Source organism: Pan paniscus, chromosome 1 (genome assembly GCF_029289425.2).
Source record: "Pan paniscus chromosome 1, NHGRI_mPanPan1-v2.0_pri, whole genome shotgun sequence".
Classification (NCBI taxonomy): Eukaryota; Metazoa; Chordata; class Mammalia; order Primates; family Hominidae; genus Pan; species Pan paniscus.
Window position 1 is genome coordinate 58,391,925 of NC_073249.2, and position 144,179 is coordinate 58,536,103.

Consider the following 144,179-nt stretch of genomic DNA (forward strand, 5'->3'; position numbering starts at 1 on the left):
GCCTGTGATAAGGGGGGCTTCCCTGCAGACCTCTGACATGCCCTGGAGACATTTTTCCCATATTCTTGGGGGTTAACATTTGGCTCCTCATTACTTATGCAAATTTCTTCAGCCCACTTGAATTATTCCTCAGAAAATGGGATTTCCTTTTCTATCACATTGTCAGACTGCAAAGTTTCTGAAACTTTATGCTCTGCTTCCCTTATAAAACTGAATGCCTTTAACAGCACTCAAGTCATCTCTTGTATGCTTTGCTGCTGAGAAAGTTCTTCTGCCAGATCTCCTAAATCTTCTCTCTCAAGTTCAAACTTCCACAAATTTCTAGGGAGGGGGCAAAATGCCACCAGTCTCTTTGCTAAAACATAACAAGAGTTGCCTTTGCTCCAGTTCCAAACAAGTTCCTCATCTCCATCTGAGACCACTTCAGCCTGGATTTCATTATCCATATCTTTATCAGCATTTTGATCAAAGCCATTGAACAAGTCTCTAGGAAGTTTCAGGCTTTCCCATAGTTTTCTGTCTTCTTCTGAGCCATCCAAGCTTTTCCAACCTCTACCTATTACCCGGTTCCAAAGTTGCTTCCACATTTTCAGGTCTCTTTTCAGCAGCACCCCACTCTTGGTACCAATTTACTATATTAGTTTGTTTTCCGGCTGCTGATAAAGACATACCCAAGACTGGGCAGTTTACGAAAGAAAGAGGTTTATTGGAATTCCAGTTCCACGTGTCTTGGAAGGCCTCACAATCAGGGCAGAAGGCAAGGAGGAGCAAGTCATGTCTTACACGGATGGTGGAATGCAAAGAGAGATCTTGTGTGGGGAAACTTCCATTTTTAAAACCATGAGATCTTTTGTGACTTATTCACTATCATGAGAATAGCACAGTAAAGACCCACTTCCATAATCCAACCTCCCACTGAGTTCCTCTCATGAAACATGGGAATTGTGGGAGTTACCATTTAAGATGAGATTTGGGTAGGGACACAGCCAAATCATATTACTGTTAAATTTCCAAAAATACATAAGAATCCTTAACAAGTATGTATCTAAAAACAGATGAAAAATGGACTAATGCTTGAAAGACACAAACTGAAATAAGGAGAAATAAGTAATCAGAATAGCCATATCTATATATTAAATAAATGAGTTTAATAAAAATAATCTTCAAAATCAAAAACATTAGATCAAAATAATTTCACTGGTGAACTGTACCAGATCTTTAAGAAACAAATGATACCAATTTCTGTAATCTGTTCCTGAAAATAAAAGCAGAGGGGAATATTTTGCACTCATTCTCTGAGGCTAACATTACAATAATACCAAAGCAAGAAAAAGACATTGCAACAAAGTAAACTAGAGATCAATATCATTCTTGAACATTGATGAATAATTCAAAACAAAATATTAGCATATATTTCCAGTAATGTATAAATAGAATTATAAATTGGAAATATCTTTAAAATATTATTTTTACTTAAGTGTACATTTAGGCAAATTCACACTTGATAAATTATATAAAACACTAATTAAGGAGCTGAATATTCAAATATTAAAATTGGGAGAGGTGAAAGCAATAGATAATAATAGGGGGGATTAGTGAACTTCAGGAGAGGAAGAGAAATAAAGAATATTATCCAAATTAAATTAAGCAAGAAGATTAACATTTTTATTCACTTCCAGCTAACACCCTATAGTGGACAAATTGCACATAAATGACCAAGTAAAATTGGACTCTACAATTTGATGAATAAATGACCAATTAACATCTTTTCATATGATCTTTCTAGCTTCATGAAATTCACAGTGTTTTAGTATACATGCCAGTGTTTGCCTCTGAAGAGGAGCTAGGCATACAAAGCCTGCACATCATCACTTTGTTCATAGAAAGCAGCATTTTGAGAATCTCTACCCTTAGGCATGTGTTTCCCTCTGGGTAGATATGGCCCTCTGAAATTTATATAAACATATTAAGATAGAGGTAGGATATGTACAAATTCACAAAGCAAGGAACTTCCTTAACTGTTTCTAAATGAGAAATTAGACAATGCAACAAATCATTTTAATAAAATCTCGGCTGCTAAGTGGAGATATATATATACCCTCCCCCCCACACACATATTCATGACCTTGATTCAAAAAAATTTTTTTTATCTAAAAAAATGTTACTTGAGACCTAATTAACATGTTTGTAATATATATACATAGGAGTTCTGGTAAATTCTGTTGAATATAAATGTAATCTTATCAACATTAAACTTTTCTGCAAATATAAGCAATCTAGCTGTACAGATCTTTTATGCACTACTATGTAACTCATAATTCCTTTGGTAAAATAAGTTGATTTTGAAGTTTCATGAAAGAAAATTAATCTTTCTTCAGGATATTATTTTTAAACCACTTTAATGAGATATGATTGACAAAACTTGATGAATTTGGAGATAAATATACACTTGTGAAATTATTACCACAGTTAAGGCCATAAATCTAGTCATCACCTCCAAAAGTTTTATTTTTTTATTTTATGGTGACACTGCTTAACATAAGATTTACCTGCTTAGCAAATTTTTAATTAGACAAAACAATATTGTTAACTCTAGGTATTGTTATGGGTAGTTAGGCATGAGTGGGGCAGGAGAGGGCTCTCCCCTACCCACCAGAAATATCAGGTGATGGTTTGACAATCATCACATTGCCTCTCTAAAAATGATAATTTGACAGCCTGAACCAGGGAAAGACAATCTTTTAATGGTCCACAGTTAACATTATAGTGTAAATTGAATGCAGGCACCAGGGAAAAGCAAAAAAGAGCTTCCAATAACATCTCAGATACGGGCAAGTGACCCCGGGCACGCACATTATGAGACAAAATGGCCAAGGATGACATTCTGGGGGCACTCCACCAGAAAAGAGAAGAAAGCCTCAGACGGGCATGCATACAACTTCCTAAACACACTACACATGCTCAGTTTTCAAGGGTAAGAAAGGCACTGCGTATGTGGGCAGCCCACCCTAAGGGAAGACACATGGGAAAGGAGTGCAAGATACAGGAAGAAGATCAGACTGTAAAGTCCTAGGATCATGGTTAAACATGGCACTTGACCTTCTCGGTGCCCATTTGGGTCTCTTCCAAGTGTACTTTCCTTTATTTCCTACTCTAAAGTTTTTAATAAACTTCCACTCCTGCTCTGAAACTTGCCTGAGTCTCTTTTTCTGCCTTATGCCCTCAGTCAAATTCTTTCTTCTGAGGAGACAAGAATTGAGGTTGCTGCAGCCCTGTATGGATTCACCACTGGTAACTGGATACCTTCCACTGGTAACAGTATTATCCTCTACTGTAGATCCCTAGAACTTAACCATCTTGCATAACTGAAACTTTGAACCCTTTGATCAACAACGCTCCATTTTCCCCTCCCTCCAATCCCTGATAATCACCAGTCTATTCTCTGCTACTATACGTTTGACTATTTTTGAATCTATGTGTAAGTGAGATCATGCCATATTTGTCCTTTTGTGTCTGGCTTAATTACTTACCATAAAATCCTCGAGGTCCATGCCTCTTGCTACAAATGGTGGTATTTCTGTCATTATTAAGGCTCAATAATATTTCATTGTATTTATATAGCATAATTTCTTTATCCTATAGACATTTTAGACATCTTGACTACTGAGAATAATGCTTCAACGAACATGGGGGTGGAAATAGCTCTTTGAGATCCCGATATTCAATTCCTTTGGACATATGACCAGAATTGGGATTGTTGCATTAAATGATACTTTGTCTATTAATTTTTGGAGTAACCTCCTTTCTGTTTTCCATAGTATTTACATCCATTTATATCTTTACCAACAGTGCACAAGGATTCCCTTTCCTTCAAATCCTTCCAGCAATTATCTTTTGGTTTTAGTTGTAGCTTTTTAAATTTCAGTTTTTTTAAATAATAGTCATTTTAACAGGCATACAGGTATGAAGTGAGATGTAATTTGACTTTTGATTTGCATTTCCCTGATGATTAGTGATGTTAAGCACCTATTTATACACCTGCTGGCCATTTGTATATCCTCTTGGGAGAAATGTTTATTCAGGTTCTTTGCCCATTTAAATATTTGGATTATCTGGGGTTTGGTTTTGTTTTCTATTGAGTTGTATATGAGTTCCTTAATATTTTTAATATTAACCCCTTATCAGATAAACAATTTGCAAATTTTTCCTCCTATGGCTGACTTTGTATTTTGTTGATTGTTTCCTTTGATACGTGGAAAATTTTTAGTTTAATGTAAGTCAGCTTATCTGTATTTGTCGTTGTTGCCTGAGCCTTGGTATTAGATGCAAGAAATTATTGCCAAATCCAAGAAAAAAAATTTTTATGTTTTCTTCTAATAGTTTTATGGCTTCAGATTTTACCTTTGTCTTCAAAGAATTTTTGAATTGATTTTTTTTGTATGGTATGAGATAAAGGTTCAAATTTATTCTTTTGCTTATAGATATCCAGTTTTGCCCAAGCCATTTGTTGAAGAGACTGAACTTTCCAAATTGTGTAATCTTGACCCATGGAAGACGAATTGCTCATATAAGCATGGGTTTACTTCTGAATCTTTGTTCTGTTACACTGGTGTCAATTTTTTTATTAGTCTCATACTATTTTGATTACTCTAGATTTGCAATGTATTTTGAAATCAGGGAGCATCATACCTCTAACTTTATTCCTTTTGCTCAAAATTGGTTTAGCCATTCAGGGTGTTTTGTAATTTCGAATGAATTTTAGCATAGTTCTATTACAGTAAAAAATGCCATTGGGATTTTGAAAGAGATGGCACTGATTCTGTAAATTGCTTCTGGTAATTTGGGCATTTAACAATATTAATTCTTCTAATCATTCATGAGCATGGAATATTTTTTCATTTATTTGTGTCTGTGTTAATTATTTTCATGAATGTTGTATGGTTTTCAGTGTACCAATTCCTCACTTCCTTGGATGCATTTATTTGTAAAGATTCTATTCTTTTTTATACTATTGTAAACAAAATTCTTAATTTCCTGTTCAGAAGTATACAAAATTAGATGTATACAAAATTAGATGTGAATGAAACTCAACTAATTTTTAATATTGATTTCTAACATGCAACTTTACTGAATATGTTTATTCATCTTAAGAGGTTTTTTGTGGGCTCTGAAGTTTTCTACATTTAAGATTATGTCATCTGCAAACAGATTTAAATTCACTTACTCATTTCAAATTTAAATAGATTTGGATGTTTTTCCTGGCCTAATTGCTCTGGTTAGGACTTCTAATACTATGTTAAATGGGAGTGCTGAGAGTGAGTGTCTTTGCCTTGTTCCATATCTCAGAGAGAAAGTTTTTAACTTTTCAATAATGAGTGTAATTGTTTTGTTTGTCTGTTTGTTTTTTGAGAGGGGTCTCGTTCTGTCACCCCAGCTAGAGTGAAGTGGCCTGATCTTGGCTGTCTGCAACCTCCACCTCCCGGGTTCAAGCGATTCTCCTGCCTCAGCCTCCTGAGTAGCTGGAACTACAGGTGTGTGCCACCATGCCTGGCTAATTTTTTGTATTTTTAGTAGGGGCAAGGTTTCACCATGTTAGCTAGGATTATCTCAATCTCTTGACCTTGTGACTCACCTGCCTCGGCCTCCCAAAGTTCTGGGATTACATGCGTGAGCCACCACGCCCGCCAATTTTTTAAAAATGGTCTTTATTGTTTGGAGGTTAGTTCCTTCTACTTTATTGAGCATTCTTATTATGAAAGGGAATTAAATTTTATCAAATACTTTTTTGTAGCTACTAAGAGGATCATGTAAGTTTTATTGTTCATTCTGTTAATGTAGTGTAACTTATTGATTGATTTGGATGATTGATTCAACCATCCTCTCATCCTAGGTATAAATTCTACTTGGTTATGGTGTATGAAAATTGTAATGTGGTTTAAATCTGGTTTGCTAGTATTTTCTTGAGCATTTTTGTACTATGTTTATCAGGGATACTAACTTGAAGTTGTATTTTCTTTCTCATGCCTTAGTATTAAGGTGATGATGGCTTTATTGAATGAGTTAGAAAGTGTTCAATTTTTTTTCTATTTTTTGAAAACGTTTAAGTAACATTAGTATTGATTATTTTTTAAAAGTTTTTTTTTCTTGAATTTACCTGTGAAACCATCTAGTTCTAAGCTTTAAACACTTAAGAAGTTTTAAATAACTGAATAAACCTCTTTATTTGTTATTGGTCTTTTCAGGCTTTCTATTTCTTCTTACTTCTCACTTAGTAGATTTTATATTTTTATGAATTTATCTATTTCTTCTAGTCTGTCCAATAATTGGGGGAATGTCACTCATAATAGTCTATTATGATTTTTTAATTGTTGTGCCATCAGTTGAAATATTGCCTCTTTCATTTTTAATTTTATTTGATTTTTCTCTTCTTTTCTAATTTGTTTATTTTTTAAAAATACCAAATCTAAGTTTTAGCAATTTTTAAATTGTCTTTCTATTCTCTCTTTCATGGACATCTGCTCTGATATTTATTCTTTACTTCCTTCTGCTCAATTTGTGCTTAGTTTGTTCTTCTTTTCCTAGTTTCTTGAAGCATAAAGTTAGGTTGGTTATTTGAGTTCTTCTTTTTTTTAATGTAGACGTTCATTGCTATAAACTCCTCTCTTAGTACTTCTTTGACTGTACTCGGTAAGTTTTGGTATGTTTTGTTTTTGTTTATCTTGAGATGGTTGCTGATTTCCTTTTTGATTTCTTCTTTTATCTAATTGTTGCTTGGTGGTGTATCGTTTAACCCTTTTCCCATTTATGAAGAAGTGCAGCTCACTGCCAGCATTCATTTAACTTTACATGAACACATTCGTTGAGGATGAAGCAAATATGATTGACTTTCAATGTAGAAATAAAATATAAATATTGTTCTAGGAGTTATTTCTAAACAGAACTAACATCAAACTCATCTAAATCATCCAAATCATCTATTTCAGAAAAATTGGATTCATCAAATGAATCTTTGGCCAACAATGGTTCAAGAAAGATGTTAACATCACACTTAAGAATGCTATGTTTTCTAGGATTTGGCATTTTCAGTAATTAAGAATTATTACATTTTATAAATGAAAGTACCACTATTAAAAACAGAATGCTATAAATAGAATGATATCTTTTTTTCCAAAGTTTATATACGAGAGCAATGTGAAAATAATAACAAAAGTGAGATATTCTGTGGCAAAGTTATCTCTGGGTAAACTGCAGCCACAAGCGCTGCTGGTGAGGACTATCAAGAAAAATGGGAAAGAGCTAATTTTCATGCTTTTGTGAATTTTCACATTTTCCTCTGGTTATTGATTTCTATTTATTTTCATTCCATTGTGATTGGAAAAGATACTTGAAATGATTTCAGTCTTCTTGAAATTGTTAAGACTTGTTTTGGGAACTACCATATTTTTTATCCTGGATAACGTTCTGTGTGCACTTGAGAGAAATGTATACTTTATTACTGTTGGGTAAAATTCTTTGTATGTATCTGTAGGCCCATTTGGTCTACAGTGTTTTCAAGTCTGTTGTTTTCTTATTGATTTTCTACTTCAATACCCTACTCTATAATTGAAAGTAGGGTATTGAAATCACCTACTATTATGATATTACAGTCTATCTCTCACTTCTGATTTGTCAGTGTTTGCTTTAGGTAATTAGGTGTTCTGATGTTGGGTGCATACATATTTATAATTATTATACATATTTTCTGAATTGATCCTTTTATCATTATATAATGACCTTATTTGTCTTTTGTGACAGTTTTTGACTTAAAGTCAATTTTTAAAGATTTTTTATTTTTAATTTTTGTAGGTATATAGTGGGTGTATATGTTTATCTGATATAAGTATAGCCACTTCTTCTCTCTTTTGTTTACCATTTGTATGAAATGTCTTCTTCCAATTCTTCACTTTCAGCCTATGTGCCTCCTTATGTCTAAGGTGAGCTTTTATAGTCAACATAAAGTTGGTTATTGCTTTTTTATCCATTCAACTATTCTATATATTTGATTGCAGTATTTAGTCAGTTTCTAAGTAAAGTAATTATTGGTAGGTAAAGGCTTACTATTGCACTTTTTTATTATCTTTTATTTTGTAGTTCTCTTGTTTTCTCCTCTCTTGTTTTTCCTTGTGTTTATTTTTTCGGTGATATGCTCTGTGCTCTTTTTTTCTCTTCAGTTTTTATTTATCTATTATAGGTTTTGCTTCTTGTGGACAATATGAGATTGCATCAAAAATCTTATATTAATAACAGTCTATATTAAGCTGAGAACAATTTAACTTAAATCACAAACAAAACTACAATTTTACTTATTTGACACATTATGTTATTTATATCAGATTTTGCTCTTTACACACCACCATTAATGTGTTACAATATTTATATTTGTCTGTACATTTGCCTTTGCCAGTGAGAGTTATGTTTTTAAATGCTTTTGTGTACCATATAGTATCTTTTTATTATAATTTGTAGAAATCTTTTTAGTACTTCCTAGAAAGCAGGTTTAGTGGTGATGAACTCCCTCAGTTTTTACTGACCTGGGAAAATGTTTTTCTTTTCAGTATTAAAGGACATATTTGGTGGTTATAGTATTCTTGGTGGCAGTTTTTTCTTTATGTATTTTAAATATATCAACCCATTCTTTCTCGGTCTACATAGTTTCTGTGAGAAATCCTCTGACAGTTTTGTGAGAGTTCCCATGAATGTGATCACTTCTACCTCTGCTTTCAAAATTCTCTCCATCTTTGATTTTGGTCAATGTAATTATAATGTGCCTTGATGTAGATATCCATATGTTTTACTGATTTGGGGTCTTTCAGATTCATGAGTCTGAATGTTCATTTCTCTCTCAAGATGTGGGAAGTTTTCTGCATTATGTGTTTAAATAATATTTCTTCTGCTTTGTCTCTCTTCTCTTTTTAGACTCCTATAATGTATGCCTTGTTGCAATTGGTTGTGTCCCATAAGTGCCATAAGCTTTCTTCACAATTTTTCAGCTTTTTTTCTTTTTCTTCTCTGACAGTCTAAATTCAATTGATCTGTCTTTGAATTCACTGATTCTTTCTTCTTTTGATCAAGTTTGCTGTTGAAACTTTCTATTGAATTTTTTGATTCAGTCCTTATATTCTTCAACTCCAGGATTCTGTTTGTTTTTTTGTTTCTTTGTTTGTTTATTGAACTAATTTTGTCCTTATATTTTTTCTGAGTTTTGTTTATTTGCAAATCTATGTTGTTTTATATTCCAATAAGCTTCTTTAAGATGAATTCTTTGTCAGAAAATACATAGATATCCATTTCCTTAAGGCTGGTTACAGGAGTTTCATTAAGCTCTGTTTGTGGTGTCATATTTCCCTGGTTCTTCCTGACCTTTGTATCCTTCTGCCAGTGTCTGCATATTTAAAGATACAGTCACTTTTTCCCTGGACTTTACCAAATTACTTTGGCGGGGAAATACCTCTATGGTAGTCAACCTGGTCACAGATTCTTGGTGGGTTTGCTGTTGCAGTCTGTGTGCAGGTGGGACCTGCTGTTAGGACCTGTGTGCAGGCGAAGCCTACTGTTAGGGTTTATGGGAAGGTGGATTCTACCACCACATTCTGTACACTTGTTGTTGAGAGACCACACCACTTCTCTTTGTACTTAAGTTCTTCCAAGGAATCGAGTCATGCCAATTTCGCCAACGCTCTGGGTGAGGCAATACAGAATGGGTCACTTGGGAAGTGCCCTGAAATGCTGGGAAGCTTGAAGTCCACTTATACTATACTTTCGCCACAGGAGAAATTATAGATCCAATAAATTCTTCTCAGTGATGAACCATACTGACTTAAAAAGCAATGATGCAAGAAAACTTCTCTTACTCTTTTTAATATGGCTTTCTTTTAGTTTCTGTGCTGTGCTCCACTGTGTGTGGTACTGCATCCCTTGGATTTCAGAGCTCTTACAATGGCATTTTTTAAAAATCTGTTGATGGTTGTCAAGTTGGTATTTATGTAGGGGGATGAACTTGGGCCCTCTGTCCTGCCATTTTTTTTAATACACTCTCAATAAATTAATCATAAAGCAACATAGTCCCAAGTTAATTTTAAATAAATATGCATATCATACACATATGTATGTAATTAACAATTTATCAAATGTCAAAATGTTTCATTTTTTGCATCATTCTATATTTATCTCGATTTAGTCAGGCCATTTCTTTTTTTATATTGTGATTCAGGTCAGATATAAACTTTTCAGCAAACTCTCTAATTCCTCAGGATTTATTACCTCATTCTAAGTGCTCTCTTAATTCTCTAAATATATTCATAATTATTCTACATGAATAACACTATATCATAATTTCCTCTGTATTCTAATTTGTCTCCATTTGACAGCAAGTTTTTTAAGAACAATCACCCTTTATTGTTCATAATTACATTCCTATATTCTGTCACATTCAAAAACAAGTAGAAACCTTTTTTTGTGATAGACCGAATGACTGAATGGAAATAAAACAGAACGTTTTCTATGTTTTTAGCATTATTTCTTATATAGGGGAATTTTTTATATATAACTTTAACATTCATAACTGCTGTCTAAATAATCATATAGATTATTATAAATCAAAGGATTCATTTAATGAAATTTATAATTTGGCTTCCAAATACTATCTTTTATTCATCTATATATACATATACATAAATATATGCGTGCAGAAGCCCATATAAATTTTCATATAATTAAGGTATAAGTACAGATTATCTAATAGTAAGTGTGATTGCAAATTTGATAATACTATTCAATTTGTGAAATTTTTCTATCCACAATATTGGAAAATTTTAAAAATTTCCTTTCCTAAATTTTAACTTGTATTTATTTGTTAGGTCTGAGGTCATATATTATTTCATTCATTGTTGAAATATTCTTATGGCAATATTACCAGTACTCTAAGGGTTAAAAGTATAGGAATAAGGCTATCTATATTTGCTTGGAATAAAGAGGTAGACTATGGAAACCAGAATCAGGAATATGAGTATCTTAGCTTTAGTTGAGCTCTTACTTGAAGGTAAGAGTTTGAAAAATATTCTCTATCCAGCTTCTCTCTATGTCCCACAAAACATTAGAAATATTGATTACTCCTACAAATTTTGGAATGTTTTTCTCTATACATGGGCATATTGTCGAGTAGCCTACTGCCTGTTTTGAATTGAAACAAACACAAATTATAAAGTCAGACAAATATGTATCTAGCCACCATCATGTATTAATAGGTATTAGTTACAATGCCTAACTCATAAGTTTATTGTAAGAATGAAACAAAATGACATATGAGAGGATGCAACACACTACACTAACATGTATCAGTTTCTCAGCTACTTATCACTTGACAGTTAATATTAAATAATTATGCATAAAGTGACTTAATATTAGTTTTGATGTGTAAAATATACAAGTAATATTTTTTTCTCAAAAATCACTTGAATTGGAACACCCTAAAAAATCCTTATAAAAATTCCTGAGAGCACCACTGAAAAATCATTGGGGACCTAGGAGTGTACATTAGGAAAATCCCTTTGGTAATTCCTATGAATTATAGGCAATGATATTTAGTGTTTACCTTTAAGTTTAATTGTGTATATTCTATAAGGAAAATATATTCATGGCTTATAATAAACATTCAAATAATAACAATCATTATATGAAACTGCTTTAACATTACTAAAACACTCCATGACTATAGATATTTTGATGTTATTAACAAAAATAATGAAACCACATGGCTATATGCCCTTTCAAAAACTATTCCTACAGGTGATACAGACGCTAATTTTAGCTAGTTTACAGGTTTATTTATTAATTTAGATAATGTTACCTGATATAGTCTCTTTTTTTGGGGAAACAATTATGTTATCCTCTAAAACAAAATTAATACTTGTTACTACACATTGCACAATGTAGCATCTCAAAGAGAAAGTTTGTCTACTATTGCAAAGAATAAGCTAGAAACAAGTATGGGCATTCCCTGTTCAATCACTTTCCAACATCTTGTAGCATTATGTAAGGTTGTTTCTTAATCTCTATAATGAAAAACACCTAAATTAAAACAGTTTATTCAAGCAAAATATATTTATATGGACTTATTTACACCCAGGGCTAGTAACCTGTCCCAGCAATTCTCCAGTTTAGTTGTCTGTCCTTTTATCTGGTCTCTGCACTTCACATTCCTACTTCAGAATGCTCTTCACAAAGAAGGCCAAATGATATCTAAGTGTGTGTGTGTTTGTATGTGTGTGCACACATACGCAGGTGTGTGTGTGTGTGTGTCATATTCAGAGTATTACACTCCTCTGGTTACCAGAATTCAAATTTCACAAGAATGAAATCCAATCTTTTAGAATAAACAGAAGGCTCTGTGTGGTTTGATCTTTGGCTACTATTTTAATCTTTCATGCATAAATCACACTGTTTTTTAATTCTTCATATAACTCTCTGCTTTGAATATCTCTCTCCAAATGGCTAGATCCTCTGTACCCTTCAAATTTTAATGGTAAAATAATCTCCTTAGGATTTTTTCTCATCATCCAAACTAAAGAGATGTTTCTCAGTTGTTCTATATCAATTATTTGTCATGGCAAATGTCATAATTAAAACTTATTTTTAATTGTTTGTACTTTTTTCCCTAAAAGCATAAATAGTGTATGGTTTGGTTTTTGGTAAATACATAGAGTGAAATATTTCACATGTAATAGTTTTTTAATAAACATTTATCTTACAAATTAATGAATGAGTAAAAAACAGTATGTTAAGTAGCAAAATGCAATGCAATTTTGTGAAGATATTTACTGTATTTTTAATTCATGAGGAATTATATATTTTACTTTTCTCTAATCTTTCTAAACAATGTGATATATTTATTCTTCTATTTCAAAGACAAAAGGTAAAATTAGATCATTTGGAGTGTTAAATTGACTGAAGAGTTATATTTATGAGAAAAGTTGCCTGCGGTGTTTGATTGTGGGAATACTACAAATACTATATAGCTAATGATCATCCTCTTCCATACTCCCCCCCAAATATTCTATTTAAATCAAAAATTTTTTAAGTGAATTCAGTTAAATTGCATTTTTTTTAATGGAAAGCTACAGGGTGTCTATTAGTTGGATTCCAGTAAGGTGTAAACTTTTTTACTGGCTACTTAGAGCATTAGCTATGCACAATATTACTTTCCTTTTGATCTCTGAAACATCAGATTGCAAAATATGCATTATCTGAGTAACCCAAAAAATGTAACTTTCTCTTAGCCTTTGTGGTGTCACAGTGTGATGGAATAAAAAAGCAAAATGATTCCTTTAGGCTTATCGTGTATTTCATTGGCATATTTTAAAAATCATTTTCAGCATACTTTACTGTAAGACACCATTTATTTTTTTTTGTACTATTCTTCCCATTTATAGTCAAATTTTAGGAAAACTAGGGCAGTGCAAGGAAATGCAAAGCATTTAATCCAGGTAATTCTTTAAAGAAAATGTTTCAGTATTATAACTGTTACTGGAAACAGGTCCCAATACAGACTCTGAGAGAGGGTTCTTAGATCTTGCACAAGAAAGAATTTTGGGCAAGTCCATAGAGTAAAGTGAAAGTAAGTTTATTAAGAAAGTAGAAGAATAAAAGAATGGCTACTCCATAGACATAGAAGCCCTGAAGTGGCTGGTTATCCATTTTTATGGTCATTTCTTGATGATATGCTAAACAAGGGGTGGATTATTCATGTCTCCCCTTTTTAGACCATATAGGGTAACTTCCTAATGTTACCATGGCATTTGTAAACTGTTATAGCGCTGGTGGAAGTATAGCAGTGAGGATGACCAGAGGTCACTCTTGTTGCCATCTTGGTTTTGGTGGGGTTTGGCCAGCTTCTTTACTGCAAACTGTTTTATTAGCAAGGTCTTTATGAATTGTATCTTGTGCCGACCTCCTATCTCATCCTGTGACTTAGAATACCTAACCATCTGGGGGTACAGCCAAGTAGGTCTCAGCCTCATTTTACCCAGCTCCTATTGAAGATTGAGTTGCTCCGGTTCAAATGACTCTGACATAATTTAATTAAGTTAATCAGGACTGCTGGTAGCTCCTTTTGGAATCATTTCCAAAGTGAGCTGGAAATTCTTCTTACCCCCATGCTGTTTGCTAGATAGCTCTATTTTCCTTTGTTTTCCAGAAATCTTTTTTGGACCTTTCATTTGTAACTGCAAGTTCCATGAGTTTAAATAGCACTCTAGATACCACTCATGACTAGTTTGGCTGTATGGAATTGTGAACCCCAAATATCTGAGACAGGTCTCAGTTAATTTAGAAAGTTTATGTTGCCAAGGTTGAGGACATGTGCCCGTGACACAACCTCAGGAGGTCCTGATGATGTGTGCCCAAGATGGTCATGGCACAGCTTGGTTTTATATATTTTAGGGGACATGAGACATCAATCATTATAGGTAGGATGTACATTGGTTCTATCCAGAAAGGCAGGACAACTCGAAGCAGGGAGGGGGCTTCCAGTTCACAAGTAGGTGAGAAACAAATGGTTGCACTCTTTTGAGTTTCTGATTAGCCTTTCCAAAGGAAGCAATAAGATATGCATTATCTGAGTGAGCAGAAGGATGACTTCGGATAGAATGTGAGGCAAGTTTGCAGCAGGCCAGTTCTCACTAACACAGGCCTCCATAGCAACTCTTTCAGTACTGACTGAGTGGTTAAGCTAAATATTAAAAAGTTAAAAAAAAAAAAAAAAAGCCAGTGCCCTTATACAAAGGCTGGAATGTAACAAAAATCCACCACAAGTTTTGCCTAAGCCTTTTCTGGGCCTTAAAGCATGAGAAAATAATGAAGAAATTATTAACAGGACCCATTTAGGATTAAACAAGTTGTATTGGGGGTCTGAAGGAACTCCCCAGGCCTCCACAAACAAGTTTATTGGGGGTCTGAAGGAACTCCCCAAACCTCCATGATTTAGCAGCAGACAGGATAAAGGTAATCACCCAGCACCTGGACCCATTTAGATTAAGTAAATTTACTGAGGCTCCAGAGGAAGGTCTTGAAGACTCAGACCTTAGTTATAGATTAAGAGAAGTTAATCACTTATGTCTTCAGATGAATGCACAATTACATATAGACATATAGCTTAGAAGATACATAATCTTGAAAACTTTGTAATTTTGAGTTGGTCTGGCAATAATATCCAGACCTTCTCCTTGTAACCAGTTGCAGAAATAAAAACTCTCTTCCTCCCCAGTTCATCTGCATCTCGTTATTGGGCCACGAGAAGTAGCACCTCAGCCCTCAGCTTGGTCTGGGAACTGGTTTGCCCTAAGAAGTTCCAAGCCTGACTTTTCAGTTTAGCTTAGTGATTTTGGGGCTCCAAGAATTATTTTCCTTTCACAGAATCTACTGTAGCTCCTGGATGCTTTTAATAAAAAATATATATGTTTAAACTTTTTGGTTTAACAGAATTAAAATAGTGTTCTAAGAAAGAAAGAAAAAAATTAGAAGATATTTTAACTAGTAATTTTATAATAAAGAAAGACAAATTTGAGGTATTTTGGCCACAAGTGTTCTCCTGAAGAATATCTTCTAATTCTCCCTTTATTTTATATATATCTAAAAATTGGCACCCACAAAACATGGAAGCAACACTCTAGAATTAATCATAGAAACATTTTATTTCAAGAAAGTAAGAACTCCAAAGTGAACATAACACTTCAACTCCAACTATCTGTCAACAAAAAGAGTCAAACTCTGCAAAATTTTTTAAGAGTTTTATTCTGAGCCAAATATGAGTGACCATGGCCCATGACACAACCCTCAGGAGGTTCTGAAAACATCCGCCCAAATTGTTTGGGGTACAGCTTGGTTTTATATATTTTAGAGAGCCATGTGACATCAATCAAATACATTTAATAACACATGGATTTGATTCTGAAAGGTGGGACAACTCAAAGCGCAGGGGGTGGGGGGACTTCCAGGCTATAGGTAAATTTAAACATTTTCTGGTTTATAGTTGGTTGAGTTTATCTGAAGACCTGGGATAGCTAGAAAGGAAATGTTCAGGTTAAGATAAAAGATTGTAGAGACCAATGTTCTTTTGAAGTCTTATAGTGGCTGCCCTTAGAGACAATAGATGACAAGTGTTTCCTATTCAGATCTTTAAAAGGTGCTAGACTTCTAGTTAATCTCTTCAGGATTGGGAGGGCCTGGAAGAAAAAGATCTAGCTGTGTTAATAGAGATTCTTTACAGATGCAAATTTTCCCCTACAAGGACAGCTTTGCAGGGCCATTTCAAGATATGGCAAAAAAAAACAAAACAAACAAACAAAAAAAATGTGTCTTGGGGTAAAATATTTGTATTTTCTTTCTCATCTTGTAATGTTATTCCAGAGTCAGATTAGAAAGTAAGTCATAATATATATGGTTAAATGAAACCCATCCAATGAGAATTTATGGTTTATAGGGCACAATTCCACACATGCCTTAGATAGGAATTTGGGCATGATAAAAGTTTCAGAGCTTAGCCCTCATATCTGTTAATCTGACCCATGGAACTTAATCAAATGTATCTTCCTCTCTTCTTGATGAATATATAAATTGAATTAGTGTATGTCCTATGCATCTAAGATGGTGGAATGCACCAATCTTAGGAGAATTGAGAGGAGAGCTACATATTTTCTTTTTTTAAAGGCTTAATTCTCTTGCATAAATCTCGGTGAAGAATTTGTTATCCAGCTCAAAAAACGTGGTTATTCAATCAGCAGAATTTTTGTCACCAAAGGATAGGAAATCAGAATCTCAGGCCCTAACCCAGATCCACTGAATCAGAATCTGCATTTTAACAAGATTCCCAGGGGATTTATATGACCATAAAATTTTGAATAGCACTGACATTTTCATTAAAATATTAAATTGTTTTCATTAAAATTTTTAATTAAATTTTAAAATTTAAACATACCTCAACAAACTAGGTTCTTTGTGACAGAAATTACAAAACCGGTACAGCAAGATTATCTTTTTGTTTCACAATACCTGGAACAAAATCTTCTAATAGTGACTTTAATTGCATATGTGGAAGTAAATGCTGGCATCACCTGAGAAAGAGTTTTATTTTAAACCCAACATAACCTGGTTTTCTTATATTTAAAAATTCATTCTTTTGCTGATCTTTCCTCCTTTCAGATTATCAACAGATTTTCTCTCTTCTTGGATACTTCTCATTGAGAAGAGTCTAGGCAGTCCTTTGCACATTTTCAATATGGAAATATTTTTAGCTAGTTCATTATGTTTCTTAGAAACATTTCCTGTTTCTTATATTACCATGGGTGACAGCATTACCAAACTCTCTGCTGTTAACATAACAAAGGTGCTCTTCCCTTTACTGGGGTCTTTTCGGTTTTCATTAAGTCTCCTAAAAGCCTTTCCAGATGGCTTATTGCTCAGTACCTACTTACTGAACATTTAAAAAAAACAATTCTGGTAGCATTCAGTTGCTAGGTACCAAATTTCTGTTTCACATGTTATGATTGTAATAAAAATTTACTATCAATTATTGGTCTTAAAACAACCACCTTATTACACTCATACATTCTCTGTATCAATAATTTAGAAAGGGACAAAAAGGACAGATTTGGTTTGCTTCAGATATTTTAAAGTCCAGGACTTGGGTCTTCTGGAAGACCCAAAATATTCTGAAGTCATCATCATTTACAAGTCTTACACCTGACTGCCAGCTGGAACTTTACCTGGGACTGTGGACAAGAATCCTTTACCTGGCCTTTTCATGTGATCTGGGCTTTCCCACAACATGAGATCAGTGCTCTAAAGATAAGTCTCCCAGCTCATAAATCAGACGTTTTATCATCTTTTAAGACTTGGCCTTGGATTTAGTGCAGTTTAATTTCTGTCATATTCTTTTCATTATAATTTAGTCACATGTTCTGCCTTAATTTAAGGAGTGGGGAATTTGACTTCACGTCCTGATGGGGGAGTGACAAGGTTCTAGAATAGCAAAATTAGATGCAATCTACCAAAACTGGCTAATTTCATGTGTTTAAATGATTACTTATGTGATGACTTCTACCAATATGTAGACTTATCCAAGCATTTATTTTTGTTCCAGAATTTAGATGTCTTAAGAAGAAGGAACAAAAACTGTAATTTGGTTATACTTAGAATTCTTAGCATATGATTAAATGTATACCACATGCTTCATAAATACTCATCAACTTATAATGGTTCAGTGGCTATTTCCAAGTATCACCATTTGAATGACATCAATACCTCATAAAATATTTAGAAAAAATAAACTTCTAATCAAAGACCATTGAACCTATAGGCTAAGTTAACTATTTATTTATTTATGTGTTTCTTTACTTAAGACTTGAATAAGAAAAATATGCCAACACTCATATTGGTCCTAGAAGTATGTGAAGATTTATAACTCTCACAATGGTAATCAGCTGCCCCTCACCTACACTAAGAATTTAACAAGAGAAGAAAAATGGGCTTAAGTTGTAGTATGAACAGCCTAGATTGGGAAAATTTAAACATTGGTTTGAAAAGACAGTATCATAGACATCCCTAAAGATTTTAAGATAGTGTCTAAAATGGCCAAATAGAAACAGCTCCAGTGTGTAGCTCCCAGCATGATTGACACAGAAAATGGTGATTTCTTCATTTCCAACTGAGGTGCATGGTTCATCTCACTGGGACTGGTTGGACAGTGGTTGCCACCCATGGAGGGTGAGCCAAAGCAGGACGGGGCATCGCCTCACCTGGGAAGTGCAAGGGGTCAGGGGATTTCCCTTTCCTAGCCAAGGGAAGCCATGGCAGACTATACCCGGGAAATCGGGACACTCCCACCCAAATACTGAGCTTTTCCAATTGTCTTAGCAAACGGCGCTCTAGGAGATTATATCCTGTGCCTGGCTCAATGGGTCTCACACCCACAGAGCCTTGCTCACCATAGTGCAGCAGTCTGAGATCGACCTGCGAGGCAGCAGCCTGGCAGGGAGAGGGGAGTCTGCCATTGCTGAAGCTTGAGTAGGTAAACAAAGCATCAGGGAAAGCTCAAACTGGGTGGAGCCCACTGCAGCTCTGCACAGCCTGCTGCCTCTGTAGACGCCACCTCTGGGGGCAGGGCATAGCTGAACAAAAGGCAGCAAAAACCTCTGCAGACTTAAACATCCCTGTCTGACAGCTCTGAAGAGAGCAGTGGTTCTCCCAGCACAGTGTTTGAGCTCTGAAAATGGACAGACTGCCTCCTCAAGTAGGTCCCTGAACCCCGTGTATCATAACTGGGAGACACCTCCCAGTAGGGGCCGACTGACACCTTATACAGGCAGGTGACCCTCTGGGATGAAGCTTCCAGAAGAAGGATGAGGCAGCAATATTTGCTGTTCTGCAATATTTGCTATTCTGTAGCCTCTGCTGGTGATACCCAGGCAAACAGGATCTGGAGTGGACCTCCAGCAAACTCCAACTGACCTACAGCTGAGGGACCTCACTCTTAGAAGGAAAACTAACAAACAGAAAGGAATAGCATCAACATCAACAAAAAGGACATCCACACCAAAATCCCACCTGTAGGTCACCAGCATCAAAGACCAAAGGTAGATAAAACCACAAAGATGGGAGAAACCAGAGCAGAAAAGCTGAAAATTCTAAAAACCAGAGTACCTCTTCTCCTCCAAAGGATCGCAACTCCTCACCAGCAATGGAACAAAGCTGGATGGAGAATGACTTTGATGAGCTGACAGAAATAGGCTTCAGAAGGTCGGTAATAACAAACTTCTCCTAGCTAAAGGAGGTATTCGAACCCATCGCAAGGAAGTTAAAAACCTTGAAAAAAGATTAGATGAATGGCTAACTAGAATAAACAGTATAGAGAAGACCTTAAATGACCTGATGGAGCTGAAAACCATGGCACGAGAACCACGTGATGCATGCACAAGCTTCAATAGCCAATTCAATCAAGTGGAGGAAAGGGTATCAGTGATTGCAGATCAAATTAATGAAATAAAACAAGTGAAGATGGTTAGATAAAAAAGAGTAAAAAGAAACAAAGTCTCCAAGAAATATGGGACTATGTGAAAAGACCAAATCTCCATTTGACTGGTGTAACTGAAAGTGATGGGAAGAATGGAACCAAGTTGGAAAACACTCAGCAGGATATTATCCAGGAGAACTTCCCCAACCTAGCAAGGCAGGTCATCATTCAAATTCAGGAAATACAGAGAACACCACAAAGATACTCCTTGAGAAGAGAAACCCCAAAACACATAATTGTCAGATTCACCAAGGCTGAAATGAAGGAAAAAATATTGAGGGCAGCCAGAGAGAAAGGTTGGGTTACCCACAAAGGGAAGCCCATGAGACTCACAGTGGATCTCTCAGCAGAAATCCTACAAGCCAGAAGACAGTGGGGGCCAATATTCAACATTCTTAAAGAAAAGTATTTTCAACCCAGAATTTTATATCCAGCCAAACTAAGCTTCATAAGTGAAGGATAAATAGAATCCATTACAGACAAGCAAATGCTGAGAGATTTTGTCACCACCAGGCTTGCCTTACAAGAGCTCCTGAAGGAAGCACTAAATATGGAAAGGAACAAACATTACCAGCCACTGCAAAAACATGCCAAATTGTAAAGACCATCAATGCTAGGAAGAAACTGCATCAACTAACGAGCAAAATAACCAGCTAACATCATAATGAGAGGATTAATTTCACACATAACAATATTAACCTTAAATGTGAATGGGCAAAATGCCCCAGTTGAAAGACACTCAGACTGGCAAATTGGATAGAGTCAAGACCCATCAGTGTGCTGTATTCAGGAGACCCATCTCACGTGCAGAGACACACAGAGGCTCAAAATAAATAGATGGAGGAAGATCTACAAAGCAAATGGAAAACAAAAAAAGACAGGGGTTGCAATCCTGGTCTCTGATAAAACAGACTTTAAACCAACAAAGATCAAAAGAGACAAAGACGGCCATTACATAATGGTAAAGGGATCAATTCAACAAGAAGAGCTAACTATCCTAAATATATATGCACCTGATACTGGAGCACCCAGATTCATAAAGCAAGTCCTTAGAGACCTACAAAGAGACTTAGACTCCCACACAATAATAATGGGAGACTTTAACACCCCACTGTCAATATTAGACAGATCAACGAGACACAAGGTTAACAAGGATATCCAGGACATGAACTCGGCTCTGCAGAAAGCAGACTTAATAGACATCTACAGAACTCTCTGCCCCAAATCAACAGAATATACATTCTTCTCAGCACCTCATCGCACTTTTTCCAAAACTGACCACATAGTTGGAAGTAAAGCACTCCTCAGCAAATGTAAAAGAACAGAAATCACAACAAACTGTTTCAGGCCACAGGGCACTCAAATTAGAACTCAGGATTAAGAAACCCATTCAAAACCACACAACTACATGGAAACTGAAAAACCTGCTTCTGAATGACTGCTGGGTAAATAACGAAATGAAGGCAGAAATAAAGATGTTATTTGAAACCAATGAGAACAAAGACATAACATACCAGAATCTCTGGCACACATTTAACGCAGTGTGTAGAGGGAAATATATAGCACTAAATGCCCACAAGAGAAAGCAGGAAAGATCTAAAATCGACACCCTAACATCACAATTAAAACAACTACAGAAGCAAGAGCAAACAAATTCAAAAGCTAGCAGAAGGCAAGGAATAACTAAGATCAGAGCAGAACTGAAAGAGATAGAGACACAAAAAACCCTTCAAAAAATCAATGAATCCAGGAGCTGGTTTTTTGAAAAGATTGACAAAATTGATAGACTGCTAGCAAGACTAATAAAGAAGAAAAGAGAGAAGAATCAAATAGACACAATAAAAAATGATAAAGGAGATATCACCACCAATCCCAAAGAAATACAAACTACCATCGGAGAATACTTTAAAAACCTCTATGCAAATAAACTAGAAAATCTAGAAGAAATGGATGAATTCCTGGACACATTCACCCTCCCAAGACTAAACCAGGAAGAAGTTGAATCTCTGAATAGACCAATAACAGGCTCTGAAATTGAGGCAACAATTAAAAGCCTATGAACCAAAAAAAGTCCAGGACCAGACGGATTCACAGCTAAATTCTACCAGAGGTACAAAGAGGAGTTGTACCTCTGAAACTATTCCAATCAATAGAAAAAGAGGGAATCCTCCATAACTCATTTTATGAGGCTAGCGTCACCTGATACCAAAGCCTGGCAGAAACACAAGATAAAAAGAGAATTTTAGACCAATATCCCTGAAGAACATCGATGTGAAAATACTCAGTAAAATAGTGGCAAACCAAACCCAGCAGCACATCAAAAAGCTTATCCACCATGATCAAGCAGGCTTCATCCCTGGAATGCAAGGCTGGTTCAACATACGAAAATCAATAAATGTAATCCATCACATAAAGAGAGCCAATGACAAAAACACATGATTATCTCAACAGATGCAGAAAAGACCTTTGACAAAATTCAACAGCCCTTCATTCTAAAAAACTCTCAATAAACTAGGTATTGATGGACTTATATCAAAATAAGAGCTACTCATGACAAACCCACAGCCAATATCATACTGAATGGGAAAAAACTGGAAGCATTTCCTTTGAAAACTGGCACAAACAGGGATGTCCTCTCTCACCACTCCTATTCAAAATAGTGTTCGTAGTTCTGGCCAGGGCAATCAGGCAAGAGAAATAAATAAAGCGTATTCAATTAGGAAAAAAGGAAGTCAAATGTCCCTGTTTGCAGATGATATGATTGTATATTTAGAAAACCCCATTGTCTCAGCTGAAAATCTCCTTAAGCTGATAAGCAACTTCAGCAATATCTCAGGATACAAAATCAATATGCAAAAATTACAAGCATTCCTATACACAACAGACAAAAAGAGAGCCAAATCACGAGAAATCTCCCATTCACTGTTGCTACAAAGAGAATAAAATACCTAGGAATCCAACTTAAAAGGGATGTGAAGAACCTCTTTAAAGAGAACTACAAACCACTGCTCAACGGAATAAAAGAGGACACAAACAAATGGAAGAACGTTCCATGCTCATGGATAGGAAGAATCAATATCATGAAAATGGCCATACTGCCCAAGGTAATTTATAGATTCAATGCCATCCCCATCAAGCTACCAATGACTTTCTTCACAGAATTGGAAAAAACTACTTTAAAGTTCATATGGAACCAAAGAAGAGCCTGCATTGCCAAGACAATCCTAAGCAAAAAGAACAAAGCTGGAGGCATCACGCTACCTGATTTCAAACTATACTATAAGGCTACAGTAACCAAAACAGCATGGTACTGGTACCAAAACAGAGAGATAGACCAATGGAACAGAACAGAGGTCTCAGAAATACCACCACACATCTACAACCATCTGATCTTTGACAAACCTGACAAAAACAAGAAATGGGGAAAGATTTCCCTATTTAATAAATGGTGCCTGGAAACTGGCAAGCCATATGTAGAAAGCTGAAACTGCATCCCTTCCTTACACTTTATACAAAAATTAATTGAAGATGGATTAAAGACTTAAATGTTAGACCTAATACCATAAAAACCATAGAAGAAAACCTAGGCAGTACCATTCAGGGCATAGGCATGGGCAAGGACTTCATGTCTAAAACACCAAAAGCAATGGCAACAAAAGCCAAAATAGACAAATGGGATCTAATTAAACCAAAGAACTCCTGCACAGCAAAAGAAACTACCATCAGAGTGAACAGGCAACCTACAGAATAGGAGAAAATTTTTGCAATCTACTCATCTGACAAAGGGCTAACTAATATCCAGAATCTACAAAGAACTTAAACAAATTTACAAAGAAAAAAAAATCAAAAAGTGGGCAAAGGATATGAACAGACACTTTTCAAAAGAAGACATTTATGCAGCCAACAGACACCTGAAGAAATGCTCATCATCACTGTTCATCAGAGAAATGCAAATCAAAACCACAATAAGATACCATTTCACACCAGTTAGAATGGCAATCGTTGAAAAGTCAGAAAAGGCTGGGCGCGGTGGCTCACGCCTGTAATTCCAGCACTTTGGGGGGCTGAGGGGGTTGGATCATGAGGTCAGAAGATTGAGACCATCCTGGCTAACACGGTGAAACCCCGTTTCTACTAAAAATGCAAAAAATTAGCCAGGCGTGGTGGCGGGTGCCTGTAGTCCCAGCTACGTGGGAGGCTGAGGCAGGAGAATGGCGTGAACCCAGGAGGTGGAGCTTGCAGTGAGCCGAGATTTCACCACTGCACTCCAGCCTGGGCGACAGAGCGAGACTCCATCTTAAAAAAAAAAAGTCAGGAAACAACAGATGCTGGAGAGGATGTGGAGAAATAGGAACACTTTTCCACTGTTGTTGGGAGTGTAAACTGGTTCAACCATTGTGGAAGACAGTGTGGCGAGTCCTGAAGGATTTAGAACTGGAAATACCATTTGACCCAGCGATCCTATTACTGGGTATATACCCAAAGGAGTATAAATCATGCTACTATAAAGACACATGCACAAGTATGTTTATTGCAGCACTATTCACAATAGCAAAGACTTAGAACCAACCCAAATGTCCACCAATGATGGACTGGATTAGGAAAATGTGGCATATATACCATAGAATACTATGCAGCCATAAAAAAGGATGAGTTCATGCCCTTTGCAGGGACATAGATGAAGCTGGAAACCATCATTCTGAGCAAAATATCACAAGGACAGAAAACCAGTCACCACATGTTCTCACTCAGAGGTGGGAATTGAACAATGAGAACACTTGGACACAGGGAGGGGAACATCACACATCGGCCTGTTGTGGGGTGGGGGAATGGGGGAGGGATAGCATTAGGAGAAATATCTAATGTAAATGATGAGTTAATGGGTGAAGCAAACCAATATGGCACATGTATACCTATGTAACAAACCTGCACGTTGTGCACATGTACCCTAGCACTTAAAGTATAATAATAATAATAAGAAAAAGATTTTAAGATAGCAAAATCTTAGATCCTATATGACTGGAATAGTTTAAATGGCCCTTCTTGGAGGAAAACAAAACAAAATAAAACAAAAATTGCTTGCCTCCTTATATCTAAAAATAGTTATAAAATGTGCCTTTAAATAAATTTTTATCATGAAAACAAAGCATTTTTTCAGTGTTTATGTCAAATGTGCTCATCATGCTGCAATACTTAAGTAGCATTAGTGCCAAAAAATTTAAATACTTTGTTTTGACAAACAATTGAAGTAATATTGTTACAATGGGTAGCTAGTCAGGCACGAGCAGGACAGGAACCTTTACCACCAGGAATGTCAGGCAATCATCAGGTGAGGTTTGGGTGATTATTAAACTGTCTTTCTAAAATAATAATTGGTTACAGCTGGCACCAGGGAATGGCAGTCTCCCGGTAGATAGAAACACCTAAAACTGATGATCAGCAGCCTCTCCATAAGATCTCAGGAGTTAGGCAAGTGGCCTCCAGTATGTGCACTAAGAGGCAAAATGCCAGAGTTTAATTAATAACCCTCAACTGGTAAGGGAAAAACACCTCAAGTAAGCATGTGTACAATGTCAGTATACACATTGCTCGTGTGGCTCCTCCCAAGTGCTGGCAGGCCACTGTGCATATGGACAGCTTATTCCAAGGGAAGAATCAGAGAAGTAATGCAGGACTCAGAAGCATGCCAACATTTAAAACCCCAAGTCCGAGGTCAAACCATGCACTTGAATCTCTCAAGTTGCCTGCTTGACCCTGTTCCAAGTGTACTTTTCTTTCTTTGGTTCCTGCTCTAAAACCTTTTAATACACTTTCACTCCTGCTCTAAAACTTGTCTTAATCTCTCACTCTGCCTTATGCCCCTTGGCTGACTTCTTTTTTCTGAGGAGGCAAGAATTCAGGTTGCTGCGGACCCCTATGGATTCACCACTAATAATATGACATTTATGAAATCTGAAGATTAGGAGGATATTAGGCATTCATTTCATTATTCTTTCTACTTTGAACTAAAGCTGAACCTTACTTTAAAATTATAAAAAAATTTCTAAAATGTTTTATAACTTTTCTTACATTCAAAATCTACTATCTAACTTTATATCTGACTGTAATTGAAATTGTAATTCAATTCAAATTTGAATCCAATTGAAAGTAAACCAAACACTTTTGGTTTACTTTCAGTGGAAACTGAGTAGCTGCTCTATTTGTACTGTGATTTTGTGACCAACTGTTAGATTAAAAGTATCCATTTTTAAGACAGATTTCATTCAGAGTGGTACTTTCATGTTTTTCTTCTAATTGTGTATAAAGAATGTAGTCTGCAATAACCATATAGATATCTAATATCTATTTATAACTAACCTCTGACAGATTAGCTACGTAAGTTTGTAATATAAAATGATAATTGGAATATTTCTTAATCCTCCCTTAATAATAATAGATTTCTACATGTTGGACAACGTTTTAGACAAAAATAAGTACAACACACCTCAATATTTATTGTGAGGGGATACTTCTGATATATAATTTTATTTAAATTAAGGCAGAAGCAAATGCCAAGAAAACATGGACTACTTTATTCTTGAAATGTGAAAATTATATGCATTTATGAAAATATTGATTTTAAAGATAAATAACAAAAAAAGATAAAGAAGTTCTTTTCAGAGAGAGGGTGTAAAATCCACTTTCCAGGTGAAACTAAATGTAAGTCTTGTTAAAAATATAAGAAATTGACTAGTACTGATAGAACTTTCAAAGTGAACAAATTTGCATAAATCTCTCAGTGTATTCTTTGTATTTCTCTTCCAGCTTTCTGTGTTTTCACTCGCTAAACTCATGGGCATCTACTGAATTCCATGATTTTATGTCAGTCAAATTTCTAGACTTCCTCAGAATAATGCATGTGCCATAATAATCTTATCCTTCTGTCATAACTTTATCATAAATCATAATTTCATCAGTACCTCTGATTTCATGTGGGCATTATGGAGACAAAAAGGACAACTCTTTTAATTCACCTTTAAGTGAACTTCCTCAAATAGATTATGTTTGTGGTAAAGTGAGAAACATACGGTTCTATTCTTACACAAATAATTTAAAATAATTCATCTCCTCTCTAAATGCTCCTTATTAGCACATGAATTTTCTAGAAAGTGTTTCATATGTGCTTCTAATCTCTTGTCTACCAGCGAAATTGTTTCATTCTGCCCTTTTCAGAGCTTTTTAATAGTATCTCCACTATTCATGCTCAATCTTGGAATGCTTTGAGACAGTACTTTCCCTCATCTCTGCATTCTGTCCTCCAGAATGCTGATAAACCCTCTAACATTTCACATCTTTTTGTGCCATTTTTTGTTGTGTAAGTTAACAAAAGAGTGTTGTTTGGTGCTCCTAATATCTTGCAGCAAGTTTAGCTGTTAAGTTTCAATACTTCTCTCCTAGGAAAAAAGGTGAGAGGGACAGAAATTTAGTTGCCTTTCCTGTACTTAAAATAATCCTTTTACTCTGAGGCTGACCAATTATTTCTGGCTCTCAGTTGTGCATTTCTGCTCTCTCTTCCCTTAGTGTACTCTTTTTTTTTTTTTTTTATTGAGCCTGGTATATTCATGTCCAAAATGCTCCAAACATGGATGGGATTATATAAAGTTTGCGTCAGCCCTCTGGAGACCAACTATAAATCTATTATGGGTGAATAAAAAATGTATTCTTGAGTTTTTAACAAGAAATTTTGTTCTAATATAAAATATGCTTTCCTATAAGAAATTTCTCCTCCTGAGAAATTTTTATTAAAGCATCTCGATGTGGATTGTTTCCAAACTTGGCTAAACATCGGAATATTCTGTGAACATTTTGTTGTCCACTTACTAATTTTTACCTCCAAGTAATTCTATTACTATTCTTGTTGGGAATAATAAGAAATCACATGGTGTAAAGGAGCAGAATATACAGGCTGGCCTCAGCAGTGTTTGAAAATGGTAAGTGGGTCGGGTGTGGGGTGGCTGACTCCTGTAATCCCAGTGTCGGTATAAAAATGCTCTAGAAATAAATTCTCAGTGCTGCAAAGTGAAACCAGCACTCAGGCAAAAGTTTTCTCTCAAACGCAATTTACTTCTGCAGAAGGGTGCTGCCTGCATTGATCACTATCACAAGAGCACAGGGAACAAAGGAAAGCAGGGGGTTTTTATTCTTAACGCAATCCCTACCTCTGTGTCACTCCTCCATGGGCTGGGGTTGAACTGCGCAATCTAAGCTGACCTGATTGGCTATTTGTGAATATTTCTCCTAAATAAGGAAGGTGGAAAGGGACGTGAGTTACAATGGTGGGACGTGCAGTTTTGAAGGGTGGACGTGTGGTTTCAAAGGGTGGAATGGGTGCAGAGTGAGTTACCAAGTGAACAGATGTGAGTTATTGATTAGCACTTACGAGAAGGTTGTTTACAATAACTGGGAGCAAGAAGGCATGGAGAACAGAAAAAGAAAGTTAGGTTTGAGAGCAAAGAACAAGGAAGTTAGCAGGCTAAACCTTTGAAGAGAAACTCAGAGAAATTTATTGTATCTTACACCAGCATTTTGGGAGGCTGAGGCAGGCAGATTGTTTGAACTTAAGATTTTGAGACCAGCCTGGGCAACATGGCAAAACTGTGTCTTTACTAAAAATACATGTCTGTAATCCCAGCTACCTGGGAGACTGACATGGGAGGATAGCTTGAACCCAGGAGATCCAGGCTGTAAGTGAGCTGTGATTGTGTCACTGCATTCCAGCCTGGGCAATACAGTGAAATCTTGTCTCAGAAAAAAAAAAAAAGAAAAAGAAAAAGAAAAATATTAAGTGGAAACCTATCAGAACACGGGGAGAAGACATTATCATTTCTCTGATGCTACAGGAGATGCCTTGCCTTTCTTCTTAATACTGCATCGTATTTTGTTCTGGTTGGTGTTCCTACTTTGCTATTTATTTCCACATCTGACATCATAAATTCTTCAAAGGAGAAGTCTTATCCCCCAAGTTTGCTTGTCCTTCTAGTTCTCTCACCACCACTGCCAACTCAGTAACTGCTTGTAACCCTATATCCTAATTCTAAATACTTGAAAGTTAAATTTTTATTGATCCATCCTATGTCAGATGGTCATGAATATGAACATCAGAAGTGGGTAGAAACAGTTTCATAGGTAATGTGTTATTTTCAGGGCTATTATAAACATGTGTTACTATCAGAGCTATAAAAACTCTTTCAGTGGATTTTTCGGCAAACCTTGCAAGCCAGAAGAGAATAGGATGACATAGTCAAAATACTGAAAGAAAAAAAGCCTGTCCACTAAGAATGATTTATCCACAAAGCTGTCATTCAGAAAGGGAGAAATAAAGACTTTTCTAGAAAAACAAAAGCTGAGAGATATCATCACAACTAGACCTGCCTCAGAAGAAATACTAAAATGGAAACTAAAGTTGAAGTACTTCAAGTGGAAATTAAAGGATGCTAATTAGCAACATGAAAATATGACACTATAAAACTCCTTGGTAAAGGGAAGTATAGAGTTAAATTCAGAATGGCGTAACACTGTAATGTAATGGTGGTGCATAAAATCATTTTTAACTCTAAGAGTTAAGAGTATTAAAAAAACTATAGTTACAGTAATTTGTTAATTGATGCATGATATAAAAAGATATAAATTTTAACATCAATAACAAAATGTGTGAGAGGATAGAGGAGTTAAAGTGGAGAGCTTCTGTATAAGATCAGAGTGAGCTTGTTATCAGCATAAAAAATTAGAATGTATCTCCAAACTAATTGCATTGTATACAGTATGTACAGCTTTACATGACAATCATATCTTGATAGCATAGTTATTTTTAAAATAAAAAGTTATACTCTTTAAGGTCATATAATAAATAAGCATATTTATTTATGTATATATGATGATGTTATGAGATACATACAGATTGTTAAAAAGTTACTAAAGTGAAGTAAATTAACATATTCATCATCTCACATATTTGCTCTTTTTTATTTTTATGGCAAGTGCAGCTAAAATATACTAATTTAGCATGAATCTCAAATAAAGTACAGTTTTATTACCTATAATATTTATATTGTACATTAGATTTCTAAACTTTTCTCTCCTATGTATCTGCTACTTTGTATTCTCATACCCACATCTCCCCATTTGTTCCCCAGCCCTACCCCATGGCCCTGATAATCACTGTTTTATTTTCTATCTCTGTATATGTGATTTTTTTTTTTTTTTTTAGTTTCCACATATAAGTGGAATCATGCAATTTTTTCTTTCTGTGTGTGCCTTACTTCACTTAGCATAATGTCCTTCAGGTTTATTCATGTGGTGGCATATGGCAATATTTCATTCTTTTTTACAACCAAATAATACACCATTATATATGTGTGTGTTATATATGTGTATATGTATGTATACAACTCTTTATCCATTTGCCTATTGATGTACACTTAGGTTGTTTTCATATTTTGGCTACTGCAAGTAATGCTGCAATGAATATGAGAATGCAGATATCTTTATGAGGTGGTGATTTCTTTTCCCTTGAATATATGCCCAGAAGAAGGATTGCTGGGCCATATGGTAGGTCTATTTTTAATTTCTTTAGAAATTTCCATAGTGTTTTTCATAATGGCTATACTAATCTACATTCCCACCAACAGAATACAAGAGTTTTATTTTCTCCACACTCTCAGCAAAATTTGTTATCTTTCAACTTTTTGGTAATAGCTATCCTAACAGGTGTGAGGTGGTACCTCATAGCGATTTTGAAATTGGTAGCATTTTATATAATAATAACAACTGAACTAAAAAATAAATCAAGAAAACTATCTCATTTAGGATAGCATAAAAATAGTTGGGAATATATTGAACCAGGGAAATGAAAGTTGTGTACATTAAAATTATAAAACATTTGTGAAATAAGTTGAAGAAGACACAAACAAATAGGAAGATATCCTGTCCTCATGGATTGGAAGAATTAATGTTGTTAACATGTCGATTCTACCCAAATAAATATACAGATTCAACACAACTGCTTCCTACTGCTAGGAGGAATCCCAATGACATTCTTCATAAAAGTAGCAAAATGGTCCTAAAATTCATATGGAAACATAAAAGACCCCCTAGAAACAATTCTTTGGGAAAAAAAATATTGGAGTCACTATACCTCCTGATTTAAAATTATATTAAAAGCCTACAGTAATTAAAACAGTATGGTGCTGGCTTAAAACAGACAAATAATCCAGTAGAACACAATAGAGAGCCCAGTGATAACTCCAAACACACAGTCAACTAATTTTTGACAAGGCTGCCAAGATGGCACAATGAGGAAAGAGTAGTCTCTTCAATAAATGATGTTGAGAAAATCATATTTTCACATGGAAAAGAATAAAACTGGACCCATATCTTATTCCATACACACACACACACACACACACACACACACAGAAAAACTCAAAATGGATGAAAGACCGAAATGTAAGACTAGAAACTATAAAACTTCTAGAAGAAAACATAGAAGAAAAGCTCTTGGGAAGTGATTTTTATATATATATATATGTTATCACTACAAATGCTCAGTCTACAGAAATAAAATTTTAAAAAGGGACTACATCAAACTAAAAAACTTATGCACAGCAAAGAAATCAACAAAATGAAATGGCAGACTATAAACTGGGAAAAACATTTGCATATACCTGAAACAAACCATACTACTCAATAGTAGAAAAACACATAACTCAATTTTTAAAAATGAGCAAAAAACCTAAATAGACATTTCTCTAGTGAAGATATAAACATCACCAACAGGTAAAGGAAAAGGTGTTCAACTCAATGTAGTCTATTTTAATGCAATGTTTTACTTATTTGCAACATTTAAAAATAATTTCTGGTAATGATTTATATGAGATGACAATATGCATTGTTGAGCAAATCCAGTGGAGGAGTCCCAGTGCATGGAAGACAGTAAAGAGTGAAGCAATGCCCACAGCCAGGAGCAGCTGTTTCAGGATGTCAACCCACTGCATGGTTTGCAGGTATCAGTGTCACCAAGAAAGACACAATTTACACAGGTACCAAATAAAACAATGCTTTACTCACATAGAGAAATAAAGCACAAGATCACCAACAGTGAACATAGGTCTCCCATGGCCAGTTGGTCTTGCCCAATAGTCTATACAGGGAGACGGTCTGTGCACATCTGCCCTGTGCTGTAGCTGAAGAACCCTGTTTTCTCCCCACCAGAAGTAGATATAGGAGTTGGGTTGGCCAGGTTCTGTATGATGCACGTGCTTTAAGCAAAACAAAGAAGTACTTATCAAGTCCACAGGAAGGAAAGATAATCCCAAACAACACAATATGCCCAGCACAGGCTGTGAGATCTCTTTATTTCCGTGTAAAAAAATGTTCCAGGCCAAGGGAACTCTTATTTGACCACGCAGGGATAAACAAGCTCACATGACTGTCTTTCCCAGCATGCAGCCAATCCAGAAGTTATTAATGGTTATTCTACTGAATTTTGTTATGTGTTTAAACATTGTATGTTTCAAATATAAGTATTTTCCCTAATTTGCTAGTTAATTCTGAATATAAAATGAATATAAAATGCCTGTATTGACAGTTTGTATTACCATCTCTGTATACAAGGAAGTCTAGTTTATGTAGTCTTGGGACAAACAGGTTTAAATTAAATTAATAATCTCAGCTTCACCATGTCCAAACATATCATCATATAATATTTGCTGTGCTAATTGATTTTTATAATCTTCTTAATCTACTCTGCTTATGTGACTCTATCCCTTTCTCATATGAGTTCACAGGGAAATGCTCTCTGGGGCTCTGTGCAAACCAGTTCCCTCGTGTTCAAACAAATATAATCAGATTATTATATACCATACCAAAATAGGACAGAAGCAGGAAAGAAAAGTATGACTAGCCAAAATCTAATTAAAATATAATTAACATGTAATACAAAAACTATTATATTAATCTTAATATGAAATTTTGTATACAAAAACAAATTTATCACCTTACAGACTTCCTGCAAGAATGTAAAGGTAATAAAAGTGGAACAGAGTAAATTTATTTAAAACATAATATACAACATCTACTGAAAAGTTAGTTTGTACTTAGTACTTCACAACTATTAAAAGGAAGAAATGAGTTGTTTTTTCCCCTTCCGAGAAAACAGCCAGGCTATTATATCTAAGGTCCAGATGTCCTTCATATCCATAAAAGGCAAATAGCCTCTATTTAATCAGATGACTGGCTTTCTGAGTTACTATGTGCTTCTCAAAAGTCCTATTTTAATTGAACAGTTTTGAAAGTGAGTAAGAACACTAAGCTTGAATGGGTATGTAGAACTCAAAAGAAAGAATACAGGAAAACTTAGGTTAAATGCATGAGGCCTTTTAGAATGAAGACTTAAGATACTGGAATTAGAAGGAATACTGGCGGTAGCTGGCCACACAGCTTAAATACTGTGTAGACTGTCACTATATCCAAGCTTGATCAAAGCACTGCCATGATTACAGGAAGCAGAGTAGAACAACGAAATGTCATAATTGCACTGAAAAGCACAGACAAATATGGTACCAGCCTCTGACAGTGGGGACCAGTGGTAAGTGTGAATGTGAGATGTGTCTACAATAGCAGAACTAGAGTTTATAAAAAAAGATCTCTGAAAATTTAGCACTGCTGAGGACAGTGATAGAAAGATAGAAGGCTATCTAGAAGTCCTCAAAGGCAGGTTCAGTACATAAGAGGATACTAATGCCACTCTTATAGTGAAAGTTCAGGTCTTGATGTGTGTGTGGGTGTGTGTGTGTGTGGTGTTTGGCTTGATTTTATTTCCCTTCTCAGATGAACTATTGGCCCTGTAGCATGGTTGCCAGGTGATTGTAGGGTTAATTTTGTGACTGTGACACACTAACTTGTTCTGCCAGTTACTGCCCTCTCAAGAACTCTCACTAACTGTAGCAGTTAGCCTAGGGATGCACCCCAGGGATTCAGGTCTCTGGCACCTTAAGTCAACTCTCCTTGTGGTCTGTAATTCTGCCTACCTCCTCCCGGATACATACATACATACATACACACACACACACACACACACACACACACACACACACTTCACCTTTATCCCTCAATATAAACTAATTAACAGATATAGATACGAATGTGTGTGTGTGTTTGTGCGTGTAGCTAGAGAAAGAGAGAGAACCATTTTTTGGTGACATTTTCTAATTTGTTAAACCCAAATAAACGTGTGTGTGTGTGTGTGTGTGTGTGTAAATAATCATTAAGGTACTTTATTTACCTTTGCTTGGAAACCTCTCCAGCTAAATATCCAATTTCAATACTTGCAATTTCTACCTTCCACAAAACTACAGAATGGGAATACAAATTAGGTAAGTTCTTTGCCACTTTATGACAAGAATCTTCTTTTCTCCATTTTTCAATATCATATTCTTCATTTACATCTGACCTCTCCTCAGAATGGCCTTTACCATCCATATCTGTACCAACATTGTGCACATGATTACTTGTGTATTCTCTAGGAAGATGGAGGATTTATCTCCATCTCTTCTCTTTTCTTTCTGAGCCCTCACCAGAATCACCTTTAGCAGTCTCTTCACAGAAATATCAGTTTTTTCTAATATACACCTCAAAACTCTTCTAGTCTTTACTCATTACCTAGTTCCAAAGCCTCTTCCACATTTTTAGGTATTTCTTACAGCAGCACCCCATTTCCAGGTGTGGATATTTGTCTTAGTCAGTTTGTGCTGCTATATCCGAATACTGTAGACTGTGTCTTAAACAACATAAGTTTATTTCCCACAGTTCTTGAGGCTGAGATCAGGGTGCCAACATGGTTGGGGTTTTGTTGGGTCTCCTTGTCTTGGTTGACAGACAGCTGCCTCCGGCTGTATCCTCAAGTAGAGAGAGCTCTAGTTTCTTTCTCTTCTTATAAAAACACTAACCCTTCATGGGAGATCTACCCTCATGACCTCATCTAATGACCTTTCAATGCCCTTCCTCATAAGGCCATCCCATTGGGAGTTTGAATTTCATCACATGAATATTTTGGAGAGGGGCAAGAAACACACAGTTTATAACAATTACATAAACAACATTTTATGTACCTGTATCATCAATGGTTTTTGTAAGCAACAAACAAATCTACTCTAGCTCATTGAAGCAAAATATACCAACACTGTCTCTACTAAAAATACAATAAATAAATAAATAAATAAATAAATAAATAAATAAATAAGCCAGGCGTGGTGGTGAGCGCCTGTAGTCCCAGCTACTCGGGAGGCTGAGTCAGGAGAACAGCGTGAACCCGGGAGGCGGAGCTTGCAGTGAGCCAAGATCGCGCCACTGCAGTCCAGCCTGGGCGACAGAGCCAGACTCCGTCTCAAAAAAAAAAAAAAAAAAAAAAATCATAAACATAGCTCATATGGGGAAAGGGAAGGGTACGTGGAGGCAAAATTTACATAAGCAGAAGTATAAGTAAATAAAACTAAGAGCTTTCTTCCTATTCCCATATATTCCTATACTTTTTCAGCAAGCAGCTCTGTGACTAGGGTATAGTTTTTCTAAACTTCAGATGCAAAATAGGTACGGCAATTTATACATTCGACTCTAGCATTATAGGTGATGAGGAAAAATAATCCCTTACTTAGGAAAGGCATTGCTGTCATTATTTACTTTTTTGTGACATAATACAGCTGACTATAGGCTTTTTAGTACAGAAAATGTTTCCTAGAACCTACCTTAGAGAGAAAGTCATAATAAGCAATCAATGTTTATTTGAATTTGGTTATATAGGATATATTTGAGAAAGACAAATGGAAATATGGCTATAAAAGTTCTATGTTTTCTCTTTAATTGGTTTGTATAAATAATTTCTATTTTATTTCCCATCACTATGCAGTAATACTTTATAGAAAGATAAAAATAGCATTTTCAGTTTTATTAAATTATTGAAAATTATTATTTGCTTCACCATATGAGTAATTTTCACTCATAATACATAGACCTTAGATTTTTCCTCAACTGCTTTTATTAAATTCAGATTAATCTTTTCAATGGGAGACTACACAGTTCTTACAGATGCTAATATATAAGTGTCTATCTAATATGTCAGGATGACCGAGTGATTCCTAGGTTAGAGGCCTTTGGCAATGCCATTTGTCACCTCTTTTCTGTCTTTTGGTTTTCCTTATTCCTTCCTAAATTTCTCCAGCAAGCCTTTTATTATCATCTGAGTTAGAAATAATCAATTATTTCCTGGAAAATGGATAGCAATTACTGACTATCCCACCCATATTACAAATGCTGTATTATGCTTATTTTACTTATATAATAATAAGTATGCATAGCTGAAATATCTATTAGATTTTGAAGTTTAGCATATTATTAAAAATGGCATTTTTATATTTAAGCAAAATTATGCAAATGTGAAATTATTGCTAAAAATAATTTCAGGATAATCATGGAGAAATGTATCATTTTGTAGATGAAACTGAAGACTCAGGAAGTTGAGGTCACTTGCCCAACTTCACATAGCTCACCAAAGTAATGTCTTGAGTAGGTTTCAAGGTACTACATACCAGGGACCAAGTAGTGATATTCTCATTACACCACCAATTATATGAACATTGGCAAAAACTTCCAAATTATTAAATGGCAACAGTCTTTCTTAGATAATCTCCAGATAAATATTACATTGTGCTTGGGATTTGAACAGTGATATCATTAGTGTGATTAGTATATTGATTAATAGCCACCCAATAATATCTCTACATCATAATCCTTAGAATCTGTGAATATTATCTTATAAGGCAAAAGATTTGATTAAGCTAAGGGTTTTGAGAGGAGGAGCTTACCCTGAATTTTTCAATATGATTGGCTCTGAGTTCACTGACAAGAACCCTTATTAGAATGAGCCAGAAGCAGATTTGACAGAAGAGGTCAAAGCAATGTGCCCATAAATGTAGGAGAGAAGTGATGAGGCTACAAGTCAAGGAATGCCTATGACCATCAGAAGCTAGAAGAGACAAAGGAGGTATTTGCACCAGGACTTCATGAAGTGTAGCCTTGCACAAACTTTGATTTAGACCTTCTGGCCTCTATAACCATGAGAGAATACATTACCATTATTTAAACCTACCTAGTTTATGATACTTTGTTACAGCAGCCACAGGAAACTAATAGAGCCAAGAAACCCAAATTGTAGCTGCCACAATGCTGACAAGGATAACTAGAACACTTCATGGCAGAATTTAGCCTATTAGAGAAATAAAATAGATTAAAAATGTTTTTATGGAATAGCAAATGTGTATGGAACAATTAGCACGTGTCTGGCAGTATTGTAAGTACTCATGTTACTTCATCCCTTCATGGCAAAATGACTTGAAGTATACAATCTTCAGTGCAAATGAAGGAATTGAGGCAGAAGCTATTTCCTCTGTTAAATAGCTAGTGAAAAAATAAAGGCTTACAGCTTGGAACAAGGTCAATCAACAAGTAAAGACTAAGGCTTGAATCTATTAAGATTAGGTTTAACAGAAATGAATGTGAAGTCACAGCTTGCATTAAAATACAAACAATGAAAAAGGATAGATACAAAATCAGTGATTCTTAATTATTTCTTGTGGACTTGTAGGCTGTAGTTCAATGTGATATCACATAAGCATTTGGGAAGGGAACTTAAAAAGTTAAAGAAATGTAATCATGATGTTCAGAACATTACTGATAGAAGGCTTTTTAAATGCATAATTAGATATCATGTCCATTTTTGGGAATGGAAAAACTACAATGAGAGTTTTGACAAAATGTATAATACCGAAAATGACAAGTAATGTCCAACGAGATCCTCTGAAGAAATTTAGGGAATGTAACTTTTAAATGCGAAAGCTGTATCTTTAAGTTTATGTTCAAATATGTCATAGCATCTCAAATAAAAGAGGAAATAAACTTTGTTGATATTGCCTACAGCACAGAATCTGGACTAAGGGTAGAAACTGTAAGAGGGTAGATATTAATAATTAGAAAATTTCTAAGCCACAAACAAGAACTCTGAGAAACTGTATAAGACAGAATAAGAATACATTAGAGAAAAGATCAAATCAACTGAGGGCAAAATGAAACCACATGCTGATGAAGAGACAATATTGAATGAGGAGAACAATAATTAGAAAGAAAAGTGAAATACTGTATGATTAATCAACTGTAAGTTCCAGATGTGAATAATCAAAAAGTATGTGTAAAAGAGAATACTTTAGAAAATCTTTTATGACTGAGCTCTGCAGTACACATGGATAGAGCTGCATGTTTTTCCTGCATCTCATTACGTTGCATGTAAATTCCATTTCATAATCATAAGGAAACAGTATTCTACATAAAGGAGACATATTGGGGCACATTTGCTTGCATGGATACAACTCTAGTTTCTTGGTAAGGAGTGAGAAAGCAAAATAATTTAAACAGAGAAGTTTGCTTTCCACTTAAGGACAAGGTGAAACTGAGATGGGGAAATGAGATCCTGTTAAGTCATCAAAAAAGAAGTTTTCATATGCTCCTCATAGAATAAACATCTCTTTGTACTGAGCATGGCTGTCACTTTTAAACATATAACTTTTTCATATGATGTATGCTATAAATATAAACTTCATTTCAAGCTGAATGAAAGCAATAGTGGAAGACAATATCTGGAATTAGGTTTATTGAGAGAAGTTATGTAAACTTTCAATAATAATACTAATGAGCATTTTAAGGGTAACTTGATTATTTGTCAGCTTTGCACTATGAGAAACCTTCTTAATAGTCATTAATAAATCACAAGCCAGGCTGTAGAAGGAAAATGTTATGTCATCTGAAATCTATATTTAACTATGGAGCACTGTATGTTATGTTTTATTTGAATATGCCTAGGTTACTACAAGGTACGTTTACTTAATTGGAGGACTAGAAATCAAGTTTGGAAAGGAAAGACCTCCAGAGCTCCAGAGCTCTTCTTAGTCTGCACTGAAGTCTAGGATCTACTTCAGCAGAGATGGTCCAGTCTGGACCTTCCCACTTCTAGCCTGGATGTCACTATCATCCTCACTGATGTGATGTCCAGACCACCAAGTACCTCTGCTTTTTATATAAAAAAAATTCCTGCTGGAGTATCAGATTGGAAAATGGTAGGACATTGACCTGCACCTCTGGCTGCTAGGGTTTAGATAAAGAGAATTTTTCTTTTTCTGTAGCAAGGGAGAGTTAAAACCCATCAGCAATATATGTAAAGGGACAATCTACTCAATAGGAAATATTAATCTTACAGAATAATGTATAAAAACAATGAATTAAATATTAAATAATGTATTAATAATAATTTATTGTGAACTATTAATGATAAGAAAAGGGACATAATATCCTGAGTCCAGATGGAAAGAACATCTTGATAAATACTATCTGGTGGCAATATAATGGGGCACTCTGGATGAGTAAGTGAAACATATATATGAAAATTTTAAATTATTCAATTACCAGGTTTTCCAGAATATTCTAAATTTGAAGATATTTTCCCTCATAATTCCAAAGCCATATTGGCATTTCACTATGTTTTAGTCTTCATAAAATAATTATTATAAATTTATATTTATAAATTTTATTAATAATTTCTCTTTACTCCATTCTCCATTTAGATCTTGGCATTACTGGGGAATAGCCTAAGGAATAAAAGAATTGATTAAATAGACAGCTAAAATCCATGCAATGTAAACTGATTAAACAAACATGAAGAGGATGAATTATATGATCTCTAGTCTTTGGATGATTCCTCACAGTTGAATTATCAGAAAAGGACAGATAACATAATGTTCCTAAATAGATTTATTTAAACAGCAGCAGCAGTTGAGTGGAATAAAATTTAAGTGTGGGTAAATCATCCAATAGATGATTTAGAATTATACTTTTATAAACAAGGTAAACCCTTACCTCCTTTGCTTCCTTTATTCTTTCTGGACTTCTTCCTGGGACCAAAAACACACTGATTAGTGATATCTATTAAATGAATATCTCCAGTTTATTTTCTTACCAAGAAAGAGGAAATGATAACAGAAATTATTTGGGGTTTACTTTAGAGAACTTTAAAATTTTCCATCCTAAAGCAATTATTCAAATAATATTGCAATCCATATGCCTTTATCATATTTTTGGTTTGGCATGGCAATTTTTAAAGTAACTTAAAATATTTGCAGTTGATGTAACTTCCAATATATAGTAAATATTTGACATTTTAAAATAAAGCTTTTATGACATGCATTTCAATGGATCCAAAGGAAGCTATTTACCACTCAATTTTGGTGTCTATAGTAATCAGTTAAACATAAACAGCCTCAGCAGAAACTTCACAATACACAAGAGACTGGAAAACCTATTTTATTTTCAACATTCTTAAAGAAAGACATTCCAACCAAAAATTTCATAACCCACCAAACTAAGCTTCATAAATGAAGGAGAAATACAATCTTTTCCAGACAAACAAGGGCTGAGAGAATTCATTACCATTAGACCAGCATTATGAGAGACCCTTAAAGGAGTTGTAAACATGAAAACAAAAGAGAAATACCTACTACCGCAAAAACACACATAAGTACATAGCCTACAGACCCTATAAAGCAACTACACAATAGAAAACACAAAACAGGTAACAATTTTATAATAGTAATAGAAACTTACATATCTACATTAACTTTGAATGTAAATAGTCTAAATGCCTCACTTAAAGGGCACATAATGGCAAGTTGCATTAAAAAAACACCCATCAATCTACTATCTTCAAGAGACTCATCTCACACTTAAATACATCCATACAATCAAAGTAAGTGGTTGGAGAAAGATCTATGATCTACATGGAAAACAAAAATGAGCAGGGGTCACTGTTCTTATATCACAAAAACACCGATTTTAGACCGACAACAGTAAGAAAGGACAAAGAAGGGTATTAAACAGTGATATAGGATTCAGTTCCACAAGAAGACTTAACTATCCTAAATATGTATGCACCCAAAATTGGAGCACACAAATTCAAAAATCAAGTATTTCTGACCTATAAAAAGAGGTAGAAAGCCAAACAATAATAGAGGGGGACTTCAACATCTCACTGTTAGCATTAGACAGATCATAGAGGCAGAAAACTGACTAAGAAATTTGGTTATTAAACTTGACACGTGGCCAATTAGACCTAGTAGACATCTACAGAATTCTGCAGCCATCAGCCACAGAATATACATTCGTCTTATCTGCACATGGAACATATTCCAAGATTGACCACATTCTTGGCCATAAAGCAAGTCTCCATTAATTAAAAAAATCAAAATAATACCAGCCATACTCTTAGACTAAAGTGGAATGAAAATAGAAATCAATAGTAAGAAGATCTCTCAAAATCACACAATTACATGGAAATTAAACAACTTGCTCCAGAATGACTTTTGGGTAAAGAAGAAGATTAAGGCAAAAATGAAAAATTATTTGAAATAAAGGAAATCATAGACACAACTTACCAAAATCCTTTGGGATGTAATAAAAACAGTGCTAAGAGGAAAGTTTACAACATAAATCACCTACCTCAAAAAGTTAGAAAAATCTCAAATTAACAATTTAACGTCACACCTGGAAAAATGAGAGAAAGAAGAACAAATCAACCTCAAAGCCTGTAGAATAAAAGAAATAACTAAAATCGGAACAGAACTGAATGAAATTGAGACCCCAAATTTCATACAATCAATGAAACCTCAAAAGCTGGTTTTTTGAAAGGATAAACAAGATTTATAGACCAGTATTTGGACTAATGAAAAAAAAAAAAAGAGAGAGAAGATACAAACAAATAAGCACAATCAGAAACAACAAAGGTAACATTACAACTGATCCCACAGAAACACAAAAGATTAACAAAAACTATTATGAACACGTCTATGCCCACAAATTAGAAAATCTAGAACAAAATGAATGAATTCCTGGAAACACAATTTCTAAGATTAAATCAGGAAGAAATTGAAATCCTGAACAGCTCAATATCAACTTCTAAAAGTGAGTCAGTGATAAAAAAATTTAAAAAGCCCCAGAGGACATGAATTCACAACCAAATTTTAGCAGATGTACAAAGAAGAGCCAGGATCAATTTGACTGAAACATTTCCAAAAACCCAAGGAGCCAGCATCACCCTGATACCAAAACCCGGCAAAGACATGATGAAAAAAGAAATCTATAGGACAATATCCCTGATGAAAATCTATGCAGGCTGGGCGCGGGTGGCTCACGCCTATAATCCCAGCACTTTGGGAGGCCGAGGCAGGCACATCACAAGGTCAAGAGTTTGAGAACAGCATACTGAAACCCCATCTCTACTAAAAATACAGAAGTCAGCCGGGCGTGATGACGTATGCCTGTAATCCCAGCTACTCAGGAGATTAATGCAGGAGAATTGCTTGAACCCGGGAGGTGGAAGTTGCAGTAGCCAAGATCATGCCGTGGCACTCTAGCCTGGGCGACAGAGTGAGACTCTGTCTCAAAAAAAAAAAAAAGAGAGAATAGATGCAAAAACCCTGAAGAAAAAAAAAACAAAAACAACAACAACAAAAAACACTAGCAAACCAAATCCAACAGCACATCAAATGGTTAATTCACCACAATCAAGTAGGCTTTATTCCTGGGATGCAAGGTTGGTTCAAGATATGTAATTCAATAAATGTGATTCACCATATAAACAGAATTAAAAACACAAACCCTGTGATTATCTGAACAGCTGCAAAAAAAGATTTTGGTAAAATCCAACATACTTTCATGATAAAAACTCTCAATAAACTCAGTATCATAGGAATAGAACCATCTATGACATATCTATAGCCAACATTATACTGAATGTGCACAAACTGGAACCATTTCCCTTGAAAACTGGAACAAGAAAAGGATGTCCACTCTCATCACTCCTATTCAACATAGTACTGGAAGTGCTAGCCACAGCAGCCAGGCAAAAGAAAGAAACAAAAGCATCCACATTGGAAAAGAGGAAGTCAAACCATCTTCCTTTGTGGATGATATGGTTCTATACCTAGAAATACCTATAGACTCTGACAAAAGGCTCCTGGAAAAAATAAACAATTTTAGTAAAGTTTCAGGATACCAAATCAATGTACAAGCGTCAAATAACCTTTATGCTGAGAGTCAAATCAAGAGTGCAATCACATTTACAATAGCCACAGAAAAAATAATACCTAGGAGTACACCTAACCAAGGAGGTGAAAGATCTCTTTAAGGAGAACTGTAAAACACATAAATGACACAAACAAATGGAAAAATATGTCATACTCATGGATTGGAAGAATCAATACAGTTAAAATGGCCATAATGACCAATGCAATGTATAGATTCAATGTTGTTCCTACCAAACTACCAACATCATTTTCACAGAACTTAAAAAAAAAAAAAAAACTCTCCTAAAACTCATATGGAGGAAAAAAAAGAGTCCAGATAGTCAAAGCAATCCTAAGCAAAAAGAAAGCTGGAGGCATCACACTACCTGACTTCAAACTGTAAGGCTACAGAAACCAAAATAGCATGGTAATGGTACAAAAACAGACAAATAGACAAATGGAACGGAATAGAGAATTCAGAAATAAAGCCACACATCTGCAATCATCTGATCTTCGATGAAGTTGCTAAGAATGAGCAATGGCAAAGAACTCCCTATTCAATAAATAGTGCTGGGATAGTTGGCTAGCCATATTCCGAAGAATGAAACTGGGCCCAATCTTTCACAATACACAAAAATTAACTCAATGGATTAAATATTTAAATGTAACTTGTCAAACTGTAAAGATCCTAGAAGAAAACCTAGGAAACACCATTCTATATATCAACCTTAGGAAAGAATTTATGAGTAAGTTCCAGAAGTCTTTGCAACAAAAAGAAAACTTAAAAAGTGGGGCCTAATTAAACTTAAAGCTTCTGCACAGCAAAATAAACTATAAACAGAGTAAAGAGACAACCTACAGCATGGATGAAAAAATTTGCAAACTCTTCATCTGATGAAGGTCTAGTATCCAGAATCTATAAGGACCTTAAGAAGGAACTATAAGAAGGTGTACAAGGTGTCAACAAAGATGTTAAAAAATACTTCACATTATTAATCATCAGAGAAACACAAATCAAAACCACACAATACTACTTCATACCAGTCAGAATGTCTATTATTAAAAAGGCAGAAAACAACAAATGTTGGCACTTAGAAACCTAAAAAAGATTTTTTTTTGTTGGTTCCTTATATTTTGATATCTTATATTTAAACCTTTAATCCATCTTAGGTTAATTTTTGTACATGGTGAAACATAGGAGTCCAGTTTCATTCTTCTGAATATGGCTAGCCAGCTATCCCAGCACCATTCATTGAATGGGGAGTTCTTTGCCTATTGCTTATTTTTGCCAGCTTCATCAAAGATCAGATATTAGTGTGAATGTAAATTAGTTTAGCCACTATGGAAAGCAGGCTGATGATTTCTCAAAGAACTCAAAACAGACCTACCATTTGACCCAGCAATCCCATTACTGAGTATGTAGATTAAAAAATAATAAATTGTTCTGCCAAAAAGACATATACACTTTCATGTCCATTACAGCACTATTCACAGTAGCAAAGACATGGGTTCAATCTAGGTGCCTATCAGTGGTGGACTAAAGAAAATGTGGTACATACACACCATGTAATATTATGCAACCATAAAAAAATGAAGTCATATCCTTTGCAGCAACATGAATGCAGCCGGAGGCCATTCTTCTAAGTGAAGTAACACAGGAAAAGAAACCCAAATACTGCATGTTCTCACTTAACAGTGGGAGCTAAATATTGGGTACTCATAGACATAAAGATGGCAACAATAGGCACTGGGCACTACTAGAGGGTGGAGGTAGGAAGTGGAGCAAGGGTAAAAAACCTAACTCGTGGGTATAATGGTAAGTACCTGGGTAATGGGATCATTTGTTTTCCTAAGCTCAACATCACACAATATGCCCAAGTAGCAAACCTACACAATGTACTCCCTGACTCCAAAATAAAAATTGAAAAAAATTATTTCTTAAAATAAAATGAGAAAAAATAAACACTTTTTAGCTACTATTACGAAACCTGAATTGTTTCTTCTTGACTTTGTATTTCTATCTTTCCTCAAGTCCCAGTATTTTATCCTCACCAATGTAATGTGTTTGTATATTTGAAATTCTATCTTCCAAATGATCATATCATGCTTCTTTGATAAAAGAACAATTATATACATTTATTATTTGTTAAAATATTCTGTGGGTCTAAGCCTGTAATGGGTATTTTTTTCTGGAATGAATTATCATTACATGTTTTAGTAGTACACAATTGACAAAATCAAATAATACAGACGTGGTTTATATTCCTATTATTTTAGTATTTCATATACCAATATTATATAGTGCTAGAAAGTCTTCAGCCTTTATAATATTCCTTTATATAAGAAATATTTTAATATAAATAAGTAGGTAAGAACAAATAATGTTTTATTTTAGCAATGCTACTCAGTATTTTGATTTTTTCCTAAAGTTATATGTCAAAATATAACATCGTTATACAATAAAATTAAATTTAGTAATCCATCTGTTTTTAGTTTATAAATTTCCTTTTAATTTTGTTGAAAACAACACATTGGACACCACCTATTTATCAAGACATCAAATTAGTTGTGCCTGCAAAACTTTTATTTTACTTTGTTGAGCTAAAATTAAACAAAACTAGGACAAAAGTCTTATCATATAATTGTAAATAGTGCCATTTAAGATACTGCTTACTGTACCCATCAAGTGTGAAAACATTTATATATTTATATATGATTATATATTCAGGCTTAGTTTTATTTTGTAGATTCTTTTAACATGTCTTACATTGGCACAACAAAAGCTTCTAGCTTCCACCTGGGATTTTAAAAACTGAAAATAATATCTCTTCCACTCTGACAACAATAACAAAGAGACAGATAATTGCATAATTGCAACTTTTCTTAGCTTAGTTGGAGAGCTGAAGTTGCAGGGCAACAAAATAACCTTAAATTTGAGGGATGACAATTGCCAAGTAGAGATGCAATCCAAGCACTTGCTTACCAGTGTAGGATACAGCTGCTAGTAAGAAGAATTTAGCTACAATTGTTGACTAATTGCTCAAGGCCAAGTGTGAGAGCACAGAACACACTGCACTTCAGACATCACATGGCCACTCACAGCCTCTTCTCCACTGATCTCATCAAGTTTTTAGAGGAAAGATTGAGGTCTGGGAAAGAATCTGGAGAAAGCCTCCTACAAGCTGTAGGTTGGATGTGGGGAAAACAGCAGAGTTCCTGCTGCAAAACCCAATTCATATTCTTCTCCCCTAATTTTAACCTTCAGCTCTTAAATCTACAATCTGTTTTAAAGTAAATGTTACTATGGATAATCAAAGAATGGGTTCAATTTTTTTTTTCCATTCAGATATCTACTTGGAATCAATTGTTGAAAGATGACCCTTTTCATCTTGAATTGTTATGGTGGCTCTTTTGAAAATCAATTGGCCATATGTGTACAGTCCAATTTTTGGCTCTCTATTCTGTTTTATTGGTTTATTTGCCTATCTTTATGCCTAAATCACAATATATTATTTTCTGTGGTTTTATATTAAGTCATAAAATCAGGTAGTGTATATTTTTGAACTTTACTTTTATTTTGAAATAAATTGTTTTGGCTCTTCTAGGTTATTTGCTTTTCCATGTAAATTATGGAATCAGTTTCTTAATGTTTATAAAAACAAAACAAAACAGAAATGCCTACTCAGATTTTATTAGAATTACATTACATACATAGGTTAGTTTAGAGACAATGTACATCTCTGTAATAATGTTTCATCCAACTAATGAACAGATATATGTGTCTTTTTATGCATTCTTTCCTCATTTCTCTCAGGAGTTTTTGGAGACTTTAGGGTAGAGGTCTTGCAAGTATTTTATTCACTTAGTTCCTAAGTTGTTGTTTTATTATTTAGTACTTTTAAAAAATTTTGGTAAAATATACTCAGTGTGAAAATGTATCACTTTAACCATTTTCAAGTGTGCAATTTAGTAACAGTAAGTACTTTCAAATTGTTGTGTAACCATCATCACTATCCTTCTTCATAATCTTTTCATTATCCCTTGCTGAAACTCTGTACCTATTAATAATAACTCTCAATTTTCTCTTCCCCTCAGTCCCTGGTAAGCATTATTTTCCTTTCCATCTCCATGATTTTAACTATTCTAATTACTTCATATAAGCAGAATCACACAATAATTCAGTTATTGTCTTTTTGTGTCTGGTTCATTTCACTTAGCATGAAGTCGTCAAGGTTAATCTATATAGTAGCATGTATTAGAATTTTCTTCCTTATTAATGCTGAATAGTATTTCATTGCATGTATTTGCCCTACTTTGTTTCTTCTTCTCTCAATGGGTATTTGGGTTGTTTCCACCTTTTGAAAATTGCGAATGATGCTACTCTGAACATTTCTGTAAAAATATATCTTTAGGCCGGGTGCGTTGGCTCACGCCTGTTATCCCAGCACTTTGGGAGGCCGAGGCGGGTGGATCATCAGGTCAGGAGATCGAGATCATCCTGGCTAACATGGTGAAACTCTGTCTCTTCTAAAAATACAAAAAATTAGCCGGGCACGGTGGCGGCGCCTATAGTCCCAGCTACTAGGGAGGCTGAGGCAGGAGAATGGCGTGAGCCCGGAAGGCGGAGCTTGCAGTGAGCGGAGATCCTGCCACTGCACTCCAGCCTGGGCGACAGAGAAAGTCTCCATTTCAAAAAAAAAAAAAAAAAAAAAAAAAACCTCTAATCCCAGCTTTCAATTACTTTGAGTATGTGCCTGGAAGTGGAATTGCTGTATCATACCATAATTCTATGTTTTATATTTTGTGGAAGTACCATACTGTTTTCCACAGTATCTTTTAAAAAATTTTTATTTTATTTTACCAGCAATGCATAATCAGTCTGATTTCTTCATATCTTTGCCAAGGCTTATTATTCTCTGGTATCTCTCTCTCTCTTTTTTTTTTAAATAATAGACATCCTAGTTGATGTGAAGTGGTATCTCATTATAGTTTTAATTTGCATTTATCTAATTATTAGTGCTTTTGAAGATCTTTTCTTTTCTTTTACTTGTTGGCCATTTGTATATCTTCTTTGTAGAAGTGTTTATATCAGTCCTTTGCTCATTTTTTAATCAGGTTGTTTGTTTTTTTCGTTGAGTTGTATGAGTTATTATTCTGTATAATACTCTTTTATCAGGAATATGGTTTGCAAAAACTATCTGTAATTCTGTGGGTTGCCATTTCATTCCTTTAATACTGTCCTCAATTTAAAAAAAAAAAAACATTGTAAATGGCAGTTTAACATCTCATTTTCAAATGTTTATAATCTCATTGTTGTGCTACCTTTTGCACCACTGCCTGAAAACAGTTGCCTTATATGTGTTGTTCAGATTTATAATTCTTTAGAGTGGGAGGACTCATTCTACATCTTTATTCTTTATGGCCAGAGGTAGCAATTCAGAGATATGACATAGTTTTAAATTTGCAATTGTTGTTATCATAGTTTTGTTCTGCTCCACACTATACCTGAATTTAGACCAGGGGCCACAATACCTATTTCTGTGTACGCACTTCATCCTCAACACAAATGTGTCCAAAGCAAAGAACTAACCAGAGCGACCCTACCAGAGGTTTATGGGTGACTTCACTAGTTAAGGAAAGCTTCACTACTGCTCATTTCTAAGTCTACCTTTAGTTGGCGGCCTGGAGGCAGAAGCAAATAACCTTGAAGTTAATGGATCTCAAGTTCCAGAGCCACTCTCTTGAACAGACTTCTATAATTGCTTGGAGTTACTGTTGGCTGTAGATTGTTCTAGGAGAAGAAATGAAGACAGATTGCAACTAAGAAGCGTTTCTATGTAAGTAGTTCTGGTAAATAACTTAAAGCAATTTACTAAGAAATGGACCTGAACTCCAATGCACTAGCAATTACTTATGATTTATTTTCTTATTTTAAATAAATATTTACTTTCATACCTAATTTTCTACTTGCCATTTTGTATTCTCTTTCTTAAAGCAGATTTTTTACCTTTTATAAACTAAAATTTTCTCAAAATTGTGGTCTGTCAATGGGAAGAGCATTTTAAAAGCTGGAGCAATACACAGACGGAAATTACGGATGAGTGAGAAAGATGACTTTCTCTTTTGAATGTGGGGATGGATAATTCAGATAGAAAAGTTAAGATGGATGATTTGACATGTTACCTCAACAAAAGCATTCTCTCAAGTCAGGCAGAATACATTTAGTGTTTATGAAATTTGAGTATATGAAAGATGGGTCCCTTCAGCCAGCTGTACTTGTTTATACAAATTTATATAAGGTGTGCATCCCAGTTTGAGGAGCGTTATCCTGGACAACATTGTTTTGTGCCTACAATCCTCTTAATGTGAGTATTTGAATGGCCTGACTACTCAATAATACTGTGTTACATCTGTATACAAGATAGATATTGTTTTTCATTTTGCCATATGCAGTCTAATTTGTGTTCATCAATTCTAAATAATTTTTTACTGACATGAACATTTTGTTCTGCTTTTTGGGGAGAATAGAAACATGTTTTAATTTCCTCATACTTATTGATGTCTCCTTTATTTCTCAATAAAAAATACCTAGCGTGATATAGATAGCAAATAACTCAGTAGAGTGAAACAAGCCAGGATTTGTTATTTACGTCTATCCATGACTGTGTGACATTAGAATGGATGCCTTTCTGTAGTCTCTGTTTCTTCACTGGAATGTTATAAGAATTGCTTTGAGATGGCATCCATTTACTCATTTGTGTACTTATTACTGTATATTTACTGTATGTTGGATACTCTACAAAGGGGTAGAAACACTGCTTTACACTGAGTAAGAAAGCCATCTGTACTCAGGTTTTTGTCTGAATTTTTAAACATTTTTGTCTATACAGTGTATGAATATACTTTCAATATATAATAGTGCTTCAAGGTTTATGTAGTTGCCTACCCTACCCCGTGCCAACCCCAAAAGACTAGAGACACAATCACTTTCAACTCTCTTGTGTTTGTGTAGACGACTAGGTTCTTAAATATGAACTTCGGATATTTTCTAACCAATTACTATGCCATAACGTAACTTGCTTCTTATACTTTCCCCCCATTGCAGACACATTGATTTCAGTCTCTTCCACTTTGCTAAATCAGTTACAACTAATCTATTTGTATTTCTTCTCCCAAAAGCTGTTTTTTTAATTTTCATATTTTTACTGACACTCTCTTCTAGTTGTCCTTTCTCCCTGAATTTTGATTCTGTAGTTTTGCACATTTTCCCATTCTTTTTTACTGCCATTTTACTTGAGGTTGAGTAGGAAATGATTATAGTACTTATATTTCACACATGATTTTTAATGGGGGACTTCTCAATTACACAGGGTCGCACAGTTAATTCTATTACAAGCCTATGTAAAAATATTAAGTGCAAAAGCTGACATTAAAAGATATGTGATAAAAGCAAGTCTTTTTTTTTTTCTCCTTCTTCCTGGTTCCAACTAGAGATATAAGTAGTCTGTTAGGTTTGATGAAGCATCTAGTAATGGGTACCGCATTTCAGTATGGGCTCTTTTCCTGACATGAACAATTTAATGAGGTAACATAAAACACAAACCATGTTTTCTGGATTTAGGTGATTACAGGGGAAAAAAACATACACAGCTGACTTTTACTTTGTTTGAAATCACCCGTAATAAAACCCTTGTGTCAGTTCAGATCAAGGCTTTCAAATACAGTATCTCATTGTTGGACTGAATTCACAAAATCCCATAAATTTTCTAATCAAATTATTGCTGGGTATGACATAAAAGTGTAATATATCTATAATAGGATGATAACATATCAAGGCAAGCCAAACATACTGAAGTTTAAAATTTTCTGGAAAACTTTATATATTTTATGGCTCAAAAGTACACTTAAAAGTGCACAAGGCTTTCACAATTCTAATTTTCAGTACTGCATGTTTATGTATTCATGAATAAAAAGTAATGTATTTTTACAAATGTATAACAAATAAGGAAATATTAAGATTCCATACCAAAATTTCCACAGAGGCATGAATTGCTACACATTTTTTTCTCCATTTGTTCAAAAGAACCCAACTAAAATTATTTATTATAATATTTCAGATATAATAAAACTAGTGTGATCCATCAAGTAGCAGTCTTTGAGGAGTTATTTAAATTCTGCATGATGCTCATAGCTGAAACTGTGTGCTTGAAACTTGCTTTATAATCGAATTTCTATGAGTGGAATATAGAGGTTATAAAAAATGAGCTAAGATGTGAAAATCTAATGAGGTAAGAGGTATGATCTCTACACATTGATAATCTCTAATGAAGGATAGGGTGTAGGACTATTACTAATTTTTAGTGGTTTGAAGCTGTATATTCTATTATGCATTTTCATTTTGATTCAGGCATAATTTCTAGGCCGTAGGTTTTAACTGGAGACCATGAGTCAAAGGATTTTAAGAGGTGAGTAAATCCATTGACCTTGAATATAAAAAATATTATGCACAGTAGAGTTTTTAAGATTCTCAACAAACTCTATAAAATGAAATATTTAAGAATTACTGCAAGCAATACATTTAAAATGATCAGTTGATGCTTTTATATTATTGATTAATATTATTATTAATAGTAGTCAATGCTAGAAATTACTCTATTTCCTATAAAAAAAAGAACTGTTTTTGAAAATCAGAAGTTAAGTATTTTTTTTCTATTTTGGAAAATACCTACCTTGTTGAACTTTGTATGCAGGGTTATGTCTAACATTTAGACTTAGAAGTTAAAATAAATATATAACCAAAAATAACAAGCACTGTGACCAATTGAAAGGGACTTTACATGATGTCACAAAGTATAAATTCCTTAGAAGATGAAAAGGAATGATTAAAAAAAGAGATCTCAATAAGCCAATATAATTTTCTCAGACTTTACTAGGAAGCAGCAGAAATATCCAATTGCTATCAATCCTTCACCACCACCGTATATCTCTAGTTTATAAATGAAAAAGACTTAGTATGAAACAGGAAAGGTATTTATTTGCTTCCATACTATACAGTATTAATTGTGACAAGTTACTCCTTTTCATAATGTGAGAGGAAAAGGGGGAGGGTGTTCAAATAAGAGTGGAAGGCTCTAAAATAAATTGTTAGTGGAAATGGAGAACATCTTCAGGAAGGAAAGACTGACATCTCTTTCCCTGAATAGTTGCTGAGCTGTAGAACTTGCAAGCTCACCATATGTGGTCGTCAGAATGAAGCAGAACATAATGGGGGATTTCTTGGAAGAACATGCCATAGGTCCCTTACAGCTTAGGGGAAAATTGGCTCTTTGGGGAGGTGTAGAGACTTTCAAGTATTCACTATATTATTCTGAGACAGAAGGGCCTGAGGGATCCATGGTACAGGGTTCCTGGGAAGGCTATAGAAAGCATGTCAATCAGTTCTTTAAAACTCTCAGACTGGCCGGGCACGCTTGTTCATGCCTGTATTGCCAGCACTTTGGGAAGCCGAGGCGGGTGGATCACGAGGTCAGGCATTCGAGACCAGCCTGACCAACACGATGAAACCCCGTCTCTAAAACAAACGAACAAAACAAAAACAAACAAAAAAATTAGCTGAGTGTGGTGGTGCGAGCCTGTAATCCCAGCTACTCAGGAGGCTGAGACAGGAGAATCACTTGAACCCCTGAGGCGGAGGTTGCAGTGAGCAGAGATCGCACCACTGCATTCCAGCTTGGGCGACAGAGTGAGATTCCGTCTGAAAAAAAAAAAAAGTAAAAGAAAAAGAAAAAAAAAACTCTCAGACCACGAAGAAGAAAGACCCATTAGATGCCATGTCTCAACAAGAAGCAGTATGGAAGTTAGAGAATGGGTAGGAGCTCCAATGCTCTTTTGAAAGCTACAGGATCAAGTGATGGGACACTGACTACAGGGATGGTGTTGGTGCATCAGCCTTGGCTGGGGGAAAAAGGAATAATAGTTGTGCCTCTCTAAGAGGATCCTCTGTGACAAAGAGACTGAAGAGAAGCTGAGCACCACCCCAAAGAAAAATAAACATCGTTCACACAAAGTGATCACATAAGCAGAAGTTACCATCAACAGGCAAGATTAGATCCAAACTGAGTGAGGTCAAAAACATTTCTGTTTTCCTGAGTGGTAGCTAATAACACATTTCTGTTCCCTGACCTAACTCAAAGGAATGTAAGTTTTGAAATAGGAATATAGTGGGAAGTAAGTATTTGGATCCAGATCTACTCAGACATCTCTTATAGGTGTCCAAGAATCTACTTTTGAGAGGTGAAGCCAGCTGGGCTTCTGGGTCGGGTGGGGACTTGGACAACTTTTCTGTCCAGCTAGAGGATTGTAAAAACACCAGTCAGTGCTCTGTGTCTAGCTAAATATTTGTAAATGCACCAAGTAGCACTCTGTAAAAACGCACCAATCAGAGCTCTATGTCTTGCTAAAGGTTTGTAAACATACCAATCAGCACTCTGTAAAAACGCACCAATCAGTGCTCTGTGTCTAGCTAAAGGTTTGTAAACGGACCAATCAGCACTCTGTAAAATGGACCAGTCAGCAGGACGTGGGCAGGACCAAACAAGGGAATAAAAGCTGGCCACCCTAGCCAACAGTGGCAACTCCCTCGGTTCCCCTTCCATGCTGTGGAAGCTTTGTTCTTTCACTCTTCACAATAAATCTTGCTGCTGCTCACTGTTTGGGTCTGCACTACCTTTATGAGCTATAACACTCACCAGGAGGGTCTGTGGCTTCATTCCTGAAGTCAGCGAGACCAGGAACCCATCAGGAGGAACAAACAACTCCAGATGTGCTACCTTTAAGAGCTGTAACACTGACTGTAAAGGTCTGTGACTTCACTCCTGAAGTCAGGGAGACCGTGAACCCACCAGAAGGAAGAAACTCCAGACACATCTGAACATCTGAAGCAACAAACTCCAGACACATCATCTTTAAGAGCTGTAACACTCACCGCGAGGGTCCGTGGCTTCATTCTTGAAGTCAGCAAGACCAAGAACCCACAGGAAGGAATAAATTCCAGAAACACTTTGAACAACTGCTTGTGTTGTGGAAGATAAGATATATGTGATTAAAGTATTAAACTTTACTGAATTAAATCATTTTGAAATAAACTTTTTGAGGTATAATTTGCATACTTTAAAATGTACATATTTTAAGTATACATACAGGTAAGTTGTGATTAATGTATACATCCCTATCACTACAACTGCAATCAAGACATAAGACATGTCAAAAATGCAAAAAGTTTCTACATGGTGTGTTGCAGTTAACAACTCCTTTACACACATCTTCACACCCAGTTTCAGGTCACTAATATGCATTCTGTGACCATAGATAAATTTTACTTTTCTATAATTATATAGAAATGGCATCATATTGTAGACACATTTTTGTATCGTTATTTTTACTTAGCATAATTTGTGATTCCTCCTCCATGTTGTTTCATTTACCAGTGTTTGTCCCCCTTCCGTGGCTGTGTAATATTTCATTGAATTGATATACCATAAATTCTTTTGCCATTCACTTATTAATGGACATTTGGGTTGTCTTTAGAATTGAGATGTTGTTAAGAACACTGTTATAAACCCTTTGTATAAGTTCTTTTGTGAATATAAATTTTTATTTCTCTTCAGTAAGTACCTGAGAGTGAATTAGTGAGTCAAATAATAAATGTATAGGAATTATTTCTTTCAAAAATATTTCATCATTTTGCAATCTGACAAGCAATGCACATGTGTTCCAGTGGCTCAGTATCCTCAGCAAACCTGGTATGGTCAGTCTTTCACTCTTTTTTTTTTTTTTTTCTTTGAGACATGGTCTCAGGGTCTCACTTTGTTACCCAAGTTAGAGGGCAGTGGCGCAAGTTTGGCTCACTGCAGCTTCCTCGGCCTCCCAGGTACAAGTAATCGTCCTGCCTCAGCACCCCAAGTAGCTGAGACTGCAGACACATGCCACCAAGCCTGGCTAATTTTTCTATTTTTTGTAGATATGGGTTTTGCCACGTTGCGTAGGCTGTTCTCGATCTCCTGAGCTCAAGCAATCCACCTGCCTCAACCTCCCAAAGTGCTGGGATTACAGGTGTGAGCCACCATGCCTGGCCATTGTCAGTCTTTTTATTTCAACCATTTTAGTGTGTGTGTCTTAATATCTAAATATTAATTTCCAGTTCCTTGGTGACTAAAGAGGAACTTTTTGCATTCTTATTGGACATTTGTATATCTTCTCATATAATATACGCTCAAGTTTTTTTTCTCTCTCTTCAGAAAGTCTTATTATTGACTTTCTGAAGAAAGAGTTGCTGTCTTATTATTGTTTTGTAAGAGTTCATTATACATTCTGTTTGACTCCCAATCTTTAGAATGCCTTTTCGAAAGTTGTATATTTGGGGAACTATCTAATTTTTTTTTCCTACTCCAAGGTCACAAATATTTCTTGTGTTTTTTAAAAGTGAATTTTATACTTTTGAAATGATGGCACAATCGTAGTTAAATTTTGTAAGTGCTGAGTGGTAATTGTTGAGGATTATTTATTTTTCTATTTTGAATTAGAGTGGTTTCATTGCTATTTGTTGAAAAAATAATTCTTTCACTATTAAATCAATAAAATGGTTAAAAATAGTTGAAAATATGTCCATGGGTCTACTTCTCAACTTCTTATTTTTTCTTCTGTATTGATCTGAATGTCTATCCTTATGCTGATTTTAAAAAAGGCCTTATTTACTGTAGCCTTATCATAAGTAAATCAGATAACGCAAGTTCTCCAAGTTTCCTTTTCTCCCACCAAATTGTTCTGGACATATTAGATCCTTTGAGTTCCATATATATTTAGAATAACCTGTCTATCTTTAAGAAAAGAAATAAAGCTACATTAATTATGAATGATATTACATTAAACTTACAGACCAACTTGCATAAAATTGATTTTTTAACAATACTGAAAGTTCCAATTCATGAATTATATCAAATGGCTTTCATGTCTTTAATTTTTCTCAGTATTTTATATTTTTGACACATTTGATAAATATATTCCTAAGCATTTTATATATAATGACGCAAAATAAATTGAACTTTTATTTAACGTTCCTATTTTGAATGCCTGCTTTACAAAAATACACATGGCAGTGTATATTTATTTTCTCATTTATGTCTGATAAATTCATTTATTGGTTCTCATGATTTGTAGATGTCTCAGAATTTTCTAAGTAATTATCTGATCTACAACAAAGTAAACTTGTCTTATATTCAAAATTTTCTTTTATTTCACATTGTTGCTTTATTGCAATGTCAGAGACTTCCATGAGATTACTATCCTGAATACTAATGGGGAGGATAGCCATCATTAGCTTATTTGCCAATTTAGACAATTCCTTCCTAGCTAAATTTTAAAACCACTATTAGGAAGAATCAGTTCCAATAGAAAGTCACATCTTTGTGAAAATTTTCTTTGATACATTCAGACAAAGTAATTTTTATCTCACTGTACTTCTTCTTTAGATTCAGGTTCAAAATCAACTGTGTGGGTAGTAATTATACTTGCTTTGTGTCTGCTATTGTTCCATGTAAAGCCAAAACCATTGCCTAATTTAGTGCTTAGAGTTATTTGAAATAGCTTATTGTATTACAACTTTTAAATGGGGAAACTAAGAATAAAGGAAACTATATTTTTCCTTAAAGTTACAGTCATTAGGTGGCACAGGTAAAATTTAAAGTCGGCCTTTATTACCATGTGTAATGCTTTTTTTTTTCCATTTTTCTTTCCTGCCATCCCTACTCATTTCTATATATGCTTGTAAAGAACTCAGTACATTACATTGTAATCTTTTGCTTATCTACTTGCTTCTCTAACCAGCTTCAGTTATTCAAGAACCATACATTATTTTTATTTGACAACTCAATATTTAGGTGGAGACTCTTCCCTTACTGTTGCAAGTTAAAAGTTTGCACCATGGAAAACTTTATATAAAATGGATTTGTGATAACAGATATTCAACCTTTTACTACTTTATTCAACTGTGTAGATATTTACTTAAATGTATCAAATTATATATAATTTTTAAGTATGCATGTAAATCTCACATTAAAATATTTTATATTTTTTACATCAAGACCAAGAATAAAGTCCAACAACAATACAAAATAAAATGATACCCCCAAAATTACATCTTTGAACCCTTGTTATTATATAATCTGTTTTTGTGACAGTTTCTGTCATCCCTTTTGATAGAATGTTTACTGGGTAAATGGATTTTTTTATTCACCATTAACTGATTTATCCTTAAGGATGCAGTGCATTGATCTATTGTGTAGTCTAACATATATTGAATTCTAAGAAGTGGAAATATATTGAGCTCATCACAGGCACTGTAAATTAAGACTTTATTTAGAAGTCATATTTTAAAATAACTTGAACTAGCAGTACTTTGACATCTTGGCAAAGTACCATTGCCAAGTACTAACTTGGAAATATGTATATGTCTACCGTGTTAGGACTCATATGTATATATTATATAATATGTATAAATAATGTACATTATATCTATGGATAATATATAATAAACATGAAATTTAATATTTTCTGATAAAGAATTTTATCCAGAATGTATAAGGAACTCTTAAAACTCAGTTTAAGAAAACAAAGAATAATACATATAGCCAATATATTTGAAGTAGCACTGTTCAAATGTCTGTACTATGGAAAATGATATAAAATGGATTTGTGATCACAGAAATCATAAGCTTTCATTACTTTATTCAAGTGTGCAGATAAACTTGAATGAGTGATAGTTTATCTCTTTGTTGTGGAGTGGTGTTAGAGGTTGTGAAGGGACAAAAAGAATATATTTATTATCTTGTTTATGGTGGTGGGTTCATGAATGTGTGTGTGCGCACATGTGTGCGTATAAACTTATCAAGATTTACCCTTTAACTATGTACAGTTAATGGTTATGCAGTTTATTTTGTGTCATTATAGCTGTGAAAGTCGAAAAAAAAAAAGATAAAAGCTATTCTCAAGAAAAGTGTAAAAATTAATTTATATCATTCCAATGGTTTGTGAGTGAATAAGGCACCACATAGCTTTAGACATCATATATATGATTTACAAATAATTGATATTTCTGAAAAATATGAATCTCATATATATACAGCTTTAGCGATTTATATAAATTTCAGGTATGCATGTAAATATTAAATATTTAAAATATTTTGTGCTATTCATATTGAGACCAAGAACAAAGTCCAATAACAACACAAAATAAAACAAACAATACCCCCAGAAGTACATGTTTGAACTATTGTTGCTATATAATATGTTTTAGTAACAGTTCTTGTCATCTTCTTTGATATATATATTTGAAAATATATATGAATATATGTGTTGAAAACGTGTATATTATATATATATACATTTACATATATATGAGCTCATAAAGCTACATAGTAGCATATTTACTCACTGACCCTTAGAATAATATAAATTACAATTTTCTTGAAAATTATTTTTATCTTATCTATTTTCATCTTATCATTTTGTTTTCTTTGATTTTAGCAGCTGTAATGACACAAAATAAACTGCGTAAACCTTGAACTGCACATAATTAAAGGCTAAATCTTGATAACTTTTTACACGCACACACAAATTCATGATACCATCATCATAAACAGGATAATGAATATATTCGTTATCCCCAAAGTTTCTATTTGTTTCTTGACAACCCCAAACACCACTCCTCACCAAATGGATCCTCTGCCCCTCATTGTACATTAGTTTGCAGTTTCTAAAGTTGTATATAAATGGAATCATATGGTGTGCAGATTTTCTTTTACATGAAGGTTCTCATTCAGTTTTGTTTGTAATAGTTCCAAACAAGAATGAGTTTTCTGTGGCTTATTTTACACACCATTAATCATTTTGAGCTTCATCTGTTCCTTGTGTGTTTCAATAGCTTATTCATTAATATTATATGAATGAACAATTGTTGGCATTGTATATTTCATCATTTACCTGTCGAAAAACATTTGGGTTGTTTCCTGTTTGGAACTGTTACAGATAAAACTGGAATAGAGCCTTCTCATAAAAGACCTTTCATAGACATTTGTTTTTATTTGTTTCGGAAAAATATATATAAAAATAAAATGACTGGATTATGTTGAAGGTAGAAATTTGCATATTTACTGAACTGTCAAACTGCTATGAAACTTCTAGTTCATCCAAATTATCACCTATGCATTACAATGTCAGACTTTGAAATTTCATTTATTCTAATATACATGTAAGTGTATTTCATTGTGTATTAATTTACTTAACCTTAATCCACATATTTGAATTTCTTCTTTGGTCGAGTGTTTGTTTAAATATTTCGGCCATTTTTATTATTATTTGTTTGTTTCCTTATATTGAGTTTTAAGAGTTCTTTATATATTCTGGATACAAATCTTTATCAGAAAATATTAAATTTCATATATAAAATTTATATTCCATAATTTAATTTTTTGTATATATAGTTTCAAAATATTTTCTTTTAGTTTGTGATTTGTCTTTTAATTCTCTTAACAGCATCTTTCAAAGGGCCAATGTTCTTATTTTTGATTAATTCAAATTTGTCAATTCTTTTTGTGGATTATGCTGTTGCTGTCATATATAAAAAACATTTTTGGGGGAGATGGGGAGATACAAGATCAAAGTGATTTTTTTCTGTGTTTTCTTTTGGAAGTTCTATGGTTTTAGATTTTACATTTAGGGCTATAATCAATTCTGAATAATTTTGGTTTCATGGTGCGAGGTATAGATAATAATCTTTTTAATTTTGTTTTTTTTGTTTTTTTTTGCAAACAGGTTTCCAATATTTCCTGTTCTATGTGTTGAAAAGGCATATATGTTGAAATTTTAACTTAAAAATAAATGTTATTTTTTTGAATGATAAAAACAAAATACAGAAAACTTCTAAATCCATATTCCTAATATGGAATTTAATTTGATGGTGTCAGTTCAGGTAAGATACAAGGAAGCTGTAACAACACAGTGTTATAAGTGTTACACTAGTAGCATGTCCTAAGCACTGTGGAGCCAGGGACAACAGAAGAAGAAAAATTTATCTTACCTATGTGATTGAGGAGGGCCCATAAAGGCAGGAGCATATGCGTTAAGCTTTGAAAAATGAGTAGAAATTTCTCAATTGAAATAAATGTGACAGAGCTGGCATTTTTAAGGAGCAAAAAGAGCAACACTGGACGGTGTAACCATATATAAAACTGCCCAAAAATTAGCAATTTTTTTTTGCTAGAAGAATTTGTTTCTAGAAATAAACTCTTTTTAAATGAAATGTGTAAGTGCTGTTATGAAATAAATGAAAAACCAAGTAGGAAATTTGGATACTGGATGTTTAAGTTTGAATTTTATTTAATGGCTCCAATGAGGGTAATTAAAAATGACAAAAAATGTGATCATTTCAGAAAGCTTTTGGAACACTAAATATTCCACATTCTTAAGATGTTAAGATGATTTAAGTTATCTATAAAACTCAATTCCTAGATGTTATACATGTTTTAAAATAAAACAATGGAATTTTTCCTAAAATAAATCATGCTCTAAATTTCATAAATTTCTTACATTTAGACAGTTTTGTAGAATCTGTGAATAAACAAGGTTTTGCTATTTTCTAATGTGCTGTGTAACCATAATATTGTTTCCATTCATCATTATATCACTAAGAAATGGACAGCTTAATATAGAATCCTGCAAATCAAGCAAACTAATTCCTCCATCAAGACTGATTTTTAACTTGACCTCAGTTCAATTTATTCTATTAGATATAATTCTCATTTTCCACTATCTTTTGGCACTTCCTAATGAACAATTTGGGAAAATATTGTTGCACTATAGAAAAGGCATTTGATGAGACCTGCAGACAGAAAAGCAGTCCCCAATACTATCCATCATTATCTTGTTTGTATTACTTCAAATATATTACTTAACCTCTTCTAGTTTCTATGCTCTCATATCTAAAATTATGCACCTAAATAATTTCTGGGATCATTCCAGGATGAAAATTCTATGATCTATGAAAATGGAGAGATTTTTCTCAACAATAAGAATTTTCTTTTAAATCCGTAGACACTCCAAAATTCTACAGTAATGTCAAAGTCAAAATTATATGAAAATATTTACCATATTTTTGTTAGAGACCCAGATGACTGTTAACAAATTTATCCACTTTTTCATTAGAAAGGTGCAGCCATTTTGCTAAGTCAGAAAATAAAATCTTAGTCAATGGTGTGAATAGTTTTGTATTTTATTAAGAAAGGTGACACTTTCATTATGATTTTTCCTCTTTTAAACTTACTCTTTATTCATTGCCCCAAAGGCAGTTATACAAGATATTACATATACTCTGCAAAAGTTTATTAATATTACCATTCATTCTGTTACACTATTCATTAAGCTTGAACTACTCTTTATTTATGCCTTTGATGGCACAAATATGACAGAACATTACATCAATCTAGAGTAGTTACTGCTTTACAATTGTCAGTCCTCAAGTGGATTGTGATAATTGCTTTATTATGAACTGAGCATCTACTGGGTAAATACAATGTCATTTTACTGATAACTGCAGTTGAAAAACAAATCAAAGGGAAGTATAAATAAGTACTATAGAATATGTTGTGAATATCTTCAATTTAATTTTCTGATAATGTTCAGATATTTTAAATTTTCTCAATACATCCATGAAAGTTAATTTTTAAAAGATGTCTTCTGTAGCAGAAATTTTATGAACTGTATTAGAGTAGAAATTGAAAATCTTAAGGCAGATAGAACTTTGTGGCACCCCTGAGAATACACACTATTTGTAGATGTCTCTTTCAGAAAGTTATCTCTGCATAACTTTGAACATAAGCCTGGGATGAAACTGAAGTCACAAGGGATTTTAAGATATTAAAAGCAGAGTTTCAAGGAGAGATAGCAAATTAATGTTTCATTGTTTACCTAGAAAGAGAAATTCGTCTCATCTGTGTCACAAAGTTACCCGAAAATTATTAGTTTGCCACAGAAGAATTTTATTACCTGGCAATTTAAAAAGGTATAAAATTATAAGTTTCCATCCTCAAATTTTGTTTCATAATATTTTTGTAACTATATAAAATTGAAAAAATAAATATGCAAAAGGTGTAAACATAAACTTATAGACTCCAGTCAATTATGGAATAACAATAAAGTCTCCCCCTAAAATGGATAGCTTTCTTTCTAAGAAATGTTTTATTAGAAAAGAGTGAACACGTGCATGAAATTATAAAAAATAAAAATAAAAATGTATAACTTTATAGAAGATATTTATTTCATCATCTAAATAACAAAAAACAGAAACCTTTTCACTAAACACCCCAAATGAGACTTTAGAGAAAGATACCACAGTGTGTAAAAGTAATGAGTTTTCACATATATTTCTCAATATCATTTACTTATGATATTGAGTATCAATATACATAGTTATAAAAATATGTCCACTTTAAACTGGAAACTGGAATATCTGAATTACATAATGAATGAAGTATAAGAAATATATTTAGTCACAATGTGTTATAGTATTTAACAAGTATAAATAAATATCTAGAACTACTCAAAATATTTAAGAATGTGAAATTATATACACCTAAAGAATTATCAAATGTAAACCAAAAAAACTTATTGGAGCAATCTAAATATAATTTTTATAAAGTAATATTTCTAAATCTCAAAAAGAAAAGAGCTTTCTATTTACTCTACCAAACTGTGGAAGTAACATGGAAAGATATTAGGTTCCTGGAGTTCGTTTTTATTTTTCCGGAAATTAAGCTTTTCTTTTTCTTTCTTTTCTTTTTTTTTTTTTTTTCGAGACAGAGTCTCACTCTGTTGCCCAGAGTGGAGTGCAGTGGCACCATCTCAGCTCACCGCAGCCAACCGCCTCCCGGGTTCAAGGATTCTCCTGCTTCGGCCTCCCGAGTAGCTGGGCTTACAGGTGCCCACCACCATGCCAACCTAATTTTTGTATTTTTAGTAGGGACAGGGTTTCACCACTGTTGGCCAGGCTGGTCTCAAACCTCTGACCTAGTGATCTGCTCGCCTCGGCCTCCCAAAGTGTTGGGATTACAGGCATGAGCCACCAGGCCTGAACTACTTATTTTATTAACCAAAAATAGTGCTTAAGGGTAACTTGAAACAAAGTTACTGCTTATATGGAAGACATGTACTTAAAATCTCTGGTAATCTTCAAAGATTTTGACATTCTTTCTATTTCCTCACAGTGAAAGATAAGAATTTTTAAGTTATTGACCAATAAATTGTCAATATGAAATATAAACTTTCTGCTAATATATACTCAATTTAAGTCTATAAATGCTCTTAAAAACTAAAATTAGCAATTTGAAAGTAAAAATAGTTTGTATATTTGAAAGTTATTTTTTTCTTTGAAATTTATGTTGATATCATTATGTAAATGGTAAAGACTACAAGATTGTTTGCTTGTAAGCGCAAAAGCAAAATTCAAACGTCTACATAATACTACTAAAGCAGTTTCCAGAAAATAAACTTTATATATTTCTTCTCACTTGAGACTTTAGAGTCATTGTTCTTAAAGGTGATAAGAATTTTTATATCATTTTATTATTGACAACCCTTTAACAAAGTTTAAAGGACATATCATGTTACATATGAATTATGTCTTTTATATAACTAGGGGATTGTTTTTGGAATGAGTCTGAAAAATCAATTACTAGATTTTCAAATAATGAGTTGATTAATAGAGATAGTACATATAGCATTTTTTGCTTTTTCTTTTATTATATTCTTTTGAAAACCACATTTAAAAAAAATTACAGGAAGAATACCTTGCAGTTGTTTACTGAAGATATCCTTAAATAGGGTTAATTGTTCATAAAACACACATAAGTATGATCCAGAAGTTAGAAAGTCCAGGAATGCTAGCTGAGTTTCTGTTTGATTCTTCGTTTTGACACTTACTTATCTTGTAATGTCTGGCAAATCTCTGTGCTTTAATGATACAGGTATTTCAGTGGTAGAAGATATGTGCTCAAGTGGCAAAATTATTCCGAGTTGTAGCCTAAAGACAATAGCAAAATTTTGCTTATCATAAATTAGTTAATACTCTGAACTTGAAGACATAAAAACATTACCTCTAGGGGCAAGTTAGGTGCTTAGTTAATAGGTGTTCGATCTGCCTTGGGAGTTTTAACAAAATGAAAGGAAAAATAAAAATTATGAAGTGAATCATGCCAGCAAAATTTCACTCAAGACTCAAGAAATACAGTGACAACATGAATTGTCCAAATTAACCTTAAGCTCTACATTACTCTTCCAATTACAAAAATCTACTAATCCACAGTGTACAGAATGTGATTATTCAAAATTACTGTGTCAGGACATTGTTATTACTGATCCACACATGGCTCTTAATTAATTAATAATATAATATAGTGTGCACAAGAGAAGCTACCACCCAACATAAATGTTGAAATTGGACACTCATAGGGTCTTACAGTTTTATTTTAGTTTTTAACTTTTAAAATATGGTTTGCTAATACATGTACTATTGGGGACTTATTTTTCTTCTTAATATTATACTCCTAAAATTTATCTATTAATTTGCTGCAATTCATTATGAATTTGGTAAAATATTTCATGTTTAACATTCTTTCTCTCACTTCCCTTTTTATAGACATTTCAGTTTTTTCATGTTTTTGCTGATATTAAAAAGTGATGTCAGTTATATATTTATAAAAAGTTATTGGTGGGCATGTGTAACAGTTTCTCTATAGTTTATACCTAAAAGATAAATCTTTACATTGTATAGTATATACAATATTATAAGAAAATGTCAAAGTGTTTTCAAAGTTATTTTGAACAGTTTTTATTCCTATTGGTAATGTTTAATAGACACTGTGGATCTACTTTCTCCATGTAAGTTGGTGTTGCAAGATTTTAAAATTTGTCCACTGAATTGATATGAAATAATATTTACTTTTAATCTTCATTTGCATTTACGTGTTCACTAATAAGATTGAAATTGACTTCATACGATTGTTTGTCATATTAATTTAATACAACTAAATATTTCTGACAAAAATCATACTTTTTTAGGAAAATGCAAAGCAAAGATAAGTACTTTATGAGGCACTATCAGGTTGATTATGAACATTAAGATTGATTGAAATATTTTCAAAGTGCAAGACACCAGAACCTTGCACAATAATAGAGACTGAGTAACTCATAGATGAGTCGAATTTGTTTAAATGACCTGGATACTCTGGCTTTTTAAACATTTCTTCATTACAGAATTTTTTATATTTTTCATGTACACAATGCACTTACCTGTATTAATTTTTTATACTGGAGAAAAACATATGTTTCTTCAACCAAAATTTTTAATATAAATAATAAATAGTCTCTTGTTTTTAAAAATGATTTCTACTTCGCTTGTTTTGTTATTGCAATTGACTCCTGTCTTGTTCACTGTGCCTACAGTTTTGAACTCCTTAGTATTAGTCACGTTGCTAATAAAAATGGATAGCTGGGCTGGGCACGGTGGCTCATGCCTGTAATCCTAGCACTTTGGAAGGCTGAGGCGGGCGGTTCACAAGGCCAAGAGATCGAGACCATCCTGGCCAACATGGTGAAACCCTGTGTCTCCCAAAACAAAAACAAAAACAAAAAAAACAAAAAACAAACAATTAGCCAAGGCTGTTGGTGCACACATGTAGTCCCAGCTACCCAGAAGGCTAAGGCAGGAGAATCGTTTGAACCCAGAAGGTGGAGCTTGCAGTGAGCCAAGATCCTGCAACTGCACTCCAGCCTGGGCGACAGAGTGAGACTCCATCAAAAAAAAAAAAAAAAAGGAAGGTTAGCTCGTTCTTCATTTTATCATTCATTCTTCTTCACAAACTTAATTGTGACATTTTATTCTGTACCCCATCAATTTAAACATCTATTTTAATATTCTATTTTTAGAAATATAATGTAGTCAGAGAAACTAACTTAGGTTTTCTCCTTTTTTTAGCCCCTAAGATTTATTTTTAATTTAATTTTTTATTATTATTATTTTGCCCATGAAATTTTTAGCACTAGTGTGTTATTAAGAGTGTATGCTTTTGGTAAGGGAGATTTTGTCAAATTGCTGATTAAAATTATGCTCTTTTATGGCACTTGTATTAATGGCATAGGTAAAATGCTCAAAGATCAAGTTTAGAATTCCAGCAGAAGAGCAGTAACTACTGAAAGAAGAGGTTCTCTGCCTTGATGCATTGATGCCCACATGTAAACTTGGTTAATAAAAGTAATTACAGACTGAAATGATGAGGGATTGGGATTACCTTTTGCCAGTAGAGATGTAACATTTACAGATGTCAGTGTGTTTGGGCCTGGGAACTAGGATCAAAGTTTGGCGCATCTACCAACTAACATGTTAGTTGTAGTTGTAGCCCCTTGGCAAAAACCAGTAACCTTGGTAAAAAGCCTTGTAAGTGTAAATCATTGAAACTTTTTTCTCATTAAAAAATTATCATCTCTAACCTAAATTACATCACATAATTCAATGTTTCCAACAAAATTTATAGATCCCTTTCTCATTCATAATATCCACACACTCAACTTTTATTACTCCTAGTATTCCTCAAAACACAGCAAAATATATACAGACATCTTGGAAGGGATTATTTTTGCAGACATTATGTTAAAGGATCATTACAAAACAAATACAAATATTCTTGACTAAAATAATTGTTTCTCCTCTACTCTGACTCCAAACCACCTTGTCTACTCTAAGACAGGCAGCTGCCAGGTTTGGGCTTCGAGTAGATTCATTCCCAATTTCCAAAAGAAACCAGACAGAGAGAGCTGGTGCTCAATGTTGTCGTCTCCTAGTAAGTAGAAAACACCAGAGGTAGATTGTGCAATCTGGGATGAGATTGGATCCAAAAGACACAATGATCAGTCAAATTAAAAGTATACATTGGCTATTGAGAAAATGTATTTCTCTGACATCCATGGAGAGGATGAGTAGATGAAGAGGTGTCTGCAGCTTTTCTACTTCTGAGGCTGTGAAAAGCTCAGGAAAGATGAAACCAGTGAAATGTATTCCTTGTACTTCAAGAGAGAACTAGTAATGTGATGAATAATAAACCTTTAACCAAGAGAAATAGGGAACAGCACATGTGAAGGGGCCCAGCAGCCATAGATGTGAATATCAGGTGGAACTCTAAGAACAATACTCTTAGGAAACACATATATGTATATATGAATATGTATATATGTGTGTGTGTTTACATATAAACATGTCTATGTGCTGTGGAATTTCAAAAACAAGGTAAAAACAATATTCAAAAATTAATGTAAGTTTTACAAAGCATTCAGGAAATGAAGAAGGCCACTGCCGTGTTAATTGACGTTTTGAAAAACACTCTGTGCAAGGCATCTCTGAAAGTACAAAAGGAAAACATGGAAGCTAATACTTTACTAAGAAAAACAAAGGGGCCTGCGGAATTATCCAGGGAATCAATTGGAGAAAAATTGGAGAAACGCTCGAAAGGAGAAAATAGAATTGATGGACATAAGACCATTGTATTGGACAACTGCAGGGGAGAAAATCTGTGGGGCTGAGTTTGATGACTCTGAATGGAAAAAAGACAGCATTAAAGATATAATACAACTTATTTAAGCTAAAGAGAATCTGATATTTAAAGGTAAATCTACTGTTCATTAAATTCTTATGAGGATTGACTATGAAATACACATACATAGCTGTATCCTAGTAAGATGACTGAATTCCTTGGGAAAAGTAAAAAAAAAAAAAAAATGCAAAAAAAACTATTTTAACACAAAAACAAAATGTAAACTACAAAGGAAAAGAGTCAGGCTTATATCGGACACCTATCTGCTGAAACTTGGTGATATAAGAGCAAGGCCATTAAGAGAAAAGAGCAGTAATCCCATAATCCTGTACCTGGATGAAGTAAAATGAAGAGATTTATAAAGAGGAAAAGATTCACAGAATATGTCATCCATACACTCATCTGAGAAATGCACTTGAGAAATAAATCAGTTTAGGGGCTATGTGATGTATGAGGAAAAGGTCATTAGTGATTTTGTCTAAAAAATATTATAAAACTAGAATTTGTAATACAATGCAAATAGTTTCCGTGAATTATAAGAGTCTTTTAAAAATAATATCCAGAAATTAAAATATTCTTCTTGGGTATCTTTCTCTTCAGGTACCCTATAACAATTGCAGCTCTTTTTAAACCCAGCAATCCCTCAGGATCTTCAACTCAAAAATTCCTATCACTTAGATTTCAAACATATTTACATTCTCAATATCTATAAGCTGCTTCACTTCATCTTTTCTACTTCCTGGGGAAGTTCATCTTAGCATCAAGAACACACCTTCTACATTTGTAATCCTTGCTGTAACTGATAGAAATGCTAGGTACCTGGTATGTGGTGTTGTCTACAAACTGGCTTGGAAAATATTTCATACCCTGTGTAAATTTGTAGGAAACCTGTGTCTATCTCCAGAGAATTAGCTGCTCCTTTTTTTTTTTTTTTTTTTTTTTTTTGCCAGGTGTTTAAAAACAAAAGTAACTTGGACTATTTTGAATGCACTGTAATGGGTATTTTTCATGATCAGCCAACTATATTTCACCTTTTTGGTGAGAAATTTTTCCTCTTACTTTTTATGATAATTGTTTTTAATTTTTAAATTCTTTTTACTATACTTATGCTAAAATATATTTTAAGCAGAAAAGATGAAAAAATCTATCAAAGCTTCTGGTAAACTTCAGAAAATAAATTCAAAATAAAAGTTGCACTAAATTGCTTTTAGCAAAAACATTCCAAAATTATATAAATATCTACTAAAATGTAGCATGCCCTAAAGGAAAAAAAAATTGTTTATATAGACAATCCCCTTGATATGGCTTGGCTGTGCCCCCACACAAATCTTACCTTGAATTGTAATAATTACCACATGTCGGGGTGGGGGCAGGTGGAGATAATTGAATCATGGGGGTGGGTTTTTCCCCATACTGTTCTGGTAGTGAATAAGTCTTAAGAGATCTGATGATTTTACAAGGTGTTTCCCCTTTCACTTTACTCTCATTCTCTCTCGTCTGCCATGTAAGACGTGCCTTTTGCCTTCTGCCATGATTGGGAGGCCTCCACTGCCATGTGGAACTGTGAGTCCATTAAACCTCTTTTTCTTTGTAAATACCCAGTCTAGTGTATGTCTTATCAGCAGCGTGAGAACAAACTAATACACCCCTCATAATGGGGACTTTGAGGATGAAAATGAACGACTCCAGTAAATGTTTTAAGTGCAGGAAATATGTATTTCCTAAAATAAAAATAAAGATACATAATCTTATGCCATGAAAAAAATTAAGTTCATACATTGATAATTAAAGATGTTCATAAATATGTAATTTCAAAATCTTATTTTCTAGGGTTATTCAGCATTTTAAAATATTAGCAATCAAAAATATCTTTTACATTAGCATTTTAAAAATATTTGGTTCTACAACATTACTAGATTCTACAACATTACTAGCCTGTCTCCTAAAATATCAAGTCTAAAACCCTCATTTGTCTACTTCATTCTGGTAAATTCTGATTGGATTATTATTATATGTTTGATAGCTATAAGCATATTTAGGGGCAGTGGGGAAAGGACATAAGACATATGTTCAGGTTGGAAATAAAGACTCAACTAAATGACACAAATAATTTTCATAATTTATACATTTTTTTTGAAAAATTTTAAATGGGAGATTTAACAACATAATCTGTTTTGTAGCTTCTTTAGAAAAACAAATTCCTTAAACGTCAACTTTTTACTTAACAGGAAATCAATTAGTTGAAAAGTAGCATTAATTTTATTTTGCTTTATTTTTTATTGACATATGAAAATTGTACATATTTGTGTGGTACTTAGTGATGTTTAGATACATATAATATATAGTGATTAGATCAGGGTAATGGGCATATCCATCATCTCTAATATTTATTATTTCTTTGAGTTGGGAATATTCAATATCCTCCTTCTTGCTACTTTTTCCCCTTATATTCGTCTAAACACTTCTCATTTATTGCACTATCTTTGATAAAAACCATTGTCGCATCTCAAGTGAATAATTTCACCTTCTAACCTTTCAATTATTTGTTACATTTATTTCTTTTGTTGTCTTTTTTCCACCTGTGGAATGTAAAAAGTTTGGGGTAAAAACCTTTGGTTGTTGTTGGTAATCATATGTCCTAAGAATTTAAAGAGGGCTGGGCACATAGGAAACACTTAATAAATGTTAGATAATCAAACTTAATTAACAAATGAATGAATAAGGAAACTTTGATCTGCTTCATTCACTTGTCGTTACTGCCCTTACATTCAAGTTTGAGTCCTCTATTTTAGACCTTATTGACTCTTTTGAGTAGTAGAAGTTAGGGCACATAGTGAAAGTGATAAAATACAATTAAAATATATAATACTGATACAAAGAAATATTAGAATGGTAATAAGTATATGGAGGTATATAATAGCTAAAATATACAATTCTATAATCAGGTTTTTAAAAACTTTTTAAAAAGCATCTTATTTACTTTTGTGTTTTTAAGTTGGCACTGTTAAAAAATATCATTTGCATTTTGTATTGAACATTTATTAATTGACAGAGTAAGTGACAACTGCAAATACAGAGTAGCCCACTGTATCAAACATTAGAATTATAAATGAAGGGTCATAATTTTTACTTGTTTATATTTAATCAAAATTGTTTCAAAATTATGCCTCTGCATTTAAGGTTTTAAAAAACTAGAAAATCAGAAATCTAGAAAGCAAAAAAGAGTAAATTTTTTTTTCAGAAAATATAACAGTAAGAATATTCAAAATAAATTATTTAAAATATATTTATATACCTTTTAGAAACTGAAGGCTTATTTTTTCAAGTATTTCATAATTGTATAAACTTTAAATAGTGATTATTTGAAAACTAAGACCTTAACATTTACAATATGTTATGTTCATTAATTTTCCCATCAGTTTGTTTAACTCTATAGTATTTATTTTTAATGAGGTATGCAATGGTTCACTTCATATATGAATTCATCATTAGCCTCTGCTAATGGCATTTTCATCAAAAGATTAGTTTTTAGAAAATCAAATTATAGCTTAATTAATACACATTAACAACAACAACAACCCAAAAATCCAAAGCAAGGGTGATTAGATATAATTTTTGAGCCATTATTTACAAAGCAATACTGATGGTACTTTATGTTAAAAGTGTTTTTCTTAAAATGTGTTACCTTTTGCAAAATTAAGGGCAAATTAGTAACTAGTGTTCTATTTGGGATTTATAGTAATGTACTTCTTGAAAGGTGCTGTGATTTTTAAAATTGAGATATCCAATCAGGTTGGTTTCCAATGAATATTTGACTCTGTCAATGATATATTCAGCCAGTCTTTATGGAAAAGAGAATACTCTTCATAAATACTAGTATTTTTTATGTACACCATTGTATTTATCAGGGTTCAAAAACTTTCCCTTTCTAATATTATGTTTCTGTATTCCAATAATACACCTTTAACAATAGCTATGCCATGTTAAAGGTAATTCCCAGAATGCATCATGCTATTTGGTGCTTTATGCTTTTGTCTGTAGTCTTTTGGCCTGAATGGCTGCCTCTCATCTTCTCTATGTGGACAAGTCGTACTTGTCTTTCAGTATGCCCAAATATCTTCTTCCTCGAAGTACACTACGTTTTCATTCAGATTTTCTTTTAACCCAGGTCTGTATTTCTTTACAGTCTCCGTATTTAGTGGTTGCTATGCTGTTTCATGGTTGTTGAATTACTTTCCTGTATCTCTCACCTCATTTTGACATGGATTCATTAGCTCATGACCAGGCTTTATTTGGCTTTATGCATATAAGAAGAAATAGGCATCTGAAATGTAACAGTCAATTGATAAAATTGTACTGAACCAACAAAATATTAGGTTTATTAATTTCATTTGGAATTTTAAAATCTCTACATAGCAATTTGTCAGTTCCTCATTGCATTTGATTTTTAAAATTACAAAGAAATACATGCTTTTCATTACAAGTAAAGATATATCAAGATGTGTAAAGAAAACTTGATCACCAGCCTCCTTTTTTCACAAACTAAAGAGGGTTTGTCAGTTTTCTGCTTTATAAAACTAAAATTTGTCTGTTATTAGTATGATGAATCCTAGAAAAAAAGTTATAAATTAGTCATAGACAAGTAGCTATATGACTTACTTTTTATCCTTTTTGTATTATCTTCATCAAACAATACTACCATGTTGAAATTGTTTATCTGACATTCTAAATATGCTTTTAAGGCATTTTACCTTAATTTGGTAGCTTAGATGCTTATGGATTTTATATTTGTACATACTGTGAAATAGAGGTATATTTTTATTCTCTTCCAATGTCCCTTAATAAATCACATTATGCATTGAAAAACTGCTTATATTGTATAGTAATTTCATTTATGTTTTCTTTAAGTGATTTTTATAGATTTTTAAATATTCTGCTGACTTATTGTAGAAAAGAATCAGCAGAACCAGTTTTGATCTATCAACAATTCACCTCCATGAGCACAGACAGTGTTAGGCTCATATTTTCTCCTTCCAGTCCTTCCCACATATAAAAAATCAGCCAATCAAGGATAGAATCACTCTAATAAGAACATTTTTGAGTGACAATGCTTCAGTAAAACTGACCTTCAAGTAACCTTACTTCTGTAGATAATATCAATCCACTTACATCTCTGATAGTCTTCGAAAAATCCTATATAACAATGCTATTCAAGAGAACTTTTCACAATAGTGGAAAATAAGTGTATTTTAACGTTCAATGTGTTAGCTGCCAGCCATGTGTGGGTATTAATCATTTGACATGTGACTAGTGTGGTCACAAAACTAAATTTTAAATGTATTTAATTTTCATTTTTATTTAAATTATTTTAAGTACATTGGTTAATTGCTATGGTGCTCAGATTGGACATCTCAGCTTATAAGATCAACAATCTGTTCTGCCTGAAGAAACTTTGTCTGACAAGCTTAGATCTTCCATATTATTACAAGAGATAAAGTCAAATGTCTTGTTAGATTTTATATCATTTAATGAGAATTATGGAGGTTACACTAAAGATTCATTTAGGCCTGGTGCGGTGGCTCACGCCTGTAATCCCAGCACTGTGGGAGGCTGAGGCGGGCGGATCACGAGGTCAGGAGATCGAGACCATCCTGGCTAACACGGTGAAACCCCATCTTTACTAAAAATACAAAAATTAGCCGGGCATGGTGGCAGGCGCCTGTAGTCCCAGCTACTCTGGAGGCTGAGGCAGGAGAATGGCGTGAACCCAGGAGGCGGAGCTTTCAGTGAGCTGAGATGGAGCCACTGCACTCCAGCCTGGGCGACAGAGCGAGACTCCATCCTAAAAAAAAAAAAAAAAAAAAAAAAAAAAAAAAAAAGTTTCATTTATAACACTCATTTGGCAGAATTGCAGGAAATCCTTTGACCAACAAATGTTCACAATGAATCCCTTGTGCCCAGATTTCTTTTGTCCTTTAGATAGGTTCCCAGGTGAATCAGTCTAAACTGCAATCTAAGCTTAGATTTGTTTGATTGACTCTGATTGCTGGGTTTGTTCTGTTTGAGATTTTGTAACCAAACAGGTCTTTTTTGTAAGAATCATTATTCATAGGGTTTTGTATAAGGCAATAAGACCTAGAGATTTTTTAAATTGAGTATTAGTGTTAGTTAAGTAAGGTCATTAGATACTTTTTCTTATTAAGCTGCTTATTTTCTTTAGTTTTGCTTTTGTTGTCTACTTGTACAAAGTTGCATTTTGTTTGGTTCTGGATTGTCTAGAAAATTCTAATGACACATTTTGACTTAATATCGTTTGTTAGTGAAGTTTATGTTAGAAATCATCATAATTTTAAAATAAAATACCAGGCTTTAAATTCAGTAAGTAGTTCAGTCTCTTCTAAAAATCCAATTCTTTATCAGGATCCTTATTGTTCAAATGACTGGACTATGGACCTTTGTAGGAAACATCAAATTACTAAAAGAAACATGTGAAAAATATATACAAAATAAATGTATATAGTTATACGTATTGGGAATATATATATAATTTGTGTTCATCAATGTCAGCTTTTAAAACATGGCACTCATTCTAAATGCTATAAAAGCACAGTTTGTTTAATTTTAAGAATAAAAGCAATTCTGAATCACCTAATATTTTCATGCTATCCTAAATACCCTGATTTATATAATAAGTCTTCCCCAAGGTAAAAGTTCAGAAGCTACTCTACAATATTATAAAAACTACTGTAGAAATGTCATAAATAAATTTGGCTCATGCCAAATATGCTGCTCTGTACAAAGTCTTTATAAAGGATCTCTTATAAAATAAGATTAAGAAATGATAGGAAACTCAATCAGATACTTAAAGATTCCATTATAGATACATAAAATCTGGCCTGTTGAATTCTTTTAAAATTACATTAGGAATTTTCAAGTTGTAAAATCCATGAGGATAAGACTGGGCAAAATCAGAATTTCCACCTAATAGCACCAAATCTCAACTGAACATGAAATAACTATGACATTAGGTGCAACCTAACACCAGTATTAAACACTGATGGAGAAATTTCTTTTCTAGGGTGGCAGGAAAATAGTGTTGGATTATGTTCTTTCTACCTAAAACATTTTTACTTTTCAATCCAATGTTATGTTATATATTTACCTAGCATTGCTTTTTATAATTTTGACTTATGTCAGACCTTGTCCTTTACTCAAAATCCTTTTTGTCTTATCATTTAAAATCCTCTGAAAATCTAAGGGATCCTAACAGAACCCGGACATCACTCCCGTTAAAGAACCTAAATGGATGTTTTCTGGAGAACCTACAGAAGTAAAGGATTCATGAGGTTGATTGCTAGCCTAAGGTCCCCAGAATAGTCAGAGGGCCACATAAAACAGACATCTTGCCAAAACCATTAGAACAAGTTTTCCTATATATTTAACTCTCCTTTATATATTTTTGTTTGTATATTTTCTTTTTTTTAAATTTTATTATTATTATACTTTAAGTTTTAGGGTACATGTGCACAACGTGCATGTTTGTTACTTATGTATACATCTGCAATGTTGGTATGCTGCACCCATTAACTCGTCATTTAGCATTAGGTATATCTCCTAATGCTATCCCTACCCCCTCCCCGCACCCCACAACATTCCCCAGGGTGTGATGTTCCCCTTCCTGTGACCATGTGTTCTCATTGTTCAATTCCCACCAATGAGTGAAAACATGCAGTGCTTGGTTTTTTGTCCTTGCGATAGTTTACTGAGAATGATGGTTTCTAGTTTCATCCATGTCCCTACAAAAGACATGAACTCATCATTTTTTATGGCTGCATAGTATTCCATGGTGTATATGTGCCACATTTTCTTAATCCAGTCTATCATTGTTGGACATTTGGGTTGGTTCCAAGTCTTTGCTATTGTGAATAGTGCCGCAGTAAACATACATGTGCATGTGTCTTTATAGCAGCATGTTTTATAATCCTTTGGGTATATACCCAGTAATGGGATGGCTGGGCCAAATGGTATTTCTAGTTCTAGATGCCTGAGGAATCGCCACACTGACTTCCACAATGGTTGAACTAGTTTACAGTCCCACCAACAGTGTAAAAGTGTTCCTATTTCTCCACATCCTCTCCAGCACCTGTTGTTTCCTGACTTTTTAATGATTGACATTCTAACTGGTGTGAGATGGTATCTCATTGTGGTTTTGATTTGCATTTCTCTGATGGCCAGTGATGATGAGCATTTTTTCATGTGTTTTTTGGCTGCATAAATGTCTTCTTTTGAGAAGTGTCTGTTCATATCCTTCACCCACTTTTTGATGGAGTTGTTTGTTTTTTTCTTGTAAATTTGTTTGAGTTCATTGTAGATTCTGGATATTAGCCCTTTGTCAGATGAGTAGATTGCGAAAATTTTCTCCCATTTTGTAGGTTCACTCTGATGGTGGTTTCTTTTGCTGTGCAGAAGCTCTTTCATTTAATTAGATCCCATTTGTCAATTTTGGCTTTTGTTGCCATTGGTTTTGGTGTTTTAGACATGAAGTCCTTGCCCATGCCTATGTCCTGAATGGTATATTGCCTAGGTTTTCTTCTAGGGTTTTTATGGTTTTAGGTCTAACATGTAAGTCTTTAATTCATCTTGAATTAATTTTAGTATAAGGTGTAAGGAAGGGATCCAGTTTCAGCTTTCTACATTTGGCTAGCCGGTTTTCCCAGCACCATTTATTAAATAGGGAATCCTTTCTTTGCTAATTTAAAGTTAGATACTCTGAGTTAATGTATCATGCTCCTCTTGGTATTAACATCACTTGCTTACATCTAAGCTTTAATTGCTCTAGTTAATCACCAACCTAACTCAATAATCTAGTAGTCCCAAACTCATTAGTTATCTGTTGCTCAGAGTCAGGAATGCTTTAGCACAGTCATGGTCCCCATAAGTGATTCAAATGGTAATCTAAATAGTAAAATACAATAAATTCATATTTATCAATATGCAAGGTGAAAATGAAATCTCCACAGATGAAACTTCATTTTCAATATAAATGAATTATGGGAATGAAGATTGGGACAAATTTTGTTGTTCTTTCTGATTTGGTTGACGAATGAATACAAAAAGGGGTCACAAACATTGAAAAAGACTCACTGGTCTGGAGCAATATAAACAAGTAGTCATTAGAATCAGATTTAAACCTGTCCAATTGACCAATTCACCTTAGTGAACTCAGTTTTGGAAGCAGCCAGTGATAGGCTGTCACTGCTGGAAGCTTGCCAATCAGGAACAGACTTACTCCAGAAAACACACCTCTAAGTGTCACTTAGTCATTGAAATTCTCACCAGAGTAACCACTCTTCTACAGATGGTATCAATCTGTTTGCACCTCTGAAACTCTGCCAATTCGTTCTTCAGTGTAATTCTACCCTCTTAAATTTATTATTTTCTTAATTCAGAACAGTAGTTTCTGACAATTTAAATTTTTTCCTTAAATTATATCCTTTCATCATAAGGACCCCTTATTTAGTGCTTAAGTGATATATGACTAAGTATACTAACATTATCCATTCCGAATATTTTCCCTCTCTTTATTTTATTTTAGCCTATCTTCTGATTTATGTATTGTTTAGTTAGATTTATTTGTATTTTAATTCAAATATTTTTGTTTGTAATATATTCTCTCAAATTATTTATTTTATTCTGACCTATTGTTATTTTATGAGTATTTATCTCACAGTATAGTATTAAATATTAAAGTAATTTTTATTTGTAAAGAACTCAGAACTTGGGACATGAAAAAAATGTTTATTTTGTTGTTGCTGTTGTTTTATGAATTTTAAAAATTATTTTTATTTCCTTTATTAATATTTTAGGCATCACTCCTTTATATATACATATTGGTATAAAAACTCTTATTATACATTAGTACACAACTAATTTTAAGTGAGTTTATTTATGTCTGCATACTTATACACACATATACACACATGTATATTCTCTATATATATACACACAAACACACAAGCATTTATATAAGTTAAACACTTATATAATATGTATAATACTGGGTGATAGAATTACAAGCAATCTTAATAATTTTTGCTATCTATTAATTTTTAATTGATTAGAAATGAGCATTTATGGCTGGGCGTGGTGGCTCTTGCCTGTAATCCCAGCACTTTGGGAGGCTGAGACAGGTGGATCATGAGGTCAGGAGATCAAGACCATCAAGAGGCTAACACAGTGAAACCCCGTCTCTACTAAAAATACAAAAAATTAGATGGGCGTGGTGGCATGCACCTGTAGTCCCAGCTACTCGGGAGGCTGAGGCAGGAGAATCACTTGAACCCGGGAGGCAGAGGTTGCAGTGAGCTGAGATTGCGCCATTGCACTCCAGCCTGGGTGACAGCGTGAGACTCTGTCTCAAAGAAAAAAAAAAGCATTTATTGATCATTATTTGTAACCAAGAGAGTATTTATTTCCCCGGCATTTGGTGTATACAATATAGAAAAATAAAATAATAAACCCAAATTTATTTTTAAATTATATAGTTTGGGATTATAGGTCTCGAGAAATAATAAACTCCAATAAAGCAAGAAGCACAGAAGTGCAATAAACCTTTACCTTTATAAATAAGGATATAAATACCAACTTAACTTTAACATACTTAAACACATTTGCTTACTTGAAGGTGAAGAAAAATGTAAGTAATACCCCTTGAGTGCAGATTACCCAATTGAAAATATTTAAAAGAAAGTCTAAGTAATATAATATTCTCCTGCTCTCAATAATAAGGAGAAATTATCATAACAAATGTAATGCTGACAGTTTTTTCTCTTGAAGGATAAATAACGTGTTCATGTACCCTTGCTGATAGCAAGTATCTCGTATCTTCAGATTGCTGATAGCAAGTATCTCATATGTTCAAGAGGAATTTCTATAATTAACTTTTAGAATTTCTTACATAGAAGGTAATAGAAATGATAATAGTAATACTTAAGAACTCAAGTTCTACACTTCCTATATGGACTGCATTCAAATTCTAGTGGTTTGAAACATTTTTACTATCTCCTCCAAAATGAGAAGAAAATTTGTTCTTTCGCTCTTACTGCTTAGAGAAGCATAACATATTAAGTGGAAGGGAGACTAAGAGAAGGCCCCTAGCTGATATATAGTGTGGTTCAAGCAGGTCGCCTGGATGGCTCTTATGACTTGCATATGGCACTGCAGAAATTCTGTCTAGTAGATTAAAGGTAATATATAGAATTTTTGGAAAGCCTTCATGGGAGAATCAGATATGAGGATCCTAGGTGTTGGAGCACTTCTTTTTTTTTCCCTCAGAAATTAATTGTTTTTCATCTGATGAGTAGATCTTGGTTTTCTAAGCCCTTGAAAAATGTAAAAGCACCTGAATGTAGATAACTCATCAGCTACATGAGCTAAGGTGCTGATCATGAACTGTGTGTTATTAATGCATCAAGTCAGCAATTTAGAGTAGCCATCAGTACTCAAAACACGTTGGCAGCCCACTCTCCCAGTGTGTCAACTCCTGCCATGCAGCCATCCCTCCCTTGATGCATATGCTCACACATACCTGTAGGTGCAAAACATGCAAACACACTACATGTTTCAGATATTTCTTCTAGGACCAGATTACAAATCTTCCCAGCAGTGGAATTCTAAGTATCACATAAGCCACCTTTTCTCTGGAAGAAGATATATCCTTAACTATTACTCCAACAAATTCTGTTCAGTACTAAAAATTTGAACTAGGAGGGAAAAACAAAACAAGCCTTAGAAACTGCAGTGAAGTTATGGGGAATAGTAGATAGTGGAAACCTTAGAAATAGTATGGGGAGGCAGACTATATGTGACCACTTTAATGCACTGCAGAGTTTCTGTGTGGGTTATTCATTTACTTGCTATCCCAGGACACCAAGGACTGAGGAGACCTCAAAAATATCGACTTAACTTTACTAAGATGATGAAATTGTGTTCAGTGACGTGTTAACAGATCTGAAATCTTCATACCCTCTAAAATTCAGCAAGTCTTTTGCTTGCCTCTTTATCTTATGGGATCATTCTCATGTCGTAGGGGAAAATGGTTGTTGTTAATTAACAAGAATCACATATCCTTGATTTGCTTTCAACTTCTGCAATGCTTCTGTCAGTAATATCTCTAAGTAATTAATTAACATATTTTTATCATTATGGTATCCCACACATTTTGCTTCTGATTATTGCACTCAATTTAGGTGAACAGAAATAAAACAATTTTAAGGGTCTCATACAATTCACTTATCTTGCTACAGCCCCTTTTATCAGGAGGCAGCTGCTTTTAGTGAATTAACAAATGGTTTAATAAAATTCTAGCACCCTAATAGTTGAGAGAAAAACCTTACAAATTTGGGGTGTAGTACCACCCACAACTAAAAATGGCTTTTTTCTCCTACAATCAGAATATATGTGCCGTGGATCAAGAGGGTATTATAGTTTCAATTAACATTAACACAGAAAATGAAATTGAGAATGGTCTCTTGCACCATTTTATAGGATGATACTTGCAAACATTTTCTCCCTAAAGCCATGATCCTGATATATATCTATAATCTATATGGAGTAAAACAGTAAGAGCTAGAACATACTGAGTAGTTGGTGTGTACAAAGTGTTCAAATGATATCCATATGGAAAAATTCATTTCACTCTCATGAGAACCACATGATGTATTTGCTGTTGTCTTTCCATTACGTAAGTAAAGAAACTGAATGCTGTAGACTTACATATGTTATTCAGGCACATATCTGTTAAATTTTAAATGCAATCTGAATATAAATATCATGCTTATAGCCACTATACCAAACTACTTCTCAAATAATTGCATTTCTTAGGGTGTGAGCAGTTCACTGTTGTTGGTTTTACAGTTTTTGCTATTTGTGGGATGTTTAAGTATGAAAAAGAGGTGCACATTTATATTGAACAAGGAGCAGACATTAGCCGTTAATCATATGTCTTTTTTTTTCTGTATGTGTTTTGAATACCCTTTTTATTTGGGAAGTGTTCCCACATTGTTATTTGCTTCCTTAGGAAAATGGAAATTTGCATTTTTTTTCCTTCCTTTAAAATAGAATACAGGTATGTGACCCAGATTCCAGAAATCAGATATATGATGAGGAATATGTTTTAATTTGTTTTATAAAGAAATCTTATTTTTAATTATGTTATTATATAATTTTATTTATAACATATAGCTTATTTAAATGAAAAATAATTTTTGACTATGTAGTTGCAAGTTTTATTTTTTATTATTGCCAACCCATGAACACTTTTATAGAAAGCAAGAAATATGAGTTCAGTTTTTTAAAATTTTAGTAATCAGCAAATTTTTATTCTCTTGTGCAACTGATTGCCTTCCTTCCTATTTGTTACTATCAATTCCTCTGCTTTAAACTTTTCTGAAGAATATTCACAGTGACATAGAAAAACAATAGACAGGCATATAGTTTGAGTAAACCCAAAAATCTAACATGAGTATACTGTATGTATTCTCGATTTAAAATTTTATTACATCATGATTTTCATTGGTTATACTAAAAAAGAGGCTGTACTAAACTAAAGAAGCTAAACTAAAAAGAGAGACCTCTTTTAAACTAAAAAAGAATATATTTGTTTAAAAATATATTTATTGGAGGCTGAGGCAGGAGAATGGCATGAACCCCAGGAGGAGGAGCTTGCAGTGAGCCGAGATCGCGCCACTGAACTACAGCCTGGGCGACAGAGTGACACTCCGTCTCAACAAAACAAAACAAACAAACAAATATATATATATATATGTTTTGTCTAATATGTAAGATTTTATCCTATCTTACATATTTTAATTTATTGCTAATTCTACACATTCAGTTTTTCAAAAAATGACACATTTCAGGTCTCGTGTTGCCTGGGCTGCCTGCTATATTATACTTAATTTTCATGTAGCCCTTGAAGACTGCGTGGTTATAGTAGAAACTGGACCGACTTTAGCTTGTGTGGGACCAAGTCTGTGCTAGAAAAGGAGAGAGAAATGGTTTCCACAAAAGAAATTATAAATTTTAAAAGTCTAGAAAAAAATCGGAAAATAAAACACACCTTAAGGAAATCTCTCTATCTTAGGCAATGATGGTATTATGATGATTTTTTTTCTTTAGAGGTTGAGAAAGGAATTTATGACTTTTTAATTCTTTCATGTAGCATCTATCTATATGTCTCTATCTCCATATCATGACTTATATCTCTATCTATCCATCTATAAGTTTGCTATTTAGTGAATGATATACCAAAGTGCTCTTTGGTACAGTTGCTAAGCAACATTTTATCTGCTTTATTTTACAAAGGAAAAATTAATAGGACCTTTGTTTATTTCAGGGTCTTAATTAAAAGTCTATGAGATTTAAACAATGTTAATATGGATATATAAAAATTGCATGTAGCTATTTTATATATACTACAAATCTTTGTTTGACTTTTCCAGCAGAGCTCACAATGAGTTCTTCCAATAGTTCTATAAATTATACCTAGTAGATGATTTTATTAGGGGGGAACAAACAGAAGTTAACCATTAGTTTTTATTTTCCTAATGTATTTATACATTTATACTATCCATTAGATTTTAGTGACAAACAATGCATTTATAAAGTATACCGAAACCTGAAATAAATAAGTGAAATAAATACATTTTAGCTAGCTCAGAAAAATCAGCTGTATATTATTAAATATTTATTGAGATATAAACACATTGTATTAACTATGAATTTGTATATTTCAATCATTCATATTAGGATCTAAAACTCATACACTGTTGAGTCATATGGTGCCTGCCACTGACAAGGAAGATTATTGTCATTCCCATAATCTTAATATTTAGTTAATATTTTCCATTTCCTTAACATTTTAGGCTCCAGAGTGACACCTTCTTACAGAGGCAATTACAAACTTGGATATCTGTGACTTACTTCCATTCTTTGCTTTCTTAGACTTACTATATTCATGTGACCCTAAACAGTATTTTCTTCTTTTGGCCTGTGTGTGATTATAGAGGTGAAAATCCTTCACATATTATTCTGTGACTCTCTTCTTCAACTCAATTTTGTACTATTGAGATTCAGCCATGAATCAAAATTCAGCCAATTTTGATATTTTCATATTTAATTTGTGTTAATCTGATAACTGAAATAACATCTCACTTTTGTTGTGATTAGCATTTCTATAATTCTTACTAAATTTGAGCATCATGTCATACATGTGAGGTCATTCATAATTGTATTTATGTGGCATGCTTGGTCATGTTTGTCTTTTTGTTCATTTTTTTATTTCTTAAGGACTCAATTTTTAATATACATTCTGAATACTAAACAATTTATTGGTTTTATAAATACTAAATATCATTTTGCTTATTAAAAATCCACATATGGGTTATAAAAATATACTGCCTGTATTTTTTCACTCACTTTATGGTTTTTTTTAATAAACAAAAGTTCTTAGTATAATGTAGCTCAGTTCACTCTTCTTCATTATGTGATTTGTGCTTGCTGTGCCTTATTTAAGATATCTTTTCTTACACTGGTGTTATAAAGACATCCTTGTATGTTATTTTCCAAAGATTTTATACTCTTTGGTATTTATATCATCAATCTTGGCAACTGTTTAGTCTGTAATGTAGAAATCCAGTTTCATTATAAACCACGATGGATACCCATTTTCCCAGTAACTTTTATGGATCATTACATTTTTATCAAACTGATTAACAATGCTCTCCCATGATATATTAAATGACTGTATATGAGTACTTACTGCTGCAGCTATTGTTTCTCTGTTATGTTTTTCAGGCTACTTTTCTATTCCAGCACTAATGCCACATAAACCTTGGTTTGGCAAGGGATACTGCTTTTGTCCTTCACAGTAGATGTATAGAGTTTCTAGTACCCAGTTTCATAACTGTGTGTTGTACAGGTTTGTTCCCTAGCCCTACAGAGCCCTGCACAGTCCTCAAGATCTTGGATCCCAGCCACTTGAGTAAATTCTAATTTAACTCTTAGGTTCTATAGGCCACTGAGTTTAAGAGTTCCTCAAAGTTTGGGGTTCATAATTGTGGGGTTTTTTTTTTGTTTCTGTTTGTTTGGTTTCCACTAAAGATTTCTACAACATGGACTCTGACATTTTTCATTCTTATTTTATGTGTGGGCTATCATTTTGGTGTATCTGAAGTGAACAGAAGAAGAGGATTTCAGCATATACTTGATCTGATGTTTTAAAATTAAACCCACTGTAAACCTTTCATTTGAGTATATAAAAATATGATTAAAATTTAGTTATATTTATAAAATACATATAAATTTAATTTGAGCATGTTTTCGGTGGGACACTGTAATCATATCAAATTGCTACATACTTGTATTACCTCTGCAATAATAAATTAATATTTTCTTTCAATGTATTTTCTCCAAATATGGTTTGAATTCTGGAAATATTTTTCTTTCTTAACAGACACATTTTTATTTAAAACAGTATTATCCACCTTTCTAATTCACTTTTTTATTCTTCCTTTTGCAATTTATTCTATCAATTTTTATTAAACATGAGCTTTTAGTGCCTTTAGAGTGTGTCAAAATATTAAAATTTCCCACAAGAGACAGATTTCAATGTAATCAAATACTATAAGGAGAGTAAGGGTATGTTCATAATTTATTTTGTGCAAGGTGGCATCATAGAAATATAAAAATACCACAGCATCTTACATGAACTATTTTAAAGATAGTAATATCTTTATATGTATCAGGCCATTCTTGCATTGCTGTAAAGAAATACCTGCGACTGAGTGATTTCTAAAGAAAAGAGGTTTAACTGGCTCACCATTCTGTAGGTTGTACAGGAAGCATAGTGCTGACATCTGCTTGGCTTCTAGGGAGACATCAGGAAGCTTAAAATCATGGCAGAAGGCAAAGGGAGAGCAGACACTTCATATGGTGAAAGCAGGAGTAACAGAGAGAGAGTTGAGGGGGAGTTGCCCCCACTTTATATGATCAGATTTCTTGAGAGATCACTCGCTATTGCGAAGAAAACACCAAGCCATGAGGGATCCGCCCCCATGATCTAAACACCTCCCACCGGGCCCCACCTCCAGGATTGGAGATTACAGTTTAACTTGAGATTTGGGTGAGGCAAATATCTAAACTATATCCATTTCTACATGTGCTTTCAAATGTGGTTTTTTCCTAGAGTCTTCTTATTTTGCAATCAGAATTCTCAAAATAATTGGAAAGAACATTAATATATTTTTTCAGCCTTCTGCCAGTTTTCAGAAGAGATAATATTTGCTTAAGATTGTTATTTTTCTCAGAAGGAACAAAACAGTTTCAATTATTTAAATCCAGTTATGTATATTTTACATCTAAATTCATCCTCAAAGGAAAATCAGTAAATTAGGGGTATTATTATAACTAGATAGAGATTTCTCAGTTAGCAATGGAAGCTCATTCCATCACCCAGGATAAAAAATGTCAAGCACCACTTTCAGGTAATAGATCTGGCCTGCTTCAGATCATCTTGGCACCTGCTTGACCTTACATTTTTACCCATGAGATTTAAAATGAAAATTTCATTGCTTCTGGAAAGAGACGTGAATTCAGTGTGTGCATAATGTTAAAATTGAATGTCATAAGGAGTAAAAAATAATGTTTTTGAGAAATAGTATGACAATGTATAATACGTATCTTTGTTAATGTCTCGCTGAAATAATGGGACACTTTCACTGATAGCTCATTTATATGTATTATTGAAATTTAAAATGGTTAACTTATTAAAATTTAATAATAGAGATCATTGTCACTATGGCCACAGAAGGTTACAAATTTTGTTTCCAAGAATAACTCATAATGTCATTCTGTTTTTTTGGTAACTTATATTTGAAGCTTTTTGATATTCCATTGAATAAAATTTGAACATTGTCTTTATGTTCATTCATGCAGTAACACATCATTACTCTGAATGTTAGTTATGCAGTTTTCATTATGCAGGACAGAGCCAAAAAGCTTCAAAGATAATTTTTTTTTAAAAATCCTTTAGTTTTCTATTTGGTAGTCATGAAACAGTGAGTTATTCCTTGCTATGATAGGTGCCGCTAAACAAGAGAACATTTTTTCATTATTAGGCAATTTTTATCCCAGGAAGAAATAGAGATATTTTAGGGACTCAACAACAACCGCAAAAGAAAGAGGAAAATGTCCAGGCAATTATCCATGTAAAAGATTTTGTTTTGTGTACTAAATCAATAATTCAAGAAGAATGAAAAAGGAAAAAGGTTGCTTATGGAAGTTAGATCACCTGAAGTTCTTATGTTAAATCTATTGTATTGCAATAGGAATATTATTAATCCTATTACTATGTTCATTAAAAGTCACAAACCTCTGAATGCTTGGTTATGATGCCACAACTGTGCTAAATGCATCATCCCACACAATTCTGTCATATTAACATCACAATAGTGTGTAATAAATAACATTATTGCCTTTCATTTTATGGGTCAGGAAAATGAGTCTCTGAAAGACTCAGTCATTTGTCTGAGTTATATGGTTAATAAGTGTTACACATGGACATCACAACCAGCCTAACTCTGGAGTCTGGCCTCTTTACAATGGAGAAAACAGAATTATAAGAGCAATAGACATAGAATAGATGAATTTTGTAGGTATACAAAGTATTAGCTCTGTTATTTATGTTAGTTATGGAAAGGTAGTTATGAAAGAAGCCAATGCCAGTCTGAGTAGACCTATATACAACACAGAAATGAATGGAATAGCCTGCAGTGAAACCTTAAAAGCACACAGTAATAAGGACTTGATAAAGAAATTCTGATATTGCTCTTTCTTAGCAAACCACAAGAACTGTTTTGTTCTTCCGAGTGCTAGTGTCATCTTCTACCACAGGACATTTTCACGCATGATTCTTCTGCCTAGAAGGCTCTTTCCTTTCTCTGCCTGGTAATCCCAATTACTCTTTTATATACTGGCTCAATACTAACCCTATTAAAGAACCCTCCAGGGAAACCAAAGTTAGGTCACACCCCCAATTGGCACCTGCACGTTTCTCATTTTACCCTCTCCCATGCTTCATTTCTTTGCATCACTTAACACTGCATAGTTTATGTATTTGGTGTATTTTCAGACAGCACAACTCACATGTCCAACAGATACATTTGTCCATGTTTGCTCACTACTGCATCTGCAGCATCTTGAATGTGCCTAATAACTCATGAATGTTCAATATTTGTTGAAGGTTTCACTAGGTGGAAGTAGTTGTGGGAAATTTCACTCATATGTCTATCTCTTCTCTTAGATTATAAGTTCGTGAAGGAAAAGACTACATGGATTTTTGTTCACTTACTACAGTTTCAGGTACATACTAGGCCCTCATTAAGTACTTAATGAAAGAATGAGTATTTTTTTCAGACTCCAGAGTGCAGGACTAATTCTCAAATGACCTTGGTGGTCCAGTTCTTCCCTCCTTTCTCACTGTAGTTTTCAGAATGTGCTGAGAATGCAACATCCTAAAATAAAGAGGAACTGGCCCAAATAGCCCAGGCTGTGTTCCCATCCCTGCTAGAACAGAGTGACCTGCAATGCTTTAGCCCAGAGGTCAAGTTGCCCCTGCGTATAAAATACAATGCAGAGCACACTTTCAGGGTCCTTCAGCTACAGTGCAGTGTGAGAACTTGCAGACACAACTCCATCTGCCTTGAGCAGCTTTGCTGAGTCTTGAGGGATAGGCTCATCATGAAACATATGCTTCCAGTGCCCATTATTGCCTGTGAGTAAAAAGTTGCTTGATTTAAATTTTTATATGAATATTCAGTCTCTTGTGACTTATGCAAGTTGATTTAGATTGGTGCTTGGTATGGGTGAGTAGAGTCCTCTTCTGGGATTGATACCTGAGCACAGTGAACCTGCTTCACAAGACCCCTCCTGTTTTGACTGAGAATACCACAAATTGGAGTGTATTCCTTTTAAATCTGTACCATACAGTAGGGCCGGGCACGTTGGCTCACGCCTGTACTCGCAGCACTTTGGGAGGCCGAGGTAGGTGGATTACCCGAGGTCAGGAGTTAGAAATCAGCCTGGCCAACATGGCGAAACCCCATCTCTTAAAAAAAAAAAAAATACAAGTTAGCAAGGTGCAGTGGTGAGTGCCTGTAATCTCAGCTACTCAGGAGGCTGAGGCAGGAGAATCGCTGGAACCTGGGAGGTGGAAGTTTCAGTGAGCCGAGATTGCACCATTATACTGCAGCTTGGGTGACAGAGTAAGACTCTGTTTCAAAAAAAAAAAAAAAATTCTGTACCATACAGTTCTAATTTGTTTTACCATTGACTACTCATCATAATGATCACAACATTAATAACAAGAACTTTTTCTGATCCAGAAATATTTTAAATATTTGTATTTTATGAAAATTTATAAGGTGATTAACATTATTGTCACTTTTCACCTCAATTTTACGGATTATGAATCTAAGACAAGAGTTGAAGCAGCTTGCTTAGAATCCAACTCTACTAGGTTTATTTCAAGATTCAAATCCATGTGACTTTGGACCCAAGCCTGTGTTCTTAACTGCCCCACATGAAAGAATGAATGTTGTTTCAAATATTCATATGTTAATCTGCAATGTCTTCATTAACTCAGATTGAGAATCTTTTGATTATCTTTTTTTTTATTTGCTCTGATATGGTCTTTTAGATGTTAACATTGCATATTAACCAAATGTTTCTCCATGATTAAAATAAAATTTCTATTTAAAAAATCTTAACATATCAGTTAGTGTTTAAAAATATTTTAAAAACATGAAATTATTTTAATGATTAAGTAAAATGTTAGACATTCAAAACAATCTTAGCAATGAGTTGAGGTCAGTAAGCTTTAACCTGATGAGTGTTATACTCACAAAACTATAAAGAAAGTAAAGAAAAATAATATACATTTATCACAAATGTGAGAATGGAATAAAAATCAGAACGGAGAACTCCAGTGGAAAGAAAACAAATTATGAAAGGAAGGATGTTCACTCTCTTTAGGGAGTAGAACCAAATACAATTTTCTTTGTTGTTTTTTGTAAATTGTTGTCTTGTAAATTCAAGACAAACTGAAAATAAAAGAAATAATGTGAACTGAACTCTTTATGGAGAGAGAGAATTGTCACTTTAAAGTCAATTATAATCTTTTAACACAACCATGAGAAGATACAGGAAACTGAACAAATAGAGTTCAAGTTATCAGTCAAGGCTACACTGCATACTCTCTATTCCAATCAATTTAGAGACAGAAACTTCATATTAATGCATTTGTGTTCTATTTACTACTTACAAAAATGAGCAAAATAATTCAATGTAGATTATGCATGTTAGCACCACAGAGGTGGAGGTTCTGGGATGTAGCTAGAATAGGGTTTGTGTGTAGGCACAATGAGTTCTTAAAAGGGGTAATCGTTAGTCATGTATGAAATACTTCCTTGGACTACAGACAAAGAGCATATATGTATGTGCATAAAAGCTCTGTGAAAGGAGTTATTTTAATTCATAGAAGGGCACGCACCTCCCCTAATTAAATGAGCATTGTTTTAACATACAAATTCTAAACATTAATCACGTTTTATTAGTGACTTGTAAGTTCTTGCATAAATATTTAGGCAAAATAAAATAGTTCTTTTGTAGTGTATTTTTTTTCCTTTACAACTAAGCCTATTTGTACAGACTTGTTATGAAACCACGTTTTACATTAGAGTTTTGACCTAAAATGACAAATACAGAGGGTAAATTGTACAAAACTAACAGTTTTATAAATAGTGCATTGTTTGAATTAAGTGAGCAATTTGGATTTTTATAATTACAATAATAAAAAAGTGTCAGTTTTCAGTAGCTATGTTATGGTTTGAATTTATGTGTCTGTCCAAAACTAAATTTAAAACCTAATTTTCAAGATGATGGTAATGGCAGCAGTGCACTGTCTGTAGCGCCACTACCATCATGCCAGCTGCTTAAGGGAGGGTGCAGGGAGGAGGCGGACAGACCACCAAAGCCCACCGCCCTGGGAGCTGCTGTGATGGGGCCAGGGCAGGTTGGCCACCAGCAGGAAAGAGTGAGCTTGGGCAGACAGAGTCCCTGAGGTGGAGCTGGGCCCAGGGCAGTGCTGTGCTTGCACACGAAGTGTGGGTGCTATGCCCAGGGCAGGAAGTGGGAGTGGCATCTTCTTTAGGGACCCAGCCAATGATGCAGCCACTACACCCACCCCGCTGAGGGTGCCAGGTTCCCGTGCCTCTGAAGGAGGCTCTGTGTGAGGCCATTTGGGGTCACTTCCCCAGGGTCCACCCCACATTGGAGTGACTCCTGAGCCTGACACTTCTGTTGACTACCTGGGTCTCATCATCCACCCCACCCTGGGCTGCCCTGAGCACCGGGGCAATGGGGGGAAGTTTGTGGTGATATCCCCCCTGCCCCAGGCATTGGAGTGGGCCCAGAAAGGACCTGAAGGCTGGGACCCGGGCTTCCCATCCTGTGAACCAGAGTGGGGACTTGTGGTGCCTTTTCCAGGCCCGCCAATGGCTGCCCATGGGTCCTCCAAGGCCCATAAAAGCCCCACGTTCAGTTAGAGCTCAGCAGATGTTAGGACGACCAACTGCAGAGAGGAGCTACCCACTCCAGGGACTCTTCACTGCTGAAGGCATATCACACATGTGATATGGAATCTTCAAAAATGGGTGACTTTTGTAGGTGTGCATTATTTTATTCACATAAATATTTTTTATAATTCTGTACATTTTGTCTAAGCAATATATTTTTGAGATCCAGTCAACTTTGTTATATGTTCCTTAAATCTGATTACTCTAGATTTATTGTAATACCTCATATTGTATAGTCACAATATTTTGCCTATTCACTTTCCAAGTCACTTCTGGTTTCCTACCACCTCAAACAATATATATTTTTGCAAAATTATACACACAGACACAATCTGTTATGGAAATGTAAAAGGACATTTATTTGATGTATCATAGGAGCAGAATTATTGAGTCTTTTAGTATTGACTACTTGTTTTCACTAAGTTGTGCCAGGTTGCTTTCTGCAACATTCTCAGCAAGAGTGCATGAGGATTCTTGCATACACCTACCCCCACCCACCATCACTCAACATGAGCATCACCCACTATTCTATTCATGTAACACTAAAAAATTACACATCATGGCTATTTTAATTTGTAATTAGGTTATAAAGATAGATTCCTACATTTTCTTCTATTAACTTTGTAGTAATTCAAAGCCATGCATCGGGACCCTGCCTGTATATGCAGTGTTACATAGGAATCTAGCTTTATTTCTCTTTATTAATTTTTGATGCTGAATTTATTGTATATTAATGTCCACAGTAGATCCATTCCACTCCATTTTTTCCTTTCATTACCTAATGATTTTATGCTTACTAGTCATGTATACTAACACGTCTTTTCAATTTGCTTTTTCTTCAGGTCGAAAATATTTCTTTTTATTCAATATAAATTTAGATTAACTTGATTTAGTACCTTAAAAAATCAATTTGGAAGACAGATTTTTTTCTTTGAACTAATACAATAATTTGGGAAAAATTTAAATCCTCATATTATGTTATTTCATCTAGTAGCTAAAATATCTTTCCACTTATTTAGAACATCATGTACATCATTTATATGAATTCAAAAATTTTGTCAAGAAATATATTTTGTATTTTTGGGGGGTATATTCTTATATACTTTGTAGTTTTTGTGGCCATTGTAAAGGTATCCTATTTCTGAATTGCATCTTCAAGTTTGTTATTGTTACCATCTTGGTTATTGCAATTGTGGAGTAATGCTATTGAATGTTATGAGTTGCTTTTATTATCCAGAATTTTTCAAAAGTTCTTATACTATATTTGTGGATTTATTTTATAAGTGGATGGTCATATTTTCTGCAATTAATATAAATATTCTAATTTTTTATTTAGGTCCTAAACAGATTATGACCTCTGAAAAGTTTACCAAGACATGCAATGATAGAGGGTTTCTTTTCTTTATCAAATTATTAAAGGAAATGAGTATCAAGTTTCAGATATTGACTTATATTTACTATAAATCAAGTAAAGGAAGTTCTAGTCTATTAATAAGCATTTTTTTAAAAAAGAACAGAACTTTAACATTATTAACAAATTGTCTTTTAATGTGGTAAATTACACAGATAGAATTTTATGATGAATTTTTATTTCATTCCCAAAGGAAACATTAATTAGTTGTTGAAAAAAGAGAAAATAAATAAAATTAAAAGATGAGAATAAAAGAAATTGAGTGAAATAATGAAACAGAGTATTTCTATCAACAGCAAAAAGCCAAGAAAGCTAAAAAGAAATTAAAAGCAAAAAAACAAAACACAAAACAAATTGAATAAATAATTGCAGATTCAAAACCAATTTAAAATCTTAAAAGTAAATTATTTTATTCTAATTAATTTTAAAATCAAAATGAGATAGAAAGATTTGTAGAAAAAAATATTCTAGGGCCACAATTAAACCAAGAAGAAATAATGAATTGAGTGAACCAAAAATGTTAGTAATGGGAAAGAGTGAAAGGCTTCTTCTCTTCCACTGAAAAAACTAGTTCCAAGTAAATTTTACAGATGACTTTCACCATATCTAACAGATAAAAAGAAAAAAAAAGGATATCTATATTTGAAAGAAAGAAAAATTAAAAAAATATTATTAGGTCACACTTCTTTGAAATATTATAACCTATCACAACACCCACTTCACAAAAGAACATAGTGTATCTCTATATTGGGTTGCTTTATATACTAAGTAAATACAAATACATATCTAGAGTTTATTTTTTTCTCCCTCTCTTCATTTAAGACTGTAGTTCTCAAACTATGGTCCACGGAGCCCTCTGAAAATACTTGATAACTTTCAGGTTGTCTGCAAGAATAATGTATTTCTAACTACATACGTACATGCATACGTGTATAAGAACACATTTTTAAAAATACATTTCAGCCAAAAGAAAAATGCAACAAATTGAAAGTATAAGTGAACATAAGAATCCAATTGTCTTCATTAAATCTCATGTTAAAGGAATTTGCAAAATAATGGCACTTCTAACTAATTTTGTGTGTGTGTTTTTTTAATTCTGGAAAAGCATTGTGCAATTTTAATAAATATTTATGTTAGATAATAATAGATTCTTCTTCTTCTTTTTTTTTTTTTTTTTTTTTTTTTTTTTTCTCTAGCAGGAATCTCGCGCTGTTACTCAGACTGGAGTACAGTGGCGTGATCATAGCTCACTGTAACTTTGAAATCCTGGGCTGAAGCAGTTCTCCCACCTAAGCCTTCCAAGCAGCTATTGACAGATATAATTTCCATAAAGAAACAAATCTTTGTGTTCAGAGTCATCAAGTCATCAATAATTTTAAAAATATTAAAGGGTCATGATATCCAAGCTTTTTTTTTTTTTTTTTTTTTTTTTTTTGAGATGGAGTCTCGCTCTGCCGCCCAGGCTGGAGTGCAGTGGTGCGATCTAGGCTCACTGCAAGCTCCGCCTCCCAGGCTCACGTCATTCTCCTACCTCAGCCTCCTGAGTAGCTGGGACTACAGGCATGCACCACCACGCCCGGCTAATTTTTTGGTATTTTTCGTAGAGACGGGGTTTCACCGTGTTAGCCAGGATGGTCTCGATCTCCTGACTTCGTGATCCGTCTGCCTCGGACTTCCAAAGTGCTGGGATTACAAGCATGAGCCACCGCGCCTGGCCGATATCCAAACTTTTCAGAACAGCTTCTTTAAGATACAAAACAAGCACTAAAACAGAATTACAATTTATTATGTTTTGTGTTTTGGGAATAAAATTTTCACATGTAATGATAAAAGTATGACGTTATTGGATCATAAGCATATAAATAAGTGAGACCTTGGGGTATATTGTATTTCTTCACACAATCATAACCGGTTATTAAATCACAATGTGTGTGTAGAGAGAAATATATATATCAGCGGAAGATATAGCTATATAGATAAACAACTGAGTTACTAAAATGACCTTTTATTGAGCAACATGATTTGAACTCACAATGAATTTTCACTTTTCATTTAGTATTATCACACATCTAAAATACATGCATCAGAGTAATTTCTTTTACTGCTAAATTAATGCTAAACAAGGTCTGCAGCACTGGAATTCAAGAACTCATGAATTTAAGATGAGGTCCACTAGGAAAACTCTTACATTTATTTAAACAATAACGTTAATTGGCTTGCTCAGAATCATAATACACATAAATGTTTAAAAGTACAACATTTAGAAGGTCACTTTTACTTACAGATGTCTGTGATTCTGTGAGATTTTGAGAGTCACCTAACACTTTAATTGGAGCAGATCAAATTTCAGTTTCTCTGAGTAAATATAATATTAATAGCTAGCCTTTAGGATGTGTTTCCTCTTGGTCAGTATGGTAGGCAACATTCTATAAATATTTCTCCTAAGGTTTCTGTCCCCTGGTTAATCATTCAAACATTAACTAAAGTATTTCCCCGAAGGAATTTTGCAGATGACTTAGGTGACCTTAAAATACAGATTATCTTGGATTTTCCAGGTGGTCTAATGTAATCACATGAGCTTTTAAAAGCAGCAGCAGAAGGCAGAATTAATCAGAGAGGAGCAGAGGAAGGGGAAAGCAGAAAGAAGTAAAAGAGAGGTCAAAGAGATTAGATGCATTCACGTGGCTATGACTGGGCTTTTAAGATGGAAGAAGAGGGCTGTGAGCCTAAGCATGCAGGCTCCCTGTAGAAGCTGAGAATGAAATGAGCCCTAGCCGACAGCCAGCAAGGAAACTGAAATCATTACATCTAAGTGGAATTGAGTTTTGGCAGCAACCTGAATGAGCTTGGAAGTGCATATATTCCCAGAGCCTCCAGAAAGGGACGGAGACCTGCACACAACTTGATTTTGACCTGGCAAAACCTAGGTTCGAGAGTCACCTGAGCCCACTGTACCTAGACTTTGCCCTACAAAACTCTGAGAAAATAAATTCATGTTATTAGAAGTCACTAAATTGTGGTAATTTCTTAAGGCGACAATAGAAAACTAAGAGTTAGGTATGAGCTTTAGCCCTTACCACAGTTTTCTGAGCTAGACACTATTATCTTGTCCTTTTTTTCTTTTTTCTTTTCAATATTTTTTTTTTTTTTAGTGGAAGCAGAGATATAAAGTAGTTTTCCAAGATCATGTCACTAGCAAGTGGTAGATACAAAACTTGTACGTCTCATCTTATTCTAGGAAACATTCTCTTTACCTGCAAACTACAAAGCCTCTGAGTAATTTGTTAGATGACAACTCCCTAAATTACAATTTATTAAATATATGATCAAACATGTGGTTTGTCCTTTTCCCATTGACAACCTTTATTACTGCTCAATATTTTTCTCTTCTTGGAAATCAGTGTTTCATCTGACCTAGCAAGTAAGTCATTGTGTTCAAACTTATCTTTTCTTCCCTTTGTTCTCAATTTCTCGCCTCCCTCACCAAATCCTTGTTTCAAGTTATAACTCTATAGAAAGTGATCTCTGATTGTGCCATTTTCATTCATCTTCTATCCTTCAAATATGCACAGCCCATTTTAGTTATGAAGAATCATTTTTTTCACCTCTAAGCTGCCTTGTGTAATTTACAATTATTAATGCATCATGTTTAAGGATCTGAAAATTCTAAAAAATGTTTCAGTTCAACTCTGGGTATGTGAATTATTTCACAGGGAAACTCTTAATAAACTCTGTTCTGACCCAATGATCAGGAGTTAATTGTTACTCAAATTTCCCTTACTTGCTCATCTACCAAAAAAAAAAAAGAAAAAAAAATCATCACCTTGCTCCTCCTCTTGAATACGGAACATGATATTTAATGGTTATTTCAATTAATTATTCTCCACATCTTTAGTCTTTGTACATACCCAGAGAAAATGTAATTGTTCTTTTCCTGAAAGTGCAATAAGACTAGAATTTTCACTGAGATTTTATGCCAATTAATTAAAAATCTCCTTAAACTTCAACTTTAACCTTTTTATTTCTCTTCAGACTTAGTTAATATCCTCATTTTTTGGTGCTTTGGCAAGGTAGATAAAGCTAGAGATATTCTAACAATACACATTAGACATCATTTGTTAAATTGAAAAACGAATGAAATAAATGTAATTTAATAGGAATCAAAATAATTCTGCTTTCTGTCCCCCAAATTGATAAATGCCCTCAGGAAAAGAATCATGAAGCCCATTTTCTCTTACAAGGTTCTTTCTCTGGAGTCTTAGTCCCTCTAGTATTTGTTGCTTCATGATACATTAAATTCCTTTAACAACTGCCATTTTGCCATTTTGTCTGGCATTTCTGATTGTTTTTGGCAGGAGTACCGCTCTGCCACCTGATAGTCATCCCACTGTAAAGAAAAAGTTGACGGAAAAAGTTTAAATTTTACTGCTATTCCAATAGAAAGATACCAGAAGTTGGTAAACAGAGAATAAGATTAACGGTTTTTTAAAGGTTGAGCTTCCTGCTGTGTTGATCCTGGAATATTCCAGGCAAGAAGTAACGGTGATTTGAACAATGATGATGGAAGTGGAAAAGAGGGAGAAATGAACACTCTCAGGCTTTATGTTAGGGGTATACCAAGTTATCATTAGGAATTAAGTATTACTATGCAAATATTTTTTTCATAAGTGTTTTTGTGGAAATTAGCCAAAGTAACATAAAATGAAAAATAAATCAATTAATTAGATTTTCATAATATGAAATACTATATAGTCAATAAAAGTTATGTTTTAGAAGATTATTTAATGACATAGAACTAACTATGATGATAAATTTAAGAACAGTTTAAGTAGTAAGACATCAATATATGTAATATATATGCTAGGATACCCTTCTAAGTGTTGTATATCGTCATGACTAACTTTGAAGCAGATTTTATATTCTTTCCCATTTTACGGATAGAGAAAATTTATGTAATGTCTCTAAGGTTAATAGCCTGTACATGGTGGAACTAACATCTGAAACCAGAACTAGATTCTGAATCACACATGCACTAACATACAATATTGCACATACATATATACATCTCTATATGCTATATTTTTAGATAGAGTATATTTGAGTGGTTAGATAATTATATCTATTTATATTTTGTGTTTTTATAGCTTTTTCAATATTATTAAAATGCCCATATTTAAAGTGGAAAATCTGTTATATTTTTACATATGCATAGACCTTTGACACCATCAGCACTGTCAAGATAAGGTAGATGTGCCTGACTCCCTTTTTATAAACTTACCTTCTTGAATTTTCCTTCCTTCGTCATCAAAAGGCAATCACTTATCTGCTTCCTCTCAATGTAGATTTATTTGGTGTTTTCTAGAATTTTATGTAGATGCAGTCCTACAATATGTACAAACTTTTGTCTAAAATCTTTTATTCTGCTTTATTTTGAGATTAATGTTTTTATGTGTATTAAGAGTATGTTGCTTCTTATTTCTGAATAGTATTCCATAGTATGAATATATCACAAATTATTTATTCATTTACCTCTTGATGAACTTTTAGGTTGTTTTTAATTTTTGGATATTATAAATAAAGCTATTATAAACATTTCTGTATACGTCTTTTTATGGACATATTGTTAATGCCTCGTAGAGCAATAGAAGTATAGCAGTAGGGTCATGTGATAGGTGTATTTTTTAAATAAATAGAAATACTGCTGAACTAGTATTTATTTCAAAGTAGCTACTGTACAATGTAATATTCCCACCAGCAGTTTATGAAAGTTACAGATGTACCACATTCTTGCCAACAATTGGCATGGCCAGTCTTTTAAATTTCAGCCAGTCTAGTGGGTATGCAGTGGTACACTGTGTGTAGGGGGAGGGATAGTTATATAATATTTTTATCATAGAGCCTATTAACAATTTGTTGTATTAGTTTAGCTGTTTAGTTGTTTCACTTAGGTGTGAATGTTATTGTATTTGAATTTCTTTAATGGCTAATGGGGTTCGGCAGCACATTTTTTGTAAAATGACTGTTCAAACTTTTTTGCCAAGTTTAATTGCATTTAAAATGAGTTGTAAGAGTTATTTCCATATTATAGGTACAAATATTTTATGCAGTATTAGACTTGCAAGTACTTTCTGCAAGTCTGTGGTTTACGTTTTTGTTTTCATAGGAGTGCCTCCACAACATTTTAAAAAGTTTTTTTTAAATTCTGATTAAATTCAATGTATTAATAATTTCCTTCCAGTTTTCATGTCAGTTTTTAAAATATTTTCTAAATCTAAGTTTACCAGTATTTTCTCCTATGTTTTCTTATAGAACTTTTATATATTTAGTACTTGCATTAAGGCCTATGATATAGAGTTATTTTTAGAATATATGTGAGGTAAATGCTAATGTTGATCTCTGTGTCTCTCCAGTTGTTCCCATTTCTTTTGTTGAAATGATTGTTATTTCCCAATGAAAGTGGTATATTTATTAAAAATTAGTTGGTCATAATATGCATGAATATATTTATTCATCCTCTATTCTTTTTTTATATTTTGTCTTACTTTTTGTCAACACATACATTTTTAGAATTGTAGCTGTATGATGGATTATAACATATTCATATGTTTTATATAATATATAATTATAATGAATTAAATATAAATATATATATTTATTCAGCCTCTTTTTTCATATATTGTCTTTATGTCAACACATACATTTTCGTAATTGTAGCTTTATAAAAAATGTTTGTCAGGCACTTTAAGTTCATTAATTGTGTTTTTTTTTTCAAAATTATTTTAACTGCCTAGATCATTTGCCTTCCAAATAAATTTTAAGTTATCACTATTTATTGATGGAATATTAAGTTGATTCTAAAAATGGGTTTGGGGAAAATTGAGTCTTCCAATACACGAACCTGGTAGGGTTTTATAAGTATGTAGGTTTCTTTAATTTTAGTGATTTTTGTAGTTTTAGTGTACAACTGTTGTCCATATGTTTGTCAATTTTTCAACATTATTTGATATACTATGTTTTCTAAAATTGTATTGTGTTTTAAAAATATTTTCTAGTCATTGCTAGTTGTAAAAATGCAATGGATATTTGTATGTTTCTCTTATTTTCTGAAAATTTTTCAAACTCTATTAGCTCTAGGAGCTCTTTTACATAATTTATCATGCCACCTATAAATAATGACAGTATTTTTTATTCTGATTCAGAAGTATTTTATTTACTGTCTTGTCCAACACTATTGGACAAAATTTCCAGTAAAATGTCAAATATATATGGCTAGAGGATCAATTCTTAATTTGCACCTGAGCGCAGGAGAAATACCTGCATGTTTTTAAATTTAGGTATCATTTTAACTTTAATAGATGCCTGTTATGAAGTTGAAAAAGTTCATTTCAATCCCTTGTTTATTAAGATTTTTTCTTTTTATAATAATGAATAGATGATGTAGTTTGTTGAATTTTTTTGAATTTATGGAGATGATGATAGACACACTTGTTTATAATATGTTATTGAAATTAATTTTCTAATTTTGGTAAATAAATGCTACAAAAATATTTATGTAGGCTATCTGGCTGCTTAATTTTCTTGTAGTCTATTTCTCTGGTTTTGATATAGGAATAATGTTGAACACACAAAATTAGTTAGAAAATAGTCCCTTCTCTGTTCTGAAAGTTTATATTGAATTGGTAGTATTTCTCCATACTGTTTGATAGAATTCACTGACAAATTCATACATGTTTATAGTTTCCTTTGTAGTAATTACAAACTCATCCTTTTCAAAAAGATATAACGTTTTATATACCTTCTTTATTAAGTTGTAGTAGATTTTCTAACCTAAGAAATATGTCCATTTTAACTAAGTTGTTGGATTTATTGGCATAATATTGTTCATAATATTCTTTTATATCTTTGAATCTGTAGTGCTGCAGAATCTGTAGTGCTGTTAGCCCTCACATTGTTCATATTTGTAATTTGAATTTTTTTCCTGATTAGTATAGTTATGAAAATTAATAACAGAAATGCAATAAAAATTAATGAAAGTAAACTATGGTTCTTCCCATCCAGTCAGTCTATAATTTTTAATGGAGGAACTTAAAAAGTTTTCATTCAAGTTTGTTACTGATGGATAAGGACTTACTCCTGTTGTTTTGTTAACCGTTTCCTCATTGTTTTGGATATTCTTTGTTTTTTTTCTTCCTTTGTTATTCTTTTATGATATGGTGGGTTTTGTAGTAATAACATTTGATTCATTTCTGTTTCTCATTTGTGTATCTTTTCTACCAGTGAATTTTATACCTTTGTGTGTTTTCAGGACGGTATATATTATCCTTTAATTTCCCAGTGTAGGATCCCTTAAGCATATCTTGTAGAACCTGTCTAATGTTGATAAATTCCCTCAGGTTTGCTTATCTGGGAAATACTTTTTCTCTTTCTTTTATTCATGAAGGATGGTTTTTCTGGGATAGGATTCTTGACTGCCAGTTTTTGTTGTTGTTGTTGTTTGTTTGTTTTTAAAATTTTTTAGCACTTTGACTATATCATTCCATTCTTCCTGGCCTACAGTGTTTCTGTTGGAAAATATGCTGTTCATCTCATGGGAATTCCCTTATGCATGACTTGACACTTTTCTTTTCCTCTATTTAAAATCCTATATTTGTCTTTGACTTTTGAAAGATTGAATATAACCTGCCTTGGAGGAGATCTTTTTGAATTTAAATCTACTTGCAGATTTGTGGGTTTCCTGTATTTAAATGTCTATATCTTTCATTAGACATAGGAAGTTTTCAGCTATTATTTTCTTAAATATGTTCTCTATCTTTGCTCATTTCTACTCCTTCTGAAACTCTCAAAATTCAAAATTTGCTTGCTTTATGGTGTCCCATATATCACAGAGGCTTTCTTTGTATTTTAAAATTGTTTTTCTTTTTTTTTTTGTCTGACCTATTTATTATAGAAAACCTCTCTTTAAGTTCAGAAATTTCTCTTTCTTCTTGATCTGCTCTATTGTTGAAGCTCTTAATACTATTTTTTTTACTTTAGTCATTGTATTCTTTCATTCCAGGATTTCTGTTTAAGTTCTTTTTTTATGATAGCTATTTCTGTGTTAAATTGGCATACACATCATTAATTGTTTTCTTGGTTTCTTTGTATTATCTGTGTTCTCATATATTCCACTAAGTTTCTTTAAGATCATTACTTTGAATTCTTTTTCGTATGTTTCATGTTTTTTTTCTTTGGCATATGTTACTGAGGAGTTATTACGTTCCTCTAGAAGTGTCATGTTTCATTGCTTTTTCATATTTCTTATGTTCTTAGGTTGGTATCTGTGCATCTGGTGTAACAGTTGCTTCTTCCTATTTTATGGCTTGGCTTTTGTAGGGAAACACTTTTTCTTATAGATGTATTTAGAGAGTTGGTTTGGTGGGGAACTTTGGCTTTGACTCTGGATGGTCACAGAACTGTAGTCTCTATACAATTTATTTTGCTGCAATTGATGTTATTGGTTTTGGTGAGTTCCTCAGAGGCTTAGGCTGTTTTTAGTAGAGGCTGTGGTGAGGCTTTGCTGGGGAGGGGGATGCCAGGTGGGCAAGTCCTCAGGCACTGGTGGTGGCAGTGGCAGGACAGGCATGCTTGACCTCAGGTTTCCCAATGGCAAATGTGGGTGTCAACAGAGAAGATGTATGGTTCAATGAGCCAGACATTGGGCTTCCAATTATCATGCTCAGAGAGTGACAGCATTGGCCAGAAAAGTAGGTCCTTGGGGCCCTGGGAAGCATATTTGGCTTTGGAAGTGGCAATAGTGACAGTATGTTGGCCCTCAGGACCCTAGGGAGAGTGCGTTGGCACAAGCAGTGACAATATGGCACATGCAGATGGGTGCTAGGGTGGCAGTGTCAGGCTGGGCACGCCAGTCCCCAGGCCCTTGGGAGGCCATGTGGGAGCTGGTAGGAGCTGGTACTAGCAGTCGTGGGCCAAGTAGACTTGTCCTTAGGCACCTGCTTGGCATATGTGGTAACAGGTAAGGATTAGTCTTCAGGCTCCCAGATGGTGTACACATGTGTCAGTGGTGGCTAGCAGAGCATGTCAAGGGTCTAATCTCCATTCCTTTAAAAACATACATAGGCACTTGGCATGCTGGTAGGCAGAATGGACCTGTCCTTAGGTTACTCAATAGCATGTGGAAATGACAGCCATGACAATGGTACAGAAGACAGGCCTGTCTTCAGGTTCCTGGAAGGTGTGCTTGATTGGGCTGAGCCTTAGGCCCCTTGAAGGTGCATGCAGGTACACAATAGCCCTGCTACCTGAAAGGTGATCTAGGTTTTGATGGCAGTGGCCCCAGGCAGCTAACTCTCAAGCTCTAGAAAGCATGTGCTTTAGCTTCTTTTGTCCTGGTGGGTCAGCCTGCTTGGTATGCTATCCTGCCTGTTCCCGCTGGTATAGGACACTGCATGGGCTAGAGTTCTGGCAACCTGACCATGCCAGTGGATCAAGCTGGCATTATGATGCTGCAGCCTTCTTAGTAGATGGGGGAATATCAGTGGGGCTCTAGGGATTTGGAGATGCAGAGACTGTTGTGCTGCAGGGTAGGATGTAGTCTGATGCAAACTTGCTCTTAAATAGCATTGTACTGCATTGCTTGGGTCTCAGAGCATGAGTGGGACCCAGTGTAAATTCCCTCTCTGGAACAATTTAGTCACGTGGATTCCAGACAGCTCTCTGTACTGGGTCAAGGGTCTCTCCCGTGGCTAGAATTGCAGGCATCAGTGGTTGAAATGGGAACTGCTGGAAATTTCTAACTTACCTTTTTCCTGCAATAGCGAGTTCCTCCTGGTTCTGAACCAATACCAGCTAGGCCAGTTGCCTCTTCACTCCGCTCTCCTTTCATGCTGCGGTTGTTCCTCACTTCCTTGCTGAATTTTTGATGCTCTGTTAGACATATCATTATCTACTTGCTATTTTTTTCATTTTCGTTATGTGAAAGAGTCAAGTCCCAAATGTCTCTAGTCAGCCATCATGATGACATGTCCCTTCTTCTTTATTTTCTAATATCGGTATTTAATGCTAATTTTTTTTATCTAAGTACCACTTTAATTGCCATCCCGCTATCTTATTTCTACTTATTTCACCATCCTGTTTTTTTCTTTTCATTCTTCTTTTGTATTTAGCGTTTTTAAAAATTTTATTTTATACCTGATGTGGGCTTATTGGCTATAATTTTTTTTATTGGTTTAGTAGTTTCCTTAGGTTTTATAGTATATCTATTTTACTTATCAATATACTTTCAAGTGTGATCAAACCACCTCATATATAGTGTAAGAACCTTACAATAATATACTTCTATTTCAATCTTTTAAGGTCATTGTTCTGCTATTGTCATACACTTTACTTCTGTGTATATTGCAAATGTTACAATATTTTGTAATTACTGTTGCCTTTAACTATTTTTTATTTTTTAAAAAAGGTTAAAAAGTCAGATGTATTTACCATTTCCAGTGCATTCTTTGAGAAGATTTGGTGCACATTTCCTTTGTTATCATTTTTCTTCTCCTTTTAGAATTTCCTCAAATATTTCTGTAGTGTGGATCTGCTTGTCATGAATTGTTTCAGGTTTTATATTTCTGTAGTCTTTATTTCATCTTTGTTTTACAAACTTTTTTTTGATATTGTGGAGAAACCAAACTTAATTGCATCTCACTAAAATATGTTGAAAGATATAACTAAGTACATTAAGCACACTGTCAGGAGGAAATGTAGGAGGTACTAATAAAGATTTATGAAGAAAAAAACCTCAGAGCAAGCCTCATAAAAAATAATAAAAACAGGAGGACACAAGTGCTCAATATAAATACTATTGTAAAGTGTAGGCTGAGAAGGAAGAGGAAAAGGAGAGGTTGGTTCTGCTGTCTTTGGGGTAACAGAAGTGAAGAAAATCCACATGAGGGTGCACCTGCACAATCTAAACCCATTAATAAATGTGTATATATATATATTAATATATGTTATAATTAATGTACATTATATATAATTCATATATATAGTGGGAATAATAATTCAAGAAGAAATGATGTTACAAATAAATCATTACATTATTTTAAAATGAATATATTTTAATTTGCATATGTTGGCTCTGTATACTTTGCTGTGATTTGGTTTGACTCCGTGTCCCCACCCAAATCGCACCTTGAATTGTAGTAATCCTCACGTGTCAAGGGCAGGGCCAGGTGGAGATAACTGAATCATGGCAGCGATTTCATGCTGTTTTTGTGACAGTGAAAAAGTCTCAGGAGGTCTGATGGTTTTATAAAAGGGAGATCCTCTGCACAGGCTCTCTTGCGTGCCACCATATAAGACTTGATTTTGCTTCTCTTTTGCCTTCTGCCATGGTTGTGAGGCTTCCCCAGCCATGTGGAACTTTTGAGACCATTAATCCTCTTCCCTTTATAAATAAGGCACTCTCTGGTATGTCTTTATTAGCAGCCTGAGAAGAGACTAATGTATCCTGTTTCCACATATGTATATAAAAATGTTACAGAATAATATATTTAAAAATTTATATGATGAAATTAATCTTCAAGTTTAATGAATAAAATATTATTGGTGTCACAATTTTTTTTTTAATTTTTGGGTGTTTAGGTTACTATCGACTATTTTGGAATCATAAAGCATAAATTTCCTTTTTTTCTTAATTTTAGGTTTGTCGCTTGCAAAATCTAGTAAAATTTAGTCTAAAGAAGTGTATCATATTTTAATTTTGTCTTGATTTTTAACTACATAAAAATGTAACAACAATATATTTAAAAATTTATATGATGAAATTAATCTTCAACCTTAATAAATATAATGCTATTGGTGTCACAGTTTTTTAATGTTTGGGTGTTTACGTTAATATTGACTATTTTGGAATCATAAAGCCTAAATTTATCTTTTCTTTTTTTCTTAATTTTAGGTTTGCCACTTGCAAAATATAGTAAAATGTAGTTTAAGGAAATGTATCATATTTCAATTTTGTCTGATTTTTAAGTAGCATTTGTTCTAGAGATTTAAATAATTTTAACTGTGCCTTGTTCATATTATATACCACAAAAGTATGCTTCATATTAATAAAATATCCTATTATTGCTTTTAAACTTTGAAATTTCAGTATTTGGCACATATTCAGATAAATTATTCCTTTGGCTATATTCTAAAACAGTTACTTTTGGTAATAAAAATCTTGCATGCCCTTTCATTCCTTTTTTTTTTTTTTTTTTTTTTTTCCTGACAGAATCTTGCCAGAGTCTCACTCTGTCACCCAGGCTGGAGTGCAGTGATGCAATCTCAGCTCACTGCAACCTCCACCTCCTGGGTTCAAGCGATTCTCCTGCCTCAACATCCAGAGTAGCTGGGTTTACAGGTGTGCACCACCATGCCTGATTATTTTATTTTATTTTTGTATTTTTAGTAGAGACGGGGTTTCACTGTTTTGGGCAGGGTGATCTCCATCTTCTGACCTTGTGATCCATCCACCTCAGCTTCCCAAAGTGCTGGGATTACAGGCGAGAGCCACCATCCCCAGCCGAATACCCTTTATTTTCTCATAATCTTGTGTCCTGAAGGAAAATAAAATCACATATTAAAATTATATGTATATGAAAATCATAACCAACTTTAAATTTTATGTTCTCTGTCTTCTTGTCAAAAAGCCTGAGGTGTCCACCCATCCTCACTAGTAATTATCAGTTTTTTCCATTTAACTTGTCACTTATCCTCGTAGTTAAAAATTCAGACCATGTAGTCAGAGTGTGTTCAAAACATCACTTTGACAATTATAGCCTATAAACTTGGACAAGTAATGGAGCTCTTCCACACCTGTCTTTTCTACTTTATGTAACATAACATGTACTAGATACCATTATTTTTTCCTGTTATGAAGATTACATATTGAATCTTTGATAGAGGGTAATTATTATTAATTAAGTTACTACATAGTGAGTGTGTATTTCTAGAGGCTGCCCACATTCCTCAGCTTGTGATCACCTTTTTTGCCAGCAACTTAACACATCTCTAACCCTGCCTCCATTGTCACATCTCTTTCTCTGACCACAGCCAGGAAAGGCCATCTGCTCTTAATCGCCCACAAGATTATATTAACCCACAAGAGTTATCTAGGCTAGTCTCACATTTCAAAATAATTAGCTATGTAAGGTCCCTTTTGCCATGTCAGGTAACATATTCAAAGGTTTTGGGAGTTAGGATATAGATATTTTAGGGGGAACCATTATTCTGCTTGCCACACATAGTTATTTGTTCTTTCATTCTTTTATATAAATTTAAGGAGCAGGTTTTGAAGGTCTACAGATTCACATAGGAGATTTTTATTAGAATTACATTTAAAATGTTTTGGAAGGGTTCTAAAATGGGGGAAATCTTAAGGTAGGGGATAGTTGGTATTTCTGAGCTTGTTTCTAAACACTGAGTGATGGTTCAGGGAGTACTGTGGATGGATGCTTCAATTATCACTCAGTATTTCATCAGGTAGGTTTGAGAAAGGTTGGTAAAGATGTTGTTACGGGTTGAAAATTCATGTGTTGAAGGCTTAATCTCTAATACCTCAGAATATCACTGTACTTGGAGATAATTTAAAGAGGTTATTAGGTTAAAATGAGGTCTTCAGGGTGGTTAAGAAGAGGAAATGTGGACCTAAACATTCATACACATAGAAGAAAGATTGTATGAAAGCACAGGGAGAAGACAGGCATCTGCAAAGCAAGAAAGAGGCCTTGGGAAACAAAACCTGCCCATACTAGGAACATAAACTTCTAGCCTCCAGAACCGTGACTGCTTTCATAGGCTGGAATTGAGTGCCTGTAGCTTTTCCAGGCACACGGTGCAAGCAGTTGGTGGATCTACCCTTCTGGGGTCTGGAGGACGGTGGCCCTCTTCTCACAGCTCCACTGCCAGTGTCCCAGTAGGGACTCTGTGTGGGGGCTCCAACCCCACATTTCCCTTCCACTCTGCCTTAGCAGAGGTTCTCCTTGAGTACCCACTCCCTCAGCAAATTTCTGCCTGGACATCCAGGTGTTCCTCTACATCTTCTGAAATCTGGGAGTAGGTACTGAAACTTCAGTTCTTGACTTCTGTGCACTTGCAAGCTCAATATCAAATGGAATCTACCAAGGCTTGGGGCTGGCTCCCTCTGAAGCCACAGCCTGAGCTCTGATTTGCCCTATTTCGGCCACAGCTGTAACAGCTGGGATGCACGGCTCAAAGTCCCTAGGCTGCACAAAGCATGGGGACCCTGGGCCCACCCCACAAAACCACTTTTTCCTTCTAGGCCTCCAGGCCTGTGATGAGAGGGGCTGTCATGAATACCTCCAACATGCCATAGAGACATTTTACTTATTGTCGTGGGGATTAACATTCGGCTCATCATTACTTAGGCAAATTTCTGCAGCAGGCTTTGATTTTTCCTCAGAAAATGGGATTTTCTTTTCTATCCCATTGTCAGGCTGCAAATTTTCCAAACCTTTGTGCTCTGTTTTCATTTTAAAACTAAATGCCTTTAACAGCACTCAAGTCACCTCTTGAATGGTTTGCTGCTTAGAAATTTCATCCACTAGATACCCTAAATCATCTCAAGTTCAAAGTTCCACAAATCTCTAGGGCACTGGAAAAATGTTGCCAGTCTCTTTGCTAAAATATAACAAGAGTCACCTTTGCTCCAGTTCCCAAACAAGTTCCTCATCTCCATCTGAGACCACCTCAGCCTGGATTTCATTGTCCATATCATTATCAGCATTTTGGTCAAAGCCATTGAACAAGTCTCTAGGAAGTTCCAAACTTTCTCACATTTTTCTGTCTTCTTCTGAGCCCTCCAAACAGTTCCAGCCTCTGCCTGTTACCCAGTTCTAAAGTCGCTTCCACATTTTTGTGTATATTTTCAGCAGCACCTCACACTATTCATACCAATTTACTGTATTAGTCTGGTTTCATAATGCTGATAAAGACATACCTGAGACTGGGAACAAAAAAAAAAGATTTAATGTACTTATGGTTCCATGTGGCTGGGGACGTCTCACAATCATCGTGGAAGATGAAAGCCACATCTCACATGACAGCACACAAGATAAGATAGCTTGTGCAGGGAAACTTCCCCTTATATAATCATCAGATCTCGTGAGACTTATTCACTATCACAAGAACAGCACAGAAAAGACCTGCCCCCACGATTCAATTACCTCCCACCAGGTCCTTCCCACAACACTTGGAATTAAAGAGGAGATTTGGGTGGGAACACAGCCAAACATATCAACTCATAAGTGAAAAAAAAAATAAGTTTGTGGAATGGAATGCAAGTACACCATTAGTACAACAAAATAGAAGCTAGCAAAACAATGATGTTCATAAATATGTACATACAGAAATGGTAAAAGCAAGAACATAAAATACAATGAAAACTTAGGGAATAGAGAGGACTTCAAATGTGTCAGTAATGTTTTACTTCTTTTATTTAAAAACTCTGAAACCATTGTGACATGCTGGATATTCTTCATTAAACCTTCCAGGTTACTCCACACTCTTACCCACTCTGAGTGATGTGAGTATGGAAAAGTACTCTGACCTTAAGCAGTGAGAACATCAGCTGAATTTCCCTTCATAGGTCTGAGAATAGAAGATGTGGTGACCTCCAAGCCCCAACTGTATAAGTAACCATATTTCCTGTGAATTCCTTCTCCTACACTCCTATTTATTTATTTATTTATTTATTTATTTATTTATTTAGATACATGGTCTTATTTTGTCACCCAGGCTGCCGTGCAGTGGCGTGCTCCCGGCTCACCGCAGCCTTGACTTCCTGGGCTCAAGCGATCCTCCCATCTCAGCCCTTCAAGTGGTTGGGACTACAGGCATGCACCGTCACAGCCGGCTTTTTTTTTTTTTTTTTTTTTTTTGTATTTTTAGTAGAGATGAGTTCTCACTATGTTGCCCAGGCTGGTCTCCAACTCCTATACTCAAGCAATCCTCCTGCCTTGGCCTCCCAAAGTGCTAGGTTACAGGCATGAGCCACTGTGCCCAGCCCTTCTACTTTTTTTTTTCTTTTCCTTGACATAGGTGTGGTAACTGCCTGCTTCTATGGTTATTCATGACTGCTTCATCTCAGCAATCCTTTTTGTTCTTTCAGCCATTCAATAATAGTGTAATCAATTATCTGTGTTATAATTAATTCTTTTTGGAATACCTAGCATTGTTCTTTCTTTCCAATTGGACCTTGCTGAATACACCTGTGAATTACTATGGTTTCAATGTGTCTCCTACAAAATTCAGGTGTTGTCATTGTGATTGTTTTAAGAGCTGAGAGCTTTAAGAGGTGAGTAGGTCATAAGGTCTTCTCCCTCAGGAAGGGGATGAAGGGTCTTTCGAAAGAAGCTTCAGGTGGCATTTGGCTCTCTTGCCCTTCCACCTTCTGCCATGTGAGAACACAGTGTCCTTCCCTCAGAGGATGCAGCCCTCACCAGACAACCAAACCTGCTTGTGCCTTGATCTTGAACTTCCCAGCTTCCAGAGCTGTGGGAATTTTCTGTCCTTTATGAATTACGCAATCTTAGGTGCAATCTTCTGTTATAGCTGCACAAATAGACTAAGACATGAATCCCTTGTCAAGTTAACTATTGTTTGGATAGCATGAGTCATGAAATTATTCAAGTGATTTTTTTCAAATTTTGTGTAGTGGTTACAATTATTTTTGATGGACTAACCTGTACCTACAGGTATGATATATAAGTGTGCTTATGATGATGTACTTATCTAAAAGTCTGGAGGAAACATTAAATGCAAATGCCTTGAGTCAGCTACTATTTGAAATCCCAGACATTATGATACAATCACCACTGGAATTAAAAATATATTAAAAGATTTTTCTAATGTGTTTTCTCTGAACATAAACAATTTTATTAAATTTCTTTGTTAGAATCTAAAAATGCCTTGAAATGTCATGCTTTTCATATGTCAACACCTTGATTTATACGTCTATAAGATGTATATTTTGTGGGAAATTTGCATCATTATTCCAGAAGTTACTCATTATATTAATGCACCCATACCATATGTAGCACAATCAGAAACCACTTTGCATGAAATCATCGACTTGAAAATCACATCTGCTGGTTTGAATGTGAATATAATATAAAATATAAATCTATTTATGCATAGGATGTGACCAGAAATTTCTAATTAAGGGCCTATATTGAATATATAAAGCTCATGCAACAAACTATCTGAAAAAGATGGAAAAGTCTACATACTGTATGATTTTGTTTGTATGAAACGTCCAGAATAGGTAAATCCATACAGGTACAAAGTTCATTAGTGGTTGTCAGGAGATGGAGGAGGGGGGAAAGGAGTGACTATCTAGAATATTATCACCATCTAGAATATAATACATTACTCAAATTGATGGGAAGTATGCTTATTTTACCACAGAATTTAATTCCATTAGCTGTGGACTAAACCCACATACCAAAACATCTGGATAAGTTATCTAACATCTATGTTCCTTAATTTCTTTGCATGTAAAATGAGGATAATAAAAGTACTCAGATAATTGGCTTAATGTTAAAACTGATTTAGTTCCTTTGTATAAAGTATTGAGAATGTTGTCTATGTTTGGTAAGTACTAACTGTTAAAAGTTATTATTAGTAAGGTTAATATCATTTTCACTGCCACTGTTGCCATTACTAAACAATATAACATTCATTTAGCTTGGAGATTGTTTAAAGAAAAATACTTTCTAAAGTTACACCACCTCATTTCCCATGAGAAAATATTCAAGCTTAATAATAATATGCAAATAACAGATGTCTTGAAAGAGAGAATGGGGACAAATTAGTCATTAAAAAAAGTTTCGTGTTACTTCGTATATATCTCCAAGTTCAACAAAAATTCTAAATCCTATTGAATCATTAATGTTATTCTATTTTGAGATTAAACAAAATTATTGTTCAAAAAACATAAATTAAGACTAGGAAATATGGAGAACACATATTATGAGAAGTAATAATTGGAAACTTTGTGTGTAGATATACAGTCAGCTCTCTGTATCTGTGGGTTCCTCATCTGTGGGATTCAACCAACCTTGGGTGGAATATAGTTGGGAAAAAAGTCTACAGAGTTCCAAAAAAGCAAAACTTGAATTTGCTGAGTACTATATTGAATCCACAGGAATGAACTGATGTTTGGGTATTGAATCAGGTATTAGAAATAATCTAGAGATTATTTAAAGTATTGTACATGGGCCAGTGCACTATGTCATGCTTATAATCCTAGTATTTGAGGAAGCCAATGCAGGAAGATTGCTTAAGTCTGGGAGTTTGACATCATCCTGGACAACATAGTGAGACCCCATCATTACAAAAAATTAAAAAATTAGCCAGACATAGTGGCATGCACATGTAGACTCAGCTACTCAATAGGCTGAGGTGGGAGGATCACTTGAGCCTGGAAGATTGAGACTGCAGTGAACCTGATCATGCCACTGTACTTCAGCCTGGCAGACAATAACAGTCCATCTCTCAAAAAAAGCAAAAAAAAGACGTATATGGAATGTGCATATGGAGGTGCATAGGTTATATGCAAATACTACATTTATATAAGGGACTTGAGCATGCTTGGAGTTTGGTATCCTATGAGGTGTCCTAGAATCAGTCCCCCATGGATACTGAGGGACCATACACTATCTGCACAGTATCCTCTTCTTTCTTAGTTCTAGAATACCAGCTAGAGCAATAGAAAGAGTGAGTAACAATTTGCTCAATTAAAAAACACTCAATCTTAGAAACACCTCAGCCTCCATGCTTGAATGTGTTTCAAAAATCTGTAATGAGATGTAAGCAAAGTCATTCATCAAAGTTTGTTAAAAGTGGTCAACTTGGCTACCATGAACATTTTCAGCATTCATTTTCATTTGGTTTCAGCTAAGATGTAGACAAGATGTCTGGACTTACAGGAAATGAAGTATTAAAGAATAGCTATCACTATATGGCTACAAGTATGTTAGTGAATATGGTAGGCACAATTTCAAAATGTATACTCCAAGGTTTGTTATAGTTCCTAGAATGGTAAATATAATGAGATATTATATATACAAAAATATTATATTACATGATGAGATAATTTGTAGATATGATTAAAATTACTAATACATCGACTTTGTTATTATCAAAAGGAATATTTTCCAGATAGGCACCAGCTAATCATATCATCCTGTTAAAGCAGAGTTTTCTTCAGCCCATTAAAAGCCGGTAATTCCTTCTGATTCTACTTACTAGAAGGAATGTCTGTTTTCTTCTTAAATATTTGGAGTATTTTCTTCTTAAATATTTGGAGTATTTTCTTCTTAAATATCTACCAGTAAAACCATATAGGCCTGTTCGAGGTTTTAGATTTTTGATTAAATTTTAATAGATACAGGACTAATTATGTGATTAGAATAATAATCCCTTTGTGGAATTTAAAAGTTTGTGTCTTTCAAGTTATAACAATAAGATTTAATTGTGTTTCTCTGTACCCTGCCATACTGAAGTAAATAGACTTTTGCATAGGTGGAATTGCCTATTGAAGATTCAGTTATGACATTGCTCTAAGCAACACATTGTGGTATTAAAATGCCACATTAAAAAATGTGACCAACAAATATATATTAAAACAAAGCTCAACATCACTGATCATCAGAGAACAGCAAATCAAAACCACAATGAGATACCATCACATGCCAGTCAGAATGGCAATTATTAAAAAGTCAAGAAACAACAGATGCTGGCGAGGCTGCAGAAAAATAGGAATGCTTTTACACTGTTGGTGGGAATGTAAATTAGCTCAACCATTGTGGAAGACAGTGTGGTGATTCCTCAAAGACCTAGAACCAGAAATACCATTTGACCCAGCAATCCTGTTACTGGGTATATACCCAAAGGAATATAAATCATTCTATTATAAAGATACATGCATGCTTATGTTCATTGCAGCACTATTCACAATAGCAAAGACATAGAGTCAAGCCAAATTCCCATCAATGATAGACTGAATAAAGAAAATGTTGTACACATACACCATGAAATACTATGCAGCCATAAAAAGGAATGAGGTCATGTTCTTTGCAGGGACATGGATGGAATTGGAAGCTGTTATCCTCAGCAAAGTAACACAGGAACAGAAAACCAAACACCATATGTTCTCATTTATAAGTGGGAGCTGAACAATGAGAACACATGGACATATGGCGAGGAAAACACAACAGAGCCTGCGGAGAGGTTGTGGGAAGAGTAGAACATCAGGAAGAATAGCTAATGGATACCGGGATTAATATCTACATGATGAGGTGATCAGTGCAGCAAATCCTCATGGCACACATTTACCTATGTAGCAAACCTGCATGTCCTGCACAAGTATTCCAGAAGTTAAAATAAAATAAAATACACACATCACACTGTATACACAGTCTAGATGTCAGAACATGGGGACACCACCAATGTCTGGACCCACTGGAAGCTACTGACAGCTTTTGTAGGCATATTGAAGCCTTAGTCACAGCAGCAGAAAGTTAGCCAGTGTCACGCTTTGCCTTTCTTAATCTCATCAGAATGTCTGGTACATCTATGTAGTGACAAGCAATATAATGTAGCCTATTGTCCTTCCATTAAGTATTAAAAATGCCACTACAATCCATAATTCAAAAAATGCAATACTCCCTTCCTCTATTTCCCCAATTTATACAAGTCAAGCTCATATTCCATAAAAAATATTTCTACTGGTTTAATATATAATTCTTAAAAAGTCTGTAACCATTTTAAACATAATCCCTTTAATCATTTAAATTTATTAAGCAACCTATCTTATAGGTCCCCTGAGGTTTCTTGAAGAAATGAGAGTAAAACTGTCTTGTGATACTTTTGCATTTTTCTACTTTATTGTTATAATTATCTTATTTCTGCATGTGTATTTATATACTTAAAATAGACCATTTAAGAGTGAACAGTGTTAAGGAGTTTATTAAAAACGGCAGTAAAATAGCCAAATATGTTTAATAAACTGGTTAAATTCTGTTATATTAAAAATTATTCCCATAGTTTTAATACATTTTCATCTTTCTATGTTATTTGCCTGTTTTTTTTCCACAAAAGAACTTTTAAATGACTCCTAATTGATACTTTTTCTTATCATAAAGAAGACATTTTAATAATGAAAAAAATTAAAATTTGTGACCCATGTTTTAATCTGATGGTTAAGCTCCTTTAAAAACATTGTATTTCCAAGATTGCTATTGAGCTAAAATAGTGGTTGGCAAATTCTGCAACTTGGCCAAATTGAGAAGTTTAATTGAAATGGAACCAAGTCTGTGGCAGTTTTCAAGCTGCAATGGAAGCATTAAGTGGTTCCAATAGAGAAGCCTGGCTAGCAAAGACTAAAATTTACCGTGTGGATCTTCATACACACACGAAAAAACTTTGGTAACCTCTAGGCTGTAGTATCTCTTCTTTTATTTGACAATTTGTGCCTATTTCTGTGAATTGTCTATTTTTATCATATGTTCATTTTTAAATTGGGATCATTATCCTTTTCTCATTGATTGGTGAAAGCCAGTTATTACTGTACATATGACAAATATTTTTCCTCATCTATTCCTTTTCTTTTTAAACATTTGCTTTTGGTGATTTTTTGGTAGCTAAGTTTAAAATATTGAACGTATAGAAAAATACGTCCACATTTTATTTTCTTTTATTGCTTCTAGGATATGTATCTCTCCTAGGAAACGTTTTTAGATTCCTAAATAAGTGATATTTGACTACATTAATTTTTTGTATTCTATAATTTTCAAGTTATGTTCTATTTTATCTATTCTCTTTTGCATGGAGTATGCAGTAAAAATCTTTGTTCTTTGTTCATTTGATAAATAAAGGTCAGTTACCCCAATATTACATACTAAATGTTTATCTTTTTTTACTAATTTAATGTGTTATATATTAACTGCTATTAACTGCTCCCATTGCTGAGATGATTTCTCACCTCTCTCTCTTTTTTTTTTTTTTTTTCATACAGTGTCTCACTCTGTCACCCAGGCTGGAGCACAGTGGTGCCATCTCAGCTAATTGCAAACTCTGCCAGGTTTAAGCAATCTTGCCTCAGCCTCCAGAGTAGCTGGGATTATAGGTGCCCACCACCATGACTGGCTAATTTTTGTATATTTAGTAGAGACGGGGTTTTGCCATGTTGCCCAGGCTAGTCTTGAGCTCCTGGCTTCAAGCTATCTGCTCACCTCAGCCTCCGAAAGTGCTGGGATTACACATGTGAGCCACCATGCCCAGCAGGTTTCTAATCTCAATATTATTTTATGCTAAATAATTTTATTAATAAAGCAACATGAATTCTCCTTTACATTTTGAGATAAACAGTAGAATAACTTTCCTAAGTCAAATAAAATATTTTGTTCCTATTTGTTGTGATTACATTGAATTTATAAGTCAAAATGTTGCAGTATGAAGTCCTTCTAATTAGAAAAATGATATTATTTATTGTAATGTTATTTTATGATTTTCATTTTTGAAGTTTCTTAATTTTCTCAATTTTAGATTTGGGAACTTATTCATAAGTTTTTTTTGGAATTTATATTTGTCTTGTTTCTTGTTATTGTTTGTATTTATGGGAATAATTAGTGTGTTTATCTTGTATTGAGAGAGCTTTGGGTTCCTTTTTAGTTTTACTGTTATTAGTTGATTATATTAAATTCTTTAGATGACATTTACTTAATTATATATTAATTTCCCATGTGTTTTTTTCTTCCTTCATTGCATTCTATTACATCAGTGTGGCATGCTAATCTAATCATCTATCTCACACTTCATCTTTTTTATTTATTTACTTATTTTAATACAGGGTCTTGCTCTGTCAACCATGCTAGATGTAGTGGCATGATTACAGATAGCTCCAATCTTGACCTGGTGGTCTTAAGAAGTCATCCCTCCTCAGACACCGGAGTAGCTGGGACTATAGGTAGGTACCACCACACTCAGCTAATTTTTTAAATTTTTGGTAGCGTCGAGGTCTCACTATATTTCCCAGGCTGGTCTTAAACTCCTGACCTCAAGCAATTCTCCTGTCTTGGCTTCCCAAAGCGCTAGAATTGCAGACTTGAGCCACCATGCCTGGCTGACACGTCATTGTTGCTAACAGAAACACAACTTGCAACTCTAAGATCATCCTTTATTCAAGCTCTACAAACATATTCAGATTGCTCTAAGCAAATCATAGTGTTCCCCTTTTCCTTGCAGTAAATGATTTAAATGTGGGCAATTAATGACACCTAATGAGTGCTATACTTGGAGCTTCTGGAAGATTAATTTTTCACTGCTAACGAAACATCAACTACCTTAAATATGGGTGTATTTGTTGATGATTCCTAGAACTGTTGCATGCATGTTGTAGCCATGGGGTGACCGTACCTGAGAGCAAAGAAGAAAGATGGCATTCTGAAGAAGGCAGAGTAAAAAAATTAATTTATTAATTAAAAGGATTAGGCTGGCACGGTGGCTCACGCCTGTAATCCCAGCACTTTGGGATGCTGAGGTGGGCAGATCACGAGGTCAGGAGATAGAGACCATCCTGGCTAACACGGTGAGACCCCGTCTCTACTAAAAACACAAAAAATTAGCCAGGTGTGGTGGCGGGCACCTGTAGTCCCAGCTACTCGGGAGGCTGAGGCAGGAGAATGGCATGAACCCGGGAGGCAGAGCTTGCAGTGAGCCGAGATGGTGCCATTGCACTCCAGCCTGGTCTACAGAGCAAGACTCTGTCTCAAAAAAAAAAAAAAAAAGAAAAATTAAAAGTATTAAAGCTTAGTCTTTAAGTAGCTGAGTGAATTATTCAAAGCGCCTTATTTCTGAAAGAATGGCATTCAATAGAGTTTAAAGCATTTGATTTGCAATTTTCTTTTACTTTCAGCCAAAAATATTTCACTTATAATTGATGGGCTAAATCATTTAGAAGAATATTAATTATCGTCAGTAACAGAAGCCATTCTTGTATCCCTTCAAACAGTCTCATAAGAGTTATTAATCAGAGGTGGATGTCAAAATTTAGAAGTTATGTTCTTGTTTCTATTAAAATTATCAAATATTTTGAATTTACTCATCCATTGTATTATTTCAAGAGATATCACAATGTTGAATCATATTGCTGAGGTAAACCAATTTTTTATACTATCTATACCTAATTATATAAAATGCATCACGATGTTGTATATTTTTTTAGTCTTTAATGTCTTTAATTAAAGACATTTAATGTCTACATGAAAAACAAACCTATGACTTTTTGAATGATAATTTTGGTGTAAAGTTAATATGCAAAAACATCTTTACGTCTACAAAATTCATATTCTAGTGATACATGGATAAAACCTCAAGGTCATTAAAATTAATAGAATATCATTATTTACTTTAGATATTTTTAAATTAGGCATAGTTTACATAGAATGAAATTCATACTTTTTAAATGTATAGTTTGAAAATTTTGACAAACTTACACACTCATAACCAGCAACCAAATTAAGATACAGAATATCTTAATCACCCCAGGAGGCTCCTTAATTTCCCTTTGCCATCAGTTCACTCGCCACTTGCCTTGGACAATCATTATCCTTTCTATCTCTATAGATCCATTTTGCCTCTTCAAGATCTTCATGTAAATTTTAAAAATACAATAAGAACTCTTTTATGTCTGACTTCAATCCTTCACCATAATACTTTAAAAGTCATTCATATTGTTTCAGGTATAAATGGTTTGTTCTGTTTTGTTGCCAAGTAGTATTACATTGTATTCAGATACCTCAATTTACTTATTCATTCACCTGTTGAAGCTCCCTGGATTGTTATCAGTTTTTTGTTACATAAATCTGCTGTTAACAATTATGTATAAGTTTTATGGATTTATATTTTTATTTATCTTAAATAAATACCTGGAAGTGGAATTGTTGAATTCCATTGACTGGCATGCCAGTCATCAATTTATTGTTTCCTAGTTCCAAATTTACCTTCCTTTGTTTGCTCTGTATAAATGAATCTAAATGATATAAAACTTTTCTTCTGCCTGTTGGCATAAGGTTAAGTTTTGTCGGTAGAGGATTCTGGGAAAAAATTATTGCAGGGAAAAGGAATTTTCTTTTCCAGTTCAAATGTGCTCCCTTGACAGATTCCCACAGCACAAACAGAGCATTAGGCTCTTTCAGCAGGAGTAAATTCTATAGTGCCTAGATTCTTCAGTGCAGGTGTTTCTCCACCACCTAGCTCCCGCTGAACAGAAAGAGATTCTTCCATACCCAGGGCTTGCAATACATCATAATTAGCATTATCTGGGGACTTGTGGCTTCCCTTGACAATCCCCCAGGTAGTTTTATAGTGCCTCCAGTGCCATGCATACTGGAGGACATATTTTTTAACAAGATCTACTAGCAAAGCATCTCTGCGACCTAGAGAGCCACAATTATGTCTTCTTCAGTATGCAGCGTACTTCCTTACAAAATTACTCAAGCTGAAAAACTGTTTTTGATATTATTCCTATATGCAGTCAATCACTGTGTTATATATGTTACACGATCTTTGGATTTTTTTATATCATCCATGACTTTCCTGCCAACACTTATTTAACTAGGATTCTCATTATAACCCTCATTGTATTGCTGGTCCCTCACCATTCTTCCAATGTTTCCAGAGTAATATTTCCAAATGAAATGTTACCATATAATTTTTCCTTCCCAAGTAGTTATTGGAATAAAAATTCACACTTCTTAAATCAAAATATCAATTCAAAATGTGGTACTTGATTTATTTTTTCTTCTCATCATGTCTTATTCAACTGCACACTGAGATTTTAAAAAGTTCTCAAAATGTTTTATAATTTCTCAATCTTCTGGCTTATTAGCATGCATCTTCTCTGATACAATAGCCTTCTGAAACTTCTTGCTGTTGTTAAACTCTACTCTTACGGATTTAATTTAAAGTTGTACCAGTCACAAAAAAAGCTTGTCCTATCCACCTCTTTTTTGAGATTCTATGTCCATTTTAAAGAGGTAATATCACCTAGTGATAGATATATTAGAGTACTTATCAAAGAATATTTATTACAATTTTCCATTTAGATGTCTCCTTACCTTCATATTTGATCATCTTTAAGAAGAAGCAATTTTAATAGACTTTGAAATGCTGGCATTTAACAAAATATATTTCACACAGTATGCCGTGGTTTAAAAATAATATTTTAATGAATAATCTAGAAAGACTTACAGACATCATAACACAACATATCAAATGTACAGTAATATTTTCAGCCTATACACCAAAATAACTAGAAGTGTATTTAATGTGTCTTAATACATGCACTCTACTATATTTAGTCACTATTAAACAGTTAGACTTTAAAATAATCCTCCATAGAGAAGATAAATAAGACAGTGGAAGACTCCCGTAGGGCCCTAAGGTGCCATAAAATAGATTAACTGAGAGACAAACTTTCAAAGAACATAGAAGGTGAAGGACAGTACTAAGATTTGAAAAGAAATAAACCGCTGTAGTTTATTTGTCACAATATGTTTCCTGGAGACAATAAAAAATCTCAAGCTTGATCTATATATTAGGGAGAAAGAAATAGAAACTACATGCTCATGGGAATTTAGCTATAAACAAATACATCACGGATGTTTATTTTAAAACACATTTTCTATCTTTTTGGTGGGTCTTTGATTCCTATTATAATACAAATGGTAGTTTGCAACTTTTCAGCAAGTGACCTCAAATTACACAGATCATGCATGTAAGAACAGAAAGATTTTAAAAAGCCTTGCTCTCTATAGCCTCATATTAACTATAAATAAATATATGCAAAAGCACTTCTTTCTGTATTTTGTCTCAACTCACTGATCTTCCTTACATGCCCCATATACTAGGTAAGAAAGAAAAATACTAATTTTGTATCAACAATTTTAAATTTAATGGAGACAGATATAATCATTTAAATATTCTTATACTACTTGGGATTATATTTATCTATAAAGACAAAACAAAACAAAGCAAAATTCACAGATATGAACAGCATAGCAATTTCTTTTTCATCTATACAAAGTCAGAAAGTAAAGTGGCTAATATTTATGGTGGTGCCTTGATTCTCAGGGACCTGGACTCCTTCTATCTATCCTGAGGCTCTTCCAGTTTTCGAACTTGGGTACGTGGCCTTCTCAGGTAGAAAGGATTGGAAATTGTAGGAGTTTTGTTATTTTTGTGATTTTTTTTTAATGTGTATTTTTTGGCTGTATGCAACATTAATAGTCACAGACTCTATTTTAAAGGAGGGAAGAGTGGGTAGTGAAAGACAAATTGTATTTAGGTTCTCTAGGCAAGCATGTTTCTTCCCTTTGAGTTCATATTTATTTTCCCTTCCTTTCTGCAAAATAGGTATATATTTGAGTGTGGGAGAAAAATCCAACTTAAGTAATCTTATAAAGACGAGACTATTTCTTTGACTACCATGTTAATAAGATGGAAAAGCTTTAAATTGCATGACAAATTTGATCTTAATGTGAAATGTCAACTGCTTTGTTCTAGTCAATGTAAACCCTCTCTGACTCCTACATACACGAAAAGCAAAGAAAAACGTGTTTTAACAAAGAGATTACAATACAATAGTTTAATATTTATAAAACTTACACCTGAAGCATATATAGTAGAATACATTTATACATTTAAGTATTAACTAATTCACAGTATCATTTTCCATTCATGTATTCAGTAAATAATTTTTCCTATTTTTATCAACATTTTTCAAATTGTTTTAATTTTGAACTACTTTTATTAATATATTACATTTATGAAAATACATATAAAATTGCCTAATAAAAAGGAACTTCTTAGGAAAGTTAACTGCATGCTCTCGAAGAAAGTAATTTTGTTGATTCAAAATTCTGCTTTTAAAAAACCTTTAGATTATATATATGTTTATATATATTACATATATATACAAATTTAAATTGTAATTATTATCCCTTTCTCTAAAATGTATCTTTCCAAAATGTGCTAAATTCTAAAACTTTTTTCTTAATTATTATGTACTCAATTACATAAAGTGAGAGAAAGCTGATGAATATGAAAGGAATTGGGTCTACCCAAACTATCGATAAATTAATATATGAAAATTTTTCTGGAAGACAGTCCTGAAATTATTGAACAAAAATTAGAAAACACGTTCTTACTTTAAAAAAAACTTACTTGCATGTATATGTTACATATAGTTGTCGATCCATGAATGTCTGACTACAATTATGTTTTAGCAAATGATTTTTAAACATTATGCTTTTATTTTACATTTTTAAGATTTATTTTGTCATACATTTTTATCTTCTTACATTGAAAGTTTAATGTTTTATTTTCAATCTTTCTTGATTATTAAACATGAAAAGTATTCTGGCCACATTCCACTTTTTGATGAATGTAAACTCCCTTGTTTAGTCAATAATATCCTATAATTTCGATTTTGATTTATTCCAATAAATAGCAGTTTAGAAGCAGGTGGAAAACTTACGTTTTCTGGTATGTGGATTTTTTTTCCTATTTTTGTTAGCTTTTGGTCACTGATAATGACCCATACAACACCAACCCTTTGAATTTGTGTAGATTGTCAGATCTTTTATTAATGGTAATTATGTGTCAATCACTGTGTCATGTGTGTTTGAAAAGAGCACATTATTTTTGGTGGGAAGATTGGATACAAACAGTACATGTTAATCATAATTTTTTAAATGTTTTATATTTTGGGCCAGGCATGTTTGCTCACTCCTGTTATCCCAGCACTTTGGGAGGCCGAGGTGGGTGGATCACCTGAGGTCAGGAGTTCAAGACCAGCCTGGCCAAAATGGCAAAACACTGTATCTACTAGAAATACAAAAAATTACCCAGGTGTGGTGGTGCTTGCCTGTAATCCCAGCTACTCAGGAGGCTGAGGCAAGAGAATCACTTGAACCGAAGAGGCAAAAGCTGAAGTGAGCCGAGATCATGCCACTCACTACACCCCAGCCTGGGTGACAGAGTCAGACTCCGTCTCAAAAAGTAAAATAAAATATATTTCCTATTTTGATTTTTGCTTAGCTACTTTATGACTGTTGAGGAAGTTATTTTAAATTTGCACACTTTATGAACTTAAGACTATCTCATTAAATTCTGTCTGTTTTTGTTTAAGCTGTGGTGTGTGAAGACAAACTGTAGCATTGAGAATGAACACACAGACACTGGGTCAATACCATAAGCATCTAAAGACCTGTTGTACTATTCAAATTGGCAGCAAAATCACATACTTATTTTCTCAGTTTTCCTCTCTTCAAAGTAGGGATGATCATAGTAAGATCTAAATCATAGTGGTGATATGAATACTAAATAAGTTGTTATTACTAAGGAACATAAAATAGGGCTTACACATAAAATGTGCTACGTAAATATTTATTAAATACAAGTATTAACAGTGAACTTGATTATCAATATTAATGATTGAAATAAACATTACATGGTGAGTTCCATTTCCTAGAAGATGGAATAGGTGTATTTATTCTATTCCTGCCACTAATTACATCTAAAACTCCTGGACAAAATATATAAACAAACATAGAAAGACTCTGAAAGATGGGGTATAGTCAGCAGTTTGATAGGTATCTTGTTATTCAAAGAACAGAATACTGGTGATTTCCTTGGGTTTTCTTTTGGCCTCATATACATTAGCCTGGTAGCTGCAGAAGCTGGCAATGCAAAAATGCCAACAGGCACAGACTAAAAAACTCCCCAACAAAACTTTCTCCCTCTTGGCAAAGACCAAAAAAGGGGCAGCCTACCACGATGGACAATGATAATATGGTTCACACACACAGTGTCAATGGAAGCCTCTTGGGGAACCAGAAGTCCCACTCCTGCTTGGCAGTGACAAAATGATCCTGCCCCCTACCTTGGGTGTCAATGGCAGCTGGGTGGGAAACCTGAACTTCACCCTCCACTTGGACCAACGAAACAGCACACATATCCCTCTTCCCCTTCCCCTATTAGAGCAGTGTCAGAATCCAGCTCAAATGAAAGGTTTAGATAAGATCCATGACTTATAACTCATTTCCGTATTTCAATAAAAGTCACTTTTCATATCAAGACCCAGAAAGTTCTCAAAGTGAAAGAAAAAAAGCTAGCAATAGAACACCAAAATGACAGAGATAGTAGCTTTTTCTCATGAATGTGTTATAGCAGTCATAAAAATGTTTCAAGGAGCAACCACAAACAGGCTTGAAACAAATGAAAAAAATAGAATGTCTCAGTCCAAAAAGTATCAGCCCCAAAATAGAGACATAAACAAGGGAAATAAAAAAATTTAAATTTATACAAAATACAAAAATTAAAATTAAAACAATACAACAGTGGATGGGCTTAAAAAAACAACGGGCAGGACAGAGGTAAGAATCAGTAAATAGGAAGACAGAAAAATAGAAATTACTCAATCTTAACAGAGAGAAAATAGACTAAAAAAGTATAATAAGCAGTACTTCAAGGACCTGGGAATGATAACAAAAAGCTAACTTTCGTATTATTGGAGCCCCATAGGAAAAAATAAATAAAAAGAAAGCAGGTAGGACTGAGAAAATACTCAAAACCAATAATACTGACAGTGTCAAAAATTTAGCAAAGATATAAACCAATGTTTTCAAGAAGCCAAGTAAACCCCAAATAGAACACACCCAAAGAAATACGAAACAAGGCAAATCATATGTAAACTTCTGAAAACTAAGAAAAAACACCACCAACAGAACAACACAATAGGAAACAGATCATAGATCCTATGACTATTAATAAAATGTAATTTGTAATTTTAAACCTACCAAAAAGGAAGTCTGTAGGCCCAGATGTTTCACTGGAGAATACTACTAAACACTTAAGAAAGAATTAATACCAGTTTTATACATTTCTTTCAGAAAATAGAAGAAAAATACTTTACAATTTATTTCATAACATTAGTATTACCCTGATACAAAAACCAGATGAAGATGGTACATAATAAAATACAAATTAATATCCTTTGCAAATATAGATGCAAGCATCCTATAAAATATAGCAAAAAGAATTCAACAATATATAAAAAGAATGATATACTGTGAAATTACGTACTGTGACCAAGTAGAATTTATTTCAGGAATGCAAAGCTGGTTCAATATTTGAAAATCAGTTAATGTAATCCACTGGGAAACAGGCTAAAGAAGAAAAATAATATCAACATATAAATTGATAAAGGAGAAGCATTTGACAAAATTTAAGATTCATTAATAAAAAAAATTTCAGAAAACTAGTAGATGGAAACTTCCTCAACGTAAATAAAGAACATCCACAAAAACCTAAATTATAACATTATCCTAATGGTGAGATACTGAACGCTTTTCCCCCTAAGATTGAGAACAGGGTCAGGATATTTATGTTTACCACTCCTATTTATGTTCACCACTTATATTATAGTGTGTGAGGGGTAACATATAAATACATGCATACATACATACAGATGAGACAGAATAAAAGCAAACTTTCTCTGTTTGCAGATGACATGAGAATCTACGTAGAAAACACTGAAGAATCTAAAATCAAAACAAAACAAAACAAAAACCCAAAATGTTTGAGCTCATAAATGATTTTAGCAATGTCACAGGACATGCAAAAATCAGTTGTATGTATCTACACTAATGTAAAACTCATAGACAATGAAATTAAAAACATAATGCCATAGGTCATCATTCAAAAACAAAGAAATAACTGGGTGTAAAACTAACAAAACACATACAAAACTTGTATGTAAAACTACAAAACACTGATATAGTAAATCAAAGCTGATATAAGCAAATTGAGAGACATATGCTTACAGATTGGAAGATTAAAAGACAACAGAGGTGAAAATTTTCTCCCAAATCAACATTCAGGTTTAACCCAATTTCTGTAAAATATCTCATCATGATTTTTGTAGATACAGACAAAAATATTATAAAATATACATGGAAATACAAAGAAAGTAAAGTAGCTAAAACAGTGTTGAAAAAATTAAAGTGGGAGGAAGTAGTCTGATTTAAAGACTTATTCTATACTATAATAATTAAGACAAGATAGTATAGGTGGAAGCAAAGACACACAAATCAGTGCCACTGTATAGGGAACCCAGAAATGGACCCACACAAATGTACCAAAATGATTTATGGCAAATGTGCAAAAATAAGTCAGTGGATGAAAGATATCCTTTCCAACAAATGGTGGTGGAGCAAATGAATATCAATAAGCAAATAATAATAATAAGTAAAAATGAGAGAAAAAGTGAAAAAAAGAAAGAGAGAGAGAAAGAAAGAAAATAAATTTTAAAAAGACAGAGCTTAACCTAAGTTGCATATCCTATACAATAATCAACTCAAAATTGATTCTGGATAAAATATAAAACTATAAAACTTTTAGAACAAAAAAAAGAGAGAGAAAATATTTAGTATCTAGGACTAGTCACACTACTTAGACTTGGTACTAAAATCACAAACCATAATAAAGATAAACGGACCTCATCAAAATTAAAAACTTCTACTCTGTAACTATGAAAACTAAACCATTTAACTTGAAAATTAGGCAAATACAGGAAAAGACATGTCACCAAGTAAGATATACAGAAGGCAAATAAACACATAAAGAGTAATCCAACATCATTAGTTATTAGGGAAATGCAAATTAAAATCACAATGACATATCACTATGCACTTATCAGAATAGTTAAAATTAGATACAAAAACACCAGCAATTAATGTTTAAATGCTGTTCAGGATGTAGAGAAACTGCTTATAAGGAAGTAAAATAGTACAGCAAAGCTGGCAGTTCCTTGAAAACAAACAAACAAACCTGCAACTCCCATATGATCCAGCAGTTGTATTTCTGGGCATTTATTCTGGTAAAATTGAACCTTATGTTCACATAAAAACTTGTAAATGAATGTTTATGGAAACTTTATTTATAATAGTCAAAAGCCATAAACAAACCAAACGTCTTCTAAAAGATGAATGGTTGAAGAAAATGTGATACATCAATACCGTGGAAGGCTGCGGGACAATAAAAAGAACAAACTAAACAACACTCTACCTACATCACCAGGGAAATAGTTTTAGTAAAAACACAAACAAACAAAAACAGTGTTATCATTCTCATGCCTTTGCATCCTCATAGCTTAGCTCCCACATGCAAGTGAGAACATAAGATGTTTGGTTTTCCATGCCTGAGTTACTTCACTTAGAATAATAGTCTCCAGTTCCATCCAGGCTGCTGAGAATAGCATTATTTCATTCTTTTTTATGGCTGAGTAGTATTCCATGGTGTGTGTGTGTGTGTATGTGTGTGTGTGTGTATATATATATATATATATATATATATATAGTGTATATCTATTTATCTATCTCTCTATATACACATATACATACCACATTTTCTTTATCCACTCATTGATGGGCATTTGGGCTTTGGGAACTTAGAGGAAAGAGTGGAGAGTGGATAGGGATAAAAGTACACATTGGGTACAGTGTACACTGCTCAGGTAATGGGTGCACCAAAATCTCAGAAATCACCACTAAAGAACTTATTCATGTAACCAAACACCAGCTGTTCCCCAAAACCTATTAACATTTAAAAAAATTAAAAAATATTAATCACAATGTTTGATACCTTTATTTCCAGAATATAGAACATAACATATTGACCAAGTGTCTGGAGAAGCACATACTGGTTATCTCTATGTGGATTAACTCATCACTCATCAGCATTATCACTGCAGAATGTGTGAGCATCAGCATGGAAACAGGAAAAAAAATAACTCTGAGACACATCAAATATTCCATGAGTTAACCTGTGAACTTCATTATCATTTCTCATTTCTCATTACTAGAGGGAATCTCAGACTCAGAATTTTAGAGACAGATCCTAAGACTTATCTAGTACCGGAATGGCAAAAAGATCTTGTCCCTTGTTCCAATGTTGAACTATTGGTAGCTGTTGGGTGGGTTCTTGTGTTGAGAAAGATGGCGACACAATGCCTAGACTAAGCAGACTGGGCACTGCTATCAATAGTGATATCCATAATGAATGTGTGAGAGGAAGGCTATGACAGAAGATGGGTCAGTAATTGTTGTGCCTTATCTAGTCCCTTATAACAGTGGTTGTCAACATAGGTGTAAAAAAAAGCTGACATCAAAAGGCTACGTATTGTATAATCTCGTTCTGTCAGTCTTGGAGTAAGATTTGTAGAAATGAAGAATAGATTAGTGGTTGCCAAGAGTTAAGAGAAACACAGAAGAACTTTTTGGTAAAAAATATTTCTATATTTTAATTGCATCAATATCAATATGCTGCTTGTGATATTATACTAGGTTTTACAAAATGTTACCTTTGGAAGAAATTGACTAAAGTGTGCATGGGATATATATTTAGTAATTCCTACTACTGCACCTGCATCTACAATTATTACTAAATAAAATGTTTAGTAAAAAAAAGAAAAAAGTAAGCAAGAAGAGTAGATGAAAGGTGAGAGAAGAAATTATTTATAATCAATTATGTCAGATACTGCCGATAATTTCACTAGAACAATGAAGGAGAAATAACAATTTTACTTATCATCAGGTAGGTCATTAATAACAATGAAAATACAATGACAATAAAAGTTTTTATAAAGTGATAACCAAAGTCTAATTGTAGTGATCGTAGTGTAAAACAGGAGAGGAACTGGAAGTTAGATCTATAAATAACTAATTTGAGGATGTTTGATGCAAAGTGAAACAAGAAGTCATAAGTGACAGGATAAGTGATATGAAGATAAATAAATATTTTTAAGACTAAAGAAATTATTGCCACTTTTTTTCTGATGGTTTTATTTAGAAGAGAATCAAAAATAGGGCCGGGAGTAGTGGCTCACATCTGTAATACGAGAACTTTGGGAGGCCGAAGTGAGTGGATTGTCTGAGGCCAGGAGTTTGAGACCAGCCTGGCCAACATGCTGAAACCCATCTCTACTACAAATACGAAAATTAGCCAGGTGTGGTGTCATGCAACTACAGTCTCAGCTACTCAGGAGGTGGAGGCAAGAGAATCTCTTCAACCCGGGAGGCAAAGGTTGCCGTGAGCTGAGATGGCTTCACTATATACTATGCACTCTAGCCTGGGTGATAGGGCAAGACTCTGTCTCAAAAAAAAAAAGAAAAAATAAAAAAATTAAAAAATATATATATATATATGGAGAGAATCAAGAACAGATTGAGAAATATCAGAGAGTAGAAAATGAGATCTGGGAACAAGTGTTCTTGAATGGATGCTCTTCAGCTAGAAGCATAGAATGTTCATTTATAAGTAGCAAGAAAAATTCCAGAAGAGGATGTGGGTACAAATGCTGGTTAGGGTGCAATTGGTATTGGAATCTATTTTGACATTCTCACTCATACAGGAATAAACAGCATCAGCAGATAGTGGCGACTGTGTCGGGAAAGACTGAAGAGAGAGATGGCAGTGTGAAAATATTATTAAAGAGAATAAGGGAATAAATTGACTATGAAAGTATAGAGAAATTATAATGTAGGATACTAATACAGTACTTTAAATTCTGTTCTGATTGAGCTAATAACTCTTTTACAGGTAGAAATACTTCATCTGGTTGAGATTATCTCTCTTTTATGGTGTCCATTTTTCTCAGATATTTGATGATTTTTTTGATTAGGCACTCATTTATGCATTTGAAATTAGCTAGTAGACTGTCTGCATTTTGATGGTAAATGTCTTTTATGTGCCATAACAACAGTAGCAGATGTCCTCTGGAGATAAGCTTTGGATCTTTTTAAACTACTTAAAAAGATGTTAAGTCTTGCTTAGGGCAAAACTGCCTTTGAAATATAGTGTCACTCTGTCACAGTTGTTGAAATGGTACATGCTTATAAGAATGAAGAGACATTGTATGTTATTAGAAAACTGGTAATACACATTATGCTAATGTCATCCAGTAAATGAAATAAATAGCATTTTAATTATTCAGGTAAAATATTACCTCTCTGCTGAGAAGTGTTGTCAGCCATATGTTGAATTACCAGCCTTAGTTTTACATGCAAGTAACACAGTTGAAGCTAAAAAAAAAAAAGAAGTTTTTTGAAGTGAAATCTAGTCAAATTGATTTTTAACTTAAAGATGTTAATCTAACATTTATGTCATTGCTGCAAGAGTTAAAGGCATAATTCTATTCAGCTTTTCTCAAATATTGAGAAATATTCAATTGACTTTTTATTCAACCTCTGCACTGCCAATAACTATCCCAAGGTAATATTTATCATCATCTTAAGAGCAGAATGGCTTGAACTGGTTGTTTATGCTGACAGAATTGCAATATTTTTAGGTGGAAGAGTTTTAGAGATGACTCAATTCAACTTCATACATTTATGGGGAAAAAATAAGTTAGTGATAATCATTTGGCCAGTTAGCAATGGAAAAATGAAAAAAAGCCCCTAAGAAATTCTACTTTATCTCTTCTTTAATCAATTCTATAGGCTCAGCTGTTGCAAAATGGCATTACATTAATTTTGACAGGGGGACCCAAGAAATCGTGCAACTTTTACTCTCACTACGATAACAAATGCTTCCCCTGTAAAGGAGTCTCTTTGAAAACACAAAAACAAAATTTTCTAACATATACATGAGATTGGGCTATTGTGCAGGTAGATACAAATCCTTTTGGAAAATGAAGTTACCTCAACATATGAACAGCCAACTTCCAGACGTGACTGAAGTCATGTGGACCAGACAATCCCCAGCTAACTGAAAAGACCATAGACATAAGAGGAAAATTTTCTTTTCCTTTCTTTTTGCCAAGAATGATGAGAATTTATTCTTTTCTTTTTTCTACTTTGAGGGTTTTCTTTCTTTTTTTAAATTATTGTTATACTTTAAGTTTTAGGGTACATGTGCACAACGTGCAGGTTTGTTACCTATGTATACATGTGCCATGTTGGTGTGCTGCACCCATTAACTCGTCATTTAGCATTAGGTATATCACCTAATGCTATCCCTCCCCCCTCCCCCAACCCCACAACAGTCCCCGCTGTGTGATGTTCCCCTTCCTGTGTCCATGTGTTCTCATTGTTCAATTCCCACCTATGAGTGAGAACTTGCAGTGTTCGTTTTTTTGTCCTTGTGATAGTTTGCTGAGAATGATGGTTTCTAGCTTCATCCATGTCCCTATTGACATGAACTCATCATTTTTTATGACTGCATAGTATTCCATGGTGTGTATGTGCCACATTTTCTTAATCCAGTCTATCATTGTTGGACATTTGGGTTGGTTCCAAGTATTTGCTATTGTGAATAGTGCTGCAATAATCGTATGTGTGCATGTGTCTTTATAACAGCATGATTTATAATCCTTTGGGTATATACCCAGTAATGGGATGGCTGGGTCAAATGGTATTTCTAGTTCTAGATCCCTGAGAAATCGCCACACTGACTTCCACGATGGTTGAACTAGTTTACAGTCCCACCAACAGTGTAAAAGTGTTCCTATTTCTCCACATCCTCTCCAGCAACTGTTGTTTCCTGACTTTTTAATGATTGCCTTTCTAACTGGTGTGAGATGGTATCTCATTGTGGTTTTGATTTGCATTTCTCTGATGGCCAATGATGACGAGCATTAACCTACTCATCTGACAAAGGGCTAATATCCAGAATCTACAATGAACTCAAACAAATTTACAAGAAAAAACAAACAACCCCATCAAAAAGTGGGCGAAGGATATGAACAGACACTTCTCAAAAGAAGACATTTATGCAGCCAAAAAACACATGAAAAAATGCTCATCATCACTGGCCATAAAAGCAAAATTTTCTAAGATCAGGTGGAGCCTGTCTAGATCAGAATTACTCAACAAAATCAGAAGCCAAATAAATGCATTTTGCTTTAAGAGACTACATTTTGTAGATTTTTTTAATGCAACAATAGAAAATTGAAAGCAATTTCTTACATATAAGTAAATATAATTAGCAATAAATGTTGGGCACAATTAGTCTAAAATACAGTGAACTTTTTGGAGGATAAACATTGTCACTCAAGAACATAGTAGTATTATAGTAGAAGACTGGTATTAATAGCTTGCCTGAGATAGTGTGAGGCAGTAATATATATCAGGCTAGAATTCTACAATCATCAGAAAATCTAAATGTATTTTTAAAACTCATGAAAAATAAACCAGTTTTCAGATAAATTGAAACAGAGAAAATTTATTGCCAGCAAAAATACTTTATGGGAAATATTTTTAAAAGTTATGTAGGTAGCTTGGCTTCACAAAAAGAAATAAATAATTCTGGAGATAAAACAAAAAATAAAGTAAAATAAAGCTTTTATTGTTTTAATTGTTCTAAAATATAACTGTTAAAGCAAAAATAGTAGTGCTATATCGTGTTTATAGAATATGTGAAAGTAAAATGTATGACAACAATAAAAAAGAATGGGAGAAGAGAATTTGCTATACAGATTTATAAGGTTTTTACACTACTAGTGAAATGGTATAATAAAATTTCAAGATCAACCCCAATTTATGAAGTTATTGTCATACATTGCAAGCCCCAAATAAAACATTTTTAAAAGAGGTATAAAGTATAAAGATAAAATGGAATTTTAAAAGCTCCATTAACACAAAGGATGGCAAAAGACAGGAAATTTAAAAATTGGACAGAAAAAAAAGAGAAAATGGATAATAAGATGGTATATTTTAATTCAATCATGTTAAAAAATCACCATGTAAATGGGTTAAAAGACATAGATTATATGGTAGAATGAAAAAGATAAATTATCTCTAGAAACACATTTTTATTGTGTTGAAATATACGTAACATAAATTTATGATTTTAACCAGTTATAACTTCACAGATCAATGGTATTAAGTGCATTCACATTGTTGTGCAATCATAGCCACCATGCATCTCCAGAATTTGTATCATCTCCCCAAACTAAAACTCAATGCCCATGAAATACAACTTCCCTTCTCTGCCCCTAGGCTCTGAAAACCACCCTTCTACTTTCTGTCTCTATAAATTTGGCTAAACTAGAAACCTCATATTAGCGGAATCATACAATATCTAGGGTTTTATTGTGACTGTCTGAATTCACTTAGTATAATGTCTTCAAAGTCCATCCATTTGTAACATGTATCAGAGTTGCCTTCCTCTTTAAGAATGAATAATACCACATTGGATTTAAATACTACATTTTCTTATACATCAGTCCTTAAATGGACACTTGGGTTTCTTTTCCTTTCTGGCTATAATGAATAATGCTGGTATAAACATAAATGTACAAATATTTGAGTCCCTGCTTTCAACTATTATAAGTCTATCTACCCAGCAGTAAAACTCTTGTATCTTATGGTAATTCTGTTTATTTTTTGAGGCACTGCCATAGTTTTTCACATAATGACTGCAGCATTTCACATTTTCACCAGCAATGCGTAAGAGTTCCAATTTCTCCATATCCTTCCCAGCACTTTTCATTTTCTGTTTGTTTGTTTTTGATAATAGTCTTTCTAATGGGTATCTCGTGGTATGTCATCATAATTTTGATTTGCATTCCTCTAATTATTGGGATGCTGACCTTTTGTTGATATATTTATTGGCCATTTTCCTATCTTGTTTGGATATGCATCTACTTCAATGCTATGTCCACATTTTAATATGGTTGTTTAGTCATTTATTTGAAGAGATTTTTATGTAGTCTGAATATTGATCCTTTATTATATATACAACTGTCCCTCAGTGTCCATGGGGGATTGGTTCCAAAATCCATGGATACAAAAATCTACAGAAGCTCAAGTCCCTTATAAAATAGTGTACTCCAAAGTAGATGACTGAATAGAACCTTCCAGTGATTTCCCCACACAGGAAAACAAATTAAACAGCATTTAAACAACTATCCATAAAACAAAACATCTTCATAAAACCAAAATAATGTGAGCAATCATAGAACCTGGTTTAACATAATAACAAGAAAAGATGCATTGAACAGAGGAGGAAGAACAGTCTTGCGTTGTCTATAACCACTCCTCTTGCAACCCAAGACAGCACAGCCTGTAGAAAGAATCTATGTGTTTGGGAGAGGGAGAGAAAAGTGAGTGTGGTACTTTGCATTGAAACTCAATGATGCATGGTCAAAGTAGAACACAATACTGAATAGAATTCTGCAGTGTCCATGAAGGGAGCATTTAGACCTGTCCTGGGCCAGAGAGGAATCCTTTGTCTCAGCAGGAGGCACTCAAGTTGAAGATGCCTCACAACCAGCTAACTAAAGTGGCTGGTTTTTAATTTACTGTGGCTGAGCTGGGACTCACATTGCAAGACTAAGTCCTCTGTTCTTTTTCTTCTCCTTCACCCAGATAAAAAATATCTCTTACTGTGCTGTACCACCTGTAGCTGGAAATGAGGTAATGCAGACGCACACATAGCCACAGAAACTGGTGTCACAGTGGATTGCATCCCATAACCACTTCCTCTGAGAGCAGCACAGCACTAGAGCTTGCCCACAGAATGCATTTTTGGGCTTAGGGTACCGCCTAATGCTAAAATGGATGGAGTGACCACAGGCTTATGTCACAAAAACAATGTCTCTTGAATTATTGAATAGCCCTCTCAAGAGGAATGAGTACACACAAGCCCAGATGGCAATAATGGAATAAATACCCAATGTTTCAGTGCCCAGATCTTGATGCATATCCACAAGCGTCAAAAACATTCAGGAAAATATGACCTCACCAAACAGACTAGATATGACACCAGTGACTAATCCTGAAGTGCTGAAAATAGATGATCTCTCAGACAGGGAATTTAAAATTTCTGCCTAAAGGAACTCAACAAACCAAGATAGCAGAGAGAATTCAGAATTCTATTAGAGCAATTTTACAAAGAGATTAAAATAATTTTTAAAAAGCAAGCAGAAACTATGGAGCTAAAAATTCAATTGATAAATTTAAAAATGCATTAAAGTATCTCAACAGCAGAATTGTTCAAGCAAAAGAAACAATTAGTAAGCTAAAGATGGTCTATATGAAGAATCACAAAAGAAAAATAAGAAAAAAGAATGAAGTACACCTACAAAATCCAGAGAATAGCCTCAAGAGGGCAATCTAAGGGTTATTGTCCTTAAAGAGGATGTAGCAAAAGAGATCAATATAGACAGTTTATTTGAACAAAGGCTAACAGAGAAATTCCCAAACCTAGAGAAAGAGATGACTATCGAGGTATAAGAAGGTCAAAGAAAGCTAAAAGGATTCAAACCAAATAAGACTACTCAAAATGTATAATAATCAAACTCTCAAGGGTCAAGGATAATGAAAGGATCCTAAGAGCAGTGAAAGAAAAGGAGCAAATAATATATAAAGTAGCTTTGATACATCTGGCAGCAGACTTCTAGACAGAAACCTTAAGGGCAGGAGGGAGTGTGATGATATATTCAAAGTGCTGGGGGACAAACAAACAAAAAAACAAAAAACCTTCCAACATAGAATATTATAACCAACAAGGAAATCTTCAAACATAAAAGTGAAATACTTTTCCAGACCAAAGAAAAAAAGCTGAATGATTTTATCAGCATTAGACCTTATAAGAAATGCTAAAGGAATTATTCAATTATAAAAAAGGAAGCTAACATGAAAGAATAAGTGATTTGAAGTTATAAAACTCACTGATAAAAAATAATTACACATAAAATACATAATAACCCAGTAATTTCAGTGTGTAAACCATTCATATCTTTAGTAGGAAGACTAAAAGCAAAAGCAATAAAAAATTATAACTACAACAATTTGTAAAGAGATGGACAAAATGAAGAGACAACAAAAAGAAAAAAATAGGAAGGGAATGGAGAATTGAGTTAAAAAGTAGAGATTTTTAGTTTTCTTTTTGCTTGTTTTCTATTTTTCCTTTTCTTTGTGATCAGAACTAAGTTGTCACCAGTTTAAAATAACTGACTACAAAATGTCATTTGTAAGTGTCATGGAAGCAACAAAGCAAAAAACCTATAGTAGATATGAAACTATAAAAAAACAAGAAGTTAAAACATACTATCAGACAAACTTACACACAAAGGAACACAGGAAAGGCAGAATAAAAGACTAGCAATACGACCAGCAGACAAATAACAAAGTGGCAATAGTGAGTCATTACCTATTAATAATTACCTTAAATATAAATAGGCTAAATTCTCCAGTTGAAAGGCATACGGTGGCTGCATAGATTAAAAAAAATAAGAAATTTTTTAAAAACAAGGCTTAACTGTACGTATGCTGCCTACAAGAAACTCACTTCACCCTTAAAGACACACATAGACTGAAAATGAAAGGATGCAAAAAGATAGTCCATGCAAATGGAAACCAAAAACAAGTAGCTATACTTACATCAAATAAAATAGATTTAAAGACAAAAACAGTAAAAAAAAGACAAAGAAGGTCATTGCAGAATGATAAAGGGGTCAATCTGGCAAGAGAATGTAACAATTGTAAATATATGTGTACCTAACACTGGAGAATTCAGATTAAAAAAATATATTATTAGGGCTAAAGAGAGATATCTATCCCAGTACAGTAATAGATGGGGACTTCAACACTCCTCTTTGAGCTCTGGTTAGATCCATCTAGACAGAAAATTGACACAGAAACATTGGACTTAATCTCCACTTAGAACAAATGGTCGTAGTAGACATGTACAGAATATAACATCCAATTGCTATGGAGTACACATTCTCCTCAGCAAAAGGAAGATTGTCAAAGATAAACCACATGTTAATCCATAAAACAAGTTTCAAAAAAGTGAAATCATATTATTTTTTTTCTGTGCCCAGTGAAATAAAACTAGATATTAATAATAACAGGAACTTAGGAAACTATACAAATACATAGAAATTCAACAATATGTTCTTGAATGACCATTGAATCAATGAAAAAAATTAAGAAGAACGTTTTCATAAAATTACTGAAACAAATGAAAATGAAAACACAACATACAAAAACCTATATATGCAGCAAACTCAGTACTAACCAGGAAGGTTTTAGCAATGCCTACATCAAAAAAGGAGGAGGATTTCAAATAACATAACAATGCATCTTAAAGAAGTAGAAAAGCAAGAGCAAACCAAATCAAAAGTTAATGGAATAAAAGAAATAAGATCAGAGCAGCAATATATGAAATGAATACAAAAATTATACAAAAGATCTGTTATGTGGAAAGTTGTTTTTTTTAATATAAACAAAATCAACCAACCATTAGCCAACCTAAGAGAAAAAGAGAGGAGATCCAAATAAAACAAGAGGCAAGAAAGGAGGCATTACACTTGATATCACAGAAATTCGAAGAATCATTAGAGACTACCATTAGCAACTATGTACCACTAAATTTGAAAACTTAGAGGTAATGGATACATTTCTAAACACATACCACCTACCAAGAATGAACCATGAAGAAATATAAAACCTGAATCGATCAATATTAAGTAACAAGATAGAACTATGAATAAAATGTCTCCCATCAAAGAATAGCCAAGGACCTGGTGAATTTACTGCTGAATTTTACCAAATACTTAAAGAAGAACTAATATCATTTCTACTGACGCTATTAAAAAAATCCAGGAGGAGGAAATACTTCCAAACTAATTATATGAGGTCAGTATTACACTGATACTGAAAGCAGACAAAGACATAACAAAAAAAGAAATCTACAAGCTGATATTACTGATGAACAAATATGCAAATATCCTCAACAAAATACTAGCAAACCAAATTCAACAACACATTAAAAGATCATTAAAAATGACCAGTGGGATTTATTCATGGGATTTAAGGTCTGTTAAACATACACAAATCAACAAATGTAATCCGTTACATGAACAACCTGAAGGACAAAAATGATATGATCATTTCAATAGTTGCTAAACAAAACATTCAATAAAACTCAGCATCTTCTTATGATAAAAACTCTCAATATACTGGGTGTAGGAGGAACATACCTCAACCTGATACAGGCCAGATGTGACAAACCCACAGATAGTAAACTGACCATGAAAAAACGGAGTCTTTCCTGTAAGATCTGGAACAAGACAACAATGTCCACTTTCACCACTTTTATTCAACGTTGTACTAGAAGTCAGAACCAGAGCAATTAGACAAGAGAAAGAAATGAAAGGAACTCAAATTGGGAAAGAAGACATCAAATTATCCTTATTGCAATGATCTTATATTTAGGAAAATGTAAAGACTCCACCAAAACAGCCAGTAGAACCGATAAAGTCAGTCAAGTTGTAAGATACAAAATCAACATATGAAAATCCATACCATTTTATATACCAACAGTGAATAATCTGAGAAAGAAACCAATAAAGTAATCTAATTTATGATAGCTACAGGTAAATAAAATACCTCACAATAAACATAAGCAAAGGAGTAAAGTATTTCTACAATAAAATCTATAAAACACTTATATAAGAAATTGAAAAGGATACAAAAAATGGAAAGATATTCTCTTTCATGAATTGAAAGGATCGATCTGGTTAAACTGTCCATAGTACCCAAATTGTTCTACAGAGTCAGTGTACTCCATATCAAAATGTCAATGACATTTTCACAGAAATAGAAAAAAAAATTCTAAAATACATATGAAAACACAATTGACCCAGAATAGCCAAAGCAATTTTGGGCCAAAAGAAGAAAGCTGGAGGCATCACGTTACCTAACCTCAAATTATACTAGAAAGTTACAGCAACCAAAACAGCACGATACTGGCAATACAAAGGACATACAGGCTAATGAAACAGAATAGAGAACTTAAATAAATCTGCACGCCTAAAATGCACTAATTTTTGACAAAGGCGCCAAGAGCATACTTTGGGGAAAGAGCAGTCTCTTCAGTAAATGATATTAGGAAAAGTGGATATCCATCTGCAGAGAATGAAACTGGGTTTCTATCTCTTACCATACACAAAAATCAAATCAAAGTAGATTAAATATTTAAATATAAGATTTGTAACTCTAAAAATTCTAGAAGAAAACATTGGGGAACACTCCAGTACATTGGTCTGGGCAAAGAGTTTTTGTGTAAGATCTCAAAAACACAGATAAGGCAAAAATTGACCAATGTGATCACATCAAGAGAAAATCTCCAAACAGAGAAACAATTAACAAAGCTGCAGACGGAATCTACATAATGGGAGAAAATATTTGCAAACTGCTCGTCTGAAAAAGGATTAATAATCCGAATATATGAGAAACAAACCACTCAATAGCAGAAAAAAATTATTTGGTTAAAAATGTCCCAGAAATCTAAACAAACATTTCTCTCTCTAAAAAAAAAAAAAAATGCAAACTGCCAACAGGTATATAAAAAATTTTCAAAATCAGTAATCATCAGAAAAATGAAAATTAGGAAAACAATGTGATATTACCTCACCCAGTTAAAATGGCTCTTACCAAAAAGACAAGAAGTAATTAATGCTGGTGAAGATGAGAAGAAAAGGAAACTCTCCTACACTGTTGGTAGAAATGTGAATTAGTATAGCCACTATGGTAAACAATATAGAGGTTCCAGAAAAAACTTAACATAGAACTGCCACATGATCCAGCAATCCCACTGATGGGTATATATCTGAAATAAAGGAAATCTGTATATCAAAGAGATATTTGCACTCCCATGTTTATTGCCTTACTTTCACAATAGTAAAGATATGGAAGTAACTTTAGTGTCCATCAATGAAGGACACTTTATCAATGAATGGATAAAGAAAATATGGTACACATACACAATAGAATACCATTCAGCCATAAAAGTAATGAAATTCTGTCATTTGCAACAACGTAGATCAACCTGGAAGGCATTATGTTAAGTGAAATAAGTCAGGCACAGAAAGACAAGTATCCTATATCTCATGTTCTCACTCATACATGGGAGCTAAAAAAAAATGACCTCATGGATATAGAGAGTAGAATGATGGTCACCAGGAACTCTGAAGGATAGTGGGAATGTGAAATAAAGAGGGCTTAATTAATGAGTATAAAAATAGTTAGAAGGAAAAAGATCCAATGTTCAGTTGCACAATAGTACTGCTATAGCTAACATGTTATGGCATATTTAAAAATAACTAGAAGAAGGGAAATGGAAAGTTTCAAGTACAAATAAATGATAAACGTTTGAAGTTACATATATCCCAATTACCCTCATTTTATCATTATATATTGTATGCTAGTATCACAATATCAAATATACTCCATAAATATTTACAACTGTTATGCTGCCATAAAATAAAAAAAGAACTACCTCAAAAAGTAAAGTTGCGTGATATTTGAATATATACTACACACATCTTCCCATACACTTAATCTCTAAATTACTGATAATGCCTAATATCATGTAAATGCCATGCAAATATTGTTATACTGTATTTTTTAGAAAACAATGACAAGAGAAAACAAGTCTGAACAAGTTAAGTACAACACATAATAAAACATATATTTTCAACATGTGGTTGTTCGTAGAAGGCCAACCACAAGTGATTTGCAATTTTTTTCTCTTGCCATGCATTGTCCTTTCCTTGTTAATCGATTCCTTTGATGTATAATTTTAAATTTGAAATTCTGTTACCCACTTTTTAAAATTCTATTGCGTGTGCTTTTAATGTCATATTTAAGAAATCATTGCTAAATCCAATGTCGTGAAGGTTTTTTCATTATATTTTCTTTTAAGAGTTTATATTTCAAGACTTGGATATATTTAGAGTTAATATTTGCATATGGTGTAAATTGAGGATCCAACCTATATTCTATGTGTATAACTGGTTTCCTCAACACCATGAGTTGAATAAAATGTATTTTTCCACTGAATAGTCTTGGATCTCTTGTAAAAAATTATTTAACCACATATGTGAGGGTTTATTTTGTGATGTCTATTATATCCCATAGATCTGTATGTCTGTCTTTATCCCAATACCACGCTGTTATGATTACTGTATACTTTTGTAGTACAATTTGAAATCAGAAAGTGTAAGACGTCCAATTTTTTCTTCTTTGTCAATGCTTTTGGTTAAAACCCAATTTTTAATGTATAAACATAGATAGTTTAAAAGAAAAGGAGGGAGAAATAATTATCATACCAACGCAACCAAATGAAAAGTGGAATAGCTACATTACTATCCAAAAGTAGACTTTATTAAAAAATATGAAGGATAAAAAAGAATATAGCACAAAGAATGAGGGATCAATTCTCCAAGAAGAAATAAGAATGCTAGATGTGTGTGGAACTAACAACAAAAGACTTGAAAACGATTTTAGATGAACTATACATAGATGAAATTAATACCACAAAATGCCCAAAACCAGGAGGAAAATCTATATGTCTTAAGTACACATGTAACATTCACCAAGATAGGCTATATTCTGGGGCATAAATAAGATTTTTCACAATTTTAAATAATTAAAATTATGCAAAGTATATTCGCAGGTGAAAAAGGAATTTAAATCATTGAGTAAAGGGTATATTTATAATATAAAAACACTTGAAAATTAAGTACACACTTCTAATTATTCTCTGGTTGAAGTCACAAGAACATCATAAAATATTTTATAATAATTAAAAATGAAAACAGCATATTAAAATTTTTAAGAATCAGCTACAGCAGTGCTGAGGGCAATTTTAAAAGTAATGCTTATATTTGAAAAAGTAATGTCTTAAATCAATAAGCAAAGTTTTACTTTGAAAATAGAAAAAGAAGAAAAATTTACCCTAAAGCAAGCAGAAAAAAATGGAGAAATAAAAAATTAAGAACAAAAAAATAAACATAGTTGTGAACAAAACACAAATTACAAATGTAGGTAATTCAATATATAGTATCACCACTGACCCTAAAGTTGCTACAAAAGTCATTATTATGTGGTACTGAAAACAAATCTATACCCACAAATTGATGACTTTGATAAAATGGACACATCTGTTGAAAGACCCACCCTTCTAAAGATAACTCAAAAAGAAAGAGACATTTGAATAGTCCCATATCTATTAAAGCAAGTAAATCGATACTAGAAACTTTCCAGCAGGGAAAACTGCAGGCTCAGACGGCTTCACTTGCAAATTCTACCAGTCATTTAAAAAAAATATCAATTTTGCACATTTTGTTTCAGAACAAAGGAAAGTAGTCTAACTCATTTCAGGAGACTAGCATTACTCTGATGTGAAAAATGAAAACAACATATTAGAAAAGCAAATTTCCATGCACTTGAGTGGTTTTGAGTGAGTTTCTTAATATTGTGTTCTAATTTGACTGTGCTGTGATCTGAGAGACTTTTTGTTATTATTTTAGTTCCTTTGCATTTGCTGAGGAGTGTTTTCCTTCCAGTTATGTAATCAATTTTAGAGTATGTGCCATGTGCCAATGAGAAGAATATATATTCTGTTGTTTTGGCAGGGAGAGTTCTGTAGATATCTGTCACGTCCACTTGATTTCAGAACTGAGTTCAGGTCCTGCACATCTCTCTTAATTTTCTGTCTTGACGATCTGTCTCATACTGTTAGTGGGCTGTTAAGCTTTTCCACTATTATTGTGTGGAAGTCCAAGTCTCTTTGAAGGTCTCTAAGAACTTGATTTATGAATCTGGGTGCTCCTGGGTTCATGTACATTTGGGATAGTTAGCTCTTCTTGCTGAATTGAACCCTTTCCCATTATATAATGTCCTTCTTTGACTTTTTGTTTTTTAATCTTTTTTGGTTTAAAGTCTGTTTTGTCAGAAACTAGGATTTCAACCCCTGCTTTTGTCTGTTTTCCATTTGTTTGGTAAATTTTCCTCCATCCCTTTATTTTGAGTCTATTGGTATTTTTGCATGTGAGATGTATCTCTTGAAGACAACACATTGATGGAACTTTACTCTTTATCTAGCTTGCCATTCTGTGTATTTTAATTGAGCATTTAGCCCATTTATATTTAAGGTTAATATTGATATGTGTGAATTTGATCTTGTCATCATGATGCTGGCTGGTTATATTTGCGGGCTTGTATCCTTTGTGTGTTTTTATAGTGGCTGGTAATAGTTTTGCCTTTCCATATTTAGTGCTTCCTTCAGGAGCTCTTGCAAGGCAGGCCTGTTGGTGATGAATTCGAATTCCCTCAACATTTGCTTGTCTGTAAAAGATCTTTTTCCTTCACTTACGCAGCTTAGTTTGCCAGATATGGAAATCTGGGTTGGAAAGTCTTTTCTTTAAGAAGGTTGAATATTGGCCCCCAATCTCCTCTGGCTTGTAGGGTTTCCAATGAGCAGTCCACTGTTTGTCTGATGGGCTTCCCTTTGCAGGTGACCTGGCCTTTCTCTCTGGCTGCCCTTAACATTTTTTCCTTCATTTCAACCTTAGAGAATCTGCTGATTATGTGTCTTGGGTATGATCTTCTCACAGAGTATGGAGTATATTACTAAGATTCTTTGCTAGCATTCCTACACACCAAAAATAGGCACACAGAGAGCCAAATTATGCATGAACTTCTATTCACATTTTCTACAAAGAGAATAAAATACCTAGGAATACATCTAACAAGGGAAGTGAAGGATCTCTTCAAGGAGATCTACAAACCACTGCTCAAGGAAATCAGAGGGGACACAAACAAATGGAAAAATATTTCATGCTCATGGATATGAAGAATCAATATTGTGAAAATAGTCATAATGCTCAAAGTAATTTATAGATTCAATGCTATTCCTATTAAACTACCAGTAACATTCTTCATAGAATTAGAAAACACTATTTTAAAATTTATATGCAACTAAACAACAGCCTGAATAGCCAAGACAACCTTAAACAAAATGAACAAAGCTGGAGTATCATGCTACCTAACTTCAAACTATACCACAAGGCTACAGTAACCAAAACAGTATGGTAATGGTACCAAAACAGGCATATAGACTGATGAAACAGAAATGAGCACTCCGAGATAAAACTACACACCTACAACCATCTGATCTTCAACAAACCTGACAAAAACAAGCAACGGGGAAATAATTCCCTATTTAATAAATGGTGCTTCCTATTTAATAAACAGTTCTCATAAGAGAACTAACCATATGTAGAAAATTGAAACTGGACTCCTCCCTTACTCCTTACACAAAAATTAACTCAAGATAGATTAAAGACTTTAATATAAAAAACCCAAAACTATAAAAACCCTAGAAGAAAATTTAGACAATATCATTCAGGACATAGGCATGGGCAAAGATTTTATGCAAAAATGCCAAAGGCAATAACCACAAAAGCAAAAATTGGCAAATGGGATCTAATTAAACTAAAGACCTTCTGCACAGCAAAAGAAACTGTCATCAGAGTGAACAGACATCCTACAGATTGAGAGAAAAGTTTTGCAATCTACCCATCTGAGAAAGGTCTAATATCCAGAGGATATAGGAACCTATTCTACAACAAACTTAAATAAATTTACAAGAAAAAACAAATAACGCCATTAAAAAGTGGGCAAAGGACATGAAGAGACACTTCTCACAAAAGACATACATGCAGCAAACAAACATGAAAAAAAGCTCAATATCACTGAGCATTGGAGAAATGCAAATCAAAACCACAAGGAGATACACCATCTCATGCTAGTCAGAATGGCAATTATTAAAAAGTCAAGAAACAACAGAAGATGGCAAGGTTGCTGAGCAAAGGGAATGCTTTTACAATATTGGTGGGAAATTAGTTCAACAATTGTGGAAGACAGTGTGGTGATTCCTCAAAGATCTGGAAGCAGAAATATCATTTGACCCACAATCTCATTACTAAGTATATAGCCAAAGCAGTATAAATCATTCTATTATAACGCTACATGCATGCATATATTCATTGCAGCACTATTCACAATAGCAAAGACCAGGAATCAACCTAGGTGTCCACCAATGGTGAACTGGATAAAGAAAATGTGGTACCTATACACCATGGAATACTATGCAGCCATAAAACTGAATGAGGTCATGGCTTTT